The sequence below is a fragment of the Cryptomeria japonica genome, chromosome 5, assembly GCF_030272615.1.
Source record: "Cryptomeria japonica chromosome 5, Sugi_1.0, whole genome shotgun sequence".
NCBI lineage: Eukaryota > Viridiplantae > Streptophyta > Pinopsida > Cupressales > Cupressaceae > Cryptomeria > Cryptomeria japonica.
The window spans coordinates 795,594,834-795,739,012 of record NC_081409.1 but is presented as its reverse complement, the minus strand read 5'-3'; the positions used below and the strand labels follow the sequence as shown (position 1 = coordinate 795,739,012).

The following is a 144,179-nucleotide window of genomic DNA, read 5'->3' as shown; positions in this document are numbered from 1 at the left end:
GGTGGTAGCATTTTCACTATCCATTCTACTTCTTCTTAGGAACTCTAATTGGTATCAAGGTGTTGTTAATGATGGATCCTAACAATTATTTAAGATGACTATTTTGATGTCCACATGGTATTTTATCCTGAATAATAATGTCCTAAAGTATGAATCTAGGTCCATCCATCTTCACCTTTCTCTCTCATACTTTCCATATGTATACTCCATCATCTTAACTACATCTCCTTCCATCACTACATATCCTCCTTTCCTTGCTATTTATGTTTGGTTGGGGGAATCCCCTTGTTGATGTTCCACTTGGAATGGTTTATACATATGTTCCCCCACCTATTTAATGACCATCTATTCATCCTTATCCCCTTCCATCTTCAATCAACCAAAGAAATATATATAACCTATAGTTTTTCTCTCCTTGTTTGGCACATGTCCCTTCATCTCATTATTCAATTCATCCAAATCCTTTCTTCCCTCCCTATTCTCCCATCCATCCCATCACATCAATCCTAATCCTCCTCTCCATTTCAATCCTCCAATCCACCTCATTAACTTTAAATGCTACAATGGTTACCAGTTTATGAAACAATTTGAGGAGTACTAAGCAGACCCAAATGAAATTCTGAATTCTTGCCAAGTGAACCCTTCCAAGAATGAATAATTTCCCCTATTTATTGAATATTCTGATCATAACTAACCTTATTGATTTTTTATTACAACAATGTAAATTTGACAAAAATGATAATTTAATTTTCTCCAGGTGAAAATTTGCATACCAAGAGTCCTAAGCTTGCTCGGTTGAGCCTCCTTATTTATCAAGTACTCCTATTGAAACAATTTGAGGAGTACTAAGAAGACCCAGATGGAATTATGAATTCTTGCGAGGTGAACCCTTCCAAGAATGGAGAATTTGCCTGATTTATTGAATATTCAGATCACAGTTGACCTTATTGATTTTTTATTACAACAATGTAAATTTGACAAGAACGACAATTTAATTTCCTACAGGTGCAAATTTGCATACCAGGAGTCTTGAGCTTGCCCGGTTAAGCCTCCTTATTTGACTGAACTTAATATATGTTGATGTAATAGCTTTTTGAGTGTGGAATCAACTCCAAATGACTTTATTGACTCTAGAACTGTAATACCCTAAAAATGGTCATCTAAACCATAGGCCCCTAATCTCGACAACGTCACCAAGGTCCTAACCAAAGGCAATTAAATCAATCTTGACCACACAATTAATTCCTAAAATCATCAAATGTCACATGGTAAATCAATCACTCAATATTTAATTAATTAATCATTCCAAGTAAATCATTTTAAACAATTATCTTATTTATTTTAATTAAATATCCTAGCATATTTAATTAAATAAATCAAATTGTCATAAATCTTCAAAAAAGGAAACAAATCAAGAAAGAGGAATTAATTTAAATCAATTAAATCAATTGAGCACAAATCTTCAAAAATGGAAATAAATCAAAAAAGGAATTAATTGACAAAAAAGAAATAAAATTTGAGAAAAGAAATCAATTGGAGATAATCTTGAAAAAAACAAATTAAAAATTGATAGATAATCTCAAAGAAAAGAATTAAAACAATTAAATATTAAAATTGAATGAAATAGAGAATAAATCAGTTTTTTTTCTGATTTAATCTTAATTTTAGTTCAATTTCCTTTAAATCAGTTTTTTCTTGATTTAATCTTAATTTTAGTTCAATTTCCTTTAAAACTGAGAAAAGCATCCAATCACATCAATTCACCTGGATTGTACGTCCTCTTGGAAAATCTTGACCGCTCATCATCATTTGATCTCAACCATTGGTTTCTTTCTGAATTTTCTATAAATTTAGGTTCATCTCTCATTCAAAGAGAGGCTGGAGAATATATTGTTATTATACTGTTTTTGCTCTAGGATTTCATTGAGATGTTGCATATTAATTGTTTCATATTGATTAAATCATTTAATTTAATATTGCAATAATATTGTTAGATTAATATTGCATCCATCTAGCATTCATCATGTTCATATAGATAAAATCCTTCGTCTTGATGTTGTCTAGTCACTGGTATTGCTAAATAATTTGAGAGCAATCTTATACTCGCATCTTTTAGAAGGCAATGGGTTGATTTGTTATGGTTTATTATTCATTGATTATATCTGACTAACCATGCATGTAATGACTTGATTGAAGTGTTGTGTATTGCAGATACAGATACAGGTCCACTTTTCACACACACAAGAACGAATTACCAAAACCAATTTGAGGAGTACTAAGCAAACCCAAATGAAATTCTGAATTCTTGCCAGGTGAACCCTTCCAAGAATGAAGAATTTCCCTAATTTATTGAATATTCTTATCATCATGTATCTCCATTTATTTATTACCTATAGTTCACATGCTCCATACAACCCACCATCATGATTCATGGTCACCTTAATCCTTTATATTATGGCGTGGTGTGATTATGTTCCTGTAGCATCAGAATTAGGAATCATCAAAACAAGATAAGTAGATCAAAACATTAAACATGATAGCTCAATCATAAGAAAACTCATTGAAATGAACCTAATTCTAAAGCACATTCAATAGAGGTATGGAAACAAAGCATTCAAGAGTAAAATTATGCAAACCAGATGTAGAGTTGAATACTTCTTCCATGCGGCTCCATTGTTGTTCTTTCCTCTTCAATAGTTTTGTGGATCTCACCTACAAGTGCTCACACAATTGAAAGCAAAAAGGCTCAAGAGTACTAGAAACGAAGGTTCGGTAAATTGATAGAAAATTCCAGACCAGGTTTGATTGAAAATCATCCAATTTATAGAGAAATTGGAGAAAATGAGCAAATTAGCATGAAAGAGATTTGAATAGAAATTCAAATCAAAAATAGCAAAGTTATGACATATTGCTATGCAAAGAGGATTATGATAATTTTATGACAAATTTTATGACAAATTTCCATGTCAAGACAAGTTCTATGACAAATTTCTATGTCAAGACAAGACTCTATGACAAGTTGCTATGTCAAGACAAGACTCTATGACAAATTTCTATGTCAAGAGTATGACACATGAAGCACACAAATAGGGAGAACTAGAGACAAGTTAATTAGGTGGAATTTGAATTGGAAAATTAGAAAAATAGGTGGAAATTAGGAATTAGAATTTAGGAAATTAGGAAAATTAATGAAAATTAGAAAAATTAGAAATGAGGAAAATAGGAACTTAGTGAATTAATTAATAATTTCTCATTTATCAATTAATTCACAAAGAGGGAATAAAAAATTAGGAAAATTAGATAAATTAATTAATAATTTTTCATTTATTAATTAATTTATAATAAGAGGAATAATTGATGAAAGATTAGGAAATTAATTAATAATTTTTCATTTATTAATTAACTCATAAAGAGAAGAATAATTAATTAGCCAAGACCTAGGATAAATAAATAAATTATTTAATCCTAGAGGAAGAAATGACACACAAGGTTAAATGATTAAATCACAAAACCCTGGAAGACGAATTAGGTCTTGAAAGATAATTGACTCGATTTGATTTGATTTTAGATTGACAAATGACCAATGTGATAAATGATTTGATAAAATACGCCAATTGATGAGGAACAATGACAAATTGATCCAAATTGACATGATTAAGACAGACAATGATCGATAGCGAAATGATCGCAAAATGACAAAATTGACAAGAGGACAAGGATCGACGACAAAATAGATTGCAAGACGACAAAATTAGAAATGACCACGATCGGTGACAAATCGATCGCAAAATGACAAGATCGAACAATGACCACGACCGATGACAAATCGATCGCATGATGACAAGATTGAAAAGAGGACAAAACCCTAATTAGGATTGACAATGTCCAAAATGATGACAAATTAGCACGCACATTGATGCAACAAGATAAAATCGATCAAAATCATGACTGGATAGTGTTGTCAACAAGACCAAATTCGAGGACGAGATGATTGAAGAATGCAGAAGAATGACTTGATGCTCGCAAATGATAAAAATCAAGTGCGTGACATAGGAGAAATGTTAATGCGACGCAAAAACCTAAAATGAGGCAATGCGCAAATGTTAAAGTATGACTTCGCAAGCGTTGACCATTTTTGGGTGTCTACATTTTGCCCCTCTTTGAGACAATGCGATTTTAAGCGTTTTTTCAAAGAACGATAATGAAAATGCCCTAGATAGCGATAATGACATATGCATGCCCCCTCGAGGAATTGGCCGGAAACATGCGGAAAAGAGGCCAATTGATCGATAAAAATGATAGGATCGAAGGGACTAACAATCGGAGATCGGATGCCTGACAGACAATCAATTTAACATGCACAAGACCGCGACCAACATAAGATGGAGAGGACGCACGTCCATCTATGCAAGGACAAAGAGCTATAAATGGGACCAAGAGGGTGAAAATGACTCATTTGCACTTAACTAAAGAGGAGGATTTGTTGCTCTGGACAAAGACACTTGCAGACAGATAGCGAACATTCCAACGACAGATCACCTTGGAGAACGTGTACGCACATTCAGATGATCGGAGGACGCAGGAGCAGCGGTATGTATCTCGAAAACCCATGTTTTAAATTTCATGAATTTTGATGGCTTACGAGACATTGCGGGGATGAGGAGGACAGAGGAAGCACCCAGTGATAGAGGCACGTACTCCTTATGACAGACAGTGGACATTATGTAGTTTGACATTATGTAGTCAGCTTGCAGGCCATACTTAGGACAGACAGTCCGATTTTGTACTCCGACATTATTATGATATGTGATATGATATGCATCGATATGATGGATGCAAGACTTATGTTTTTTTGCATGTATGGATGACTTATGCACTAGTTTATGAACATGTATGGATGTATTTTTATGGATTTTTGATGTATTTATGAAATGAAATGGATAAAAGGCTTGATGTAATATGCAAATGTACTAACCAAATGGATGCAGGACGTAACATAGGTTTTTGGATATCGGAGCACTAGACCGAACTGACTATCCGGACTGACAGAAGAAACGTTAGTAAGAAGAAATGAGACAAAGGACCGTTAGAGATGACCAAAAATTTGCTTTCAGTAATGCACTTTGTAGGTGAGAACCTTTATTTTATTTAGCAAAATGGATGCGTAGCATCATGGCATTGAAGGCCAGAGCTGAAATGCAACTCGATTTGCAAAAGACAGACACATCATAGACAAACGACAATCTCTGTGGCCTAGCCTAGCACATTTCGATCAACTTATACCTAAAGTACAAGAGAAAATTATTTTGTTATATAGTTTTTATTTTGTTGTTAGGGGTATCTCTGTGGCCTAGCCTAGCACCCAACTAAGGGGCAAGCTAAGGTGAGACTAATCCCCTATAGGGAGGATCCACAACCTTCAAGCACTCCTCCTCTCTTAAGCCTGGGAGGGGAGTCGAACCCGAGACCAATGATGAGAAAACCCACGACCTGAGCAAACTACATTTTGGATCACTTTGATAGTTTTTACCATTAAATTTTGGATCAATTTGATTTGTAATTCAACTATACTAAAAACATGTATATCAAAGTAAATTAGTTAATATGTAAAATCATATATTGTCACTCTAAAATCAGTATGACTTCTCTTTTCTGGATCTTTGAATTCTGGCCTCCATAGGTATTTTGCTTCTCTCCTTCTGTGACAGGTTTGCATGCAAGTTATCCTTGGGAGCTATAGAGTTGATTTTTCCTCAACTCTAATATGGTATCAGAGCTCCAGATCTGCATGCCCCTGTTCTCTTCATGAGAGATTTTGGGCCTTGTTCTTTAGATCTAGGATGCCATGGATGTAGTAGATGGCTCGTCGTCTACAAAACCATCCTAGTACAATTCAAGCCTTTCTTTTTTAAGTAAGATTAATTTGTGACTATATATTTCAAAATCAACTAGTGTCTATTGGATTCATGCTTCAATTTATGTGTCCTTTTGTTCCTATAATTTCCCAAACATATGATTTGTTGGGTATTACATGAAAGTATTTTGTTAAGTATAGTTATTATTTATTTTCATACAATACAAGTGTTAGAGATTTCTATGAATCAACCTCTTGTTACTTTAGTCTGGTTTTTAGTAGAGATTTTGTGATTCTTATGTAATTCGTAATTTTATATAAGACACCATTTTATGAATGTCTCCATGTATGCTTGCATATTTTTAGAGATCTCTCAAATCAGTTAGAGTTTCTCTAGCCATATTTATTGGTATGAGCTTAATGCATGATATAAAAGGGACATGTGATCCATAGACTAAGCAATGTAATCTAAATATCTCAATCCTATATGACATTGGAATATGAATATGCCTAACTATTGTCCTCAAAGGAGAGATAGGCACTAGGATTCTCTTATTACCTTAAAAAAGATTGAGATAGTGAATCATTTGTGCATGAACTAGACTTGCGAATGTTAAAATGAATAAATTTGATAGAATGCAACAAATACATTATGAAATACAAATAGTAAGGCAAATCTAGAAAGAGGACAAAGAGAGGAACTTGTCACTAAAATTTGAAGTTAACTGTGTTGGTTAGAAGCATTGGGCTCCCATGTCTAATGTTTTGAAAGCTCACGAGGGTCAATAAAGAAATCAGGAAGCTCTGCACAACCTTCTCTTAAAAATTTGTGTCAACCTAGTAGGATAGGGCTGATGGGTTCCGTAGAGGTAGGCATAAGTCAAGAAAATTTTGGTTGTGAGAGGGGCAAAACAAACAACAATGGAGGCAATTCATATCGTATTGTCAATATTATTGCAAAGATAATAAAGTTACTAAATGTACAAAGGAAAATTTACAGCTACTTTTTGGGTCACTTTTTTATTGATTTGTAATTTATAGTTTCTTGCAAGGTTGTTTTCAAAGTATGTGATAAATAAATTTAATTTTGTATTTTTTTTAGATTAATTAAAAAAACATGTTTATTTAATTTTTGTATATAAAAAAATTAATTTAGAATAGAAAAATAAGGTTTAGAAATTAAAATATGAATTTGGGAATTAATAATGAGGGGATTGGAGTATGTGACTCTATAAGTCCATTTTGCATACAATTATGCCATAAGCTAATTATTGTATTGTACAACATTTTGATCAAATTATACCTAAAATACAAGAGAAAAGTATTTTGTTATATAGTTTTTTGTTGTTGTTGTTAGGGGTATCTCTACGACCTAGCCCAACACCCAACTAAGTTGTGAGCTAAGGTGAGACTAATCCCCTGTAGGGAGGATCCACAACCTGCAAGCACTCCTCCTCTCTTAAGCCTCGAAGGGGAGTCAAAGCCGAGACCAATGATGAGAAAACCCACAACCCAAGAAAACTACATTTTGGATCACTTTGATAGTTTTTACCATTAAATTTTGGATCACTTTGATTTGTAATTCAACTATACTAAAAACATGTATATCAAAGTAAATAAGTAGTTAATATGTAAAATCATATATTGTCACTCTAAAAGAATATCAAACCTTTTTGTAGTAGTAGATTAGTGTTGAATTCTTTTTTTCATGTGAACTTGATTGAAACCTACAATTCTCATATAGCATTAGGTAGTGCACATACATCACAAGTGGTGTGAATATACTACAAGTATCACAATATGACTTAATACACATACATGACAAGATGGTTTGCTTACACACGATGTGAATATACTATTTATGTTATGATTTTTGCACCATAAGGAGTAAAATGATTATCTAATGTGATTAGCCATTTTAGTAGTGTATTAGATTTAACCTAAACAAATTTATATTTATAAGCTTTCTCTATCATTGGTTATAGTTGTTCTAAAAATTCTATTGATTGTTGGATAAATAATATCAATTGAGAATTCATCTCAAATACTCTCTAGTGGTTATTATTTTTCATTAAGGTAAAAAAGGTTTTGAAGAGGAATTGAAACCATTTACACCAAAATACTACCAAAAATGATAAGATAGAAGAGACCTCATAGCTAGCTATCAACAAAACAAGGGTATGTGCACAAAAATGGTGGTCAGAAAAGGGTATTAATTTAAATAACATGTTATTTAAGTTAATATCTATTAATAATATTAGAATTAAAATTAACATATTATAGACCCGTTCATGGGTTCCCTAGGGTTAATCCTTCAATTGACCCTTTGGATGGAGAGATGGTAAAGTGGTCAAAACCAGAGAAGGGGTGGGTGAAAATAAATTTTGATGGAGCTTCAAAAGACAATCCAGGGATTTCAGGTGTGGGATGTGTGGCTTGTGATGATGAGGGAAAGATCCTATGTATGGGTGCTACAAGGCTTTGAGATGGCACTAATAATGAGGTGGAAGTTCGAGCAACTTTACTAGCAGTTGATTTAGCAACAAATATGAAGGTGACGAAGTTACACCTGGAGGGTGATTCCCAAATTGTCGTCCAGGCTCTGGTTAGAGGTCATACACCGTGCTGGAAAATGAACAAATAATTAAATAATATAAGTGAAAAACTGAAAGTGTTCAATAATTACTGCATCTCGCATGTGAAAAGAGATGGAAATACTATTGGGGATGGGTTGTCAAATGATGCATGTGGTCTCGCACCAGGGGAAGTGATGTGGCGGAATAGTAGAAAAGAAACCGTTAAATGGAACTAAGATCGCTTGCCAAGTTGGTACGACAAACATTTCAAATTTTTTGTTAGAGGCCGGCTTTTTCCTGCGCAAGGTTGAGTTAATGAGCAGTTATTGCGACATGCTCTGAATTGGCGATGATAGTGGAATGCTATGCATTAAATGCAAATTTCATAATGCCCACACATGTAATGAATAGGCTTGGCGAGTTGGTGAAACCAAATTTAAATCTAGTTTCATTGGAAACTTCTGCAACTTTTAACAAGCTCATAAATGGAAGCGAATTTCACTTTGGAATCCTCCTAGCTTATGTCGGCTTTTCGAGGACCTGTCCCTCCCAAGAAGTTCGAGAAAATGTTTCTAGCTAAGGACCCTCTACTCTTGAAAGAAATTAAGTTGGTTTTAGGAGAAGAGGTGGTTGTTATCGGCCACCGTTATGTGCAGAGCAGACATCTACTTGCTCCTCATGGTGTGGGGTTTGGAGTTGGGACACACTTGTGAAGAAGTGAGGAAAGTCTTGTAGAGAATAGTTCCCAGAGAGTACCTTTTAAATTTGGACTCCCTACTACAATGGGTGGTGCCAGGATGGGGTTTTAATCTCATAGAAGGTATCCCGAAGGAGAACGAGGAGTTGAGGGCATGACATTCGCGTATTCAGTTTCTTCGTCACCGTGAAGAAGCCAGAGCGCGCTTCAAGGATGATGCGAAGCGAGGATGGGAAGGGCTGCTAATTTTTGTCCGGATTATGGACATTGAAGATGAGATTAGGCAGGAGGGTGGAGAGAGAGTGGTGGAGGAATTGAGCCTTAGGACGCTGATAACGAGGAGATTATCTATAGAATTGGCAAAACATGCGAGGGGTGATGCAGAGGGTGGACATGGTGGCGAGTCAGTAAAACTAGGCTCATGAGGGGCAGCGGGGCAAGAGCACAGAAGGAAGAGTAGGAGGTCTACACGCGGGAAGAGGAGACTCTCGTCGACTTAGGGTGACTGGTGAATCGAGTGCCTTGGCTACAAGAGATGGGAAGGAAGAGCGATGAATTGGTCACAACAGGCAAGGGTACCTCTAGGTGCCAAATTCCTCTGCTTTTTTTTGTTTTAGTTAAATTTTTAGTTGGAAAAATTAAACTTTCTGGTTTCCGTTTAGTAGATTTCAAGTAGAATCTACTTGAAATTTGAATGGCAAGATGTAATATGTAGTTTTTTCATATTCATAGTATGGGGGTGTGGGTATAGTATGAGCGCTGGCTACTGGTTCTGAAATTCCAGTTTTTTTGGGTGGGTGGTTTGAACATTATTTTTTTGGTGAGTAGTGTTAGGAAACTTCTTGATAGTTTATTATCTTGCTGAAGTTGTAATGCTTAGTTCTAAATAAATAAAATACAAATATTACCAATCAAAACAAGAGCTGTGAGACAGCATGAGTCCCTGCCTTTAGCTAAAAACATGCTAGCAATGAGTGAAGTGTTGAGAACAATTAAGTAGTTGTTTATCTAGCAATAGTAAATTGATAACAAAGAAATAATATAAAATTTTCATCTTTAATTCTAAAGCTAAGTATATCTATCTCCCCGTTTATTTATTTTTATTTTTCAATTATCTATGCAAACATTTATTTCTAAATTACTTATTTTTTAATTCTTTATATTTATTTACTTAACCAAAATATTAAAAAAACAATAAAAAAACCTTACCTTTTCTTTTTAAATTTTCAGAACATTAGATTTCTAGATTAAATACAAACATTTTGATGAAATTCTACTTATACATTTGTAAAACATTTTTTAAAATAAAGAAATTATTATTTTTAAATAATTGAATCATATATATTTTCATAATATTTAAATAATAAAATTCCACTCTCATACAAATACTAGCTAAATAGTCTTAAATTTAGTTTCCTTTATTGCACCCATAACTTTTTAAGGAAAAAGTTATGCATAATGCCAAGGAAAGAATGCGATAAAAACATTTTAATTTTAATTGCAAAAGATTCGCTCAAAGAAAATAACATTAATAAAATTATCATCATTCATTTAACAAGTTTGAAAAACTAATAGATGACAGATAATGGTTTACCATTTTAACATTCTGCCAATAACAAATCAAAAAATTAATAATTTTTAAAATAGTTTAATAAGAACAAAAATGAAACTTTGATATAAGATTAAATTTTTCATTTTGCACAGCTATCAAAGCATACTAATGTTGGAGATGAAAACATTAGTTCCCTGCTTAAGGCAGGGACTAAAAATGGAGTATGTTTATATCATTTTATTTTATTTTATAATATTATACTAAAAATGGAGTATGTTTATATCATTTTATTTTATTTTATAATATTATACTGTTAACAAAATTATATTTCATAATAAAAAATTAAATTTTGAAAAGTATAAGAATATACATTATTGATATTATAAACAATAATAACATTTATCAAAAGATAAATTCAATATTAACAAATAATTTTTTATTATAAAATTGAACATAAATACAGTTAAATTCTTAAATAAATTAAATTTAAAAAATGAAAACTATCATTCAAGTAAAAAATTAAAAATAAAATAAACTATATTAAAGTTGATACATTTAAATTTTAACTTTTAAAATCATAATAAAAAAGCTAAAAATACAAAGAAACATATTAACAAGGTTTTAAAAAAATAATTTTGTTTAGATAATCTCAAATATTATTTAAGTTTTTCTAAATTTTATAATCAACGTTTTATTAAAAAAAAATATAATAATTAATATTAGTTTTTTAAAAATATAATAATAATTTAAATTTTTAATGCTACTTAAATTAATACAAAAAATTGAATTAATAGAAGATCAAAATTTAAAATCAATGATAATGAAAACAATAGTGTTGAAAGGTATTAAGATTATGTCTATATGTTAGACAAAATGAAACTAATGTTATAATGTTTGGTGGATTTGTCAATATCTTATATTTGTTTAAAACTATATAAAAATGTTGTTGTGTATGTTAAATTTGTTAATAAAGTTCAATTTTTATTAATGATAAATAAATTTTGTATTATAAAGAAATATCATATAGTAATTTGTGAGAAATAGAAGTAATGATTTGTTTGACATTTGTATTCGTGGTACTAATTCTATTCAAAGGGTATTTGTTTCTAATCACTACATCTACTATGTAATATTCTCGCTTTGGATGGCAATTTTTACACATCAACTTGTTCAATAATAGAAGATAAATTTGGACAAGTAAAAGTGAAATAATTATATACTTTTTTGAAAATAATAGTAAAAAACATTAAGAACTATCTTTCAAATAAATGTGATGAATGAAATAAAGACTTTAAGAAATTATGAACTTTCCATATCAATTCATTAAATGTTTTTAACTACTTTGAATTTCTCACAAAATTATAAGAAGAATTAATATAATTTTTTTAAAAAAAAATTCTACAATTTTAAAATTATTTTAATAAAAGTTAAAAAATTATAATTAATATAAGAATGTTTTTTTAATAGGGCAGTATTTTTTTTTGGGAAATTTATTTTCAATATGGTTAAATATTTGACTATTATTAAAATTCAGTTATCCTTCAATATAGTAATGAATATCTCTTTTACTTCAGCCTTAAGCACATGTTCGTAAACAATCACATGGAAAATAATTTTACATACTACATGAAATCATAAAAAACAATATTACTGGAAGCAAAGGCGGTGAGAAAACTTAAAATGAAAGACTCGTAAATGCGTATGTCCAATGTTGTCAATTTATGGTGTACAGTTAAAATTTTCTATAAGAGATTAGGAATTCATCTAATATTTTGCCCTGTCACATTTGATTGGTCATCTCTTTTTAATTAAAAGAAAAACAAAAAAACCCCAGTAAAAAGTATACCAGCCAATAGAAAAATGTAAAAATGGAAAGAAAAATTGATATTAATAAATAAATCACAGCAAACTATAGAATAACTTATAAGATAAATATTTAACACAGTTTCCAAAGCAAAACTAATTGAAAGAGGTGAAAACATTAGTCTCCGCCTATAGATAGGCGGGACTAATAAATAAATTTATATATTATAATTAACATGTATATGTTTATTATTGTTTAGTTTTCTATTTTGACATTATGGACATACATCTTGCAATGATGAGGTGTAACACATTCTTACCCACTATGACTAGCCATTATAATGATGAAGTGTAACACGGTCTTATAAATTTAAAATCTTCTACAGGGTTTGTTGTATGCGTTTGTTTCACGCAAATTATAATATTCGTTTGGTCGGTTCTTCTTTCCATCACCAACGCTTTATTTTTGTATAATTTGTTTTCCATGGTGGATTTTGCAGACAAGAAATGACTAAACGCATTGGGAGAAATGACCACTCCAAACGCGTACAATAATTTGGGTGGAGAAAACGCATGCCAGAAAGCAGTTCACAAGATTCTCACTTCACTCTTCATTCCAAATTATTTCTCTTTTTTCCACGCGGTTTCGTACGAAAGTAGCCCCACCTCAATTTCGACCATACAAGGAAATTCGTACGTAGCATTCCAAATTATAATTAGAAGATGACGATGAAATTTGGCTTGACTCTTTCCCTGCTCCATTCCACCTGTATTTTGGTCCCACTGTCGTGCAATCCATTACCGTAAGGATTTCGATGTGACCACACTAATTTTAAGCAGTCAAAGCTCAATGTCCAACACGCTGATTAATATCTACTGCCATTAATTGGTTTGACCAGTATCTTCCTTGACTATTTGACTCTCCATGCTCAGGATGGGATATTTATTACTGGTTTTTTTAATGGAGGTTCAGACCTGTGAGCTGCCCATGAAGCCCGTGAGCTGCCAGTCCAGCGAGGACCTGCATGAAGTAGTTTTTGTCATCCGATATAAGAGCCAAGGACTTAAGAGTATCCTTAAGGGTATCCATTCCACCAAATTCGCCCTGGGCACGATCGTGGCCTCATCCCTTATGATGTCGGAGCCTTACATTCAACAAGACTTGATCCCTGGTGGGCTCATTTAGAGCCTTTCAACTTCATTTTCACTTTTGACTGGTGTTTTAGCATTTTATTTTCATTCTACATATGCCACCTTCCTTGTCCTCATATGAATTTTTTTTATTTTTTATTTTTAAATATAGATATATATTATCTTATATTATATTCATATATTCATTTTGTATATCTTCTTCAATATTATGTATTTCAATTGTTCATATATGTCAAGACAAACAATTATCCTTAAAAGAAACATATATATGAAGACACATCATTTTTTGCTATATGTCTAAAGATAAATTTTAACAACTTTTTATCTCTTACAATTACGTATAATGGTTGCTAGTATTATTTCAAATTATGTTTCAACATTTATGTAAATTGTCATCATAAAATAATTATTTTATTTTTATTTTATTTTTAATATATGTAAAGCTAATCAAATTCAAATAAACATATATATCAACATATGTTGTATTATTTTGATATATGTCAAATTTTGTTTTCAAATCCACCATATTCTCAAAAAACACACTCAAGTAACCTATTTATTTACCAACAAAAATCATATGATATAGTTCTTTCACATCTATATTCCAACACTTTATAACAACTACTAAAAACATTTGTTCAAGGATCTACATGCACAAGAAAATCACACTTGATGACAAGCATAAAGTTTGCACTCATTAGGTTAGCATTAAATAGACAACCACCATTACTTCTTCTTCCAACAATGGGTTTCACATCATTCAACAACAAGAATTGGAAACTTAGTTTGCCCTTTAACTACAAATCAAAGAAATGACTCTCTTATAAGGACAAACACTTCAACCTTCCAAGAAAGCATGTACTTCAATCAATACATTGTAATAAATGAAATGAGCTTCATTGGTCCAAAGTTGGTACAACAAATTGATATTAGGTTGCGTGAAGCATTCCTTATCCATAACCACACCTCATTTGGAGGATACTCAATCATGATCTTAAGTGATTTAGGGAAACTATCACTAGTCAAGAAAATTCCAATATATGCTTCAACTTCTTATGGGGTGACACTATCGAGTAGCTTCACAAAATTTATAACGTTGAAGAATATATCTTGTCAAATTTGAAAGGAACCTACCCAAATTAAAGTATGTACATTTCTCTCAAGTCTATAGAATGTTGAACCTACAATTTTAATAACTTCTAGTCTCAAGATCAAGTTTTGCTCCATTTCAAAAGAGTAATCTATTTTCTTATCTTCTATACATCTATTTGCAGGAAACAAAATGGTGCTACTCCATAATAAACACATGTTGTGTTTAGTAAATCTAATTGGCCTATCCACTGGCCAAGAGGTTATGCTATGTTCAAGTTTGTGGGTGGAAACAAGACTTGTCAATGGTGCACTTGGATATAGGCCAAAGCAATTGTATACACCAATAACAAAAAAACCCCTCAACTTTTCCTCTTTGTTGATATTTAAGTGGGAAAACATAAGAAACCTTTTAAATTTTCACTTTGCCTAATTTTTTATTTGGTACAAGACAATTTTGAAATGGAAAGCACAAAAACATGGGTTTGATCTTAGCAACCAATGAGAAAACACAAAAAAAATCTAAATTAAAAAATAATAATAATAAAGAAATAACTATAGGCCATAGCATATGCAAATTTTCATAGTTTTGGAGAAGTACAATAATTTCTAATAGTAGGACGAAAACATAAGTCTCTTCTTACAAGGCAAACCTATCAAACCACAATTTAACAAAGTGGTCATAATTTGTTCCACATTTATTTTTAATATCCTTAAATTAATTGAAATTAAAAAATCTTCCCCCCCCCCCCCCCCCCTCTCTCTCTCTCTCTCTCTATGTATTTATCTCTTCCCTCTCTATCTATACCTCTCTCTTCTCTTCTTTATCTCTCTAAAAATCTCTATGTACCCCCCTCTCTTTTTCTCTTACACTCTCTATCTCTCCATTTCTATCTTGCTCTTACGTCCTTTATCTATCCCTCTCTCTCTCTCTTGCTCTTATGCCCTCTATATCTCTCTCTCCCTTTCTCTGTATCACAAACATAGCATGATCCTGTTGGTAATAAAATTTAATTCTTTCTAATTTAGAGGTAGTCGATTGAAAGCTATTAATTATCCATTGAGACATTTTTTGCATAAACAACATCATTTTATAAATGACAAATTAATAGACCTCATGTACTACACAAATGTATGCAAAAAAATGATAGCATTCATCATCATCATCATCAAGCATTCGAGTCTTCAAGCATCCATCAAGTCTTCTTCTTCATGTGTCTTCTTCATTCATCCATTGGAGCAACATTACAACATTCATTTGCAAGCATGTGTGTGTGTTAGGTTTTTGTCATGTTACATGTCATTTCATGCAACACTTGTGATTACTTTTAAGAAGCAAAGCAACCATCATCAACAAATTGTAGATCTACAAGGTATACATTTTCATTATTCACATTTGAGTATTTGCAAATACTTTCTTTCAAGGTCGATTCCTCAACCGGGGTTTGACTAAGGAAAACCCCTATCCAAAGCCCTTATTCCCTTCTTTTTTGTGTGTAGGTTGCAGGTGCGCATCTATAATTGCATATTTAGGCTTCATTTTCAGAGACAGAAAAACCCTTTTCGGCTCGCAGATTTTTTGGAGGACCAAGTGCAACTTCAACTTAGTCACGATGACTTTTCTCCAAATTTATAGGGAAGGTCTGTATCAGCCTAAATACCTCAGATCTGAAGTTACAGTGCAATCCCGAATCGGTAGCTCCTTATTTCGCCCATTTTGTCTTCATTTTCTGCATAGTCAACAAGGCAACTCTTCTATTTACAAAAGAGGGTAAATTGCATTACACCCTTGTAGTTCACTTAGTATTTAGATCCTTATTCACTCTAGGATTTGGATCTAGTGAATTCAACCCCTCTTTTGAATGTAAAGTATCTCCCAAGTGAAAATCATCCTAGTGATTTCCTTTCTCTCTCCTAGGTGGGGAATCACTAGGGTTCAATTTTCCACTTTACAGTATCACTTAGTGGCCTATTCTTCTCCTATAAACTTCTTTTTCTAAAGACTTTTTAACATTCATCATCTTATACATGTTTTTAATCTCACTTATAGCAGAGCGTTTAACATGCCATATTCAAATACCTCATTCAATCCATCATGTCTTTACATAACATTAATGGCTATTATGTTGTTCATCATTATGTGACATTGGTAGCCCACTTACTGGGGGCTCATTGTCATTCATGATGGTACAATTTCACATGCAATCATACTTTTGGAAGCAACATAATAGCCTATTTCTATCTCATCTCTTCTCCCTATATACGGGGGGCAAGAGTGATTTCAAATGTCTCTCCTTAAGATTAGAATTTCCCCTTTGTGAAGTAGTGTCTTCTATAAGGATTTATTATTGATTGTAGAGGTGTATTCATATTTTGAATTCCTTCTCTCATATTGGAACAAGCATCGCTAACGGGGATCTTAAGTACATATCCTTAATTGGGACCTCCTCCTTGGTGTTGGAAGTCTTTGATCATTCATCAATTTCTTTTCTTCATTGAGTAGTATCTTTTATAATAAGCCCTTCTATTTTGTGAACGTGCATGTCCCTGATGAGGATCTCTTGCCTTCTTTTAGAAGAGTGTTGCTATAAATAATCTCTTTGATGTCATTTCAATCCTCCATTCTTTTCCAATTTCCTTGATGGAGTTGATTTTTCATTTTTTGGATTATATCTCTTGTATATCATTTATCATTTATCATGTCTTAGACAAGGTGTTCATTCTCAAAACCAGGGTCCAAATCTTTAGAGTGGGATGTTCACAATATTAGACATTCATCACTTGGCATTTGCATTATATGTCTTATATAGGCTGAAGCATACTCGAGCATAGACTCGTATGAGGTTCTTAGAACCTCACTTGCACATGCATGTACGAGGTTGAGAGGAACTAGCGGCGTTCTCACTCTTTTCCCTTACATGGATCACCTAGATAAAACTTCTAGAGGTGAGTAGTCCATGTTTTCTCTCTCTCATCATTCTTCTCATGGATCACCAAAGTGTGTATTCATGCTTTCTATCTCTTCTTCCTTTTCTTCTCTTTGCATTTGTTTCCATTTAAATATTTTATCTTGTGTTAGAGAGCTCTCAAATCCTCACACTTTTTGTTGTGTTGGAATTGAGGTTTAGTCCTCTTTCTTACCAAATGATTCTCCATTAGTTTTTGATCTTGTATCAAATCTTCTCTCACAATTCGATGTGGTAAACATGATACCTTGTTTCAACTCACTAAATTAGGAAGCTGAAACTGGGGGGGGGGGCATATAGTTACCCTCTAATTTTCATCACCTTCCTTAGTAATCATTTAGGTGATTTTGTGATTTTATCTAACATGTGGTTTTGTAGGGTGCGGTTCCTAACTGTGTACTATAGATACTACTGGGGGCTTCGTCCGACAAGTTGTGGATATATCCTTTTTCCTGAATGTTTACTTTTCTTTACTTTAGCTTACATATGCATGTAGTGTCATATGACCGCTAAAGTGGGGGATAAATGTAGCATCATAAATTGCACACCCTTGCTAACGTGGTACAATTCTACGCTTAGTTTAGCACCCACCTTAGTGTGTTTGCATCTTGCATTGTAATTTCCCTTTAAGCATTTAATTAATTAATTAAATTAAATCTAAAGTCATATTTTATCACTCCCCACATCATAAAATTGTGCCCTTTACCCTAAGTGTGCCCCCTTTTAATTTTATTCCTCCAATAAATCATTAAATCATAGACCCTAATTATGTCTTATTTTGACCTTTAAGGCCCGATTTTGCATATCAAATCATCTCAAAATCAGTTGTAACTTTGGGATTCACTATAATATCATCATATCTAACAGCCTTGAAAATTTGCAGAAAAGTTGGTTGGACCATGCGTAAGTTATGCACGGTCCCCAACATTTTTCTCGAAATTTCGGGAGCATAATTCTATGATATTATAATGCTTAACCCCAAGAAATTGTTGGAAAATTCAAATCCTAGGTCATCCTATTTTATACATAAGAGCTCTCTTTATTCATTTGAAAGCCAAGAAGTCTTTGGCTAAGTTTTCTAGAGATCACAAGGAGCCTTCTATGCAGTGAAAGAGCGGGTTTTTTGGAGTCTTCAACAACATTCAACAACATCTATCGAGCATTCATCAAGCATTATTTCATCAATTGGGGGATTTTAAAAGATGTAGGAAAGCAATAGGAGATCATCGATTGAAGATTGGCTTGTGCCCCTCCCTTGGGGTTGGGTATGATTTCATGTTGTTTTCATGTCTTTGTATCTTTCGATACACAATGTTCTTTCTTAGGGTTTGGTCCTGCACAAGGATGGTGGCAGCATTTTCACTATCCATTCTTCTTTTTCTTAGGACCCCTAATTGGTATCAAGGTGTTGTTAATAATGGATCCTAACATTTGTTTAAGATGACTATTTTGATGTCCAAATGGTATTTTATCCTTCCAAATAATGTCCTAAAGTATGTATCTAGGCCCATCCATCTTCACCTTTCTCTCTCTCATACTTTCCATATGTATACTCCATCATCTTAACTACATCTCCTTCCATCACTACATATCCTCCTTTCCTTGCTATTTATGTTTGGTTGGGGGAATCCCCTTGTTGATGTTCCACTTGGAATGGTTTATACATATGTTCCCCCACCTATTTAATGACCATCTATTCATCCTTATCCCCTTCCATCTTCAATCAACCAAAGAAATATATATAACCTATAGTTTTTCTCTCCTTGTTTGGCACATGTCCCTTCATCTCATTATTCAATTCATCCAAATCCTTTCTTCCCTCCCTATTCTCCCATCCATCCCATCACATCAATCCTAATCCTCCTCTCCATTTCAAACCTCCAATCCACGTCATCAACTTTAAATGCTACACTGGTTACCAGGTTATGAAACAATTTGAGGAGTACTAAGCAAACCTAGATGGATTTCTGAATTCTTGCCAAGTGAACCCTTCCAAGAATGAATAATTTCCTTGATTTATTGAATATTTTGATCATAATTGACCTTATTGATATCTTATTACAACAATGTAAATTTGACAAGAATGATAATTTAATTTGCTCCAGGTGCAAATTCACATACTAGGATTCATGAGCTTGCCTGGTTGAGCCTACTTATTCATCAAGTACTCCTATTGAAACAATTTGAGGATTACTAAGAAGACCCAGATGGAATTTTGAATTCTTGCTAGGTGAACCCTTACAAGAATAAAGAATTTCCCTGATTCATTGAATATTATGATCATAATTGACCTTATTGATTTTTTTTACAACAATGTAAATTTGACAAGAATGACAATTTAATTTGCTTCAGGTGCAAATTCGCATACCAGGAGTCCCGAGCTTGCCTGGTTGAGCCTCCTTATTTGACTGAACTCAATATATGTTGATGTAATAGCTTGTTGAGTGTGAAATCAACTCCAAATGACTTTATTTACTAGACTGAATTACCAAAAACAATTTGAGGAGTACTAAGAAGACTTGGATGAAATTCTGAATTCTGGCCAGGTAAACCCTTCCAAGAATGAAGAATTTCCCTGATTTATTGAATATTCTTATCATCATGTATCTCCATATATTCATTACCTATAGTTCACATGCTCCATACAACCCACCATCATGACTCGTGGTCACCTTAATCCTTTATATTATGGTGTGGTGTGATTATGTTCCCTTTGGATCACAATGTTGTTTGCAACTTTGTTGTCTTCCTGTCATTCCTTATGCACATGCTGCACCAGATTATGATCCATGGTAGTGTTCCCTTTGGATCACCATGTTATATATAACTTTGGTCTCTCCCTTTTGTGTAGTTTCCTTGAGAGAACCTATATTATGCATGGCATAGATATTTTTGACCTTTTTCTTTGATCTCTAGATCACCTTCCAAGTTCTAACTTTGTTGGAGGAAAATTCTTGTGCAACACAATCAATCCTACAAATAGGGCAGTTGAACACCTTATATTTATTATATGATGGATCTATGATCTTCCCATTTTCCTTGAGGCCCTTGGGGATTTTTTTGATTTTGATTTTTATGTTCTAAGGGCAAGTCATATAAAAATACTTGATCCTTACCTCGTGTTCATCTAAACAATCTACCCAATACTTCTCAAGTTCTTTTTCATGTTAATGAGATGCTCTAATAGTAGGTCCTTTATTTTCAATTTAGTTAAATTAATTTTGAATTCCATGGAGGACCAACAAATAGATGGCCAACTCAATCAATAAAAATAGATTCTCAATTCCCTTTTGTGAAAACACTTTCTATATTCTTTCATTTTCAACTTCTTATTAATTTTTAATTTATTAAAATATAATCTAATTATTGTTAATATTGATAAATAACACAAATTAATAATTTTATAATTATAATATAATTAAATGAACTATTATTTTCTCTTTTAAAATAAAAAATATTTTTTATAATACATAAATATAATTGAATAAGAACTAAAATCCACACATAATTTATACGAACCAATTTATACCCTACACAAAACATTAAAAATAAATCACAAAGAGATTATAATTACCTATAAAAAAGTGAAATGATACTAGCAGAAAGAAATAAAAAGACAACAGAATAATATTGGAAACTAAAACTTTTATAATAGGGATGATTGGTGGCTTTGCTCTGAATATCCTGCGTGAAGAAAAATCGGAGCGCTCTGCGTGAATATGTCTGCTCTGCGTGAATATGTCTACATACGTAGCTCGAGAAGAGAAATAAATAAGGATGCTCTACTCTGCATGAATATGTCCGCTTTGCTCTGCGGCGAAAGTACGAACTAGACAAAAAGGCTCTGCGTAAAGGGCGACAATGGATTAATCTCTCTGCTCTACGTGAAGGGCAAAAACCTGGCGTGAACGATGAATGTGTAAATTGTGTGAAGCCGAAATCCAACAGAGGACTGTTGTAAGCGAATCGCCAAATCTGGATTGAGGTGTGTGAACATTCGGTGGTTTTGGAGGAGGACTCCCTCCTCCACGCGGTTTGCAAACAATTCTCTCTTATACTCTTTATTTAATGCTCTTCTTTACTCTGTGTCCTCCGTTTTAATTGCTTCTTCTGCATGTGAATCTTTGTCTGCCCTAATGGAGGTGGAAATTGATGGAGACCCTTAGTCTCATCCTTCGCCTACCTCATCCCAACCCCCTCTGCAACCAAAAAAAACCTTCAGTGAAGTCGTGGGTAGGGTTTCATCGCCAATTGACCAGGATGCCAGATTCATTACCATCAGTGGAGATGGTGGAGTGAGTCCAGGTGGTATGGACCTTGGCCTCGACTCCAACACTATCTCCATTTTACCTAATGATTCTATGGCCAATGAAATTGCTATTGAAAAAAACAAGTTGAAAGAGACTGCAATTTTTTTTGCCTGTGTGGATGCTGATAAATGCCCTCCTCAGAAATTTATGGATGATTGGTTTCATAACTACTGGAATTTAAAATTAGGATTTTGAATCTCCTTTTGTAGGCAAATTCAGAAAGGACTGTTCATTATTTTTTTTAATACGCATGAAATGCAGTTAGAGGTTCTTAAGAAATTATATTCGAATGTTGGTAAAACTTCATTTCGTGCCCTAGGTTGGTCTCCTGAGGCGATTTTTGAAGAAATCTTGGCTCTATCATGCCCTAGGTGGGTAATTATGAAGAACATTCCTCCATTTTTGTGGAAATTTATCCCTCAAATTTTGGAACCCATTGGTAAATTCATCTGTATGGATGACTCCCCATGGCTTGTGCCCCATCTCGATGCTAGAGTGCTCATCTCCATTAAACCTGGGATTGATCTTCCTAATTTTCTCAATCTCAATATTGAGGGAGAAATCTTCTCCTGCCCTCTGGAGATTTTAGGGGGTTTAAACATGTGTTTGCTCTGTAAAAAAGATGGCCATGTCCATAAAAATTGCCCTATTCTTAATAAGAAATCCTCAAGTTTGAACTCACGAAGAACCCATATGGATAACAGTGGTCCCCCCTAACCCTATGGCTCCATCCTCCCCTGTGGTCTAGCCTGTCATGAGCAGCACCCCTGTAACTATTCCTGACCTACCCATATCAGATACGTGCCCTAAAAACTCTCAAACCAATACGACTCCCCCTGCTCCCCTATTACAGATAACATAGAACAACCGGGTGTGGAACAACAAGATAGTTTTCAAATGGTTACAAACAAGTCTAAGAAGCGCAGAAGGAAGAATGCGCAACAATTATCTATTGATAAGATTAGATCTGATAATGGCGGTGTTAACCCTGCTCAGAATAATGTCAGTCTCACCCCAACTACAGTTGATGCTAGTTTTTCAAAAGTTAAGAGTATCATTAATAATTTTGAAACCCCTGACAGGTGCACTAGTAAGTTCCATATGTGATGCAGAGGGTTTAGGGGTCAAATTGATCTAAGCCAATGTGTTTGTTTCAATGCTTCCAACTTCTTGAATTCACCTAGTGTTTCAAAGGCTTCTTAATGGATAAAGAAAGGCTTTTCTCGCTCCAACACCCTACAATGGTTTCAAATGGTTTCAAACACCTATTCACACCTATTTCAACAATAATCAATAGGTTACAAAGTTCCAGCCCACCAATAAACACTCAAACCCTTCTAAGCCTCAATTAGGCTACTAGCCCTTACTAGGCCACCTGAGACTGAAAAAATTAGTTTTCTCTAGATTTTCCCAAAGAACTCACCAAACAAATTATATTTTCAAACACCCATTTTGGAGTATTACAACATATATCAAAATCAGATAGGGTTGTTTTGGACCATGCCTCTGCTGTCCTAAGATTGAGACTATTTTTCCTATGCAAGAACCCCACTTTTACAAAGCAAGTATATGAAGTACTTATCTTCAAACCCTAAAAATTTCAACAGTAGTTTTTTATGACTCCAAACCAAGGAAAATCCAATTGTTTAGGTTCTATGATCTTGTTTTATGTGCAAACCCCAAACCCCTCACCATCTTGCTCCAAAATCAAGGGCCTTTTTGTTTCGGCACTTCCCTTCACTTCCAGACCTCAACCAAAGTTCATATAGCATGTATACAACCTTATATTTTACTGTTTTTCATAAAAAGTATGCCTCCTTTCGGTCGATCTTCTGCTGCTACAAGTTAGTCACCACTTTCCCCTTCTCAACCTGCACTTTCCAATGGTGTACACCCAATTTTTGTTAACTTTCCTGCATGGAACTTGTTAGTTTCATATGGTACATGTTAGATAGAGCCTCATCTATGAGAAACAGGACCTTACATCCATAGAAGGGCTCCAAATTTCATTTTGGACCTTCAATGCCAATGACACAACCCAGAAATTTAACTACAGTCAGCAATAAATGGAAAAAATATGATCAAAAACCTCTACAAAAGCATTCAAAAATACCTATTACAATTCTCAATGATTTCCCAAGGCTTATACCATGAAAGATCAATCACTTTCAAGCAACAAAACACAAGAAATTGCAAGAAAATGAAGGTTTTTTTCCACTTTTTCTGTTAAATCCGTACAACATCCGTACTGTAGCATCCAACCACACCAAAATGGGCTTTAAAATATTTTATAATACCTTCCCCCAACTCCCCAAACCGAAATCAATCATTTATTTATCATTATAGACTTGTTTAGACTCTAAAATCCATTTTCCCACCTAAAAACAACTAACCGTTAGAATTCAAAAATTTGAATTTCTAACTTACAATTTATTGAATAATTTAAAGTCTAACCTATCAAAATTAATGTTTTATTACTCCTAGAATCCAAGCAAACTTATCTAACCATCCAAATCCTATTTAGGCACTATTGGCCTCCCTTACATAATTTTGGTCCTAAAGCCCTTATTAAGACCTTCAAGACATTTAACTTTAAAATCATATTGATCATTACAAATTGACATTATTGGCTTCAAAACACTCCAATTCACTTGTCTTGATTCATAACTCTTCATGGTCTTGATAGCTTGCTTGGGTGCACCTGCACCATACTCCCCATGAATGAAAGTCTTCTTGTCCCAAGAAGTCATCCATGCCTTGCCTTCATGTTTGCTTGCTTGCATCTGATTCTTAGGAACTAGATAGTCCCTAAATGTGACTTGTTTCCTCCTATGAACACCTGCATTCATACACCAATCATTAGAAACAAAAATTTTATGATTTGGCTGTCCCGAACCAATGGTACTCATGACTGACATTTGCTTCATGGCTGCCCCTTTTCCTCTATCTTGAGGTATCTGCAACCTGCCAAACTTGCTGTCCTTTACTTGTCCAATGAGAGGACATTTTACTGTACCAACTAGTACATGATCAAGTTCACAAAGTCCTTCATGAACCGGACTGTCATACTGCTGCAAATCTGCACTTTTCTTACCCTGCTCTTTGACTGAAAACTCATTGCCAAAACACATTATAGTGGTGTCTCTTGCCTTCCCCATCAATGGGCTCAATTTGTACTTCCTTCCGCCCTTATGAACCACATAGGTGTTTTGATACCCATCATATATAATCCTTCTAGAGTATTGCCAAGGTCTGCCCAAAATCAAATGACCACAACTCATATCCATTACATCACACAAAATACTATCAGCATATTGACCAATGGAGAAATTAATGACTACCTGATCCTTTACCAACATATTCTGACCTTCATTGACCCATGTAGCAAAATATGGATTAGGATGTGCAAGGGTTTGTAAATTTAACTTTTTGACTACTTCATAAGCAACCAAATTGTGACAAGCCCCTGAATCAACAATCAAATTGCATACCTTGCCATGGATCTTACAATTTGTCCTAAAGATCCTTTCTTGTTGTGATGGTTGTACTTTCCCCATGAGTAACAACTCTCCTTCCTCTGGTGGTATCATGATTTCTTCTTCTTGTTCTTCCTTTTTGTCTTCTTGTGTCAAATTAACCCTCCTTTCCTTCTTATCCGCACTCCATTTGGGACATTTGAATGATGGGTGTCCTGGTTCATTGCAATTGTAACATCTAAATATGCCCCTTCCTTGACCAAATCCTCTTCCTCCTCTTTGATTGTATCCACCCCTTGATTCTGAAAATGGTTCCTTGCCCTTGTCATCATTGTTTGGTCCTTGACCTCTTCCACCTCTTCCTCTATTTGTATTACCTCCTCTTCCTGACCTTTCTTGTCTTCTCCTCACCTTTTCTTCTGCTCTAATGGCCAATTGATAACATTCACCAATAGTCCTTGGTACTTGTAGACCAATCTCATCCTGCAAATGATACTTCAAGCCATTGATATACCTGGCTACCTTCTCATCTTCTTCCTCATATCCTCCCCTAATACTCAATTTATGAAATTGTTCAGTATATGCCATTACATCCATGTCTTTTTGTTTCAAATTTTGTCTCATCCTCTTCACATGTATGCTATAATCTGAAGGCAAGAATTGCTCCTTGATAAGGTTCTTCATCCTTGCCCAATTTGTGATTCTTGTCAACCCCCTACACATTCTATCATTTTGTAAACTTGTCCACCAAGTTAAAGCAGTACCTCTTAGCTTTGTTTTTGCAAACTTCACTCTCTTCTCATCCTCCATCTCCTCATACTCAAAGTAGTTCTCCAAGGCATCCAGCCAACCCAACACTTCTTCACTATCCATCTTCCCCTGATAGATAGGTACCTCCACATGTCCTTTCCCTCCATTGTTTTGTACTGCCTTCAAAATCCTAACAAGCTTCCTCTCCTCAGGATCCATCTCATCTTCTCCTTCCCTATGTTCTTGTCTTTCATGGTATTCCTCTCCTTCATCTTCATAGTGTTCTTCATTAACTTCTTCCCTCCTATGGTCCATTCTTTCTTTCTCATAGCATTCTAACCTAGCTTTCATGGCCTCTTTCTCTCTTCTCCATTGTCTATCCCTCCTTGCTTCAGCCTGCTCTCTTTCTGCAGCTTGTTCCCTTCTTTCCCTTCTTTCTCTTTCCAAAATCTCCTTCAACTCCTCAAGTTCCCTAGCCAATTGACTCTTAGGTGCCATAACTACCCTTCCAATCCTTTACCCAGACCTTTCACTTCTCTGATACCACTTTGATGCAATTGGTTTAGGGGTCAAATTGATCTAAGCCAATGTGTTTGTTTCAATGCTTCCAACTTCTTGAATTCACCTAGTGTTTCAAAGGCTTCTTAATGGATAAAGAAAGGCTTTTCTCACTCCAACACCCTACAATGGTTCCAAATGGTTTCAAACACCTATTCACACCTATTTCAACAATAATCAATAGGTTACAAAGTTCCAGCCCACCAATAAACACTCAAACCCTTCTAAGCCTCAATTAGGCTACTAGCCCTTACTAGGCCACCTGAGACTGAAAAAATTAGTTTTCTCTAGATTTTCCCAAAGAACTCATCAAACAAATTATATTTTCAAACACCCATTTTGGAGTATTACAACATATATCAAAATCAGATAGGGTTGTTTTGGACCATGCCTCTGCTGTCCTAAGACTGAGACTATTTTTCCTATGCAAGAACCCCACTTTTACAAAGCAAGTATATGAAGTACTTATCTTCAAACCCTACAAATTTCAACAGTAGTTTTTATGACTCCAAACCAAGGAAAATCCAATTTTTTAGGTTCTATGATCTTGTTTTATGTGCAAACCCCAAACCCCTCACCATCTTGCTCCAAAATCAAGGGCCTTTTTGTTTCGGCACTTCCCTTCACTTCCAGACCTCAACCAAAGGTCATATAGCATGTATACAACCTTATATTTTACTGTTTTTCATAAAAAGTATGCCTCCTTTGGGTAGATCTTCTGCTGCTACAAGTTAGTCACCACTTTCCCCTTCTCAACCTGCACTTTCCAATGGTGTACACCCAATTTTTGTTAACTTTCCTGCATGGAAATTGTTAGTTTCATATGGTACATGGTAGATAGAGCCTCATCTATGAGAAACAGGACCTTACATCCATAGAAGGGCTCCAAATTGCATTTTGGACCTTCAATGCCAATGACACAACCCAGAAATTTAACTACAGTCAGCAATAAATGGAAAAAATATGATCAAAAACCTCTACAAAAGCATTCAAAAATACTTATTACAATGCTCAATGATTTCCCAAGGCTTATACCATGAAAGATCAATCACTTTCAAGCAACAAAACACAAGAAATTGCAAGAAAATGAAGGTTTTTTTCCACTTTTTCTGTTAAATCCGTACAACATCCGTACTGTAGCATCCAACCACACCAAAATGGGCTTTAAAATATTTTATAATACCTTCCCCCAACTCCCCAAACCGAAATCAATCATTTATTTATCATTATAGACTTGTTTAGACTCTAAAATCCATTTTCCCACCTAAAAACAACTAACCGTTAGAATTCAAAAATTTGAATTTCTAACTTACAATTTATTGAATAATTTAAAGTCTAACCTATCAAAATTAATGTTTTATTACTCCTAGAATCCAAGCAAACTTATCTAACCATCCAAATCCTATTTAGGCACTATTGGCCTCCCTTACATAATTTTGGTCCTAAAGCCCTTATTAAGACCTTCAAGACATTTAACTTTAAAATCATATTGATCATTACAAATTGACATTATTGGCTTCAAAACACTCCAATTCACTTGTCTTGATTCATAACTCTTCATGGTCTTGATAGCTTGCTTGGGTGCACCTGCACCATACTCCCCATGAATGAAAGTCTTCTTGTCCCAAGAAGTCATCCATGCCTTGCCTTCGTGTTTGCTTGCTTGCATCTGATTCTTAGGAACTAGATAGTCCCTAAATGTGACTTGTTTCCTCCTATGAACACCTGCATTCATACACCAATCATTAGAAACAAAAATTTTATGATTTGGCTGTCCCGAACCAATGGTACTCATGACTGACATTTGCTTCATGGCTGCCCCTTTTCCTCTATCTTGAGGTATCTGCAACCTGCCAAACTTGCTGTCCTTTACTTGTCCAATGAGAGGACATTTTACTGTACCAACTAGTACATGATCAAGTTCACAAAGTCCTTCATGAACCGGACTGTCATACTGCTGCAAATCTGCACTTTTCTTACCCTGCTCTTTGACTGAAAACTCATTGCCAAAACACATTATAGTGGTGTCTCTTGCCTTCCCCATCAATGGGCTCAATTTGTACTTCCTTCCGCCCTTATGAACCACATAGGTGTTTTGATACCCATCATATATAATCCTTCTAGAGTATTGCCAAGGTCTGCCCAAAATCAAATGACCACAACTCATATCCATTACATCACACAAAATACTATCAGCATATTGACCAATGGAGAAATTAATGACTACCTGATCCTTTACCAACATATTCTGACCTTCATTGACCCATGTAGCAAAATATGGATTAGGATGTGCAAGGGTTTGTAAATTTAACTTTTTGACTACTTCATAAGCAACCAAATTGTGACAAGCCCCTGAATCAACAATCAAATTGCATACCTTGCCATGGATCTTACAATTTGTCCTAAAGATCCTTTCTTGTTGTGATGGTTGTACTTTCCCCATGAGTAACAACTCTCCTTCCTCTGGTGGTATCATGATTTCTTCTTCTTGTTCTTCCTTTTTGTCTTCTTGTGTCAAATTAACCCTCCTTTCCTTCTTATCCGCACTCCATTTGGGACATTTGAATGATGGGTGTCCTGGTTCATTGCAATTGTAACATCTAAATATGCCCCTTCCTTGACCAAATCCTCTTCCTCCTCTTTGATTGTATCCACCCCTTGATTCTGAAAATGGTTCCTTGCCCTTGTCATCATTGTTTGGTCCTTGACCTCTTCCACCTCTTCCTCTATTTGTATTACCTCCTCTTCCTGACCTTTCTTGTCTTCTCCTCACCTTTTCTTCTGCTCTAATGGCCAATTGATAACATTCACCAATAGTCCTTGGTACTTGTAGACCAATCTCATCCTGCAAATGATACTTCAAGCCATTGATATACCTGGCTACCTTCTCATCTTCTTCCTCATATCCTCCCCTAATACTCAATTTATGAAATTGTTCAGTATATGCCATTACATCCATGTCTTTTTGTTTCAAATTTTGTCTCATCCTCTTCACATGTATGCTATAATCTGAAGGCAAGAATTGCTCCTTGATAAGGTTCTTCATCCTTGCCCAATTTGTGATTCTTGTCAACCCCCTACACATTCTATCATTTTGTAAACTTGTCCACCAAGTTAAAGCAGTACCTCTTAGCTTTGTTTTTGCAAACTTCACTCTCTTCTCATCCTCCATCTCCTCATACTCAAAGTAGTTCTCCAAGGCATCCAGCCAACCCAACACTTCTTCACTATCCATCTTCCCCTGATAGATAGGTACCTCCACATGTCCTTTCCCTCCATTGTTTTGTACTGCCTTCAAAATCCTAACAAGCTTCCTCTCCTCAGGATCCATCTCATCTTCTCCTTCCCTATGTTCTTGTCTTTCATGGTATTCCTCTCCTTCATCTTCATAGTGTTCTTCATTAACTTCTTCCCTCCTATGGTCCATTCTTTCTTTCTCATAGCATTCTAACCTAGCTTTCATGGCCTCTTTCTCTCTTCTCCATTGTCTATCCCTCCTTGCTTCAGCCTGCTCTCTTTCTGCAGCTTGTTCCCTTCTTTCCCTTCTTTCTCTTTCCAAAATCTCCTTCAACTCCTCAAGTTCCCTAGCCAATTGACTCTTAGGTGCCATAACTACCCTTCCAATCCTTTACCCAGACCTTTCACTTCTCTGATACCACTTTGATGCAATTGGTTTAGGGGTCAAATTGATCTAAGCCAATGTGTTTGTTTCAATGCTTCCAACTTCTTGAATTCACCTAGTGTTTCAAAGGCTTCTTAATGGATAAAGAAAGGCTTTTCTCACTCCAACACCCTACAATGGTTCCAAATGGTTTCAAACACCTATTCACACCTATTTCAACAATAATCAATAGGTTACAAAGTTCCAGCCCACCAATAAACACTCAAACCCTTCTAAGCCTCAATTAGGCTACTAGCCCTTACTAGGCCACCTGAGACTGAAAAAATTAGTTTTCTCTAGATTTTCCCAAAGAACTCATCAAACAAATTATATTTTCAAACACCCATTTTGGAGTATTACAACATATATCAAAATCAGATAGGGTTGTTTTGGACCATGCCTCTGCTGTCCTAAGACTGAGACTATTTTTCCTATGCAAGAACCCCACTTTTACAAAGCAAGTATATGAAGTACTTATCTTCAAACCCTACAAATTTCAACAGTAGTTTTTATGACTCCAAACCAAGGAAAATCCAATTTTTTAGGTTCTATGATCTTGTTTTATGTGCAAACCCCAAACCCCTCACCATCTTGCTCCAAAATCAAGGGCCTTTTTGTTTCGGCACTTCCCTTCACTTCCAGACCTCAACCAAAGGTCATATAGCATGTATACAACCTTATATTTTACTGTTTTTCATAAAAAGTATGCCTCCTTTGGGTAGATCTTCTGCTGCTACAAGTTAGTCACCACTTTCCCCTTCTCAACCTGCACTTTCCAATGGTGTACACCCAATTTTTGTTAACTTTCCTGCATGGAAATTGTTAGTTTCATATGGTACATGGTAGATAGAGCCTCATCTATGAGAAACAGGACCTTACATCCATAGAAGGGCTCCAAATTGCATTTTGGACCTTCAATGCCAATGACACAACCCAGAAATTTAACTACAGTCAGCAATAAATGGAAAAAATATGATCAAAAACCTCTACAAAAGCATTCAAAAATACTTATTACAATGCTCAATGATTTCCCAAGGCTTATACCATGAAAGATCAATCACTTTCAAGCAACAAAACACAAGAAATTGCAAGAAAATGAAGGTTTTTTTCCACTTTTTCTGTTAAATCCGTACAACATCCGTACTGTAGCATCCAACCACACCAAAATGGGCTTTAAAATATTTTATAATACCTTCCCCCAACTCCCCAAACCGAAATCAATCATTTATTTATCATTATAGACTTGTTTAGACTCTAAAATCCATTTTCCCACCTAAAAACAACTAACCGTTAGAATTCAAAAATTTGAATTTCTAACTTACAATTTATTGAATAATTTAAAGTCTAACCTATCAAAATTAATGTTTTATTACTCCTAGAATCCAAGCAAACTTATCTAACCATCCAAATCCTATTTAGGCACTATTGGCCTCCCTTACATAATTTTGGTCCTAAAGCCCTTATTAAGACCTTCAAGACATTTAACTTTAAAATCATATTGATCATTACAAATTGACATTATTGGCTTCAAAACACTCCAATTCACTTGTCTTGATTCATAACTCTTCATGGTCTTGATAGCTTGCTTGGGTGCACCTGCACCATACTCCCCATGAATGAAAGTCTTCTTGTCCCAAGAAGTCATCCATGCCTTGCCTTCGTGTTTGCTTGCTTGCATCTGATTCTTAGGAACTAGATAGTCCCTAAATGTGACTTGTTTCCTCCTATGAACACCTGCATTCATACACCAATCATTAGAAACAAAAATTTTATGATTTGGCTGTCCCGAACCAATGGTACTCATGACTGACATTTGCTTCATGGCTGCCCCTTTTCCTCTATCTTGAGGTATCTGCAACCTGCCAAACTTGCTGTCCTTTACTTGTCCAATGAGAGGACATTTTACTGTACCAACTAGTACATGATCAAGTTCACAAAGTCCTTCATGAACCGGACTGTCATACTGCTGCAAATCTGCACTTTTCTTACCCTGCTCTTTGACTGAAAACTCATTGCCAAAACACATTATAGTGGTGTCTCTTGCCTTCCCCATCAATGGGCTCAATTTGTACTTCCTTCCGCCCTTATGAACCACATAGGTGTTTTGATACCCATCATATATAATCCTTCTAGAGTATTGCCAAGGTCTGCCCAAAATCAAATGACCACAACTCATATCCATTACATCACACAAAATACTATCAGCATATTGACCAATGGAGAAATTAATGACTACCTGATCCTTTACCAACATATTCTGACCTTCATTGACCCATGTAGCAAAATATGGATTAGGATGTGCAAGGGTTTGTAAATTTAACTTTTTGACTACTTCATAAGCAACCAAATTGTGACAAGCCCCTGAATCAACAATCAAATTGCATACCTTGCCATGGATCTTACAATTTGTCCTAAAGATCCTTTCTTGTTGTGATGGTTGTACTTTCCCCATGAGTAACAACTCTCCTTCCTCTGGTGGTATCATGATTTCTTCTTCTTGTTCTTCCTTTTTGTCTTCTTGTGTCAAATTAACCCTCCTTTCCTTCTTATCCGCACTCCATTTGGGACATTTGAATGATGGGTGTCCTGGTTCATTGCAATTGTAACATCTAAATATGCCCCTTCCTTGACCAAATCCTCTTCCTCCTCTTTGATTGTATCCACCCCTTGATTCTGAAAATGGTTCCTTGCCCTTGTCATCATTGTTTGGTCCTTGACCTCTTCCACCTCTTCCTCTATTTGTATTACCTCCTCTTCCTGACCTTTCTTGTCTTCTCCTCACCTTTTCTTCTGCTCTAATGGCCAATTGATAACATTCACCAATAGTCCTTGGTACTTGTAGACCAATCTCATCCTGCAAATGATACTTCAAGCCATTGATATACCTGGCTACCTTCTCATCTTCTTCCTCATATCCTCCCCTAATACTCAATTTATGAAATTGTTCAGTATATGCCATTACATCCATGTCTTTTTGTTTCAAATTTTGTCTCATCCTCTTCACATGTATGCTATAATCTGAAGGCAAGAATTGCTCCTTGATAAGGTTCTTCATCCTTGCCCAATTTGTGATTCTTGTCAACCCCCTACACATTCTATCATTTTGTAAACTTGTCCACCAAGTTAAAGCAGTACCTCTTAGCTTTGTTTTTGCAAACTTCACTCTCTTCTCATCCTCCATCTCCTCATACTCAAAGTAGTTCTCCAAGGCATCCAGCCAACCCAACACTTCTTCACTATCCATCTTCCCCTGATAGATAGGTACCTCCACATGTCCTTTCCCTCCATTGTTTTGTACTGCCTTCAAAATCCTAACAAGCTTCCTCTCCTCAGGATCCATCTCATCTTCTCCTTCCCTATGTTCTTGTCTTTCATGGTATTCCTCTCCTTCATCTTCATAGTGTTCTTCATTAACTTCTTCCCTCCTATGGTCCATTCTTTCTTTCTCATAGCATTCTAACCTAGCTTTCATGGCCTCTTTCTCTCTTCTCCATTGTCTATCCCTCCTTGCTTCAGCCTGCTCTCTTTCTGCAGCTTGTTCCCTTCTTTCCCTTCTTTCTCTTTCCAAAATCTCCTTCAACTCCTCAAGTTCCCTAGCCAATTGACTCTTAGGTGCCATAACTACCCTTCCAATCCTTTACCCAGACCTTTCACTTCTCTGATACCACTTTGATGCAATTGGTTTAGGGGTCAAATTGATCTAAGCCAATGTGTTTGTTTCAATGCTTCCAACTTCTTGAATTCACCTAGTGTTTCAAAGGCTTCTTAATGGATAAAGAAAGGCTTTTCTCACTCCAACACCCTACAATGGTTCCAAATGGTTTCAAACACCTATTCACACCTATTTCAACAATAATCAATAGGTTACAAAGTTCCAGCCCACCAATAAACACTCAAACCCTTCTAAGCCTCAATTAGGCTACTAGCCCTTACTAGGCCACCTGAGACTGAAAAAATTAGTTTTCTCTAGATTTTCCCAAAGAACTCATCAAACAAATTATATTTTCAAACACCCATTTTGGAGTATTACAACATATATCAAAATCAGATAGGGTTGTTTTGGACCATGCCTCTGCTGTCCTAAGACTGAGACTATTTTTCCTATGCAAGAACCCCACTTTTACAAAGCAAGTATATGAAGTACTTATCTTCAAACCCTACAAATTTCAACAGTAGTTTTTATGACTCCAAACCAAGGAAAATCCAATTTTTTAGGTTCTATGATCTTGTTTTATGTGCAAACCCCAAACCCCTCACCATCTTGCTCCAAAATCAAGGGCCTTTTTGTTTCGGCACTTCCCTTCACTTCCAGACCTCAACCAAAGGTCATATAGCATGTATACAACCTTATATTTTACTGTTTTTCATAAAAAGTATGCCTCCTTTGGGTAGATCTTCTGCTGCTACAAGTTAGTCACCACTTTCCCCTTCTCAACCTGCACTTTCCAATGGTGTACACCCAATTTTTGTTAACTTTCCTGCATGGAAATTGTTAGTTTCATATGGTACATGGTAGATAGAGCCTCATCTATGAGAAACAGGACCTTACATCCATAGAAGGGCTCCAAATTGCATTTTGGACCTTCAATGCCAATGACACAACCCAGAAATTTAACTACAGTCAGCAATAAATGGAAAAAATATGATCAAAAACCTCTACAAAAGCATTCAAAAATACTTATTACAATGCTCAATGATTTCCCAAGGCTTATACCATGAAAGATCAATCACTTTCAAGCAACAAAACACAAGAAATTGCAAGAAAATGAAGGTTTTTTTCCACTTTTTCTGTTAAATCCGTACAACATCCGTACTGTAGCATCCAACCACACCAAAATGGGCTTTAAAATATTTTATAATACCTTCCCCCAACTCCCCAAACCGAAATCAATCATTTATTTATCATTATAGACTTGTTTAGACTCTAAAATCCATTTTCCCACCTAAAAACAACTAACCGTTAGAATTCAAAAATTTGAATTTCTAACTTACAATTTATTGAATAATTTAAAGTCTAACCTATCAAAATTAATGTTTTATTACTCCTAGAATCCAAGCAAACTTATCTAACCATCCAAATCCTATTTAGGCACTATTGGCCTCCCTTACATAATTTTGGTCCTAAAGCCCTTATTAAGACCTTCAAGACATTTAACTTTAAAATCATATTGATCATTACAAATTGACATTATTGGCTTCAAAACACTCCAATTCACTTGTCTTGATTCATAACTCTTCATGGTCTTGATAGCTTGCTTGGGTGCACCTGCACCATACTCCCCATGAATGAAAGTCTTCTTGTCCCAAGAAGTCATCCATGCCTTGCCTTCGTGTTTGCTTGCTTGCATCTGATTCTTAGGAACTAGATAGTCCCTAAATGTGACTTGTTTCCTCCTATGAACACCTGCATTCATACACCAATCATTAGAAACAAAAATTTTATGATTTGGCTGTCCCGAACCAATGGTACTCATGACTGACATTTGCTTCATGGCTGCCCCTTTTCCTCTATCTTGAGGTATCTGCAACCTGCCAAACTTGCTGTCCTTTACTTGTCCAATGAGAGGACATTTTACTGTACCAACTAGTACATGATCAAGTTCACAAAGTCCTTCATGAACCGGACTGTCATACTGCTGCAAATCTGCACTTTTCTTACCCTGCTCTTTGACTGAAAACTCATTGCCAAAACACATTATAGTGGTGTCTCTTGCCTTCCCCATCAATGGGCTCAATTTGTACTTCCTTCCGCCCTTATGAACCACATAGGTGTTTTGATACCCATCATATATAATCCTTCTAGAGTATTGCCAAGGTCTGCCCAAAATCAAATGACCACAACTCATATCCATTACATCACACAAAATACTATCAGCATATTGACCAATGGAGAAATTAATGACTACCTGATCCTTTACCAACATATTCTGACCTTCATTGACCCATGTAGCAAAATATGGATTAGGATGTGCAAGGGTTTGTAAATTTAACTTTTTGACTACTTCATAAGCAACCAAATTGTGACAAGCCCCTGAATCAACAATCAAATTGCATACCTTGCCATGGATCTTACAATTTGTCCTAAAGATCCTTTCTTGTTGTGATGGTTGTACTTTCCCCATGAGTAACAACTCTCCTTCCTCTGGTGGTATCATGATTTCTTCTTCTTGTTCTTCCTTTTTGTCTTCTTGTGTCAAATTAACCCTCCTTTCCTTCTTATCCGCACTCCATTTGGGACATTTGAATGATGGGTGTCCTGGTTCATTGCAATTGTAACATCTAAATATGCCCCTTCCTTGACCAAATCCTCTTCCTCCTCTTTGATTGTATCCACCCCTTGATTCTGAAAATGGTTCCTTGCCCTTGTCATCATTGTTTGGTCCTTGACCTCTTCCACCTCTTCCTCTATTTGTATTACCTCCTCTTCCTGACCTTTCTTGTCTTCTCCTCACCTTTTCTTCTGCTCTAATGGCCAATTGATAACATTCACCAATAGTCCTTGGTACTTGTAGACCAATCTCATCCTGCAAATGATACTTCAAGCCATTGATATACCTGGCTACCTTCTCATCTTCTTCCTCATATCCTCCCCTAATACTCAATTTATGAAATTGTTCAGTATATGCCATTACATCCATGTCTTTTTGTTTCAAATTTTGTCTCATCCTCTTCACATGTATGCTATAATCTGAAGGCAAGAATTGCTCCTTGATAAGGTTCTTCATCCTTGCCCAATTTGTGATTCTTGTCAACCCCCTACACATTCTATCATTTTGTAAACTTGTCCACCAAGTTAAAGCAGTACCTCTTAGCTTTGTTTTTGCAAACTTCACTCTCTTCTCATCCTCCATCTCCTCATACTCAAAGTAGTTCTCCAAGGCATCCAGCCAACCCAACACTTCTTCACTATCCATCTTCCCCTGATAGATAGGTACCTCCACATGTCCTTTCCCTCCATTGTTTTGTACTGCCTTCAAAATCCTAACAAGCTTCCTCTCCTCAGGATCCATCTCATCTTCTACTTCCCTATGTTCTTGTCTTTCATGGTATTCCTCTCCTTCATCTTCATAGTGTTCTTCATTAACTTCTTCCCTCCTATGGTCCATTCTTTCTTTCTCATAGCATTCTAACCTAGCTTTCATGGCCTCTTTCTCTCTTCTCCATTGTCTATCCCTCCTTGCTTCAGCCTGCTCTCTTTCTGCAGCTTGTTCCCTTCTTTCCCTTCTTTCTCTTTCCAAAATCTCCTTCAACTCCTCAAGTTCCCTAGCCAATTGACTCTTAGGTGCCATAACTACCCTTCCAATCCTTTACCCAGACCTTTCACTGCTCTGATACCACTTTGATGCAATTGGTTTAGGGGTCAAATTGATCTAAGCCAATGTGTTTGTTTCAATGCTTCCAACTTCTTGAATTCACCTAGTGTTTCAAAGGCTTCTTAATGGATAAAGAAAGACTTTTCTCACTCCAACACCCTACAATGGTTCCAAATGGTTTCAAACACCTATTCACACCTATTTCAACAATAATCAATAGGTTACAAAGTTCCAGCCCACCAATAAACACTCAAACCCTTCTAAGCCTCAATTAGGCTACTAGCCCTTACTAGGCCACCTGAGACTGAAAAAATTAGTTTTCTCTAGATTTTCCCAAAGAACTCATCAAACAAATTATATTTTCAAACACCCATTTTGGAGTATTACAACATATATCAAAATCAGATAGGGTTGTTTTGGACAATGCGTCTGCTGTCCTAAGACTCAGACTATTTTTCCTATGCAAGAACCCCACTTTTACAAAGCAAGTATATGAAGTACTTATCTTCAAACCCTACAAATTTCAACAATAGTTTTTATGACTCCAAACCAAGGAAAATCCAATTTTTTAGGTTCTATGATCTTGTTTTATGTGCAAACCCCAAACCCCTCACCATCTTGCTCCAAAATCAAGGGCCTTTTTGTTTCGGCACTTCCCTTCACTTCCAGACCTCAACCAAAGGTCATATAGCATGTATACAACCTTCTATTTTACTGTTTTTCATAAAAAGTATGCCTCCTTTGGGTAGATCTTCTGCTGCTACAAGTTAGTCACCACTTTCCCCTTCTCAACCTGCACTTTCCAATGGTGTACACCCAATTTTTGTTAACTTTCCTGCATGGAACTTGTTAGTTTCATATGGTACATGGTAGATAGAGCCTCATCTATGAGAAACAGGACCTTACATCCATAGAAGGGCTCCAAATTGCATTTTGGGCCTTCAATGCCAATGACACAACCCAGAAATTTAACTACAGTCAGCAATAAATGGAAAAAATATGATCAAAAACCTCTACAAAAGCATTCAAAAATACTTATTACAATTCTCAATGATTTCCCAAGGCTTATACCATGAAAGATCAATCACTTTCAAGCAACAAAACACAAGAAATTGCAAGAAAATGAAGGTTTTTTCCACTTTTTCTGCTAAATCCATACAACATCCATACTGTAGCATCCAACCACACCAAAATGGGCTTTAAAATATTTTATAATACCTTCCCCCAACTCCCCAAACCGAAATCAATCATTTATTTATCATTATAGACTTGTTTAGACTCTAAAATCCATTTTCCCACCTAAAAACAACTAACCGTTAGAATTCAAAAATTTGAATTTCTAACTTACAATTTATTGAATAATTTAAAGTCTAACCTATCAAAATTAATGTTTTATTACTCCTAGAATCCAAGCAAACTTATCTAACCATCCAAATCCTATTTAGGCACTATTGGCCTCCCTTACATAATTTTGGTCCTAAAGCCCTTATTAAGACCTTCAAGACATTTAACTTTAAAATCATATTGATCATTACAAATTGACATTATTGGCTTCAAAACACTCCAATTCACTTGTCTTGATTCATAACTCTTCATGGTCTTGATAGCTTGCTTGGGTGCACCTGCACCATACTCCCCATGAATGAAAGTCTTCTTGTCCCAAGAAGTCATCCATGCCTTGCCTTCGTGTTTGCTTGCTTGCATCTGATTCTTAGGAACTAGATAGTCCCTAAATGTGACTTGTTTCCTCCTATGAACACCTGCATTCATACACCAATCATTAGAAACAAAAATTTTATGATTTGGCTGTCCCGAACCAATGGTACTCATGACTGACATTTGCTTCATGGCTGCCCCTTTTCCTCTATCTTGAGGTATCTGCAACCTGCCAAACTTGCTGTCCTTTACTTGTCCAATGAGAGGACATTTTACTGTACCAACTAGTACATGATCAAGTTCACAAAGTCCTTCATGAACCGGACTGTCATACTGCTGCAAATCTGCACTTTTCTTACCCTGCTCTTTGACTGAAAACTCATTGCCAAAACACATTATAGTGGTGTCTCTTGCCTTCCCCATCAATGGGCTCAATTTGTACTTCCTTCCGCCCTTATGAACCACATAGGTGTTTTGATACCCATCATATATAATCCTTCTAGAGTATTGCCAAGGTCTGCCCAAAATCAAATGACCACAACTCATATCCATTACATCACACAAAATACTATCAGCATATTGACCAATGGAGAAATTAATGACTACCTGATCCTTTACCAACATATTCTGACCTTCATTGACCCATGTAGCAAAATATGGATTAGGATGTGCAAGGGTTTGTAAATTTAACTTTTTGACTACTTCATAAGCAACCAAATTGTGACAAGCCCCTGAATCAACAATCAAATTGCATACCTTGCCATGGATCTTACAATTTGTCCTAAAGATCCTTTCTTGTTGTGATGGTTGTACTTTCCCCATGAGTAACAACTCTCCTTCCTCTGGTGGTATCATGATTTCTTCTTCTTGTTCTTCCTTTTTGTCTTCTTGTGTCAAATTAACCCTCCTTTCCTTCTTATCCGCACTCCATTTGGGACATTTGAATGATGGGTGTCCTGGTTCATTGCAATTGTAACATCTAAATATGCCCCTTCCTTGACCAAATCCTCTTCCTCCTCTTTGATTGTATCCACCCCTTGATTCTGAAAATGGTTCCTTGCCCTTGTCATCATTGTTTGGTCCTTGACCTCTTCCACCTCTTCCTCTATTTGTATTACCTCCTCTTCCTGACCTTTCTTGTCTTCTCCTCACCTTTTCTTCTGCTCTAATGGCCAATTGATAACATTCACCAATAGTCCTTGGTACTTGTAGACCAATCTCATCCTGCAAATGATACTTCAAGCCATTGATATACCTGGCTACCTTCTCATCTTCTTCCTCATATCCTCCCCTAATACTCAATTTATGAAATTGTTCAGTATATGCCATTACATCCATGTCTTTTTGTTTCAAATTTTGTCTCATCCTCTTCACATGTATGCTATAATCTGAAGGCAAGAATTGCTCCTTGATAAGGTTCTTCATCCTTGCCCAATTTGTGATTCTTGTCAACCCCCTACACATTCTATCATTTTGTAAACTTGTCCACCAAGTTAAAGCAGTACCTCTTAGCTTTGTTTTTGCAAACTTCACTCTCTTCTCATCCTCCATCTCCTCATACTCAAAGTAGTTCTCCAAGGCATCCAGCCAACCCAACACTTCTTCACTATCCATCTTCCCCTGATAGATAGGTACCTCCACATGTCCTTTCCCTCCATTGTTTTGTACTGCCTTCAAAATCCTAACAAGCTTCCTCTCCTCAGGATCCATCTCATCTTCTACTTCCCTATGTTCTTGTCTTTCATGGTATTCCTCTCCTTCATCTTCATAGTGTTCTTCATTAACTTCTTCCCTCCTATGGTCCATTCTTTCTTTCTCATAGCATTCTAACCTAGCTTTCATGGCCTCTTTCTCTCTTCTCCATTGTCTATCCCTCCTTGCTTCAGCCTGCTCTCTTTCTGCAGCTTGTTCCCTTCTTTCCCTTCTTTCTCTTTCCAAAATCTCCTTCAACTCCTCAAGTTCCCTAGCCAATTGACTCTTAGGTGCCATAACTACCCTTCCAATCCTTTACCCAGACCTTTCACTGCTCTGATACCACTTTGATGCAATTGGTTTAGGGGTCAAATTGATCTAAGCCAATGTGTTTGTTTCAATGCTTCCAACTTCTTGAATTCACCTAGTGTTTCAAAGGCTTCTTAATGGATAAAGAAAGACTTTTCTCACTCCAACACCCTACAATGGTTCCAAATGGTTTCAAACACCTATTCACACCTATTTCAACAATAATCAATAGGTTACAAAGTTCCAGCCCACCAATAAACACTCAAACCCTTCTAAGCCTCAATTAGGCTACTAGCCCTTACTAGGCCACCTGAGACTGAAAAAATTAGTTTTCTCTAGATTTTCCCAAAGAACTCACCAAACAAATTATATTTTCAAACACCCATTTTGGAGTATTACAACATATATCAAAATCAGATAGGGTTGTTTTGGACAATGCGTCTGCTGTCCTAAGACTCAGACTATTTTTCCTATGCAAGAACCCCACTTTTACAAAGCAAGTATATGAAGTACTTATCTTCAAACCCTACAACTTTCAATAGTAGTTTTTTATGACTCCAAACCAAGGAAAATCCAATTGTTTAGGTTCTATGATCTTGTTTTATGTGCAAACCCCAAACCCCTCACCATCTTGCTCCAAAATCAAGGGCCTTTTTGTTTCGGCACTTCCCTTCACTTCCAGACCTCAACCAAAGGTCATATAGCATGTATACAACCTTCTATTTTACTGTTTTTCATAAAAAGTATGCCTCCTTTGGGTAGATCTTCTGCTGCTACAAGTTAGTCACCACTTTCCGCTTCTCAACCTGCACTTTCCAATGGTGTACACCCAATTTTTGTTAACTTTCCTGCATGGAACTTGTTAGTTTCATATGGTACATGTTAGATAGAGCCTCATCTATGAGAAACAGGACCTTACATCCATAGAAGGGCTCCAAATTGCATTTTGGGCCTTCAATGCCAATGACACAACCCAGAAATTTAACTACAGTCAGCAATAAATGGAAAAAATATGATCAAAAACCTCTACAAAAGCATTCAAAAATACTTATTACAATTCTCAATGATTTCCCAAGGCTTATACCATGAAAGATCAATCACTTTCAAGCAACAAAACACAAGAAATTGCAAGAAAATGAAGGTTTTTTCCACTTTTTCTGCTAAATCCATACAACATCCATACTGTAGCATCCAACCACACCAAAATGGGCTTTAAAATATTTTATAATACCTTCCCCCAACTCCCCAAACCGAAATCAATCAGTTATTTATCATTATAGACTTGTTTAGACTCTAAAATCCATTTTCCCACCTAAAAACAACTAACCGTTAGAATTCAAAAATTTGAATTTCTAACTTACAATTTATTGAATAATTTAAAGTCTAACCTATCAAAATTAATGTTTTATTACTCCTAGAATCCAAACAAACTTATCTAACCATCCAAATCCTATTTAGGCACTATTGGCCTCCCTTACATAATTTTGGTCCTAAAGCCCTTATTAAGACCTTCAAGACATTTAACTTTAAAATCATATTGATCATTACAAATTGACATTATTGGCTTCAAAACACTCCAATTCACTTGTCTTGATTCATAACTCTTCATGGTCTTGATAGCTTGCTTGGGTGCACCTGCACCAATATGGGTGATGGCTCTGTGACTTCCTCGAGGGCTAATCCCATCTCTGATAACCTCGGCTTTGTCGATCCGACCCCTTGTATCGGTATTACTAGTGAATCTAGTGTGAGTTTGCCTCCGAAAGTCTTCAAAGAACTTGATGTTGATAATGTGATTCAGGTCATTACTGTTGATACGAGGGCTGATAGAAATTCTGTCTTTTTTCCCTCTAACCTATCCTCCACACAATTGCCTTGGATGGCAGTGAATGATACCCCGGTCCAGCCTACTACCTATACAGAACCTCCTTCTGAAAATGTCTCTCAAGGAGATGATGATTCTGGTGAAGACCATGATGGTCAAGTTGAGGGTTGTTCCAAACCCAATAGAAGAGGACGCCCCGTGGGCTCAAAAAACAAGGCCCTCTCTGACAAGAAGAAGGGGGGCAAGGGTTTCCCTGCCTATGATAGCAGCCTTCATGCTGCTAAGTGCTCGTAATTCCCCCCCCCCCTTGTTTACCATGAAGTACATCTCATGGAATGTTAGATGGCTGGAAGCCCCAGACAGAAAGCAGATTGTTAAACGTTTCTTGGACTCTCATAAAGATTTGGACTTTCTGATGCTTCAAGAGCTTAAAACTATTAATTTTACCTTGGATATTAACCTTAATTTCATATGGAAAGACTCCATCAAAATTTGCTCCAAGCACCTTAGGGGTGAAGGTGGTGTTGGATTGCTCATTAACCCCAGATGGTCAAACCATATTACTAACAAGGGTTGCTCCCCCTGTAACAGGGCTGTTTGGGCCTCTATTAATGTTGACAACACCCTCATTGGGGTGTGCTCTATCTATGCATCCAATGACTATAAGGAAAGAAGTGCCCTTTGGGATTGGATTGCATCCTTACCTGATATTCCCTGGATCCTTGGAGGAGACTTTAATATGATTGAGAATTGTGATGATAAAATGGGGGGTAATGCTTTTGAATGGAAAGGCTCTGAAAAATCCCATTGGGATAGAATGAAATTTAAGAAAAACCTGTTTGATCCTCTTTTTGGTAATAAGGCTGATACAAGGGGTCTTTGGAACACTTGGTGCAATTTCCAAAAAGGTTGTAATAGAATTTATTGTAGACTTGACCGTTTTTATGCCAATAAAGATGTTCTTTCATTTATCCATAGTAACCATGGCAATTATGTTGTTGTTTGGCCTTTTACTCTCTCACATCACCACCCTATTACTGCTCACATCAAACTTGCTAACTCCTTACCTGCTAATGTGGTGGGGCCTAAGAAGTTCATTCTTAACACTAATTTACTGAAAGATCTTGATGTTCTTGCTGCCATTAACCTCATCAGACTCCTAAATAAGGATAATAAGAACTTAGCTTCGCATATTGATAGGTGAAATTATAATGTTGTTTCTTGGCAAAAACTCCTGCAAACTATTGGTCAGAAAAGGGCCAAAGACTCCAGATTTGTGGAAAAGACTCTTAATCTTAATCTGCTTCACCTTGAAAATGAAATTCAGTTGACTCCTTCCTGCCCTGACCTTGCCAACCAAGTGGCGAAAACTAGGGATGCCCTTAGATTATGTCAGCAAGTTAAGATCAAGAGGGCCATGATTAGAGCTCGTAGCCATTGGCTCCAATTCGGCGATAAAGGCTCCAAGTTTTTCTTTAATCTGCTTAAACATAAGCAAAACTGAGAAAAGATTGATAGACTTATTGTTGATAATCAAGAAATTGTTGATTTGGACAACATTAAAGAAGCCTTTGCCCTCTTCTACCAAAAACTTTTCACCTTTGAAGACTCTGAGACTGCCAAGGCCCTTAGACTTAAATGCAAATCCATCATTCCCTCTAGGATCTTCGAGGGGGAATCTTGCCTCCTTAAACAAAAATTCAGAATTGATGAAATTCAGAAAGCCATCAACTCCCTCCACAATGACAAAGCTCCGGGGCCTGATGGGCTCCTAGTTGAGTTCTACAAAGCCAACCTTAACTGGATTTGCTCTGATCTTCTTGACATATATAATGAGCCCTTGGGTAAGGGTTCCCTTGGCAATGTTATCAATAAGGGCACTATTAAACTCATACCCAAGGATGGTGACAAGGCCCTCGTTAAGAACTGGAGACCCATTACCCTTCTCAATGTGTCCTATAAGATCCTGGCTAAAATGTTGGCCATCCGACTGGAAAAGATCCTGCCCAAGTTTATCTGCCCCACCCAAACCGGCTTCATTAAAGGTAGGTATATTCTGGAAAATCTCATCACAAGTTGGGAAGCCATGGAATGGTCTAAAGTTTCTGATCAAGACACTACTATGTTTCTCCTTGACTTTGAGAAAGCCTATGATAGGGTGGAATGGGACTTTATTATTATGATGCTTGAAGCCTTTGACTTTCCTAGTGAATTCTATACTTATGTCAAGGTCCTCCTTCAAGATGCCTATGCTCAGATTGATGTTAATGGCTCCCTCTCCTCTTCCATTATGCTCTCTCGGTCCATTAGACAGGGATGCCCCTTAGCCCCTGCTCTCTTTGTTATTGCCTCTGACACTTTATTCTACCTCCTTAGGGATAACTCCCTCTCCCCAAAGGTTAATGGGATTAGGCTCCCTGATGATAATGAATTGATGAATATTCAGTTTGCGGATGACACGACTCTTTTTCTTGAGCTCACCAAGCAAAACATGGATAACCTTAACCTTAAAATCCAATGCTTTGGGTCAATTTTGGGAGCTCGGATCTCCCAGACCAAGTCTACCTTCCTTAGCTGGATGGATCACCCCCCTGACTGGTTTGGACACCTTGGCTACCAATGGGGTGGTCCTAACAAAATCGTTAGATACCTTGGAGTTCCTTTCTCGATGTCCCCTTCCCTCAAAGATATGTGGCTCTGGGTTAAGGAGAAAATTGATAAGAAACTTAGTAAATGGAACAATAGATTCCTCTCACTAGCTGGGAAGGTTCAAGTGTGCCAAAAAATCCTCTCCTCCTATAATATCTACTACTCCTCTGCTTGGATGTTTAGCAACTATCAGATCTTAGAAATTCAAAAAGCTGTTAGACGCTTCCTTTGGTCTGATGGCAAAGGTAATAACAAATTACACGTTGTTAATTGGAAGTGGTGCCATACTAAGAAATCTCTTGGCGGCCTTGGATTAAAGGATCTTAGGATACAAGGTATTGCCCTTGCGGCTAAATGGATCTTCCATTCTCTAAAAGGTTAGGAACCTTGGAAGGTTTTATTCAGACACAATATTGAGAGGGCTGTCCCTAAGAATGCTAAGTCTTGGAAGGGCTTACCTCTCACCGACCTTGTCGGCAGTGGTTTTCCTGTTTTTGTCCAGGGCACTTGTGTGTTCAAGTCTATTTTAAAAGCTTGGGAACATGTTAGGAGGTTTTTGGTCAACACTAGTGTCAACAATGGTAACCTGATTCATGGCGAGAGATCCTTATGGTGGAACCTCTTCCACGCTGGCAAACCCTTGGCCCTTACTCAGGGATGCTCGGCTAGAGCCTGGGCCAGCAAAGGGATCAAATATCTTATTGACATTTTGGAACATGATACTCTTATCACGTGGGAAGATCTCAGCTCAAAATTTAACCTCCCCCCACTCAAAAAAGAACCTACAACATGATTAAGTAGGCTTGTATTGATTTCGGTCTTCCTAAAGATTGTGATGTCGATTCTCATAGATTTTTGTCTTTTAAATGGGCTGATGGTACTATTTTGGCTAAAATTAAGGCTTGTAACATGTACTCTGTCCTAGCTTATGAGGCTTCCATCATTAAGCATGTTAACATCTTAAGGTATTCTGATCTGCCTGTTATGCAATGGCAAAAGACCTTCAGCATGCTATGGAAAAGTTCGATCGAGCCAAAAATCAAGTGCTTTAAATGGCTTATGATACTTAATAGACTTCCTCTTCGGAGGAATTATGATAATAATGATTTGTGCTCTATTTGTAAACTTCCTGAGACTGGCAAACATATTTTCTTTGATTGCTCCATTGCTAAGGAAATCTGGTTAATGTTTGGCTTTTCTATCCCTAATCTTGTGAATACTATGGAAATTATTTCTGGGCATATTAAAGGATTGAAAAAGGATGCTAATATCTTTTGTTTTAATTTATCTGCCAATATTCTTTGGTATATTTGGAAAATTAGGAATGTTGATAGGTTTGAAGGCCAAGCCAGGGCCCTTACTGAATCCTTTCGAAGACTCACATTCTTCAAAATTGTCGTGCAGGTTGCCTCTACTATGAACGCTAAGAGGCACAAGCTCCTAAGGTTCCTCAAGGATGGTCACGCCACCATGTTCATCAATGAGATGAAGGATGGTTATGAATGGAGGCGCAACGAGGACAACCTATCCTCCGTTGAGGAGGCTCTCAAGAAGCTGAACAACGAAATTAAAGATAACAGGAAGCCCTCCTTTGCCCAAGTTGAGATGCTGGCATAGATTCAGAGTCAAAAGACCATTGTTTGGATTGAAGGACCTCAGGGATGGGTGGCATGGGTTGAACCCCATGATGACACCCTCTCTTGATGCTTTTGTTGACTTCTCATGATGTAGTTAGTTTGTTAGTACTCTTTTGTGGATTACGCACCCTATTGTTACTTTGGTTTTTGTTGTCCTGTGGCGGTGAGAACTTTGTTTTGCTGAGGCCTGACCTCCTTGTTTTGGACTCTCTCTATTTCTAATAAAAAAAAAAAAGATACTAGCATTATCTTTCCTCCCTCTATCTCTTAAAAAAACTGCTTTGACAATGAAGTGAAAATCTTTATGAATTGAATTGCTTTATATTGTTCTTTTTGTCTTCTACAAGCTTTCTTATAGAGATTTCTTCCATGCGATTTCCTATGCAAATAAACTCATTTCACATGGTCTCATACGCAATGTACATTTGGTCACATGGCCTTATTTTTCTACTTTTTGGTACAAGGTGATTCCACCTATCAGAGTTTTGTGCCTCTAGTTTCAATATAATTAATTTTTATATTTAGTTTTGGAAACCAATTAGTAAGGGAAGTCTATTATTAATGGGTCTTAATTTAAAGAATATGTCATTTAAATTAATATCTATTAATAATATTAAAATTAAAATTAACATATTAGAATTAATATGTATATGAGTATTATTGTTTAGTTTTCTATTTTGACATTATGACATAAGGAATATGCATCTTACAATGATGAGGTATAACATACAATCTTATCCACTATGACTAACTATTGTAAGAAACATGCTTGTATATCATAATATTAATAGATCAAATCATAATAAATAAAATTAAATGAACAACAAATAGCAAATATTATTAATAACAAAAATTAATAAAATTAAAATTTAATTAAATAAAAAATATTTCTTTTAACTTTAAAAATAAAAAATATTTTCATATATAAATATAATTGAGTCAGTCTTAAACCCTGCACATACAATTTTATAATTTTATTGTGAGAATCTTATAATTTTAAAATCTTCCATGATGGGACATGAAATGAAATAAAGTGTGGGTGATGGAGGCGAGAAATGAGTAAAAGCATTGGAAGAAATGACCACTACAAACGCGTACTTACAAAGCACATTAACAGCCACTTAGTATTTCTCTTTTTTTTCCACGCGGTTTCGTACGAAGTAATTATGGTTGACTGTAGAGTTAATGAAGTTAATAAAGTAATTATGGAAGAAACGCATACAATAATTTGCGTGGAAGAAACGCAAGCCAGAAAGCAGTTCATAAGATTCTGTGTACTAAGCACTTTCTCACTTCACTCTTCTTTCTTTTTTCCACGCGGTTTCGTACGAAGTAACAGCCACTCAATCTACGCCTTGTGTTTCTGCCTTCTTTCGGTACAAGCTGGCCCCACCTCCTTTTTTTTCTGCCTTTCTTCTGCAAATCACTGTACGCTTTGATCATAGGTGTTTTGTTAACCTTGACAGTAAAAATTGCATAGAAATGCATGACCATTTAAGGGATTTGGGAAGAGACATTGCAAATAAACAACCACCTTGCCGACTTTGGTTTCCTCAACAGATTATTGATATTCAAAAACAAGTCAAGGTAAAATTAATTTAATTTAATTAAATTACTAAACAAAAGTAAAATTAATTATTCTTTTAATATATCATTAATGAATACAAAACAAACTTTTTTATTACACATGAATGTTTTAATGGATGAAGTTTTATTATTTTACAGTGAAATAGCTGTCCAAGAAACTTGTATCTAGCCAGACGTATTTTATGATCGAATAACTCAAACAATTTCACAATTTACTCTGGCTGAATAACTGTGTGTTTGAACAACCTTGATAATAGTGTTGGCTCTATTAAATCTTATATATCATAATTTTTTATTTTGTATTTTTCCCCTCTTCAGAAAAGAAGCGGCATTCACGGAATAATCACGACCTCAAACCAAGTAATGACTCGTTTTGAGGATTTTGAGGTTTGTTTCCTCACGTCTTGTTTTTTTCTCTACTTCTGGTAATTTTAATTGTCTGTATAAATTAATAACTGTAAATTTTTATTCTATTTTATTTTCTGAATGTTTCAAGTTATTTCTCTTTAGGAATTACCAGCAATGATCAGAAAAGATAAGGAGGTTGAGGAGTTTCGTTTTTCCTGCTCGCACGGAAAACTCATGGTGAGCACAAATGGAGGAATTCGATCGCTCGAACCCTCTTTACTTGGACTAAAATATTTAGTGATTAGTGGAGATTTTTTTAATCAAGAAATGGGTGATATATCAAGAGAGCTGGTCTGGCTTCGCTGGTTCCAAATTGGCAGGCGAGATCTTCCGTCAGGGCTTCCATTGAAAAAGTTGAGGGTTTTAGAACTCTATGAAGAAAGGTATGGAGGGGTACATCACTTAGAAGAGCTGTGGGGGAAGAGTGACGATGAGGTAAGCAGCCTCCATTTTGCCTGTTTTAAATGTATATTTCACTCCCTTTATAATTGTTGTTTCTTTACTCGGAATGTGCTGTAGGCCCCACTTTGATATACATGTAAACTATTAGGCAAATGTGTGTCAAAGTAAACAAGTAGTTAATTTAATGTGAAATCATAAGAATATCCATCTTTCATGGAGTAATAGATCATTCTTGAATTGTTTTTGTCATGATGTTCATGCATGACATTAGATATGTATATCTTTAATTTTAATCTAATTAGACATTAAATAAAATCAAACCCTGCCACTTATTAAATCAAAAGGTTAATGTTTCAATCCCAACTCTAACTCCAATATTCTATATAATCAATAATAATTCATTTGAGTTTCCAAGTTCTACCTTTCTTTTAGAGCTAGATGACTCCTTGTCCAACCCAAAGGAAGAAGGAGGACAAGTGGGCGTGTTTAGCTCTGTAATAGTGACAGAGGATGAAGGCTTAGGGGAAGAGAATTCCTCACTAGAGAGCTAAGAAAACCTAAACAAAGTGAATCCACTAGCATAAGTCGCCAAAGGGTGGAGGCGGGGAAAGGGGGTTGAACAAGCATAACGTTTCTGTGGGGGCAGGGGGCCAAATGATAATCATAAAGCCTATAAATTAAGCCCTGGTGGAGGAAAATTAGAGTTTTTCATTCATTCTTGGGGTCAAGGGCATCATTAATAGAACTCTCCATAGAATGGAGTAGTTCTAAAAGGGCAAACAAAGCAAATCATAATTCCTAGTTCAACAGAGGGAAGTGATAATAATAAAAAATCTTATGGTATCCCTCCAACATAAAGTATTCCATAATTAGGAGACATACTATATCCCAGGGATACTTGAGCTCCTCTTTGTCGAACCCACCTTGAAGTTTAACCACAACCTCCTTTCCTTTGAATAATTTGTTAAGTCCTTCATTGTTGGCAGTATGACTACTATGTTTCCATCTTCTCCCTTATAGGGATAGACTGTTGGCTTGGGCAATGACTTCCTCTGTGATCTCAAAAGATATTCTACCCACTATAACTCTTTTGTTGTTCCATGAGGCCGCAAACTGCATAAAAAGTTGTTCATCATGACCTCTGAGGCATTCCATGAATTCTACCACTTTGCCCTCAACACAGTAATTCTAGACCACGACACCCTTCTTGAAATCATCTAGATTATTAGGCTCATAGGGAACTCTATCCCTTCCCATGGTTGAATTGTAGGTGCAGATAGCTAAATTTTTTTCCTTAGCCCTGAGCGTAGGCACAGTATTGGAGAAACAATGCCTTGTAAATTTTATTTTTTTTTGCCATAAAAGATTGGGATGTCATGCAAGCTTTTTGTGAAATAATTGCTACAGTAATTCCCCTGACAAAGAGAAGCTTGCTAAGTGTAGCCACAGCCTTTCGAAGAGACATTAAAAATAATAAGCACCGCCTCAAAGTTGAAGCATGAAAAACCATCATTAACAATGCCACCACGTGTCAAAAAATCCCCAACTTGCCTTCCAGATGCATAGTCTTCCACATGAACCACATGATTCATTGTACAGGTGGATTGTATCATCATGAGATACAAGAGGCAATGCAAAATAATGATACTAGGGTGAGCATTAAGGTTTGCGGCACAAGTGGCTATCCATCTAAGATGATTGTTAGTGCCATTAGGTAGGATTTTATACCCTTTTAAATTTAAAAATTCCCTCCTCTAGCACTCTTTGTCAGTTTCAAGGGAGAGGGGAAAATAGCCAAAGAGGTACGTATCCATTGGGAATTTCATTGCTAAGCTCTCCTTCAATAAGGAGTCTCATACGGGAAGGCAAGGAGTTACAGTTTCTCTAAAATCTTAAACATTGTCCATGGAGCCCGAGAGCTGCCCATGGGGGCTTCACTGGCTAGGCAATATTATATCACATGCATTCATATTTGGGGGTTTAATATCCCAAAAATGAGGGTACAATATATTTCCTATCGGTGAAAATAGGGGAGTTTTTAATTGGGGCTATGAAAAAAAAAATATTTGGTCAAAATAGGGGGGATTTTAAGTCAGGTTGTGTATTGGGAGGGGGTGACAAAAAAGGGGTTTAAAACAATTTTTTTTGAAAATAGGGGGACTCTTCAGTATGCCATGAACACACTTGATATAACTCAGGTTCACTAAGTGAATCCCTTGTGGAGCTACCATAGCATCTACCACCCCGTTACTTTCCCTATAGACATAGTTTAATAGAAAGGAGTCAAAGGAAGATATAAGACTGAAAATATCTCTGATGATACCGTCAATTGATGAATTGATTTTGTTCAACTCTTTAACAAAATCAATTATTAGTTTAGAATCCCCTTCTATAAAAATAACCTGAACACCAATAGAGAGTGCAATACAGAGGCGCCAGGCCAGTGCCATAGCTTTATCTTGATTGCTAGAACAACAAATCAAATTACCAACATAGGCTACAACTATCTCCCCAGTAGGAGATATTAAAACTCCACCCTTGAGCACCATACCAAGTCTTGCAACATCGTCGAAGTTGAGCATGATGTAACCTCGGTTAGGTGGTGTCCATTTGGTATTTGACCTACGAATGTGTTTAAAATTATCAAAAGTCGCAAAGGACTGCGAGAGGTTCCACTTGAACACAAATTCATAATCAGAAGTGGATGGGGGATCGGGGGGCAATTTAACAGAAGTGATAGATAAAGTCTCCAACAAAAGTTTAAGAAATCCTCAGAAGATGCACTCAACCAAGGCTTCAGTATCTTAGAAAATCATATTATTCCTTTCTTTCCAGATATTCTAGATCAATTGTGGTGGTATTTGTTTCCAAAGATGAAAAATTAGGGGGGCTGTGAGTTGAGATTTCCCATTCTTGCATAAGTTGAATCAAATTTTCATTCACAAATCAATGAACTTTGAATTTTTGGCAGACCATCCCCATATCCCTGGTTCTAGCAAATTCACAATGTAGGAAGAGATGTGAGGAGTTTTCAACATCCGATTTACATAGGACACATTTGTTAGGGAACTAGAACCCCCTCTTGGAGATATTGTTAAGCGTGAGGATTTAATTGTGAAGGGCCACCCACCAAAAGAAATTAATTTTGGGGATAAGGTGAGGATTCCTAAATTTGCATCCTCTAATTTGGGGAGTTATTGATCCTTAGGAAACTATGATAGGTAGATTTAATAGAAAAAATTCCACTTGAGTTCCATTTCTAGATAATTTTATGCTCTCTAGGGAAAAGGGGTAACATGATCATTTCCAGCATAACCTATAATTCACAAGTAGCAAGTAGAAGACGGGGTTGATCTTGGAAACATGCAGAGATGTAAGGAGTTTCCATAGAAGAAGTCTCAAAATCACAAGCCAAAAAACTCCATGGTGGAGCGATAAATCCTTCTAAGGGAAGGGGAGGAAACCAATGGTTTGTCTCCCAACCAACAGTCTTCCTAGAATCGAATATTTCTCCCATTGCCAATGAGCCATTTCATACCCTAATTAACAATGTCTCTGCATTTGAGAATATTATTTCAGATTTTGGGTCCCTATTTTGAGAATATTATTCCAGATTTTGGATCCCCTAGGGACCCATTGCACCTCTAGGAACTTGTAGAAGTTGTCTTGGGATAGGTATTTAGTGCACATAATGTAGTTCCCCATTTAGTGTCTTGACAGACCAATATCCAAGCAGTTTTAGCCATAAGAGTCTTATTAAAATGAGAGATTTTTCTAATCCCCAACCCACCATAGCATTTTGGGACACAAAATTTGTCCCAGCTAATCAAGGCAAGCCTCCTCTTTTCTTCCATGCCCATCCAAAGGAAAGTCCTTAGGATGTTTTCTAATTTCTCAGCCATTCAAGTTGAGATTTTAAAAAGAGAGAGGAAGTACACCGGGATCCCCTTGAAGGAAAGAAGCCACGAGCTAAAGTTTCCCTATGCTGCTTAGAAGTATACCCTTCCACCAAGGCATTTTCTTCTACAATCTCTCAAGAATAGAGACCTAAAAAGAGTTAGAAACTTCCTTCATAGTTAGAGTTAGTCTAAGGTATGTGCCCAAGAGGGATGCAATCTGACACCCCAAAATAGCCTTGACCTTGGTTTAGAGCCTTTTTGTAGTGGGGAAGAAATAAATGTTACTTTTTTTATAGTTGATATGCTAACCCAAGGCATCGACATTGAATTTGAGGAAAGTTTTCCATTTCCTAGCCTCAACCATAGAGGAAACTCCTAATAGAATGGTGTCATCAAAAAAATGCTGCAAGTTCATAGGGGGAATCGAGGAAGCATGTTTGATACCCAATAGAGTTCCCTTATTGATAAGGGAGTTGAAGTTTCAACTTAAAACCTCAGCCAAAAAATATAGAGGTAGGGAGATAGGGGGTCACCCTGTCGAATCCCTCTAGAGGCCTCAAAGAGTTCTCTAGGGACCCTAATCAACAAGACAGAGTATCTGACCACAAAAATGCATTCTCTAATGAGATTTAGCAACTTGTCTCCAACCCCAAGTCATCTAAGGACCTTAAATAAGAAATCCCAATTCACTCTATCATAGGCATTTGAGATATCCATCTTGAACACCATACCAGGCCGGTGACTTTTATCCATTGAGTGAATTACTTCATGTGTGACAATGGCCACATCCAAGATTTTCCTTCCTAGAATGAAACCTTTTTGGCAGGTGCTTAAATAATATTACCCAGGATTGGTTTGATTTTGTTGATGAGAACCTTAGAGAAGATTTTATACACCTTATCATAGAGACTGATGGGTCTAAAATCCTTAAGAAGAGAAGGTTCTTGTGTTTTAGGAATTAAAGGAATAAAATTATTGTTTAACTTATTTAGCAACTTTCCCAATTTAAAGAAGTCCTTGGTGGCCAAAACAATATTAGGTCCAACAATCTCCCAGAATTCTTGGAAGGTGGTTGGGGGGGAGCTGTTTGGTCCAGGAGCCTTGAAAGTTAAAAGCACCCATAGAGAAAATCACATCCCTAACTTTCATCTCAGTGACCAGTGCCATTAAAATATCATTATCTTCCTCTGTTAGAGGGGTGAGGAGGCATTGGAGTAGAGAATCTGCAATAGAAACAATTTTGTATCAATTTGAAGAATCTATTTAGGATTTTTGTTTTTGTTATGTTTACTAGGGAGGGGATGGTCTTTTTTTTTGGAAGTCAGTTTATGCCTTGAACTCGTCCCAATGACAGTTAGGACCCTAAGATTTCTACAACAGGATCATCTAAATTTGTATATTTCTTATTTATAGTTTTTACTACAACTCATAATGATAGGTTGGATCTAGTCCTTTTGAGGCCAAGTAGAATGAGCATACACATTTATTTTTCATATTGTTCATTTTCTTCATTCAAAATATTGGCCAATAACTACCTGAGTATGAAAGAGCATATGTTGTTTCCCATTGTTGAGAAGGCATTTCAGACTAGGGTTTCTATCACACCAACCGAGCTTGGAGAAATTCTCTTGGTGAATCATTCTCCAAGTTGGGCACTATCTTTTAGTGTCGAAGGATAGGTCTCTTTCATCAACTTTAAGAAATTCCATCATTTATTCAAGAGGCATACAAAACTTGAAACATGAGTGGTGCTATGAGACCCATCATTAAAGAGCAACGATGTTGCCTCTTCAGCTATATTACCATTGAGTTTGAACAATTATTTTTGTTACCAAAGTGACTTACATGTAAATTCAAACTTCAAGAGTAAGGTTTTATCGAAAAAAGGTGTTAGTGAAGACATAATTGAAGGGATATTCGATGACATATTCTTTAAAGGATTTTGGCTGGATTGAATTCCAATTTCACACTGTCGTTTCTCAATAAATTGGGTTATGTCTGAAGACTCCAGGCATCTATACCATTTCAAATATTCTTTGTCATTGCTTCCTTCGACGTTTTCTTATATAATAAGAGATTCGAGACATTCTTTGATTTTACTTTGATTCCATGTTCTATTATTTGCTATGATGTCTCAACAACATATTAGTTAGATTACTTATTGTAATTTTTGTTGTCCAAGAGAAGTTAAAAAAAAAATATAATATCAAGTTTGGAAACATCAGAGATCTAGAGTTTAGGTGCCTATTTTGATTTTCAAGAGCAGATGATAAGTCGAGGATTTAATATTGGGATTGTTTTGCTTAATTACACTACTATAAACTGGCACAAAATGTGGTTTACTAATTATTAACTAGCACTTGCACCAAAAGGGGGTACAAGGGTTAGGCCAATAGTAAGATATAGATGAACTAAATTTGAGATGAAGATGTTGTCACATCATTATTAGATAAATAAGTAACCAATGGAAAAAATACTAATTGTATACACTATTAAACAAATTTACAAATCCTTAAAACCCAATCAACCCAATAACATATTTCACGATTGAAAACTTTAAGATATCTAATTGTGTGTATGTTGGAGTTGTACTTAAATTCCCTTGTAATGTATATTGCTCCCACCTCATGCAATTTTGCCTTGTTATACTCGATTACATTTTGGACTACTCATTCTTCATTCTCTCAAAATATTGCAATTCTTATTTAGCATCAATTGATTCCAATTTAGATTGTAGATTCAATCAACATATATCTTTTTTCTAAGGTGGTTGTAATTCTGCTAACATAGCAATAATGAACTAGTTCTGGCTTGCCTTTTGTCTATTTCTTACAAAAAATTGCACACATTGTTTTTAAAAATTAACTTAATTCACATATATTTGTTGATGTTAAAAGGCAAACAACTTCAATTGTTGATTTATCCTTGATTTGGTTGGATATTTAGCATGAATGATTATACATTTATTATAGATCCTTTAAGAATACTATACCAATCAATTGTTTTGAATGGACTATTTTATTTCATGAAAAAAATATTATATTTTATATTTTTTAGGTCAATAGAATTTTTGTCAATGATAAACTAATATGAATTTGAATATATCTCAGTAAATTAGTAGAACTAAACTTGCCTCTTAATAAGATTTAATAGGACACTACAAGAAACCTCAAATATCATTTATAGAATGTAAGTTATCGATTATAAATTAATCAATCTATAATAAAGCAATCACCTATAATTACCCCCAACCACAAACCAGGGTATTGCCTTAGTTCCTTATAAGGAAGGTGGACTATGACAATATGAAATTGAATTTAAGCCTAATACAATTTTCAGTTGTGTCATCAATAGATAATATCTATCCCCATTTTTGGGCCCTCAGGCATTGTTTATATGCAACCTCAATATTAATGCAAATGGTGGAGAAAAAGCTCATTCCTTCTTATGCTTGATATTACATTAGTGTAGTGGAAATAGTGTTTTAAGCTTTTATGAAACCTCAAAATTTTGCTTCAAGTCTCCTCCACCCATTTAGCAAACACAAAAGTACCATCACAAAAGTAAGATGAAATTTGCTTTGTGTAAAGGATTTGTTTAAGGGCAACTCTTATGCTATGTTCCATAATGATTTGTAATTAAGGATTACAAAATTAAATTTGCACTTCACACAAATTATGGATTTTCTTGATTGTAAACAAGATTGTATGACTATTTTCTTTAACCGTTCAAATTATGGAACTGGGTTCATTTAATCAGTTATCAATGTAATGACATACTAATTAACAACTCATGAAGTGAAATCGATATTTTGAAATCAACCAAAAAAAGAAGAAAGAGACAAAAACCGATTTGATAATGGAGTTCACCAAATGTTCGGGCTACGTCTTCGGGTTTACTGAAATGTGGTGCCACTCAATTATTTGATGTGAAGATCAAAAGGCTTTGTTACATCACAATATAGCCTTCAGATTACAAATTAATCCTTTTCCACCTTATGGAAAGATTGTAGCATAACTGCTGCACTTTCCAATCCAGGTTTTTACAAAGAATCTCTAATTTGCATGTACATAAACCAACATAATAATAAATGGAGAATAAACATAATCCATTCGCAAATATTCAATTTGCACACAGGTCCAAGACCTATTCAACTTGCCTCTCCATTTCTCTTTGGAGTTCTTCATGTCGAAGACATTGGGGCTTACATTCATGCAAACCTTGAGGATCTTGGGAGTTCACAACTGTTAAATCTATACTCTAATAAGTTAATAGGAGATGATTTCAGACAAACCAAAATTTAAGGTGTTGGAGAGAAAAATTTCATTCAAGTTGTCAAGTTCCCATTGTTCGAAGAAAGTGAATGGGTCCAGTATGTGTTGAGAAGGATTCATGTTGAATTCATGTGGTTTAACACGACATTCATGATCACCAAGGAGGCAATCAAGGTTGTAATAGGTTTGAGCTCATACGGTAGTTTTCCCACTCTGAGAAATGTGAAAAATCAACTTGTTATTGATGCAACCAATTCTAAATTTGATAAGAGGGCTATGACAATTAATGACATAATTGAGCCCGATGTAAAGTTTGATTCAATGGTTGTAATCACTTATAAGATTTATCACTCCAACTGTGACAATTTTGTATTAGGTATTGAAATCTATGCTGCTTATGAGATGATGAAGGAAAATGTAGAGTATGATCTATGTGAGCTACTACGGAGCCAACTAATGGAGAATATAACCAAGATAATTAAGGACAAGAAGAATACATTCAAGCATGGCACTCTGATCTTGTGCTTATTCTTTTACTTCATGAATGAGGTTTCGGGAGTTGGAAGTGTCCAATGGACTAATCTCAAGCCAGTAGCTGTTCAAATCAGGGAATAGTTATATAGGATTGACAGTAAGGCCCGAAGAACTTGTCTTTGGGGTTATTTTAAGAACTTTCAAATTTTGATGTAGGATAGGGAAAGAATCCCTAAATCAGTTGTAGAGAAGTACAAGGATACAATATGCTTCATGGTTGATATTGATCAATGCTTAATGGAAGCAGTGGAGCCCAGAATAGTTTGGATCATGCTTATGGAGTATGAAGTTGATTCTCAGATTCTGGAGTTGTATGCTCAACATCTATTGTGTAAGACAAATGCCACTTTAGAGGAAAGATTTGGCACTTTTGTTGAGAAATATTTGTACTTGCATTCACAATTTAAGAAACCAAAAATAGTGAGGAAGGTGAGGAAATATGTAGAGGATTATACAAAGATCATTGGCATTACTGTAGAAGCAGTTAAGGAAGCCAGGAAGAAATCTAGGCAAGCTGCAGAGAAGAAACCAGTCAAGGTTGAACTAGCTAGTCCAGAAGCTTCCTCCACCAAGTCAAGACAAACTAGAAGCTCTGCACCCTCCTTTAGTTCTCCTAAGCCAGGTAGTACTAAGAAATTACATGCTGAATCATCTGGGAAAGAAGGGAAGAGGAAGAAAGCTAAAAGCTCAAGGGTGTATGTCACAGTTGAAGATGACGAGGAGACAAAATCAGATGAAGTTGTGAAGAAGTTCAAGATCATGGGCACAAAAGCATCAAAAGTCTCTAAGGATAATCCCTCCGGTGAAGAGAAAGGAAGCAATAAAATGAAGTTAGATTCAGACAAGCCTAGTATGTCAGTTAATGATGTTGAAAAATCTATAACTATGCAAGGTAATTTGAAGCCTCTTTCTAAATTTTATGATAAGTTTGATGATGCTGGTAAGAGAATACTTGAAGAAGCCACTATTAAGTATTTGAACACATTAAATAGGGTTCTTGTTGAAATAATTTATTAGATTCCTAAAAGCCTATATGATATTTTAGAGATGAGGAGAGTTAGTGCTAAGGCTGAGGATGAGAGACTAAAAGAGAATGTCTTGACTAGTCTATGCCCTATGATATTGGTAGAAGAAATGAACAAAATAAACAAAGAAGCTAAAAAGGAGTTTAGGAGCAAAACCAAAATTAATAAGCTAATGAGTGGGAAAACTGGCAAAGTTATTAAAGAAATAAAGAATATCTTCAAGTCATTTATAGACATGCATAATCTTTATGTTGTCTTAGAAGAACCCCATGATGGTGATGATTCATCTGTTTCGGATGTTCAAGAATTGCATTCCAAAGTTGAATAGGTTGAAGTGAATGTTTCTCTTGGTTCAGAAGGAAGAGTTTAAGAAGTGAATAAAGATGGTGAAGAGTCAGTCAAAGTAGATAAAGTTGAGGATACTTAGAATCCTCTGGTTCAATCAAATGTAGAGTCACTAAAAATATCCGTGGAGACCGAGACTCCAACAAAAGAAGATACAGAGAAGGTGGTAGAAGAGAAGAAGGTTGATACCATAGAAACTGTCATTAATGCAAGATACACTACAGGGGTAGTGAAGGAGTTTTTGAACAAAGGATAAACTGGAATTGGATGACCGTGAATTGACTCAAGGGCTATGTATTTGGCCTCTCTTTCTCCAATTTAAAAGTTGAAGTTAGCATTATTTTCTCAAGCCAAGACAATAGAAGAGATTCTGAAATCTCATATTGGAGACAATGAACTACTTGGTCTTGCATCTGGTACCTTGGAGAAGATCATGCCAATGTTTTTTAAAGACATGTCTAATTCTCCCTCCAGTCAGCTAAAGAGCCTAGTTAACTCTATAAGTACTCACTTTGAGTCTTTAGAAAAAATAACAGAAGCTAGGGTCCAGAATGAGTTTGATATTGAAATATTAAATATATTGAAGGAGATGATTGCCAATGATAGGATCTTGCTAGACACTTGTGTAAAGAGTATTGAAAATGCCTTGACGCAGTGTCTACAAATCTTGTTTATCAATTTCTAAATTTGTTGAGGATATTGAGAAGTAGATAAAGGAGAGTGAGAACCAGTTTTCAACTATTTCTCAGTCCTTTGATCCCTTGACTATTTCTATGGCCAGTCAAGAAGGTCAAGTTATATCTTTACTTGACAAGATTAAGAGCTTAATGCATGATAAGGATAAGATTATTGGTAAATTTTGTGAGCTTCAGAGTCTAATTGCTCCTAAGTTGGAAATAATGTTTAGTGCTTTAAATGAAGCCAAAGATGCCATGGCCACCAATGATACCACAGATCTTTAGATGACAAAGATGCAAGCATATCTCTTTGGTGTTCACATCTTAGTTTTGGAGTGTCTTAATAAATGTTGGGACAATGATTTGAACTTATTGAAGAACATTTTTGTAAATGTATATAAGTTCATGTAAGGTAGAAAAGTCTTGTAATGGTTGGAAAAGATGATGTGAAAGAGAGATCAAGAAGAAAGCTACCCTTTCCCTCCAAAGAGAGATGAGAGTTTCACTGCGGATTTCCTTTCAAACACTTTTCACCTATTACATTGGAAGAGGGGAGGAAGAATTCACTAGATTCAACCTCCAAGGAAGAAGATTGAATTCTAAATGAAATGAGAATGATGAATTGATCCCCTCTTCCTTTAATGGAAATGAATTGATTGAATTGTGTACTTAAACTAAGTGCAAAAGCAACAAAGAAGTGATTATAACTCAAGATCGGGATATGGGATGAAGATGTGCACCTGGATCTGACAATAAAATGTCGAGACGAAGCCGTCTTGCGAATTCGAGCAAAAGTTGCCTGGACCGAGGCGGGAATGTACACGATCCTCTGAAAAAATCCGTGAAACAAAAAGGGTTTTTCTACCTTTGCAAATGGAGTCCAAATATGAAAGTGCAGTTGCACACCTGCAACCTACACATAGAAAAGAGAGAAAAAGGGGTTGGGATTGGGGGTTTGCCTTCAGGTCAAACCCTAATTTTGGAATTACCCAAGTAATGAAAGAAAGTACTTGCATGCAAATATAAATGAAAGACTAAATTGTAATTCACCTCAAGGGAGTTTGTGATAGAGATGTTGATAGAATTGCTTGAATGAAGTTGAATGTTGAAATGGACCTCCTCTTCAATTGTTGAATCCTTGACTTGAATGCAACACCTAGCCTTGAAGGGAGACTTGATATTTTCAATGCTTGAAAGGGATACTTGAATGCTCTTGAATGCCCGATCTCATGTATTCTAACATTGTTATGCAAATGGGAGGGTAAATGCAACATTTATACTTGTCAATTAGGATTAATGAAGCTGATTTTTGTCGCAGGCCGACATAGATAGAGGTTTCTCGCCCAATGCACAACCTACAATGCAGCCTCAAGGAAGGGTCCTGCCCCAAAATAGGGTAGGGACAGGGGCGCCACGCCCCTGTCTTGGGAGGACAAGGGCACTACGCCCCTGTCCCCTTAGGACAGGGGCTCCACGCCCTTGTCTTGCCCTTTTTTCCAGGGACGAGTGCAGACAGGGTGGTGCAGAGGCAAGGGGAGAAGCAAATTTCGATGGTTGAGCAATCTACGGTCTCCAATCAGGCCTGATGATGTTATCTTGCATTCGTGAGGAAATTAATGTGGTCTAAAATTACTAGGGTCGCAATTTTACGACACTACATTTAGGCCCTACTTTAGTAGGAGTATAAGTGAATGACAATACTCTTGGTAAAGTATAAGGAAACAAGATTGAAAGACTTCTACCACATCAAGGAGGCAAGATGCACCAAGCCCCCAGTGGACTTAGGATCTTATGACTTCGATTGACAAAGTGCAAGTGAAGATTGACAAGGGGAAAACCATGACTGCAAGTAGCAAGGTTCCCCTCAATATGAGTCACGAAAGAAAGGATACACAAGATTACAAAGCAAAGCCAAGTTCATCAAGTAATTTTAAGTATCAAGAAGGAAAATATGAGCGGAGTGTATGCCCCCACGTTAAAGCGATCACGCACACCTTATCGGGAGTGATTTCTTTAAGGTAGGATACACCCAAGAGAGAGAGAAGAGAGGGTGCACATTATTGCAAGGATTTAGCCCCTAGTCGAAGGATAAACCAAAGGATAATGAACATAAAACACAAAGCACGAGGTAGTTTCTCTTTCCTCGAGGTTAGTATGTTGTATGATAACTCATGTATATCATACATATATGCGCATATAATAATTGTCATTCCCCAAAGAAAGGAAACTTCCTTGGAAGAAAGGGAAGAAAGGAGTCTTTTGAGTCAACATGAAAGAGACCAAAAGAGATATCAATGCTTTGTATCATCCCCAAATAGATGTTAAGGGAATAATAGAAGAACATGGATACACATAGAAGAATGATCACAAAAGAGTAAGAAAGGAGAAGGAGAGAGGATCTATGGTGCTAATGTTGTTGTTCTAGCACAACATCCACCTCCCGACCTTGTCGATCACTATTTCAGGAAGGCAAGCAACATTCCAAAGGAGTGACATCGAGCACAACAGATGGAGCTATCACAAGATCCAAACAAGGACTATGCTCGTATGGTAGGTCACTTTGTTCGAATCTAGGAGCTAGGATTAGGGCTTTTGAAAATTTAGCTGATAAATGCTTGTGAACATCAACATATTCATAATCACTATCATAAGCATTAGGAGTTGTATTTCCATCATGAATATCATTTTCACCTATTTCTTCATCAAGGTTTATAGAAATTGGATCTCTCACATGAATACAAGTAAAACCATCACATATTTTTTGCAAATTATGTTTAGGAGTTTTAGGTTCCACAACTTGTTTAGGAGAGAAGGGAATCATGTTAACTACTGGAGTTTTAGGAGATTGAATAGTTTGAGGGACAACTTCACGAGCACGAACACGATGCCTTCATCGGCATTATCTCGCACAATGATTTCATCAAGTCTTAGTGGAAGGCTGAGAAGGAAGGGGAACATTCAGTGAAGGAGGAAGATTCTCATCTTTGATAGTTGAAGGTTTAGGTTGAGGTCTTCTAGGTTGAACAAGAGGAGAAGCAAGCCTCTTCTCTCTATAAGAGAAAGGAGGCAGAACTGCGCCATATAAAGGAGGAATATTAGGTGTAGAAAGGAGACCAGGTCTATCATGACGAGGAGGTATGGGTCTAACCTTAGGAGGAACATTGTTTTGTTTCTTAGGAGAAGGCATAAATACATCCATAGAAACAGGTTGAGGGTCTTCCTTAGGTAGAAGATTAGTCCTATCCATGAGGGGGATAACTTCATCTTCAAGAATGATAGGAATGTCAAGTGTTGGGGATCTAGGTTGACTTAAGGATAATATCATATATTTCTTCCATTTTTGATAGGATTGAAAAAGAGCATCTCTCTTTGATGGAAGGGATTAAAATTGCTTAGGCCAAAAGAAATAAATAGGAATGCTAGGGCTTCTTTCAAATGGTCGAAATAAGCTATGGTTCATAGTTATGATTTTTCCTTTGTGAGAGAATTTCAAACACTTATGGATTGGAGAAGCAATAGCCTTCATGGAAGATAGCCAAGGATGACTCAAATTCACATGAAATTTACCAGAAGAGGGAATGATAACAAAGTCAACATCCATAGATTTAGTTTGAACTACAATAGGAAGCGTGATAGAACCAATGGTAGGACAAGAGAATCCATCAAAGAACTTCACAACTACATTAGAGTCATCATAGATGGGTTTATGCAATTGTAAGGTGAAAAGATACTCCTCAGTTATGCCATTAACCATGCAAAAGGGATCAATAAGGGCACCACGACAAGGTATATCCTTAACCTTCTGAAGGGCGATTTAATGCTCTCACTAGGGTCAAATGTAATACAAGCATCTTTAGGTTTATCTTGTTTCTCTACCATATTCACTAATTTCGAAGCCATAGAAGTGAATTCCTCAGAAGAGAAAGAAGTATGCATAGGCTCAATCACATTAGAGGTGTGAGAAGGCAAGGGATCAGTGAAAATCTTAAGATTTTTATTAGGAGGAGCTACTGATTTATTTCCCTTGTCATTTACACTTGCCATAGATATATTATTATTATTATCAATCAAATCTTGGATCTTACTTTTCAATGCAAAACATTTCTCAGTATCATGACCAGGCTGACGATGAAATTGACAAAAGGAATTGTTATCAAAATAAGGGGATGCCAGTTTAGAAGGATCAACTGGTTTGATAGGAGGAAGTTTTATAACATTTCTTTGCAACAACTGAGACATAATACAATGTAAAGATTCATTCAAAGGAGTAAATTGTCTTTCTTTTCTAAAAAAATTAGAAACAGGAGGCACACTTGTTGTAGCATTCACATTGTTGTTGTTGATTGTATCATTGAACTTGATGAAGTTTTTTGTTTGTTTGAACTTCACAAACGGTTGTTGAACACTCTCTCCCTTATCACTTGGAGCCATAGGAGTGGATTGCTTCATTTGACTCACAACCAGTTGATAATTGTGGAGTGCTGTGCACAACTATGGAAAGGAAGTAAACTCTGACAAAAGAAGCTTATCCCTAATATCTTTTTGTAAATTAGAAATGAAAATTCCTTGAATATCATTATTGGGTATAGGAAAAGAAATTTGAGCACACAAATCCTTATATCTACCAATGAAATCAATCACTTTTTGTTTAACACCTTGTTTACAATGCATTAAATTAGTCAAAGTGATTTTAGGACCAATGTTATTTTGAAATTGCTGGATGAAAGCATTTGCTAGTTGGTGAAAAGAAGTAATAGAATAAGAAGGGAAAGAGAAATACCATTGTAAATCCTTATCTCTTAGTGTTCTTGTAAATAGTTTTGCAAGCAATCTTTGATCATAATCAAAATCAGTACACAAGGTTTGGAATGTTTTAATATGTGTAAGAGGATCACCTTTTCCATTATAGTTCTAATTGAGGGACCTCCGCATTCTTAGGTGGCACGACTTTAACAATATCAAGAGAAAGTGGGCTCGCAACATCAAAGGTGGGCACAATAAACTTGGATTGACTCATAGAAGCAATTTGTTGTTGTAAGGAAGTCATGGTTTGAGCAAGATTATTAATTGTCACTTTGGTAGAAGAGTGGATGTTAGACATAGTTTATTGAGAAGTTGGTGTGATATTGTTGAAGGAAGGCATCGATTGAGAATAAGGTGGTGGAACATTATGATTAGTAGGCATAGGAGATGATTGGGTATGAAAAGGGACATTTAAAGGAGGAATACAATTATTTAATGAATTGCCCCCTTGTGTCACATTGATTGGTTGAGAAATGATAGGAACACTTATGGAAGACCTAGGTAAAGATGAAGGATTAAATGAAGAAGAGGGATTGCCCCAATGATGAATTGTTGTAGGGATGATATTTTGAGTTGAAGTAGCCATGATGTTGGTAGTTAAAGTAGAAACACTAGGAATAGGAGTAGTAAAAGGAATAGTAGGGTTGATTTATGTTGAAGGTCAAGAATAACCTAGGGTTTTGACACAACTCTTAATAGGCATGACATTAGAATCAACAATATATGCAATGCCACACAATATATCAATCCCATTATTATCACTTTGAATCATGCATTTAAGGCCTTCAATTAATGGAAGAGCTTCACTAATAGGATACTCTTGAGACATCCATTGTTGAAAGTTATCAAATTGATTGTCCAATTTTGCAAGTTGATCTATAGAGACTCTAGTCAAAGCTTCTTCTTCATCATGGGATTCATCAATGGGACAAATAGGCACATGATTAGGATGGGAAGAAATAGCATGATCCTCATTAAAGAATTCACCCAAATTAGGCTCCATCTCTTTGATAATTAAACCTTGGGAGGCCTTAATTTTAATGCTTCGTCTAACGACGATGGTATCGGTAGGACTAATAGTGGTAAAACTCATGCACTAAAGGGAAAATTTGAATTTGAATTTTCAATTATAGGAGCAAAGTTTACAAAATTGAGTAATGCAAAATTTAAGAAAATAATGATTAAGAAATTTGAACTTTGTTGGACAGAAAAAGACACAATTTCCAAAAATAATTTTGCAGTAAATAAAAGGAAATTGGATTTTTAAAATTAGGTCCACGGGGATACCACATAATTTTAAAATTAACTAGATTTTTAAAATTAGGGAAGATTAAAATTAACCTCTTAATTAAAAAAAATAAAAATTCTTGAAATTTGAAATGTTGAATTTTGGAAGTATTTTCGATTCTAGAGGGATAAAAAATCGACAAAATCAGCCAATCTTTTGGATTTAGGCTATTAAACACAGTCAAAATAGTCTCCTAAAATTTCGGGAAAAAAGCCGAGGACCGTGGTGGGAACACACATGGTCCGACCAACTTTTTTCTAAATTTTCAGCGATCAATATTACAATGATTTTGAAGCTAACCCCCCCAAAGTGATGAGTTTTATGATCTCTAGATAGGTGAAATGATAGTTCAAATGTGAAAATAGGACCCTATTAGGGTTTTGAAGAAAAAGAGGAATTGATTTGCAATTTTGAAAAAGGTCAAACCTAATGGATAGGGACTCTTTGTAGAATGTTTAGAAATTTGAATTTGAATGTAATTGATTGAAATTTTGCATAAAATCCAATTAAATTTGAAAATTAGGGTTTCAAGATCTAACCACTTAATATTTGAAATTTGAATTTTGGAAAAAAGGAGGGAAATTGAAAATTTGAATTGTAGGAATGAAGACAAGTCTGAGAACAATCACAAATCTGAAAATTAAATGAAAATCCAATTTTTGCACAAGTTCATGATGATTTTTGAGAATTAAGGTTTTAGTAATTAACCACCTAATTTTGTAAATTTGATTTTGCAAATTGAACAAGACAATAAGGAAGTTGAATTTGACAAGCAGAGCAATTTTTCAGATCTAAGATAACAATTTTCTTTTGCAAAACACAAGTTCAATTCCAATTTGAAAAACTAGGGTTTTGAATGATTTAACCACTAAGTTTGTAGAAAAAGTAAATTTGTAAATGAAAAATATGCAATTTTGTTCAAAGGAAAGCATGCAAGATGTCAGGTTCACCAAAATGTAATGGTTGGAAAAGATGATGTGAAAGAGAGATCACGAGGAAAACTACCCTTTCCCTCCAAAGAGAGATGAGAGTTTCACTACGAATTTCCTTTCAAACACTTTTCACCCATTACATTGGAAGATGGGAGGAAGATTTCACTGGATTCAACCTCCAAGGAAGAAGATTGAATTCTAAATGAAATGAGAATGATGAATTGATCCCTTCTTCTTTTAATGGAAATGAATTGATTGAATTGCGTATTGAAACTAAGTGCAAAAGTGACAAAGAAGTGATTATAACTCAAGATCGGGATATGGGATGAAGCTGTTCACTTGGATCTGGCAATAAAATGTCAAGACAAAGCTGCCCTGCGAATTCGAGAAAAAGTTACCAGACTGTGGCGGGAATGTACACGGTCCTGCAAAAAATCCGTGAAACGAAAAGGGTTTTTCCGCCTCTACAAATGGAGTCCAAATCTGAAAGTACAGTTGTGCACGTGCAGCCTACACACATAAAAGAGAGGAAAAGGGTTTGGGATTAGGGTTTTTCCTTCAGGTCAAACCCCAGTTTTGGAATTAGCCAAGTAATGAAAGAAAGTACTTGCAAGTAAATGTAAATGAAAAACCGAATTGTAAGTCACCTCAAGGGAGGTTGTGATAGAGATGTTGATAGAATTGCTTGAATGAAGTTGAATGTTGAAATGGACCTCCTCTTCAATGGTTGAGTCCTTGACTTGAATGCAACACCTGGCCTTGAAGGGAGACTTGAGATGCTCAATGCTTGAAAGGGATGCTTGAATGCTTGAATGCTCTTGAATTCTCTATTATATGATCTCATGTATTCTAACCTTGTTATGCAAATGGGAGGGTAAATGCAACATTTATACTTGTCAATTAGGGTTAATGAAGCTGATGTTCATCACAGGCCGACATCAATAGAGGTTTCCCGCCCAATGCACAACCTATAATATAGACTTAGGGAAGGGTCCTGCCCCAAAATAGGGCAGGGATAGGGGCGCCATGCCCCTATCCTGGGAAGACAAGGGCACCACACTCTTGTCCTAGGGGGGATAGGGCACCAGGTCCCTATCCCACCCTTTTTTCCAAGGCAGAGTGCAGACAGGGTGATGTAGAGGCAAGGGGAGAAGCATATTCTGATGGTTGACCAATCTCCAGTCTTTGATCAGACTTGGGGATTCGATCTCGCGTGCGTGAGGACCTTAATGTGGTCTTAAATTGTGAGGTTTGTAATTTTACGACACTACAAGTCTATTTATACATATGTGGCTTGTTTATAAGATTTTTGTATGCATTTTGGTATGCGGATCCCTGCCTTTACCATTGATGTCAAAGGGGGAGTGTGGGGTAGTGAAAAATGTAATATTCATCTCAGGTGGAGTCTTGTAGTTTGGAGTTTTTGATTTTTGTAGTGTATATACATATTTGGTTCTAATTGCGACACTTAGTCATTTTTCGCTAAGTGTTGCCATCAATGCCAAAGGGGAAGACTGTTGGCAAGAGACACTATATAGGTCATCATGTGTTGTCATTGATGGCAACCCAAGTCAGTATTCCCATTAACATTGCATTATTTTATCATATCAAAAGTCAGATTGGATTTGTTCAAGTCTGGCAAGCTAGAACGAAGCATCTGATAGTGTTTAGTATTTTGGTTGGGACTTCTTTTCAGGTTAACATTTTTTGTTGTGGAGAAGAGGGAAGGTTGATGCATGTATGGACTACCCTATTACAAAGTTTTTGGTCTCCGGTGATTATCAGTGTGCCAATTAGAAACTTATGTGTATCGATTTTTGGTTTGATAGTGCTGACGACCAACTTGTGTGGATAATCCTAATGTGGATTAAGTGGAACGATTTTGGTGATTGTTTTTATGCTCCAAGTGTTTTGTTCGATAGTTTTGGTAATATGTAAGCAATTATTTCGGTTCACATTAGTATTTATATTCGGATTTTGTCGATAGGTTGTACACGTTTCAACAAAGTGTTATGTTTTCTTGAGCCAACATATAGTTGATCCAATCCCTTGTTGTGGATAAATATGATCAATATTTTTGATCATTTTGAAGGTGTAAAAAGTAAGAGACCGATGATATGTAGTTTCACGTGCGCAAGTTAGAAATTTGTGCTCTGGATCAGAGCAATGAAGTGAAACAAAGAAGAATGTGACATAGTATGAAAAGTGTATATAATGTGCCTAACCGAAATTATAATTAGGCATTTTTAGATGCGATTCTTTAGTTCAATGACTCCTATGATCTTTTGTAATTAGTTTGCACACAACGAGTCTCTCTTTTGGGAAGTAAGCCTCTCTTTTGAGCAATGAGCTCTAGGTAGTGTACCTGAATGCATGTGCATTCCCCTTTGTAATAATTTTAATAGAGTATACCTATTTTGTGGGTTCATCCCCACCATGGTTTTTCCCTTAACCGGGTTTCCATGTACATTAATCCTTGTTTTATGGTGTTGTGGTTGTTTTTTTTATGTTCTTGCATCTTTCTTTTGATTAAATGTATTAAGTGATTGAAAGAATAGAATATTAATGAAGTTTGTAGAACACTAATTCATCCCCCCCTGCCACCCCGCCTCTCAGTGTTCCTTATTTCCAACAAATCATACTTCATCTTAGTAATCCTTGATAAATTTTTCATTCTTAAAAAGTTTGATCTAATCTAAAAAGAATAAATAACCCAAGTTACTTGTGAAGGAAGTATTGGGAAAGATGAACAAATGCCTTTAGAATTCATATTAATATAGACATTTTAATTTCAAAATTCTTAAAGGATTACAAATTTTTTATGTGGACCACATCATGAGAAAAATTATCATTAGATTACATATTTGAAATCCCCCTCATATTATCATGTAATTTTCGATCTCTTAGAATTTTGGGTTTTTTGAGCTCCTCATGGCATTTCAAGTTTTTTCATATGTCAAGAATTTTAAGTTCATGGATTTTTGAATGACAAGGAATATTAGGAATTTAACCTTGTCAAGGAATTTCAAGAATTCCATGAGACCTTGGATTTCCCCCAACTTTTATAATTTTGGATTTTTCACCCTATCAAGGAATTGCAAGAATTACATGAGACCATGGATTTCCCCTAGTTTTTGGAATTTCAGGTTTCTCACATTGCCAAGGAATTTTGATAATTCCACAAGACCATGGATTTCCCTTGACTTTTGGAATTTTAGGTTTTTCACCCTATTAATAAATTTTGATAATTTCATGAGACAATGTATTTTCCTTAAATTTTGGAATTTTGAGAATTTCATGAGACCATGGATTTCCCTGGACTTTTGGAATTTTGGGATTTCCACTAGACCATGGATTTTCCTTGACTTTTCGAATTTTGGGTTTTTCACCATGTGAAAGAATTTCAAGAATTCCATAAGACCATGGATTTCCCCTAACTTTTGGATTTCCCCAAGTTTTGATACCATTTCTTAACTTATATCCTTTTCATTTGGATATTCAAAAACTTCTCTTTTCAATCTAGGCAACAACTTAATAAAATTTAGGCTTCAAGGACCTAAAGGATAAAACTAACTCAAAAAATCCCTAGAGGGGAAGGACTAGAAATGACAAGCCAAAAATAAGGAAAAAGAAAGGAGGTCCTTAACTTCTCTTTTCAATGTAGACAATAATTTAATAAAATTTAGGCTTCAAGGACCTAAAGGATAAAACTAACTCAAAAAACCCCTAGAGGGAAAGGAATGGAAATGACAAGCCAATATGAAAGAAAAAGAAATGAGGTCCTTATCTTCGATAGGACATTTGTGCAAAGCACAACACTCTTCTTTGCAACCTTCAATCAATCACATTTCAACCTTATTGTGGCTATAATTAACTAAAGGAGAGACTGAGAAATGTAAAATTTGAATGGTTACCTCACCTTCATTCCAAGAGTTACAAAACTTTGAGTTGAGCACATCATTATAGCTCTTCATAGCATGAAAGAATAAGGTCAATTTGACCTTGTCAAATTTTTTGCATAGCTCCACATTCTTTTGAAGTGATTCACATGAGATCAATTTAGAATGCTTCATTGGCTCACCCATTATACTCCAATCAACCGTATCAAGAATATTTGTTTGTTCCTCTAAAAATATAGTCACTATAGAGAATAGAGATTCAAATTGTTATCATTGTGAATACGAACATAATCAACCTTACAATTTGATTTAGAAAATCAGCAAACCAATCTATGACAAAAATAGGTAATAATTTTGGGTTGAGGATATTTCCATTTGGCTTGATTGTAATTCCCTATAGTAATATAAAAATGATTAAATCTAGCCTTTTTAATCCTTCCCAAAGAGTAATATCTAAATATGAAGTTGGCATTCGCATAGAGAAATAAATTCTCATGCACATGAGATAAGACAAAGCTCATCTTGTAATAATATATTATTTTTTATGGAGTTAATAAGTTCTTGCTAGTCAAATACCAATAGTAATTATATGAACAACACAATGCATATTTCCATATAAATAACTTTTAAAACAAGTACCAATTTGATAGTATACAATCCCCATCTTTCTCCTAGTTGTCAATCTCTTAACCAAAATCACTATGGCAAACATTATAACACATGATAACTCGAAGTCTTTGATTTGAAATTATCTTCTTGAATTTTGGAAAGAGTTGAGTATAATCCTAATAAGATCATTAAGGATATGAAATACCTTCATTAGAGGTTGCATTTGTAGCCATGTTGATCTAGGTATAAATAATGGAGGATTGAAGGAAGATCCTTATCAAACTTTTGTATTCATCTAGATGATGTCTTTTATCACCCAAGGAGAATTGATATCCCCTATAAGAATGTTGATTATCATCTTGGAATCACCTCTAATAATAATGTGATTAAAACCCAACTCTTTGACCCTCTTTATTCCCCACCAAGTAGCAGTGACATCCACAATATTTTCAGTGCAATTTTTTACGTTTTTTGCAAAGCCTTCAAGTAACCATTTTTGTCTCTAATAACTCCTCTAGCAGCAACCACCCCAAGATTCCCATTTGAGAACCCATCAAATTCTAGTTTCAGCCATCCCTCATTGGGATGTATCCATTTTGTTTTCTTCTTGGTCAATATTTTTAACCAATTATTTTTGGTTAAATGTTTGTTAATCCCACAAATTTGTTTGATTTTGAGATTTCCATAGGAATGAACCACATTGGAGAATCCATAATTCCCTACATTTATGTTTTCTTGAACTTGTTGTTTATATTAAAAAATAGATCGTTGTTGTTTCTCCTTTGATCCTTGAAAATTCTATTATTCCTTTCTTTAATCAATAATCCCCAAGAGAGAAAAGTAGAAATTTGTCTCTGATAACTCAATGATGAACTGATAGTACTAACCCGGTACTGAGAGGGGAGGGTTGAATCGGTACAGGCAAAAATACAGTCCTAAACCGGTTTGACAACAAACACTTCAAATGGCTGGCAAACAGTGACACCGGTCTGAAACAGAGTGCAACCAGTAAAGCTAAGAATAACTGAGACAAGCATTAACCGGCTACTCACTTAGCTTTTCACTCAACTCAAGACTACCCTACCATTTCTCCCTTATGCATAAACAAGTTATCTATCATCAGATCATAATAACAACTAGTTCAACATGTTTTATTGACATGCATAAAACACAAAACCATCATATGCTTGACAGACAATAGCAAAGCATCACAAGATAAAAGCATCATGCATGACACACATATTTTTCATGTGGAAACCCAACTGGGAAAAACCACGGCGGGGATGAATACCCACAAGCTGTTTTTGAACTCTTTAGAAGTCCGCTCTGTTAGGAGCCTTGTCCGGTTAGAGACATTACAATAGGTTCTGTTAGGAACCGATCCTGTTAGAGATCACCTGGTTAAGGGATGGCTACAATACCCGGTTAAGGGTTAAATTCTGTTAAAGGTTACCTTGTTAGAGGATTTCAAGAACTCAATAGCTAAAGGATTTCGAACTCAATAGCTTTGAATTACCTTGTTAAAGGATTTACAGCAAGCCGGTTAAGGCTACCCTGTTAAGGGATTTTCCAATTGTTGAGGTGGTTAGAGATCAATAGGTATTACAATGATCTGGTAACAACACTCAATGCCAATGCAGATCCGCTTAAGCTCCTCTTCACCTTCTGCACTTACACTCTGCAGGTATCACTTCTCTCCTTTTGGTCTGGCAAGAATCACGTATCCCTTCCCTTGGATACACACACAACTTTTGCCAACAACCTCAGAAAGAGACACAACATCGACCTTATAGGAAAATAGATAGGTTGGTAGCATAAACCCTAAACCCTAAACCTGTTAGGTTAAGGAATTCATACTGTTCAATCCTGACCGTTGAGAACATTGAATTAATTGTAACAGTCTTGATCCAATCTCAAGACATTCTCTATCGTCCATTTTCACCGATTTCATGGCGGTTGATAACCCATCACACGTTATCACCGTTTTACAGACTTCGCACATTCCCAAGGTAGATAGGAACAATCTCCTTCATGCAAGATCCTTCACGCGCACAAGGCTGACGTGGCAACATGATCTGTTCTTTGTTACAATGCTAACTCATCACACAATGTCACCGGTTGAGCCACACAGGCTTGAAGCACTTCAACCAGAAAGCTTGAAGTTGAGACTACCAACCGGTAGTCATACAACGCTTCCATGTGCTGGTTCCCATAACCATATGCCGGTTCACCTTAAACAAGCACACCGCTTCACTTTGGCACAAATGCCAGTTCTCTCATCTGCGGGTTCTCACCTCTTCAACATATTGACATCAATGACAACATACAATGTCATTATGTCCTCATACCGGTTCACATAATGCCAACAGTCTCTGTAAATCTAGAATAATTAGGTGAGCAAAGGAACAAGTAATCTGATTTACCACTAAATCCTTAAGTGAGCATGCGAAGACCCAATTGATTGATGCAGGAGCATCCCTAGTTCATGGCAATCTTTCATCAACCAAAAATATTTCATTTTTGTTTTGCAATTTCAACATTTCATTATGCATTTTCTTGAATTGGCTCATCGGATCTTGTGGAGTTGGATTTTGCTTGAGGACATGATCATATTCCTTATTCCTAAACCACATAGCATTTGAATAATTTTTTGACAAGTTATCAATTTTGGACTCCGAGATAGTTTTCTTGCACCAGAACCATTTGGACCTATTTGCATTGGTGAATCTATTAGATCCCTTTCATAGCTTGCAGAGCCCCATGCGTTGATTTTGATGTTCCTTGGCGTGTGGCCGACCTTCTCTTTGATCTACACTTCATTCTTTGGATTTTCTAGAGGAATCTCTTTGGTGGAGGCCGACCTATTGGTTCTACACATTTGATGTTATTCTTCGGCGTTTGATCCTTTTTGGGTCGACCGGATCGCCTTGGATCATATAAATCTTTGTAATTAAGCATTAGAGTTCATTCTAGAGAAGTTAGAAGATAGGTTTAGATTTAAAGGTCCAGAGTGGACTAATTCTGTAATTGAACATGTATGTAGTAGACCAGTGAACCAAATCCTGTAACCCAGATGTTATCAGTTATTTGTAATCAGTGTTCATGATCTAATTCATTTAGTTCTGCATTGTCTCCATCATATCCTCTTGTTTCCATTGTGTTTACTCCTGCTATCCGGTCTAGATTGATCTCTTTGAGGTCCCTCCTAACCGATGACTGCACCAAGTGGTATCAGAGCAAGATTTCATTCCGGAGATTGTGTTGTCCGAAGAATTTTTGTTGTGGGGTGGTGGATTGTGGATTTGACCTATAGCTGCAGAGGGCTGACATGAAGATGGCATGAAGAGGAAATAGGAATGGTGGAGCATGTGGGAATGCAGACCTTGCTGTGATGGAAGTGTTGCGAGGAATTGCACCTTGGTTGGAAGCCACTGAGACATCCCAAAGAAGAGGCTGACATATTGAAGATGTTAGTAAAGATGAGGAAGAAGAGGCCCCGATAAAGCGAGTAGAAAATCCACTAGTGATCGATCCAAAAGAAGAAAGGTTTTTGAGGGTTTTGAGTAGGGTGAACCCGAAGCCACATTTTACCCCACCAGAGTATGATGCAAAGTTGGATTCAGACGACTTGATGGATTGGATCTCAGAGATGGAGAGGTATTTTGATTTTGAGAACATCGTAGAGGAAAGAAAGGTGAAATGTGCTTATACCCAATTGAAAGTCATGTGTCTCTTTGGTGGGAACATTTGTAGGTTGATAGGCAAAGAAGAGGCAAGGAGAAGATCAAATCATGGGAGTGGATGGTTGCCAATTTAAAATTAAAATTGTGCTAGCTGATTATCAAGCAAAGTTGTTCTAGAAGTTGCATAACTTGAAGCAAAAGGAATCTAGCATAAAGGAGTATACTGAAGCATTGTACAAGCTGAATATCAAGTCCAGACATGTCGATGATGAGGTTGAACAAGTTGTGAGATATCTGAATAGATTGTGAATGTCTATACAAGATGAACTCAGTTTGATCAAGTTACAGAGTGTTGAAGAAGCTTACCAATATACCCTGAAAGCAGAAGAGAAGCTCAACAAAAGACATGAGTAGAGATAGAGAGGTAGAGGTGGAAGGTTTTCTGGAGGAATATATCAAGGAGGAAGAGGATATTCCAGAGGAAGAGGAACCTGTAGGGATCTGAACAAGGACAAGTAAGTAGGAAAAGATGGTAGTTCATACCAAAAGGATGACAAAACTTTCTATAGGAGGAGAGAAGTTGATGGCTACTGGAATGAGGGTTATGAAAAATATGATAGAAGACAAGACAATAGAGTGTTTACAGGAACTTGCTTTAAGTGTGGAAGATAAGGACATTGTGCTTTCGAATGTAAGAAGATAAAGAACACTAGGAGAACAAAATTGATAGAAGAAAGCCCCACTAGATCAACTAACAAATAGGAAGATGGAGAAATGTTGATGATGAGGAGAGATTTGTGTCATACATGAGAAGATGAGGAACCCTTGCAGAGGAGAAATTTGTTCAAAACCTGATATAAGGTATTCGGTAAGTGCTATAAAGTTGTTATTGATAGTGGTAGTTCGAATACTCTTGTTTCAGAAGAAATGGTGAATAAATTGAAGTTGGAAAGGTTGAAATACCCTAAGTCTTATCAGATAGCATGGATTCAGGGTGATCATAAGTTGTTAGTAAGTGAGCAATGTTTGGTGAAATTGAAAATTGAAAATTATGATGAAGTCTTGTGTGATATTATGCCTATGGATATTTGTCACCTTTTGTTGCATAGATCTTGGCAGTTTGATAGACAGACAATACATGATGGGAGAAAGACCACATAAACTATTGTAGGAAATGGGATGGAACAAACCTTGTTACCCTTGGTGGAACCCCTAAAGAGTGGAGTTTGTATGAATGCTATAATCTGTTTAGTGGATGGAATGAGACATGAGAATGTGTGTATTGCCTTAGTTCCTAAAAATAATTAGAACATGAAGCATGACGAACAACCGGAAGAGATAAAGAAGTTACTGATAGAGTATGAAGACATTATTTCAGATAACGTGCTTGATGGATTACCACTGTGAGAAGTATCAGCCATTGCATGAACCTAATTCTCGGAGCTAGTTTGCCTAACAAATTTGCACATCGGTTGACACCGACAAAGAATGAAGAATTGAATAGACAAGTGTAGGAATTGCTGAAGAAAGGTCTAATCAGAGAAAGTCTGAGTCCTTTTGCAATACTGACAGTATTGGCACCTAAAAAGAATGGAGAATGGAGGATGTGTATCGATTCCAGAGCAACAAACAAGATCACAGTGAGATCCTAGTTTCCTTTACCTAGGATGGATGACATAATGTACTGTCTAAGTGGAGCCAAATACTACACAAAGTTAGACTTGAAGAGTGGATATCATCAGATCAGAATCAGAGAAGGAGATGAGTGGAAGACAACATTCAAAACAAATGAAGGATTGTATGAATGGTTGGTGATCCCTTTTGGGTTGACTAATGCACCAAGTACTTTCATGAAATTAATGAATGAGGTATTGAAGACATTCCTGGGTAAGTTTGGTATTGTTTATTTGGATGACATTCTGATTTTTAGTAAGACAAAAGAGGAGCATTTGTTTCATTTAAGACAAGTTTTGCAAAGGTTGAGAGAAGAAAAGTTGATAAATCTTGACAAGTGTACTTTCATGAAGGAAGAGTTAGCCTATTTGGGATTTGTGATATCTGTGGATGGATTGAAGATGGACCCTGAGAAAGTAAAATCAATTATTGAATGGCCTACACTAGAGAGCATTGGCGAGGTAAGATCATTTCATGGATTGGCTAGTTTCTACCTGAAGTTCGTCATAAATTTCACTTCAGTTTGTAACCCTATGAATGAGACAATGAGGGGAGATAAGAAGGAATTCAAGTGGATAACTAGAGAAAACAAAAGTTTTGAACTGTTGAAGCAAAAAGTGATTGAGTAGCCTATGTTAGCTTTATCGGATTTTGACAGCGTTTCAAGTAGATTGTGATGCAAGCGGAACTGCAATTGGAGCCATATTGAGTCGGGAAGGGAGAGCAGTATCTTATTTCAGTGAGAAGTTGAATGATACCAGGAGGAGATATTCAATGTATGATCTGGAATTTTATGCCATAATTCAAGCCTTGAAGAAATGGAGACATTACCCATTGTCTAAGGAGTTTGTATTGTATACTGACCACCAAGCTTTGCAGTATTTGAACAATCAGAGTAAGTTGAATCAGAGACATATGAGATGGGTAGAATTTTTGCAGAGGTACACCTTTGTGTTAAAGCATAAAAGTGGGAAATCTAACAAAGTTGTTGATGCATTGAGTAGGAGGAATTTGCTAATAGAGATGAGAGTGACAGTATTAGGATTTGAGGAGTTGAAGACCTTATATGATGATGACCCGACTTTTGTAGAACCTTGGAGAGCATGTTAAGAACCGACTATGGTAGATAGAAGCAAGTGACTAGATTATTTCATTCAAGATGAGATGTTATTTGGATGAGTTCAGTTGTGCATACCTAAGAGTTCTATGATAGAGAATCTGATAAAGGAGAATCATAGTGGAGGATTAGCCGGACACTTTGGTGTTGATAAAATAGTAGCATTGGTGAGTGAACATTACTTTTGGCCTTAGATTCACATGGATGTTAGAAAATTTGTGTAGAGTTGTAGAGTTTGTCAGCTTGCAAAAGGTAGTAGTTAGAATGTGCGATTGCATAAACCTTTGACAGTACTAGAGAGACCTTGGGAGGATATAAGCATGGATTTCATATTTGGATTACCTAAGACACAAAGAGGAAATGATTCTATATTTGTGGTAGTGGATAGATTCTCAAAGATGGCTCATTTCATACCTTGTAAGAAGACATCCGATGTAGTGTATATAGCTAACCTTTTTTTCAAGGAAGTGGTAAAAGGTTGCATGGATAACCTAAGATCATAGTTTCAGATAGAGATACTAAGTTTGTTGGTTATTTTTGGAGAACACTTTGGAAGAAGATGAAGACAGATTTGAAGTTCTATTATACTTTTCACCCATAGGCTGATGGATAGACAGAGGTAGTAAATCGAAGCTTGGGAAATTTATTAAGATGCTTGGTTGGAGAAAAGACTGGAAGTTAGGATTTGATTCTTGCACAAGTAGAATTTTCCTACAATAATTTAGTAAACAAGAGTACAAAAGAACACCTTTTGATATTGTTACCCGAGTACACCCTAGAGGTATATCAGAATTGAGAGATGGGTAAGTGCACCAAGTTGTGGTACCAAAAAGGTGCCACTTTTTATCTTTTCTTTAAAATGCGTCATTGGCATGAAAAGGACATCCAAACCTACAGGTTGGATGCCCAAGGCAAATCCAACCCAAAGGGTTGGTATTCTCCCAAGCAAACCATTTGGCAAGCGCCAAATATGGCGCCCGCCCTATTTGGCGCTAACCAAATGCAAAATTTTGAATTTTCACATTTGGCACGCGCCAAATTTGGCACTCGTCAAATGTGAAAAGTCAATTTTTTGCATTTGGTGAGTGCCAAATGTTTTGCATTGTCTAATGTGAAGGTTTTGTGAGTGTGTAGATTTTCTAATCTGGGCACAAGTTATATCCACCCCTGAAGGATAATATATACATAAAATGTAACATTTAAGTATAGCTCTATAGAACTTATAATGTAGATTCTAGTTTTTAGAGGATCATATAAAATTTCAAATAGTCAAATTTCAGTAATCAGCATGTCAAATTTCAGTAATCAGCATGATCCTAGTAGCATTATTTAGCTATGTATCTCACTCTCTTTATCTTCCCCAAACTCTAGACATATCTCTCTCCCTCTCTTGTCTCTCTCACTTCTCTATCCTTGACTATCTCCCTCTCTCTTCTCTCTCACTCTCTTATTGTTTCTCTCCCCTCCCACTCCTTTCTCTTGGTCACTACCTATCCCTTTTATCCTCTCTCTCCCCATATTTAGGGTTGTCCCTCCCTCCCTCCCTATTCACCTCACTGCCTCTCCCTCCCTATATTATTACCCACCTTTCTTTCCCCCTCTAGGTTTCTCACTTATCTAATTGTCCAGCTCTCTCCCTCCTCCTCCACCTTTCTCTCCCTTCACCTTACCTCTATCTATTTATGCACTCTCTCCCTCTCTTCTATCTCCTAATTCTCTAGGTCTCTCACTTCCTCCATGTCTACCTCTCTATCCATCTCCTCTTACTCATCTCTTTGTTCTTCTATCTCTTCTATTCTCCCCCCCTCCCCTCTCCAGGTCTCTATTTTCCTTTCTTCCTCTCTCCCTATCTATCTCCCTCTCCCACTCTCTCTTCTTCTCTCTTCCTCTCTTATTCTCTATCTTCATTGTCTAGGTCATTACCTCTCCATCCCACCCTCTCTCCCCTCTCTAGGTTTCTCCCTCCCTTCCTCGCCACCTATCTACCTCTGCATATAGGTTTTGTTACCCACCTCTCTTTATCCCCCTCTATCTATCTCACTCTTCTCTAGCCATCTAGGCCTCTCACCTATCTATATGCCCCCCCTATAGTTCTCTCTGCCCCTCTCTACCTCTCTCTCCCTCCTCCTTAACCCTATCCCTTTATGAACTCCCTCATTTTCTCTTCCTCCCCTAACCTCTTTATCTCCTCATTCCATAGGTCTCTCACTCCCTCCATGTCTACCTCTCCATCCATCCCCTCTTACTCCTCTCTATGTTCTTCTATCTCTTCTCTTCTCCCTCCCTCCCCTTTCTTAGTCTCTCCCTTCATTTCTTCCTCTCTCCCTCTCTACCTCCCCATCCATACATACCCCCATATATATCTCACTCCCCCACTTTTTTATTCTCTCTTCCTCTTTTATTCTCTCTCTAACCTCTCTAGGTTTATCACTTCCTTCTTCTCCACCTATCTACCTTTGCATCATGTCTCATTACTAACCTCTCTTTCCCCCGCTCTATCTATCTCATTCATCTCTCTTGTCATCTAGATCTCTCATCTCTCTTTCCCAATATAGTCCTCACCTATCTATTTGTCCCCTCTCTAGTTATCTCCCTCTCTCTTCTCCTCTATCTCCCTCCCCCTTTACCCCTATTTATTTTTAAACTCTCTCCTCCTCTTCTCTCTTTCCCTCCACCTCTCTATCTTCTCCTTCCCCAAGTCTTGTAGTCCCTCCATGTCTATCTCTCCCTCAATCCCCTCATACTCTTCTCTCTTTATTCTTTCATCTCTCCTATTATCCCTCCCTCCCATTTATAGGCATCTCCATTCTTTTATTCCCCTCTCCCTCTCTATCTCCCTCTCCCTCATTATCCCCATCTCTCTCTCTCCCTTCCCTACTAATTCTTATTCTCTCTTTACCGTCTACATCATTATCTTTCCATCACACCCTCTCTACCCCTCTCTAGGTTTCTCCCTCATTCCCTCCGCACCTCTCTACATCTCCATCCATATCACATTACCGACCTTTCTCTATCCCCCTCCATCTATCTCAACCCTCTCTCTCTCTCTCACCCTATCTAGGTCTCTCACGCCTCTTTCCCCCTCTAGGTATCTTATATCTATATATAACCCATCTAGGTATGTGCATGAGCATGGTGGACCATATGACCCCTTAGGAAACCATTACTATCTATCTTAGGACACCATATGACCTCTTAGGACAACATATGGTGTCATTACAAGTCAGATGGTGTGCTAAGGGGTCATATGGTGTCGTTATAGGTCATATGGTGAAAATCTACACACTCTCAAAACCTTCACATTGGACAATGCAAAACATTTGGCACGCGCCAAATGCAAAAAAATGACTTTTCACATTTGGCGTGCGCCAAATTTGGCGCGTGCCAAATGTGAAAATTCAAAATTTTGCATTTGGTGAGCACCGCCAAATGGTTTAGATTTGAAACCACCAACCCTTTGGGTTGGATTGTACTTGGGCATCCAACCCAAAGGGTTGGACGACCATTTCAGGCCTGAGATGTGTTTTTATCAGAAGATTAAAAAATTTCACATATTTTTGGTTGTGCTCTCCATCAGGTTTGCATGTGTTTCAATGAAACTAAAAAAAAACACCATAGAAACCTCAATCTCTCTCTTAGCTATCCAAGCATGTAATTTTTTTCACATTTTGACTTCATTAAGGCTTTCATCTATAATTTCTTTTGTTAGTGTGTCCATTTTTGGTCAAAAACCAACATGCACTATTTTGGGTATAGTTTTTTACACGTTCATCAGATTTTGAAGAAACTTATATTTTTAGAAACTCGACTCCATTCTACACAATTTAATTTTTTTTTTTTATTAGTTATCAAAGATTTTAGGTGGGAGCATGCTCAAATTTGTGTTTTTCAGGATGTGTTCACTTTCAAAATTAGTAAAAAATCATATACTCATTAAAAAATTAGCTGAAAAATCTGGCATAAACTACAAGGTGTTAGCTAATTTTTCACCAAAGTGATTTTAAAAATTAAAAAAAAAAGTTAACATTTTAGGGGGGCCACAACGGATGCCATGTTATGTTTTTTGCATAAAAATAAAACCACTTTTTGTGGCCCCCCTTTTTGAAGCCCTTAATCTCCACCATTTTCAAAAAAATTTAGTAGTTTAGAAAGTAGACTCGAAACACTCTAACTCTTGTTCTTGTTGCATCTTCAAATTTGGAGTGTAACTATCTTCAATTTGTTGAAGTTCAGACTTTGCTGTTTTAAAAAAAAAGTGGCATCTTAAGACCCCTTTTGGTACCACAACTTGGTGCACATACCTAGATGTCAGTAATGAAGACAAGTGGAGTGCACAGGGAGAAGAATTTGCAAATCACATGAAGGCCTTCCATATTCAGTTAAGAAGCATTTGGAGGACATGGACAACAAGTATAAGGAGAAAGCAGATGAGAAGAGACGACATAAGGAATTTGAAGTTGGTGATGAAGTGATGGTGTATCAGAGAAAAGAGAGATTTATAGTTAGAACCTATAACAAGTTGCAGATGAGGAATTTTGGACCTTGTAAGATCTTGAGGAAGTTGAGTTCCAGAAATGCATATGAAGTGGAGTTACCGAATAGTTTGAGTATTTCACCTATTTTTAACATTACAGATCTACATCAGTATCATAAACCAAAATTCAGTGAGAACACTATTGTAGGCTTGGAGAAACAGTTGCCCTGGAAGGATCCAGATCAGATTGAAGACATTTTGCATAGTAGGATTGGGCATAGCACCTAGAGCATTCAGTATAAGAAGTATCTTGTGAAATGGAAAGATAGACTAGTTGAAGATTCATCTTGGATTTCTAAAGAAAAGGTAGACTACCTTGGTTTTCCTTAGACCCCGACAAAGTGAGAGACTCACTTTTCAACAACCCCATATGTCTGATGAGGAGCATCCCTAGTTCATGGCAATCTTGCATCAACCAAAAATATTTCTTATTTGTTTGTTTTTTGTTTTGCAGTTTCAACATTTCATTCTACATTTTCTTGAATTGGCTCACCGGATCTTGTGGAGTTGGATTTCCTTTTTTATAAACCATAGAGCATTTGGATCAATTTTCAACAAGTTATCGATTTTGAATTCTGAGACAATTTTCTGGCATCGGAACCATTTGGGCCTATTTGCATTGGTGAATCTACCGGATCCCATCCGTAGCTTGTGGAGCCCTGTGCGTTGATTCCAATGTTCCTTGGCATGTGACCGACCTTCCCTTTGATCAACACTTCATCCTTTGGATTTTTTAGAGGAATCTCTTTGGCGGAGGCCGACCTATTAGTTCTACATGTTTGATCTTTTTCTTCAGCGTTTGATCCTTTTTGGGCCTACTGGATCCTCTTGGATCGTATAAATCATTGTAATTAACCATTAGAATTCATTTTAGAGAAGTTAGAAGATAAATTTTAATATTTAGAGGTCTGGAGTGGACTGATTCTGTAATTGAACATGTATGTAGCAGGCCAATGAGCTGAATCTTGTAACCCAGATATTACCAGTTATCTGTAATCAGTTTTCATGATCTAATTCATTCAGTGCTGCATTGTCTCCATCATATCCTCTTGTTTCCATTGTGTTTACTCTTGCTGCTCGGTCCGGATTGATCTCTCTGAGGTCCCTCCTTACCGATGACTACACCTTTGAATGAGAAAAGGAGTATTTGGGTCCAAACCTCTCTAGAGAATGAACAATCAAAAAATAGATTCTCAATATTCTCCACATTATCATAACATAGAGAACATGTATATTAATAAATTAAAAACCTCTTTTGTTAAGATTATTCATGAGAATATTACTATAAACAAAAACCCACCAAAAATAATTGATTTTAGGGATGAGTTTAGAGTTCCACATTTGTTTCCAATCAAATTTACTAGGAGTAATAAAAGGCTATTCCAAAAAAGTATAGGAAGACTTTACCCAAAAAATCCCAAAGGGAAGTCTAGTCCAAATCCATTCATCATCTCTATTCTAAGAGTATAGTAAGCAATCACCAATTTATTCCATTTGTAACTAGATACTAGCAACTCAAACTTGTTGTCTATCTCCCCTAAGAAGCATGGCACTAGTAATATATTTCTAGAAATCTTTCCATCTCGACTTGTCTCTTTCCCACTCAATGTAACCTGAAGATACCTACCATTCACTGTAGTGATAATATATTTAATTTGATTAAGTTGATTCAAGGAGGATAAAATTAGACCATTTTTCCACACATCCTCCCAAAAAATAGTTTTCCTTCAATTACAAACTCTCCTTTGAATCCCTTGTTTGATAATATTTCTAATTTTATATAAATTGTTATAGGTGACAAACCCATAAGGAAAATAAAAGGAAAATTGGAGACTGCATTGGTTAGTATTACATAAATATTTAACTTTCAATATAGCGACCACATATTTGGTTCCTTCTATGAAATTCCATCCAATTTTGGGCACAATAGCCTTGTTAAATATTTTAAAGTCTTTTGATACATGGACACCCAAAAATTTTAGGCATACAAACTTTTCCCCATCTTACAAGGGCATTTCTTGAATGTTCAATTCTAGTCCAAAACAACTTCCTTTGATTTTTTTCAGTTTCTTCGGCAATGAAATTAAGAATTTGAAATAATGAAAGGTAGTAAATAGGGATTTCATAAGGAGTACTCTTTAAAAGCTAAAGTTTTCCAACTGGATTAAGAAGTTTTCCTTTCCAACTAGAGCCAACTTGGTGTGGACCCTTTCAATTATACTAAATATTTCAATAATTATTATAAGGTAATTTAGAAATCAAGGGAAGACCAAGATAGGTAGAAAGAAGAACAACCATTCAACAACCTGTAATCCTCATAATTTTGTTCTTAATTTGCTGATATGAATTGAAGAGGTAAAACATACATTTGTTATAGTTGATATATTCCCTTGAAGCTCTAGCATAATCCTCTTGTATAGGTTTTCAATGATCAACCTCAACCACCAAAGCTTCCCCATATAAAGAATAGCATCACCCATAAATTGTTGATTGTTAATGTTAGTAAATATTTGTGAAATATTTTTGAGTGTGTGTGCTAACATTTAAACGTTGTGCAAGAATCTAGATAACACATATTTTGCATATGTGATGATCAAGTGTAGTTAACCAAGATTGGGAAGTTGATTGATGATTGGGTTCACCTCAAAGTTTTAATATAAATAAGGAGCATGAGTTTAAATGGCATCATTCTTAAGTCCATAATATGGTTTTGATGGTAGTATTTTAATAAGTTTTTTTGTGAGGTTAATCAAGATGATGTCATAGTTTATTAGGGATACTATAAAATCATCCTACCTTAAGTTATGTAGTTTTAGAGAAAAAGAGAGAGAAATTATACTCAAAATGGGAAAAATTTGAAAGTTATTGATCTAGTTCACTTGGCCCTTATGATAACTTCTAAACCTCGATGAGAAGCTCCAAGGGAGATAAGTTCTTTTAATGGGGGTGTAGCATAAGTATTCTAATATTTTCTCCAGGGAAACCCATCAACTTCTCATGCTACACTTTGAGAGAGGATCCTTTTAGTTCCATCCCAATGGGATTCAATGTTATCTTAACCATGTTAGTGGGTATGGGTGGTCTCATGTCCTTCTTTCAAGAGGAACTATATACTTTCAATACACAATGTTCTTTCTTAGTGGCTTGGTCTTGCACAAGGATGGTGGTAGCATTTTCACTATCCATTCTATTTTTCTGAAGACCTCTAATCGGTATCAAGGTGCTGTTGATGGATCCTAATAATCGTTTAGGCTAACTATTTTGATGTCTAGATGGTATTTTATTCTAACAAATAATTTCCTAGAGTATGAATCCAGATCCATCCATCTTTACCTTTCTCTCTCATACCTTACATATGTATACTCCATTATCTTAACGACATCTCCTTCCATCACTGCATATCCACCTTTCCTTGTTTTTTTATGTTTACTTGGGGGAATCCCCTTGTTGATGTTCCACTTGGAATGGTTCAGGCATATGTTTCCCCACCTATTTAATGATCATCTATTCATTCTTATCCCCTTCCATCTTCAACCAACGAAGGAAAAATATATTATGTATAGTTTGTCTTCTCCTTGTTTGGCACATCTCGCTTCATCTCATTATTTAATTCATCCAAATCCTACCCTCCCTCCCCATTTTCCCATCCTTCCCATCACATTAATCCTAATCCTCCTCTCTATTTCAATGGACTACAATCCACCTTATCAACTTTAAATGCTACACATGTTACCATTTTATGTGTTCATTTTCTTCTCATCATGTATCTCCATTTATTCATTTCCTATAGTTCACATGCTCCATACAAGCCACCATCATGATTCATGGTCACCTTAATCCTTTATATTAGATGGTATCAGTGATAGCTTTAAGAAACACCCTCTCAAAAAATTATATAAAATCTTGGTGAATATTTAATTTTAAAAATTAATTTTATGGGCAAATTTTTTTATATCATTTTTTTGGTAGAAAATATTTGCAAATCTTGGACAATAATACGAGTATGCATTAATTACTATTGCAAATACTTTCATTAAAAAAATAGTTTTTAATAGAAAATTAAATGCTTGAAGGTTGAAATCATTAATGAGTTTAAGGAGTAGACTCGACTTTATTCAGTTCTACCATTAACTTAAAACAATCTAATAGCCCTCTTTGTATTTTGTGAGATAAAATATATTAACAATTTGTAATACTCGTGGGGCCAAAAATTGTTTTTAGACCATTGATTTTCATTGAGGTCAACAATTCAAAAGCGATTTCCAACCCCACAAGCATTACAACTAGCAAGTACAATTTACCTCATGGAATACAATGAAGGTCATTAGATTATATTTTACGCCAAAGGCGTATCCTATCTGAAGTGGACAAAGCTAACTTTCTACATCAACGGTGGGCAGCGTCAGACAGGCATGCAAGACCATTGGAAGCAAAATGGCCGTTAGATTTCATTGTCGGATTTGTGCTACTTTATATTTTTATCATTTGTTATGTTTTCATTTTTTTCGTTTGCTCGATTATTCCGAGAAAGATATTTCCCCGTGGACTAGAAGCTTGTTTGCACCAATCCAAAACACCAAACAGTCCCTATGCAAAAGTATCAACGTGAATTTGTTCGTTTTTGCGAACTGTCTGATATTGTTACATTTACCAGACTGCACTAAATAGTTTACTTCAATATTTAAAATGTAGAAACGAAAGACGATGTGAATATTCCGTATTCCGTTTCAAATTTGTCTCACTTTATTTTTCTTTGTAATGCATTAATACTAATATGAATTTCTGCATTAAAAATTAATGCAAGGTGTGGATGCAAATTCTGCCGCATAAATAGAAATATAGATTTATATTGCTACATAAATATGAATTTTAATATTAAGTTTGTTTAATTTTAAATTATAGATAGGTAAACAATAATAACTTTTTAATTAATGATATTATTTAACTTTTTATTATAAATAGGTAAATAGTAATAAATTTATACTTAACATAAATGTTTTTAAAATAATAATATAATAAATAAAGAATTAAATAAATTATGGATTGATTTTTGATCTTATTTTATTTTTAATTTTTAAAATTTAGTTGTATTTATAATTTTGATATGAAAGTTAAAATTTTAGATTTAATCATTTGAATATAATTTATTTTTGTTTTAAACATTTTATTATAATTATGATTTTAATTATTTAAGAATATTTTCTTATGTACTTTTCAATTTATAATAATTTCTATTTGTTAATGTTAAGTTTATCTTTTGATTAATGCCAATACTATGTGTATTATATTAATTATAATTTTAGGTATAATTCATTAATATTTGAATTCTGATAAATTAAAAACTAGTTTTACTTTTTTATTTAATTATTTATTAACTTAACAATTTTATTATTCATTATTACTTTTTAAGAATCATTATTTTTATGAATATTTAGTTTTTGATATTCACAGTAAATGCATAAATATGTCATCTTTTACTATTATTCTTGATGAATTCATTCTCACTATCACACAATAAAAATACAGGTGAATTGATAGATAGACAATATGACATAATATCTATCTCTTTGCTTCTCCATCTCTCTCTACTCCTATATCTCTCTCTTTCTCTAACTCTATCTAGATATAATTTACTACCTATATTTTTATCTTTGTATATGTCCTTGTCTCTCCCTCTTAATTTGATTTATCTCTTATATCTCTATCATTCTCTCCTCTCTCTCTTTATATCTCCATCTCTATCTCTATCTACCTACCCCCACTATATCTCCCTCTTTATATCCCTATATATTTATGTATATCTCTCTATTTTAGACATAGCATGATACTATTGGTAATGGAGCCTATTTATCTTCCTAATTTAGAGGTTATGTTTGATTTGTGTTTAGATCCCTACAAGTGGATGCATAGTTGATTGAAGCAATCACTTCTCCATTAAGGAATTTTTTTGCACAAACAACATGAATTGTTAAATGGCCTACCAATGGACTTGTGAAATTATTTTTGGTTTCTAGCTTATATCGCTTTAGTAAAATGTTGTAAACACTAAATCAATATGCAACAAAAAGGAGGAAATATATTCACATGTTATAGTTTTGTTTAAGCCTTGGCAAGCAACTCAATCATTGTTTTTAGCATGGTTTCAACAAGTTTGTGTGATTCACTTTATTTCTTCTTCATGTAAGTCTTTAATATTTTTTACTTTCTAAACAAATCTCCATCTTCCTCTCTCCCCCTTTATATCTAGACATGTATCCCTCTATCCATTCATCTATCTCTTTATCTCTCTCCCTCCCCCCCCCCCCCCTCTCTCTCTCTCTCTCTCTCTCTCACATATCTATCCCTCTATCTTCTCTTTGTTTATTCTTCTACCTCCCTTTCCTTCTCTTCATATCTCTCTCCTTCTCGATGATTCAAAGGTTTTATTTTAGTTGTGTTTAGATCCATGTTTGTGAATGCAAAGTTAATTTGAAGCTATCACTTCTCCATTGAGATATTTGTTGCACAAACAACATTATTTGCATAATGACTTATCAATTGACATTATGTAGCACACAATTGTATACAAAAAATATATCAAAATTTTCCCTAATTGAACTTCCACATCTATTCGGCGTACCCATTGCACACCAAGGTGCAATTGCTAGTTTAAATCAATGGTGGCAACTAAAGATTATTGATATAACCCTAAAGTAACTAGTAATTATGATATATTATTGACGAATTAATTTAGATTTCTACAATAAATTATTAAATATTGGCGAATATGATCCTATCATGTATCAAATATTGTGGCGAATCTTTGAGTTAAAAAAATTAATAAAATAAATTCTCTAGCGATTTAAATAACACTAGAATAAAAATTTGTAAAAATGTGGCGATTCGGGTCACCTTAAAAGTTAAACTTATTAGCCAAATTTTGATTCCCAAATTCCAAAAAATAGCCAATTCACGAATATTAGCCACTAAAATTTTCACTGGATGGTATGGTGTTGGTGCAGTCTATTGGCATTATATACTCAGATGAGAATGGTTGATGTTATCATTGATGGCAACCAACTGGTAACTGGGTTCAAAGGTTCTACCGGCAACAGACTTCACCTATTGGCATCGACAATCACTACAAAGTTTATTCACATCGACATGCAGTTACACCAGTAGCAGATTATACTAGCAGTCCAAGCCGACTTGGAAATAATATCCTTTATGTGAAATGTATTGTAATGTAATATTTTATTTGTATGGCCGACATGATATATTGTAAAGACTCATATCTCTATGAGATCTTGTACGTCATTTTGTGAGTAGGTATATGTGAGGTAGTTGTATGCGAAGTATGTAATGAAATGTATGTATGATACCAGATAACTGTATATGCACTTTGATGTATTTATCTTGAGAGCGAATAAGAAGCAGAGAGCAGAGCGAAGCATGGTTTTGGTAGAGGTATCAGACAGAGCTTAAACCGGTACTGAATCCAGCATTGCAGATGCTATTTTGAGTAGTACATTGTTATTGGATTTAACCATCCAATTGTGTAATTAGTGGGACTCCATTTTTGTTGTTGAGAAGTGAGCTCTAGGCAGCTAGCCTTCCTGCATGTGCAGGGCCCTATTGTACTAAGTAATATTTATTCATATCGGCCAATGAGTAAATATTGTGGGTCACAAATCCCACCGAGGTTTTTCCCTTACCAGGTTTCCTCACCAAAAATATGTGTTATGATGTGCATTGATGCTTATTCTTTTGTTTCTCTTTACTGCATTATTACCTGCTTATTAGTATATTAATTTGGGTTGTACAGTTACAAATAAGTTCAAATCTTTCATCCACCGGTTAGACACTGATTCACCCCCCCTCTCAGTATCTTTGGGACTAACCAAGTATCTAACAATTGGTATCAGAGTCTGGTCCTTTATTTGCAGAAGCCTAACAACTTGAGGAAGATTTTGAAACCGGTACCGATGGAAAGTTTTTAGACAACAGTTGGAAGGAGCTCTTGAAGATTTTGATGCAGAAAAATTAAAGAATATCAAACTGGAAGATGAACTCAGAACTACTTGGGAATTCATCAAAGCACTTCAAGAGAACCTGGTTATAGCAAAGAATAAGAGAAAAGAATTACATGTGCAACTACAAAACCAAGATGATGAAGAAAAGGAAACTCTCAAAGATATTGTAGAGAAACTGAGACCAGAGAACAGTAACATGAGGAATGAGATGCAAGATTTAACCATGAGACTATGCAAGGATATTGAAGATAGAAAGAAGAATGAGGAAGACTTGGCCAAAGACTTAATGAAAGATCAGATGAATCTCTAAGGCTTAGTTATCAAAATGATATGCTTAAAACAGATTTGATTCACATGCAACATGACAAAGAGGAATTTATGAGACAAGTTAGTACTTTGGAAAGTGAGTTGGTCGCTGCAAATGAATACAAAGACAAATTCAAGAAGAGTTCAGACAAGTTTGATGATATGCTGAAAAGTCAAAAACCTGATGGAGAAATAGTTGGACTTGGATTTGAGCATGGAGAAAGTTCCAGAACTGCAAACAATCATGATCACAACAAATCGGTAAGGCAACCTAATGCTTATAAATTCAATGGGAAATGTTTTAATTGCAACAAATTTGGTCATAGAGAAAATCAGTGCAGATTTAGGAATAATCAGAATACAAACTCATCCATCGATCAATGCTCCAAATGCAATAAAAATGGTCATAACTCAGATAATTGCATAATGAATGTGAAATGCTATGTTTGTGTTAGATTTGGACATCTATCTAATCAATGTAGAACTCAAACCGATCAAGGTTATGGAAAAGCTATTCAAAAAAACAATGTAACGTGTTATGCATGCAACAAGATTGGACATATTGCAAGATTTTGTAGAAGTAAGACAGTACTAGCGAACAACTAAGGATCTAACGAAAAAGGAAAAGAAAAGGTAAATGAAATCAAGAAAGAATTCACTAAACAATGGATCAGGAAGGGAGATCAGAGAAATGATGAATCTGTCTCTGCATCGGCAGAACAGGGCAATCCTGCATCGATAGGATATTCTTCATCTAACTAAAGAATATTCCTTAGGGGTAAGGCAACTAATTGAAGATCATGCATTTACCCTCAGTTGGTGGTAAGGAAGTCATATTTCTTCTTTACTGACACATATGTTAGGTATTCACTTCACCGACGAAGCATTTATTGCGGTTGTAAGTTAACTTTTTGGTTATACAGAACTTGAATTTCTCATTTCGACTTACCAAAGAATTCAAGCATTCGTAGAGCGCAAAAGTTGAGCATTCAAGAAGCGAAGCAACAAAGATTTTTTAGGGCATCCAAATTTTTCACTTGCATTCGACAGTAAAAGATATTTATCTTATGAAATGGCTTCTTCATCCTCTGTTCCCGAATTCATTGCAAACCTATTACTGCATCATTTATCCTTCATAACAGGAGTAGATTACCTTATAAACTTTTATTCGAAGTCCTTGCCTTTCTTGGAGCTCCTCGGTTCAAATCCTTAATCCACTTGTAAATTGTCTTTAAATTTGAAACGCCAAGTTTTAATAATCAATTGAACCCCTTGAACTCATTGAACCATTTTGAACCGGGTTCATCAGGTTCATTTAGGTTCCGCAAGTTCTTAGGTGTCTAGGAGGTTTTCCTACTAACATTTACTCAATGTGTTTTGCAGCGGTTCTTTTATTGGCCATTTTCGGTAATGTGTTATATCATCTCTCTCCAGGCATTGAACTCTTTGAACCTAGTTCAAACGGTTCAGACATGTTCAACATGTTCAACATAGTTCAAATAGTCGGCAACACTTAACATAGATTACCTCCTTTCAGAAGAGAGTTTTCCTGGGTGCAGTGTACATCTTGAACTACTTGAACCCCAATGAAGTCTGTTCAGAATGTTCATGCATGTTCAAATCTGGTGGGTCCCATAAGCTAAAAGATTTCATGGTGCACTTATTGCCAAAATATGAGGAAGGGTGAACCATATCTTGGGTGACGTCAATTGTTTGAGTTTTCAAGGAAAGTAATCATTTTGGGAACTGGTGGTTATTTCAAAAATGCCGCCATGCATTCAATGTGTGCGTGCGAGGTCCAATCCACAAGCTCAACACACTTAAATTGACGATTGGAATTACTGCACTTAATAAGTCCATGTCGTTGCTTTTGATATAAGGTATGAAAGGATTAGTTCTTTGAAAATTTGTTCCTTGTTGCTGCGGAGTTATTTTTCTTGGATAGAAGGTTTGTTTGTTGGTAGTCATCTGATTGCTCTCAATTATGAAGGTGAGTCCATTTCCTGTCCTCTCTAGTGATTTTTACCTGCTTTTCTTCTCGCATAGTAAGTTTTGCTGAGAAAATAAGGTTTGTCATTTATGAAATATGAAGTCCACACTGCACCTTTTTGGGAACGTTTTTAGTCTTGCATGTACAGAGCCCATAGTCAGTGATACAGACTTAAAGGGGGAAAATATCAAAGTTTTAAAGGAGAGGGTGTTCAAGGGAATTGATGGTTCCTCTGGTGTGGAAATTTTGAGTAGTGGTCTCATAGAGGCGACAACCTTCCCTCCAGCTATCCCTTGCCCGAAATTGGTTAGGGAATGTATTGCTAGGTATGACCCAGTTTCTGAAACCATCAGGAGAGACAATGGTGAAACCCTCCTTGCCATTAACCGTGAGGTAATTTCCTCTGTTTTCAAACACCCTGATTACCCGTTCTCAAACTTCTTTCCCGCCCAGTCAATTACTGAGTTCAACGCAAATAGAACCGGGCACCAGAATAATGTAGCAAAATATTGGTTGAAGGTTCCCCAAAGGGGGGGGTCCAGATTGCCCAAGAATCCCAACAAGAATCATATGCTCCCTCACATTCATGACATCATGTTACTATTGCACTGAGTCAGAGGCTCTGCGGAAGCTTACAGTTTCGACGACTGGATTTATTGCTATGTGCAACTAGTATTAGAGGGGAAGCAATACCTCGACTAGGCAGAGCTAATTGTCGATTCCTTGAGGGAGCAGCTAAGTATGGCCAAACAGTTTAAGAAAAATTTCTTCATGTCTTCATATCTTATTTATTGTTTGGCATGTGTTAAGGAGATAGTTGGAATACCTAGACAACCGACTGAGGAGGAGGTCTCTGTATATGATTTTTATCCTATGTTGCAAAAGGATAATGCCTTGCAAGATTTTAGGATGATACACAACATCTTCCTGGGAGATTTGTGTTACGAATTGAAGAACATGAAAACCAAGAGAATGTTTGAGGATGCACAGACATTGGTGAAGAGATTTGGCAGCTTCTTTATCCAGTTCCCTCGCTTTTGCTACATAAGGGTAGGTGGTTTTGAGGAAGATCCCTTCAAGCTTCCTCATTTTTGTTCAGATTGCTTTGTTTTAGTAGAGATTTGTAGACAGCTGGCTACTGTGATTAAAAAGGCCCTACCCAGGGACCAATGGGAGAGTCATTTTCCTATTCAGTTGGGTACGCTATCCTACAGTTCAATGTCGGATGCTCTGAGTATTGGAGCGGACCTAAAAAGCTTCAATTTTCCCCTATACCATGAAAGAAAAGGCTTTGATAACAAGGGTTTCTCCCGAAGTCTTGTACTAATGCCGTATCTCCCAATTCCACAATTAGAGGACTTTTGGGAGGATTGTAGTGACGAATTTGAAGTGTTCAAAAGGGCAAACATGAGAATGGTGTTGGAGCAAGTCTTTTCACTATAGATAAAGATTGACATAAAAGGGCTTGAAGAAGATTATCTAGAACTGTTTGAACCTGGATACTTAGCCCAAGCTGAAACCAAAGTGTCTTGTATCAACTGGGATGAGGAAGAGGAGGACGATATACAACTGAAAACAAAAAGGGTTTTGGAGAGAACCACAGAGTGGGTTGAAAGAAAGAAAGTAGTGGAATTAGGCTCCAAGTCTAACTCTGCAAGAAATAGTGAAGTTGCTCTGTGTTCACCTAAGCGTTTTTATAATAATACTTCTATGCCTGTTCATGCAGTTAAGGATAAAAAGCCATCTCACATTAGGCACAAGTCTAATCCGACTTTGGACTTCTCTACTCCTCGACATACCAGGGCACGAAGTGCTGCCCAAAGAAGAATGGACCAAACCAAGGATACAGAGGCGAAGGATCAGATTCTTGACGCTCAGATATTTGAAGTTGAAGATCTTGACAGTGACATCATCCATACCATGGATTCCCATGTAGTTACCGTAGCTTTGACACCACCCCCCAAAGTGGTCGAAGGAGCAACCAGTTCCAGTGCAACCCCTAAGTGGCTAACTACTTCGGTGAACAAAAAAATGGAATTTCATTCCCATGACCATTCCAATTCAGGATATGGTAGTTAAGTACGCAAAGAAGGGCCCCAAGCCAAAAAGGTTCAAAATAGTTGCTTGACTGGATAATGATGAAGGAATCGGAAAGTGGGTTGCTGAAATCGCCTCATACAAGCCTAAGGATGAAAACAAGGAAGCCAATGCGGAAGATTTTGAGATCACTAAGGTGGAGCTAGGAAACATGAGTAGGGACTCAGATAATCATTTCTTCTAGCTTTCGGCAAAGAAAATGCTCACCAAGTCGAAGAAAGACAGGCGGGAAAAGAGAGAGCTAAAGTGGCATATAAGCATTCTTTCTCAATTCATTGACAACATCGGTTGCTTCGAGGCACTTCCTATATCCCATGCTACAGAGAGCTTTGATCCTACTTCACTAGAAAATAAGAAGCCAATGAGTCAGGTTCAACGGGCTAAAAGCATTGCAGAGGCCATGGAAAATTGGATTGAAGGGATTATTAAAGACAGAGAAAAGTACATCACAAACTCCCAGAAGTTATGTGATGAGATGCAGAGCCTCATTGCAGAAGTTCAAAAACAGATTTTGCCATGGGAGAAAGAGGAACATAAATGGGAGAATGTCTTGTCTATGTTCACGAAAATAGAAGAGTATGGAGTTACCAGGTTCCTGACAGAGCATTCAATCAAGTTGGTAACAGATGAATGCCAACTTTTCGTATTGAAGAAGACCATAATGTGGTGGGTTCTCACCTTCAAATCTATGATTTCCGATGCCAAGACTTCTGTGTATGAACTCCAGGACCTCCAATGCAGTTTAGTTAAGGACAACAAAGTGGTTAACCCTAACCACGATTGGCAGTTGGGGATTTGCGGGCCAAACACGCAAGATGCAGTATAGGTTTTCAGGCTATACATGGAGAAAATTAGAGCTAAAGGCAATTTCACCCTTGAGGATATAACATGGGTCGCCCGGATCGAGTCCATGACGTTTATCGGTAACGATCAGTTACCAAAACATGCTGAAAAGATGGTGAAGCACAGATGGAACAAAGAGGCTACAAAGGTGAAACTCAATGCTATGAAGACTCCAAACCAATCAATAATCCAAGAATTTGCAACTACCCATGACGCCCAAGAAAGCGGAGGAGAAGATGACGATGGGAAAGCAGCATAACGCGTTGATTAAGGCTATGTTTTTATGTAGTTTTCATGCTTATGCAAATGACTTTGGGACATCTATCTCAAATATACTTTGTTGGTTTTCGTCGAGTTTTCAGGGAGACCTCCTCTATTCTAAAGACTATAAATTAGATGAAGATAGACGGAATAAGGGTTAGATTTTGGTTAGAATTTTGTTAGTTTTTACTTAGTTTTCTTTGTTTTCAAAGTTCTATTTTGTTGAAGGAAGTCATGAGAATTTAAGGATCTGGAATTGAAAAGGATTTATACATGTATTGTTGTGTCTTTGTCGCATAAGATATATATATATATATATATATATATATATATATATATATATATATATATATATATATATATATATATATATATATAAAGGATCATACTGTTTTTCGGAGAAGGAAAACCTTTGAGTTTTGAATTTGTGTAGTGGTATATCTTTGCATATAGTGATCTAATCAAACAACAGTGATCGCCTTTCCAATGTAGAATATTATTATTTTTATGGGACTCCTTCCTGTGAGATTTTAAAAGATATGTGCTTGAAAATAGACTTTGTCTCTCTTATCTCTTTTGTTTACGAACTGTTAAGCTGGTGTTCTGAACCTTGTTTCAGTCACTTCTATTTCTCGTGTTGAAGCATTTAGGAAACTAATTTCTCTCTGAAAAATGTGTAAATCATTAGCCTCTCATCTAAGAGTGAAGTAGGCAGCCTTATGTGCTTTCAGGTTAAAAGCATACCAATTAAAAATTAATTAGATTATTCCTTGAATGACTAATGTAGGGAGCTGTACCTATGAAAAATTCAGAGGGAAGTAGTATATGTTGCACTTACCTAACTGTTCAGTTGAACTTTTGTCTTTAAAAGAAGGCGATAGAGTTTGAAATTAATAATTTTGAAGAAAGGAAAAATCCGTTCACTAACAAAACCCTATTATTGTGGAAAATGTCAAGCATCCTACACCAGTCTTTAAGATCATCCCTAAGATAGCTAAGTTGGATGACTCCATTGGTGCATTTTTGAAAATTCCAAAAGGAGTTGCGTTTGCTGAAGACCCTAGGGCATACATTCACTGTAACATCGAAGATTTAGGGTCTAAGGATTTAAAGAACATGTTCATGAATGTTATCACTGACAAACAAGGTGTAGTCAAACTGGAACACAAGGTTGTTGAAGATTTAAAGTTCATTAACATCCTTCACCTACCTAAATTTTCATATGAGATTATCCGTTATGTTCTTAGTAGAGTTCATGGTGAATTATTGTGGTTAGATTCAGTTTTCAAAATCACTAAGGAAGCAATTAAGGTTGTTACTGGTTTACCCTCTACCGACACTAAGCCTGATAAGAAAAAGAAAATTCTAAACAAAGAGGTTATGAACTTAATCGGTGCAACATCAGATAACAAATCACTTAAGGTTAGTAATATAACTGATAACAATGTTAAAGATGCAAGTATGGTTATTGGATACAAAGTTGCTCATACTAATAGATTGAATTCTGTATCAAGTTTATGCATTCATAGTGTCTATGAGATGATTATGAATAATGCTAAAATTGATTTGTGTGAATGGTTGAAAGATAAACTAGTATAAAATCTGGATAAGATTAAAGGTGACAAGAAGGGAACATTCAAATTTGGCAATTTACTTGTATGCTTAATGATATATTTCTCAAAAGTGATTCCCGGTATTAGACACAAGGACTTTGCCAATGATATTTCTATTGGAAAACAGATAAAGGAGGCAATTACCGACATAGGTTCTGATGGTGACAAACAGGTAAAAGAGTATTTCAAGGACTTTCAAGCAAAAATGAGGCAATGGGAAAGAATCCCTCAAAGCATTGTTGACAAATATGACAAACAGATATGCTTTGTGATTAAAAGCGATGAAGTATGGATGGAGGAAGTTAGACCTAGAACTGTCTGGATAATAGAGATGGGTTATGAATTGGATTCACACATCTTGGAATCATATGCCAAAATACTCCTAGATGCTCCACCGGAACCGACAAAGAAGATATTCGGTAATGCTGAAACTATTGAGAAAGGTGTTGAAGTTCAGAAATAGAGGAAGAAAAGAGACAAAGTAATAAAAGATGCTTCAAAGTTTGTTGAAGTTGATAAGACGGGCTTGTTGAAACTTGATAAGATGAGAGGTGTTGTTGAACAAGAAAGCAAATAAGAACAACAACCAGTAGCACATATTTCTCCTATGGCTACCTCATCTGATTCTGACAATGACAAGGTAGTTGAATTCAAAAGGGTGGATAGAAAGAAGAGAAAACCCTCACCGGCACTTGCTCCATCTCCTAAGAAATCTAGAACACTTAGAAAGAAACAATAGGCCGTGAGAGAGCCCAATGGTTAGAAGAAGAAAGTCACACCAAAGAAACAACCAGAACACAAGGAACCAGACACTCTTTCACCAGCAGAGCTAATAAATAAAATAACTCAAGAAGGAAATCTTAGTAATGTTAGTAAGTTCTATCATTCTTTTATTGATTCAGATAAGCATACTATTGAGGAAAGTATAATTTTGTATCTGGACATTTATAAGAAGGTTCTTATTGAGGTTGTAGATGTTCTTCCTAATGATTTATACTTGAGACTTGAAGCAAAAAGAATGTCCGTTATGGAGTTAGATAAGAAATTGAAGGTTGAGGCACTATTAGTAATTTATCCTGGTAACTCTAAGCAATAAATTGATGATTTAATATTTGAAGCTAACAGGATTGTTTTTGTGAGTGGTCACCGACAAGTTAGCCTCATGGCCGATAGAGTGAAAGAGATTGCAGATGAAACAACGGATAAGTGGGATATATTCTTTGTTGAGAAAGAGAAGAGAAATATAGACAAAAATTTGATAAATCATTTACTAAAGTATATCAAAAAACAAATAAAGGTAAGAATAAGGCTAGCAATAAGGCTAGCAGTGTACCTGACATCACAGTTAAGGACAACTTACCGCCACCGGCACAGGACACCCCACTGGTAGTAGTAGAGGCACCCATATAAATGCAAAATGAGCCTGACGAAGAGAAGTCAGAGGAAGTGAAAATAAATGATGTTTATCCCAAGTCAAACATTCTATTCACAATGAATTTTGACACTCAGGACATCAATATTGTATTGGACAAAGAAATTGCAGAAGAGAAGCAATCTAAAAATGTTGAGAAACTTGAATCATCGGTCAATACTATTGACACTCAGCAGAATATTGGGATACCGACAAAAGCAGAAAAAGAACCAGAACAGACACAATCAAAACCAACAGAAAACAAGAATGAGAATATGAGTGAAAATAAGGAAGAGAAAGTAGATAAAGAAGAGGTCAAGGATGGAAACAAGGAAGAAGAAGTGGTTAAGGTAATTGAACAGGTATTTGGAGAAGAGAAGGAAATTATTGCAGAACCTGGCACTCCTCCCAGTACTTCTACTATGGATTACAGACCAACAAATGTTATTGATGTATTACTAGATTCAATAAAGAAGATAACATAATGCAATGCCTTAGAATTTAAGGCTATTGATGATTCTTTACCAATTTTGCAAATGATTGCATCGGCGTGCAACGTTGATCACATTGTTGGTTCTATAGGTAAATTGGACACATTGTCCAAATTCATTTCTTCTAATATTCAAACTATAGATAAGATAAATGAGGAGACCATTCTGGAAAGAGTTAATAAGGAGAAGGATGAGTTCTTTGATAAAACAATAAAGGATTGTACAAGACAGATTGATTCATTGTTACTGGCATTGAATTCCACCATTCTAAAATACAAGGAACTGTACAGGGAAGCATGCAAACCTCACCATCTAACATAAGATATTGATGAGCAAATAAAGAAAACCCAAAAAGAGATTGATGACGTTGCTGACAATATGATTGGTTCTTCGGAACTAACATCAGTTTTGGATCAAGAGATGGTTATTTATGAAGAGAAGATTGAGAAATTGGAAAGAGAGAAAGCAAGGTTGAAGATGAAAACCCGGGAGGTAAAGAACAAACTTGGTCCTAGATTGGATAATTTGTTAACACACCGGGATGAGCTATGTAAGGCAACTATTCAAGGAGAAAGATCACCAGAGCAACAGATGCATTATCTCATTGGGTTGATCTGGCAGACAAAGATTGTAATTTCTGACAGTACAAAGTTTTTGCAAGGTCTTAACTTGGTTTTGGCAGACATTTTTCAGATTGTACATAATCGGCTACAAGTTTCTAGGTAAATTTTGATTTTTTGATACTTTTTACATCCTTTGTCATTGATGTCAAAGGGGGAGTGGTGTAATGAGAAAAATATACAGAAGGAGATCATTTGCTCAGGGGGAGCACTCTCTGTTTTTGGACTTCAAATTTTGGATATCAGTTTTGTTTTTTCTCATGAGTGTTGCCATCAATGCCAAAGGGGGAGATTGTTGGAATTATACACTCAGATGAGAATGGTTGATGTTGTCATTGATGGCAACCAACTGGTAACAGGGTTCAAAGGTTCTACCGGCAACCGACTTCACTACAACAGTCACTACAAGGTTTATTCACACCGGCATCCAGTTACATCGGCAACAGATTATACCGGCAGTCCAAGCCGACTTGGAAATAATATTTTTTATGCGAAATGTATTGTAATGTAATATTTTATTTGTATGGACAACATGATGTATTGTAAAGACTCATATATGCATGGGATCTTATAGGTCATTTTGTGAGTAGGTATATGTGAGGTAGTTGTATGCGAAGTAGGTAATGAAATGTATGTATGATACCGGATAACTATATATGCAATTTGATGTATTTATCTTGAGAGCGAATAAGAAGCAGAGCAAAGCGAAGCAAGGTTTTCACGGAGGTATCAGACAAAGCTTAAACCAGTACTGAATCCAACATTGCAGATGCTATTTTGAGCAGTACTTTGTTATTGGATTTAACCATCCAATTGTGTAGTCAGTGGGACTCCATTTTTGTTGTTGAGAAGTGAACTCTAGGCAGTTGGCCCTCCTGCATGTGTAGGCCCCTATTGTACTAAGTAATATTTATTGATATTGGCCAATGAGTAAATATTGTGGGTCACAAATCCCACTGAGGTTTTTCCCTTACCTGGTTTCCTCGCCAAAAATATCCGTGTTATTATATGCATTGATGCTTATTATTTTGTTTATCTTTACTACATTATTATCTGCTTATCGGTATATTAATTTGGGTTGTAAAGTTAAAAATAAGTTTAAATCTTTCATCCACTGATTAGACACTATTTCACCCCCCCCCCTCTTAGTCTCTTTGGGACTAACCAAGTATCTAACACAATCATGGTTAGGAGGGACCTCAATGAGATCTATCCAAACCATACAACAAGAGTAAACACAACGATTTAGCAAGACAAGATGATGGAGGCAATGCATAACTGATTGATTATTCATGAAAACCTTTTAAAATTTGGTGACAAAATGTGAGCTAAAAGATTCGGCTGACTAGCCTGATACAACATGCTCAATTACAATCTCGATCAGTACCAAACCTCTTAACCTCAAGATAGATCTTTTCAGTCCTAACAACTTACTACGACAAGCTAAATTACTTTGATTTATATGGTTTAGAGGGATCTGGTCGGCCCAAGCAGAATCAAACAATGATGAACATGATGAAACGTGTAAAACAACCAGGCCGGTCTCCGCCAATCAAAATCCTCCAAAAAATCCAAAGGAAGAAGTGTAGATCAGAGGGAAGGTCGGCCACACACCGAGGAATGCTGGAAATGACGAGCTGGAGCTCCATAGGCTATGGAAAGGATCAACAAGATTCACTAATAGCAAATAGGTCCAAGCGGTTCTTGTTTTCTAAGCCCAAAAACTGTGTCGAAATCCGAAAGTGATGACTGTCCGGTAAAAGATCCAAATGTTCCGTTGTTCAGGAATAAGGAAGATAATCAGGTTTATAAGCAAAATCCAGCTCCACAAGATCCGTTGAGCAAATGCAAGAAAATGCAGAAAGAAATGTTGAAAGTGCAAAATAGAAAACAAACTGAAAAGAAATGTTTTTGGTTGATGCAAGAATGCCAAGAACCGGGGATGCTCCTGGATTAGACATTCAGGGTTTTTGAAAAAGTGAGTCCCTCACTTTTTTGGGGTCAGAGGAAAACGAAGGAGGTCCACCTTTGCCTGAGAAATCCAAGATTAATCTTCAATTGGTCTATCCTTCCATTTCACAAGATACTCCTTATACTGACTGCTCCAGGTACTACGCCCAATTTCCTACTATCCAAAATGTCTTCAGTCTAACTGGGTTCCTTTCTGGGCAACTGCCTCTCCATGTCTGCAATATTGTCTTCATTAAATTTTTATCCATGATACTAATGTAGATCTGCAATTTTGAATATAGGTGATATAATGAAACTATTCGGTAGCTCCATTTCATATGTATTTCTGAAACTGAATTTTCTCGAGATCTTGCAAGGTCCAAACTTTCTCATCTGCAAATTGTTATAGCTTCCAACCGGAAATCTTTCGTTTTCAGGTACACCATCACTTCATCGCCAACTTCAAATTCCTTATGTCTTCTCTTCTCATCTACCTTCTCCTTATACTTGTTGTCCATATTCTCCAATTGTTGTTTAACCTAAACATGTAAGGCCTTCATGTGATCTACAAATTCTTTTTCTTTTGCACTCCGCTTGTCCTCATTAGCGATATCCCTCAATTCTAATATACCTCTAGGGTGTTCTTTGGTAACAATCTCAAAAGGCGTTCTTCCGGTACTCCTATTCACTAAATTGTTGTAGGCAAACTCAACTTGTGCAAGAATCAAATCCCAACTCTCGGTCTTCTCCCAATTAAGCATCTCAACAAATTTCCCAACTCCTATTTACTACCTTTGTCTGTCCATCAGTCTGTGGGTGAAAAGTAGAATTGAATTTTAAATCTGTCTTCATCTTCGTCCAAAGTTTCCTTAAAAAATAACCAACAAACTTATTGTCTCTGTTTGAAACTATGCTCTTAAGAAATCCATGTAATCTCACCAATTCCTTGAAAAATAAGTCAGCTATATGCACTGCATCTGATGTATTCTTACAAGTTATGAAATGAGCCATCTTCGAGAATCTATCCACCACCACAAATATAGAATCATTCCCTCTCTGTGTTTTAGGTAATCCAAGTATGAAATCCATGCTTATGTCTTCCCAAGGTCTCTTCGGTATTGTCAAAGGCATATACAATCCCACATTTTGACTACTACCTTTTACAATCTGACAAACTCTACAACTCTGCACAAATTTCCTGACATCCTTATGAATTTGAGGCCAAAAGTAATGTTCACTCACTAATTCTAATGTTTTGTCAATACCAAAGTGTCCAGCTAATCCTCCACCATGCTTCTGTTTTATCATATTCTCCCTCATAGAACTCTTAGGTATACACAACTGAACTCATTTGAATAACATCCCATCTTGAATGAAATAATCCAACCACTTACTTCTATCTACCGTAATCAGTGCCCTATATGCTCTTCAAGGTTCTACAAAATCTGGGTCATTGTCATACAAGGTCTTCAACTCCTCAAATCCTAGCACTGTCAGTCTCATCTATATCAGCAAACTCCTCCTTCTGTTCAAGGGATCATCAACTTTGTTTGACCTTCCACTCCTATGCTTCAACATAAAGGTGTAACTCTCCAAAAACTCTACCCATCTCATATGTCTCTGATTCAACTTACTTTGGCTGTTCAAATACTACAAGTCTTGATGATCGATATATAACACAAACTTCTTAAGAAACATGTAATGTCTCCACTTTTTTAAGGCTTGAACTATGTCATAAAATTTATGATCATACACTAAATACCTCCTTCTTGCATCATTCAACTTCTCACTCGAATAAGCGACCGATCTCCCTTCCTGACTTAACATGACTCCAATTGCATTCCCACTTGCATGACAGTCTACTTAAAATACTTTGTTGAAATCTGGTAAAGCTAACATAGGCTGCTTAGTCACCTTCCGCTTCAACAATGCAAAACTTTTATTTTCTCTGGTTGTCCATTTGAATTCTTTCCTATCTCCTCCCATTGTCTTAGTCATAGGGCTACAAACTAAATTGAAATTATTGATAAAATTCCAGTAGAAACTAGCCAATCTATGAAATGATCTCACCTCTCCAATACTTTTTGGTGTAGGCCATTCAACAATTGCTCTTACCTTCTTAGGGTCCATCTTTAGGGTCCATCTTTAATCCATCCATAGATATCACAAATACCAAATAGACTAACTCTTCCTTCATGAAACTACACTTCTTGAGATTTATCAAAAACTTCTCTTCTCTCAACCTCTACAAAACTTGTCTTAAATGTAACAAATGCTCGTCTTTTGTCTTACTAAAAATCAAAATGTCATCCAAATATACAATAACAAACTTACCCAAGAATTTCTTTTATACCCAATTCATCAATCTCATGAAATTACTTGGTCCATTAGTTAATCCAAAAGGCATCACCAACCATTCATACAATCCTTCATTTGTCTTGAATGTTGTCTTCCACTCTTCTTCTTCTCTTATTCTCATCTGATGATATCCACTCTTCAAGTCTATCTTGGTGTAGTATTTGGCTCCACTTAAGCAATCCATTATGTCATCCATTCTAGGCAAAGGAAACCAGTACTTTACCATGATCTTGTTTATTGGCCTGGAATCGACACACATCCTCCATTCTCCATTCTTCTTAGGTGCTAACATGACTAGCATTGCAAAAGGAATCAAGCTTTCTCTAATCAAACCTTTCTTTAACAATTCCTACACTTGCCTATTCAACTCTTCATTCTCTGTCAGTGTCATTCGGTGTGTAGATTTGTTAGGAAAATAAGCTCTGGAATTAGGTCCATGCAATGATTGATACTCCTTACAGGTAGTAATCGATCAAACACATTATCTGAAATGATGTCTTCATACTTTATCAGTAACTCCTTTATCTCCTCTTGTTCTTCATGCTCTGGGTTCCTAGTCTTCTTAGGAACTAAGGAAAAACACACGTTCTCATGTCTCATTCCACCCTGGATTTTCTTTCCATCCACTAAACAGATTCTCGCATTCGTACAAACTTCACTCTTCAGGGGTTCCTCCAAGGGTAAAAAGGTTTGTTTCATCTCATTTGCTACAATAGCGTACATGTTCTTCCTTCCATCATGTATTGCCTGTCTATCAAACTGCCAAGGTCTACCCAACATAATGTGGCAAATATTCATAATCATAATATCACACAAAACTTCATCATGATAATTTCCAATTTTCAATTTCACCAAACATTTCTCACTCACTAACAACTTATGATCATCCTAAATCCATGCTATTTGGTAAGGCTTAGGATGTTTCAATCTTTTCAACTTTAATTTATTCACCATTTCTTCTGAAACAAGATTATCTAAACTACCACTATCAATAACTACTTTTCAACACTTATTGGATACCTTACATCTGGTCTTGAACAAATTTGTCCCCTGCAAGGGTTCCTCATCCTCTCTGATATGACACAAGGCTCTTCTCATCATCAATAGTTCTCCATCTTCCAGTTTGTTAGCTGATCCGATGAAACTTTCTATTAGGAATCGGGAAGGACAACTGAGAGGGGGGGGGGGGTGAATCAGTTGTCAATAAATTGCAACCCAAAACAAATTATTCCAACTTAAAACTCAGTTGTGGTAAAATAGATTAACAATTATATTAATACTAGTACAACTTAATGCATGAAACAGAAAGAGAAACAACATCCACAACACATGACACAAAGATTTTGATGTGGAAACCTTGTAAGGGGAAAAACCATGGTGAGAAACCTTACCCACAATCAGATGATACTACTGTAGATAGTAAGTGAATACAATAATGTTTGCACATGCAGAAAGGCCAACCGCCTAGAGCTCACTGCTTAATCACAAAATTAGGAGTCACACTGACTACATAGTTGGAAGGTTGAATCCAATAACAATGTACTACTTGAATTTAGCATCTTCAATGCCGGATTCAGTACCGGTTTAAGCTCTGCGCATGAGGACCAAACACCTTCATAACCTTTAACAACTTTCCTTCAGCCTTCAGATGATATCTGCGTGAATCACCAAGGATCTACTTATTTTTTCTCTTCACAATAATCTTCAATATATGCACATACACACACATACACACCTCTTCCAAATAAGATCTTACAATTACTTATACAAAACCTAAGACCTCATCATTATGTCAGCTCCCAAAATATATTATATTTAAATTAATTACAAAATAAGTCTTGGTGCAATACAATATGTCGGCCTCAATACATTTACACATTATCCAATCAATAAATCATTTCCAAATTATGTCGTGCAGATCTGGAACATGATATCATATGTCGGTTAAGGCAAATATGTGAGCCCGATCAGTGCAATATGCAAAACACTGAATGAAAATATCCAATCCATGTCTTTGACATAACTAAATGATCTCCAGATGATAACAAGTCATCATCAACTTCCTGATCTACCGGTGAAACATATATCGGTAACAGTGCATAAACCAATATCCATACTGGGACCAAAATGTGCTGATTCATCAACAATCCAATATAACTAGAGTGCCAAATCAACAATGTAGACCTTCAGAAAGATAAGTGTTGACATCAATGAAAAAACCAATGCAACACATGACGAAGTTATCCATAATACCAACAATCTCCCCCTTTGACATTGATGCCAACACTAAACGGAAAAACATCTAAGTGCCAAAACAGAATGCCAACAATCTCCCTTAAATAGATCAACACAAAGTTCTATACCAAAAACAGAAATAGAATAACCAAAACCAAAATACATCTTCAAAGTACAACGTTTTTCCATAGGCATCTCCCCCCCTTTGATATCAAATGCCAAAGCAGTTTAAAAATCAAAACGTAACATACAACTAACTACTCCCCTTGAGCAGTAGCCCTCTTTTATCAAAACCGGAAGAAAGATTTTTCTGTTAGTCTCTGCTAGTTTGATGCTAATCGACATCATTTAAGTCTCTTCCGATGGGGTGATTACCCCAAGCTTCTCTCTGAGATATTCAAATGTTTCCTTAGGCAAAGACTTTGTAAAAATATCTGCAATTTGCTCTTTAGTGTTCACATAAACCAATCTCAGTTCATTTACTTCAACGTTTTCTTTCAGAAAATTATACTTGATAGAAACATGCTTTGTTTTAGAGTGAAATACCGGATTCTTTGATATATCTAAATTGCTGCTGAGTTATCACAATAAATAATTATCGGTTCTTTGCATTTTACCTTGATATCCTTCAACATTTGCTTGATCCATAATACCTGAGTGCAATTAGTAGATAATGATGTGCAGGTTTGCTTCTTGTTGATCCATGAAATTAATCTTCTGCCAAGAAAGAATGCTCCACCAGTGGTACTCTTTCTGTCATCCACATCTCCTTCCCAATTTGCATTTGTATATGCACATAACTCAAAATTGTCATTCTTAGGATACCATTAACCAAGATTTGTTGTGCCTTGCAGGTATCGGAAAATCTTTTTTATTGCAGTTTCATGATTTTCTTTAGGATTGCTTTGAAATCTTGAAACAATACACATTGCATTCATTATATCAGGTTTGGTTTGTGTCAAATACAATAACCCTCCAATCATAGATTTGTACCTTGTCGGATTTATAGGAGCTGGATCATCCTTTGAAGTCAATTTATCTGTTGTAGTCATAGGAGTGCTTACTGGTTTGGAGTTTTCCATTCCAAATTTCTTCGAAAGTTCCTTCAAGTATTTTTTTTGACAAATGAATATACCTTTATCCGTTTGAGAAATCTGCAAACCTAGAAATTTTTTTATTTCTCCAATCATAGACATTTCAAATTCTTCCTACATCTTATTAGCAATTTTTTTGCATAGCTCTTCTTTTCCTCCAAAAATGATATCATCCACAAATACTTCAATAACCAAAATATCCTCACTTGTAATTTTGTAATACAAATTACTATCAACATTACCTTTTGTGTATCCACTTTTTAGAAGATATTTATCCAGTCTAGCATACCAAGCTCTGGGAGCTTGTTTCAATCCATATAAAACTTTTCTTAATCTGCAAACCATATCCTTATCATTTGTTAATGAAAATCCACTAGGTTGCTCAATGTAAACTTCTTCTTCAAGGTCTCCCTTCAAAAATGCACATTTTACATCCATCTGATAAACCTTATAGTTCTTGTGAGCTGCAAATGCAAGAAACAGTCTTACTACTTCAATTCTGGCTACGGGTGCAAAGGTTTCATTATAATCAATTCCTTCTTTCTGAGAATAACCTTTACAAATCAATCTTGCTTTTTTTCTGATTACTTCACCATCTTTGACATTAAGTTTATTTCTAAATACCCATTTAGTTCCAATTATATTTTTGTCTTTAGGCTGATGAACTAATGTCCAAGTATTATTCTTTTCAATCTGTTCTAATTCTTCTTCCATTGCTTTTATTCAATGTTTATCTTGACATGATTCAACAACTAATGCTGGTTCAACTTGAGAAATTAAACATAACTCTTCATTTGCCAATCTTATTCTTGTCATAACACCTTGATTTTTATTTCCAATTATCTGATTTTTTGAATGATTCAATCTTACATACCTGGGTTTATTCTGATTTCCATTCACAGGCTACTGTTCTTTAGTCACAATTGAGTTTTCTGATGATGCCAGTGTGACTGGTTCTTCATTTTGTTCCGCAGCAATCATTTATAATCATTTCTACTATCGGTTGAGAACCTATAGATCTTGATTCTCCTCTAAAATATTCATCTATCTTCACATTAGTACTTTCAATGATTTTCTGCAATCTTTTATTATAACATCTATATGCCTTGCTTCTAGTTGAATAACCAAGAAATATTCCTTCATCACTTCTAGGATCAAATTTGCCAATAGACTCATCTCTCCTAATATAGCATTTGCTTCCAAATATTCTGAAATATTTAAGAGTAGGAATATGACCAAACCATAGCTCATAAGGGGTCTTACCGGTTTCACTTTTGATGAGAACTCTGTTGAAAGTATAAACCGTTGTATTTATTGCTTCTCTCGAGTACATATAAGATAGATTTACTTCCATCATCATGGTTCTTGCTACATCCAATATAGTTCTGTTCTTCCTTTCCACAACTCCATTCTGTTAGGGTGTCTGGGGTGCTGATAGTTGTCTTTTGATTCCATTCTCTTCACATAATGCATTGAATTCCCTAGATGTGAATTCTCCTCCTTGATCAGATCTCAAACATTTGATTTTCTTGCCGGCTTCATTCTCTACCATTGCCTTATGTGTCTTGAATCTTCGAAAAGCTTTTGATTTCTTTCTGAGAAAAGTAACCCAACACATTCTAGAATAATCATCAATTATTAGCATAAAGTATCTATCACCCTGAGGACTTCTTGTCCTTGCTGGACCACATAAATCAGTATGAATTAAATCAAGAATATTGTTGGATTTCTTAGAAATGCTCTTAAATGTTGTTCTAACTTGCTTTCTCATTTGACATTCCTTACATACCGGATTATGAGGTGTTTCACAATCTTAGGTAAATCCCTTACTACCTTGGTTGAACTGATCTTTACAATGTAATCAAAATTCACATGACAGAGTCTTTTATTCCATAACCAACTTTCATCAATCTAAGCAATCAAACATGTCTTATTACTGGTATTCAAGTGAAAGATATTACATTTAGTCTGATTACCGGTTGCAATCTCCAATCCAGTTCAGTTTATGATTTTGCATTTTCCATTCTTGAATTGTAATTGAAATCCTTTTTCCACTAACTGACCAACACTCAAAAGATTATGCTTTAAACCTTCAACATAATAAACATTGTCAGTATTGTGCTTACCATCCAAAGATATAGTGCCTCTTCCTTTGATTAAACAAGCTTTGTCATCTCCAAATCTTACTAGACCTCCATGATATTCCCGTAATGATAAGAATTTGCTTTTATCGCCAGTCATACGATGCAAGCATCCACTATTAATGATCCATTCATCATTTTCTTCAATTTTTGCTGTTAATGCCTGCTCTATCGGTTCGACAATAGGTGTCGGTTGATCTTCTTTTATTGCAACAAATGCCCATCCACTATCTATTGCATCTTCATCAGAATCATCTGTAACACCTTCATTTGTATAGTAACATGACTTATCTTTGTTTTTCTTAAATTTGTATCTATGATATTTAGGGTTACACTTATATGTTCTCTTTGCGTCATCTCTTAGTCTTGAATGTCTATTAGGACACCTAGATGCCATATGACCAACTTTATTGTAATTAAAACATTTGAAAGGTGCTTTACCTTCATACTTACTTCCTGCTAGACCTTTAGGCATCTTCCTTGCAAATAGTGCTTCAAGTTCTTCATTTTCTCTTCTGATATCTTCAAGTTGTTTTGCATAAAGTGCTTTCCAATCAGATTTGTCAGATGATGATGCTAATGCTGATGCTTTGAAGGCTATATTAGTCTTGACTGTATCAACAAGACCAAGTTATTCAAGCTCAAATGCTGAAAGTTTTCCAACCAAAGTATCTCTAGATACTGATGTTTTAGGCATTGTTCGCAACTCATTAATAGCTATCACTTTCATTTTGTAAGCCGGTGGCAAAGCACTTAAAACTTTGGAAATAATTTCATCAACTCTTTCCATAAATGCAGAAATTTTTTCATCCTCTTCCATTTTTAAATTTTCATACCTGACCCGGTAACATTCCAGTTTTGCAATTTTGACAGTGGAATCTCCTTCATTCAATGTTTCCAGTTTATCCGAAATAGCTTTTGCAGTAGATCTGTCTGATTGTTGGTATTTGGCATTATAACAGACAAGGAGAGATTGTTGGCATTTCAATAAGAATATTGAGAAGGTTGTTGATGATTATGGATATAACTGATTAAGGATGTTTATTGTCTTAATATTATTATTTTGTCATTGATGTCAAGAAATTGATTTTCTAATTCAGTATGATGTTGCCATATCTTGAGAAGTATGATTTGATGAGTATAAAGATGTCGGTAAAAGACACAGAAAGAATATGATGAATAAGGGGAGGAATAAGTTATTCAATGGGCAACTATTACCGAGTTAGACAATGATGAGATCATGATGTTTAGATTGTTTTGATATCATACATATGTTATTGATTGTAAGGTTAATATTATACTATGTTACCAAGCAAAGAACCTAGTCGGTAAACCCTAAGGTTATCGCTATCGGTTAATGAAGGTAGAATGTCTACCGAGTAAAGTTTAGTATTTACCGAGTTGCAACCGAGTAATAACATAATGCATTGAATGAATAGAAGCATTATTTAATGAAGGAAGCTAATGAGCTGGCTATGATTAAATGATTGGTATGTCGTGAATGAAGTTTGTTAAAGAATCTATGGCAAAAGAAAATCGACAGGAAGATCTACAGCTCAGATTGAACCGCAATACCCTAGCACAAGTTCCAAGAAATGTATGCAAGTTCGAAGGTGGGGTAAAACATTTTCAGATCGAAGGATACATTGAACTTGGTCAAAGTTTGAAGATCTGATGGCTATGATTGATCATGGGCAATGTGATCAAGGAGATTAAGCGGTTGGCGAATTGTTTATAAATAAGGAATTGTTGATAAACAATGCATGTGGGCAAGTGTATGCACAGGGATGCTACATAGTGATTACCGAGCACAGAAGCTTGAAGACCTGTTTGAATAACAGAGTATAGATCCCAGCAGATGGACAAGATTAGTCCTATTGTATTGAGCAAATAAGAATCTGCTTTAGCATTCTATATGTGAAGTTGCAGATAGATTTTTATTACTGTTATTTTGTGAAGTGATAGAAAATCTCTTAACTGAGTGGACTTAACAGTCTTATTTGTAAAACCCTCTAGCAAGGTGACATTTTGATTGAGTGTTTGAAATCCTTTAACAAGGTCACTTCTAACAAGGTGAAGATCCTAACAGATCTGAGGGAAATCTCTTAACCGGGTCACATCTAGCAATGTGTTTGTAATCTTTAACGGGATTTGCTTTTAACCGAGCATACTCTAGAAGAGTATATTTCTTAGTGGGTCCGAAATCCCACAGTGGTTTTTCCCTATTTGGGTTTCCACGTTAAATCTGGTGTTATGAGTGTTATGATGTTTATATGCTTTTGAGTTTGCATGTTTAGCAGTTTTGGTTATATTACTAAAGTATATGTTACCGAGGTTGAATCTGTTGTTTTTATGGAAGATTAAGTTTGTATGATTCACCCCCCCCTCTCATTTTATTAGCGTGACATTTGTACTTAACATTAAGTATTAGAACTATCAATAATCCCATGATATGTTGGTCTGATAATGCACTTAGAAGTGCTTCTCTTGCTTTGCAATCATTCTCCAAGTCTGTAGCCAAGGTTGGTGGATTAGGGTTATTTTGATTAGGAGCAACATAGCCATTCTTTGTAACATCACATATATTTCTTCCAATGCAATTAAGATGTGTCTCAATTCTGATCTTCCATATACCATAGTTAGTTCCATCAAGTTTGGGACTATCCTTCCTTAAGATATTTGCTGCCATAAGATCTCCTCAAGCTGTTAGGATTCTACAAAAAGAGGATTAAGCTCTGATAATAATCGTTAGGAACTGGGAAGGACAACTGAGAGGGGGGGCTGAATCAGTTGTCAATAAATTGCAACCCAAAATAAATTATTCCAACTTAAAACTCAGTGTCGGTAAAATAGATTAACAGTTATATTAATACTGGTACAACTTAATGCATGAAACAAAAAGAGAAACAACATCCACAACACATGATACAAAGATTTTGACGTAGAAACCCTATAAGGGGAAAAACCACAGTGGGAAACCTTACCCACAATCAGATGATACTATTGCAGATAGTAAGTGAATACAATAATGGAGTCTGCACATGCAGAAAGGCCAACCGCCTAAAGCTCACTGCTCAATCACAAAATTAGGAGTCACACTGGCTACACAGTTGGATGGTTGAATCCAATAACAATGTACTGCTTCAATTTCACATCTTCAATGCCGGACTTAGTACCGGTTTAAGCTCTGTGCATGAGGACCAAACACCTTCATAACCTTTAACAACCTTCCTTGAACATTTAGATGATATCTGTGTGATTCACACAAGGATCTGCTTATTTTCACTCTTCACAATAATCTTCAATATACGCACATACACACACACACCTCTTCCAACTAAGATCTTACAATTATTTATATAAAACCTAAGACCTCATCATTAGGTCGGCTCCCGAAAGATATTACATTTAAATAAATTACAAAATAAGTCTTGGTGCAATACAATATGTCGGCTTCAATGCATTTACACATTATCCAATCAATAAATCATTTCCAAATCGTGTCGTGCAGATCTGGAATATGATATCATATGTCGATTCATAACCTAGACCTATCTGCCAGTTAAGGCAAATATGTGAACCTGATCAATCCAATATGCAAAATGCCAAATGCCAACATCCAATCTATGTCTTTGACATATCCAAATGATCTCCAGATGATAACAAGTCATCATCAACTTCCTGAGTTGCCGATGAAACATATACCGGTAACAATGCATAAGCCAATATCCATACCGGGACCACAATGTGTTGGTTCATCAACAAACTGATATAACCAGAGTGCCAAATCAACAATGTAGACCTCCAGAAAGATAAGTGTTGACATCAATGACAAAACCAATGCAACGCATGATGAAGTCATCCGTAATACTAACACTTCTTCTACCAATGTTGTTCTCCTAGTGTTCTCTATCTTCCTACATTCGAAAGCATGATTTCCTTCTCCTCCACACTTAAAGCAAGTTCCTCTAAACATTCTTTTATCTTGTCTTCTGTCATCTTTTCCATAACCCTCATTCTGGTAACTATCATATTCTCTTCTCCGGCTGAAATTTTTGTCATCCTTCTGGTATAAACTACCATTTTTGCTTACTTCCTTGTCCTTGTTTTGCTCTGTACATGTTCCTCTTCCTCCAAAATATCCTCTTCCTCCTTGAATTCTTCCTCTGGAAAAGATTCCACCTCTACCTCTCCATCTCTGCTCATGTCTTTTGTTCACCTTCTCTTCTACTTTCAAGGCATATTGGTAAGCTTCTTCAACACTCTGTAACTTGATCAAACCGAGTTCATCCTGTATAGACATCCGCAATCCATTCAAATATCTCACAACTTGTTAAATCTCATCATCGACATGTTCGGATTTGGTATTCAACTTGTAGAATACTTCAGTATACTCCTTCACACTTGATTCTTTCTGTTTCAAATTCTATAACTTTCATAACAGATTTACTTGATAATTAGCTCGCACAAACTTTGATTTCATCTCAGCAACCATCCACTCCCATGATTTGATCTTCTCTTTGCCTCTTCTCTGAATATCAACCTGCAAATACTCCCACCAAAGAGATGCATGACCTGTCAACCTAGTGTATAGGCATATTTGACCTTTCTTTCTTTCGCAGTGTTCTTAAAATCAAAATACTTCTTCATCTTCGAGATCCAATCCATCAATTCATCCAAATCCAACTTACCATCATACTCTGGTAGGATAAAATATGGTTTGGTGTTCACCCTACTCAAAACCCTCAAGAACCTTTCTTCATCCGGATCGATCGTTGGTGGGTTTGCTACTTGTTATGTCAGTGCTTCTTCTTTATCTTCACTCATATCTTCAATATGTCGACCTCTTCCTTGGGCCGTTTCAACAGCTTCCAATCGGGCTGTAATTCCTCTCAACATTTCCATCATAACAGGGTCTGCATTCCTACACGCTCGACCATTCCTACTTCCTCTTCATGCCATCTTCACACTAGTCCTCTACAACTGCAGATTAGATCCACAACCTGCTACCCCACAACAAAATCTTTAGCACAACGCAATCGGTAGAGTGAAATCTCGCTTTGATACGACTTGGTGTAGCCATGGTCAGGAGGGACCTGAATGGGATCTATCTAGACCATGCAACAATAGTAAACACAACAAAAGTAAGACAAGATGATGGAGGCAATGGAAAACCAATTTATTATATCATGAAAAACATTTACAATCTGTTGACAACATGTGGGCTACAAGATTCGGCTCAGTGGCCTGATACAACATGCTCAATTACAGTCTCAGTCAATACCCGACCTCTTAACCTCATCTTTTCGGTCCTCACAACTTACTACTATAGGATAGATTACATTGCTTTATATGGTCTAGAGGGATTTGTTCGGCCCAAGAAGAATCAAACAACGATGAACATGATAAAACGTGTAAAACCACTAGGTCAACCTCTGCCAATGAAAATCCTTTAGAAAATAAAAAGGAAGAAGTGTGGATTAGAGGGAATATCGGCCACATGTGGAGGAATGCTGGAAACAATAAACTGGAGCTCTGCAGGCTATAGAAAGGATCCATGAGATTCGCCAATAGAAAATATGTCCAAGCGGTTTTGGTGTTTTAAGTCCGAAAACTGTCTCAGAATCTAGAAGCGATAACTTGCCAGAAAAAGATCCAAACGTTTTGCGGTTCAGGAATAAGAAAGATAATCATGTTTATAAGCAAAATCGAACTCTGCAAGATCCGGTGAGCAAATGCAAGAAAATGCAAAAAGAAATGCTAAAACTGCAAAACAGAAAACAAACTAAAAATAAATGCTTTTGGTTGGTGCAAGATTGCCAAGAACAGGTGATGCTCCCGCATCAGGTGTGTTTATGTTCCCTTTGGATCACTATGTTGTTTGCATCTTTGGTTTCTTCCTATTATTCCTTGTGCACATGGTGCACCACATGATGATCTATGATAATGTTCCCTTTGGATCACCATGTTATAGACAACTTTGGTATCTCCCTTTTGTGTAGTTTCCTCAAGAGAACCTATATTATGCATGACATAGATATTTTTGAGCATTTTCTCTGATCACTAGATCACATCCCAAGTTCTAACTTTGTTGGAGGGATCTTCTTGTCCAACATAATCAATCCCGCGAATAGGTAGGTTGAACACCTTATATTTGTTGTATGATGGATCCATGATCTTCCCATTTTCCTTGAGGCTGTTGGGGATTTTGTTGATTTTGATGTTTATGTTCTAAGGGCAAGTCATATAGAAATACTTGATCCTTACCTCATGTCCATCTAAACAATCTACCTAATATTTCTCAAGTTCTTTTTCATATTTATGAAATTCTCCAATAATAGACCCTTTATTTTTAACTTATTTATATCCATTTCTAATGCCATGGAGGTCCACCAAATAAATGACCAACTCAATCAATAAAAATAGATCCTTAATTTCCTTCGTGAAAACACTTTCTATATTCTTTCATTTTCAACTTATTTATTTTTAATTTCCTTTTGTGTAAACACTTTCTATATTCTTTCGTTATGGAGAATGCACCTTACGCAAATAGCGGCCACTCATTCTACCTTTGCACCACCTCACATTTTCCGCCTTTCTTCTGCAAATCACTGTTCGCTTTTTCTTGTTTTTTAATCTTCATCAGCGACGCCCTCTTCTCTTACCAAGACAAAGCCTTTCTTCACTTCGTCCCGCTTTTTCACATTTTCTTAGCCTGCTTCCATTGCTTTCCTTTCTTTCTGTTATCGCCTTTCACTGCGACCCAATTCCATGGCGTCTACATCTTCTGCCGGGAGTAAAATTAAAATTGAGGTCATGGGCGCTTTTGATGGAATCGTACCAGCTGCATCGACTTCTCCCTCAAAACGCACCCAGAAACCGTGCTACGATGTATTCATCAATCATCGTGGACCAGACGTCAAATACACCCTCGCTAGTGTTCTCTACGGTATCCTTGCTGGTACGTCACTCTCTGTTTTTCCCGATTCACAAGAATTGGAATACGGTGATTTCTTGCCCGGAACTATAAAAGCAGCAATGGCCAGAGCTTTGCTTCATATTGCTATGCAGATTCCATGGCGTCTACATCTTCCGCCGGGAGTAAAAGAAAGGTTGAGGTCATGGGCGCTTTTGATGAAATCGGCGCACCATCCGCATCGACTTCTGCCTCAAAACGCACCCAGAAACCGTGCTACGATGTATTCATCAATCATCGTCGACCAGACGTCAAATACACCCTCGCTAGTGTTCTCTACGGTATCCTTGCTGGTATGTCACTCTCTGTTTTTCTCGATTCACAAGAATTGGAATACGGTGATTTCTTGCCCGGAACTATAAAAGCAGCAATGGCCAGCGCTTTGCTTCAATTTGCTATTTTTTCCAAGAGCTATGCAGATTCACCCTGGTGTTTGGCAGAGCTCTCATTCATGCTTAAATCTGGTGCTAAAATTATTCCTATTTTCTACCATGTAGATCCTAGTGATCTCAGATGGGTAGATCAAGGGAAAGGAATGTATGTTGAGGCCTTTAGAGGGAAAGGAATGCATGTTGTCGAAGAAAGATAGTCTTGAAAGAGGTAGTCTCATAATTGTTACCACACGGGCATATGATGTCCTTAGATCGTGGGGGATCTCTTTCATATATAAAATGAAACTGCTAGATCCAGCAACTTTTTTGTTGGCATGTTTTCTTAAAACCTTTTTCGTCTGATGGATTCGAGAAACTTGTTGAATAGTTCTTAGAGGTATGGAATGGATTGCCTTTGTCTCTTCAGATATTTGAAGCACAATTATATGGTGAGTCTCGCATAGAGCTTTGAGAGTTAAAGTTGCATAAGATCATATTACCTGATGATATCATGCAAATACTCAAAATAAGTTATGACAACTTTGATAATAAAGAAAAAGAGATGTTCATTGACAGTGCATGTTTCTTCATTAGGCAAGATAGTAGCTTGACAATTGAAGTATGAAATGGAATGTTCTACGAAGTTGAAAAAATCTCTTGCACAAGTGTTTGGTTGAGCTTGACAATGAAAATTACATAATAATGCATAATCACTTAAGAGATTTGAGAAAAAAATTTGTAATTTTTCACTCACCTTACAGATTTTGGTTTCCTCAACAGAAAGTTCCTGTTCAAAACGAAATTCAGATAAAACTAATGACAATTATATTTTATCAGAATATTTGAATTCATAAAGTTTTATTAATTTACAGTTCAATAGTTGTCTAAGAAACTTATGACTAATCTTATTTTACAATTAAATAGTCAAAAGAACTTAACAATTTACTCTACCTGATTAGCTATGTGCTTGAACAATCAAAATTTATTTTGACGTCACTGCTGGCTGTGTTAACTACTCTTCTATATTGTTGTTTTTAAATTTTGTATTTTTTCCCTCTTCAGGAAATAACCGGCACTCATGGAATAATCGCAACCTCAAATCAAATATAGGGTTTTTGTTATTTTGTGGTTTGTTTGCCTACATCTTTTGTTTCCCTAATTACTTCTAATAATTTTAATTGTTTGAAGAAGTTTATAGCTTTATATTTTATCTTCTGAATATTTCTAAGTTATTTCTATTCAGAGAGGAGAGGAGCCCTTACCAATAATGATCGAAAAAACTGATGAGGTTGATGGGTTTACCGTTTTCTGCTCGCACGGGAAACTCATCGTTTCCATAAATCGAGTACATTGGTCAATCATACCCTCTTTACTTGGACTAAAATATTTAGTGATTAGTGGAGATTTTTTTAATCAATTAATAGAAGATATATCAAGAACGCTGGTCTGGCTTCGCTGGTTCCAAATTGGCCAGCGAAATCTTCCACCAGGGCTTTCGTTGAGAAAATTGAGGGTTTTGGAACTCTGTGAAAGAGGAGAATATCACTTAGAAGAGCTGCTGGGGGAGACTCACGACGAGGTAAGTAGTAGGGGAGAGGGATCAGTAGTTGTAGTTGATTGTGCATATAATATCCAGTATTTCATATTAGTAATTTGTCTTATTACAAATATAAACGGTGAACACAATAAATACTTTGTTTTTCTTCATGAAATGTGAGAGATTGTCTAAAATTTAAGTGTTCAACAATTAGTCCCTTTGTGTTCATATAAATTTTATTTTATATCTTAATATGTTGTTTTACCTATTTTAAATATCAATTTCATTCTTTTTATAATTGTTTCTCTATTCCAAAATGTCTTGCAGGCCCCTGTGCAGTTAAAGGCAGTTGCTTATTTCTGAATGTCACAAATTTTTATAATTGTTTCTCTATTCCAAAATGTCTTGCAGGCCCCTGTGCAGTTAAGGCAGTTGCTTATTTCTGAATGTCACAAATTTCAAGGTTTTCCAAATACAATGGGACATCTCATTCATTTAAAAAAGATAGTCATCATTGGGGGCCACAATGTTAGGAGTCTGCCAGATGAATTTTGCCTTCTCCTATCACTGGAATAGCTGATGTTAGACCAGTGCTGCATATCATCACTACCTAACAATTTTGCGAATTTGAGCAATCTGCGGCATCTAAGTTTGTTGTACTCCCAAAAGTTGAAGAGGTTGCCGGTTTCTTTTAAAAATTTGAAGCTCCTGGAACATCTCAATTTAGGGTGGTGTAGTGAACTCACACTCACGGTAGAAGACTTAAATTTTCTAGAAAACATAACAAGGCTAAACTTTTTGAACCTTTCTGGGTGCAAGCAGTTAGAAGAGTTGCCTCGTCACATCACCCATCAAGCGTCCTTGACAGAGCTCTATTTCAGCGAGACCAGTATAAGGGAGCTACCAGATAACATCGGTCAACTCAGTATGCTGAGAGAGCTCGATTTCAGCGAAACCAGTATAAGGGAGCTACCAGATAGCATTGGTCAACTCAGCAAGCTAAGAGAGCTGAAGATAAATGTGTTATCCTCAAGCCTGCCGACATCTCTTGGAGATTTGTCTTCCTTGATGAATCTTTCAATTCAATCTTGTCCTAAGCTGGAACGTCTACCTGACTCTATTGCAGATTTGTCCTACTTGAGGAATCTTTTAATTGAAGATTGTCCTCAGCTGAAATGTCTACCAGATAGCATTGGTCAACTCAGCAAGCTAACAGAGCTGAAGATAGAAAATTTGTTATTCTCAAGCCTGCCGACATCTCTTGGAGATTTGTCTTCCTTGATGAATCTTTCAATTCAATCTTGTCCTAAGCTGGAACGTCTACCTGACTCTATTGCAGATTTGTCCTACTTGAGGAATCTTTTAATTGAAGATTGTCCTCAGCTGAAATGTCTACCAGATAGCATTGGTCAACTCAGCAAGCTAAGAGAGCTGAAGATAAATGTGTTATCCTCAAGCCTGCCGACATCTCTTGGAGATTTGTCTTCCTTGATGAATCTTTCAATTCAATCTTGTCCTAAGCTGGAACGTCTACCTGACTCTATTGCAGATTTGTCCTACTTGAGGAATCTTTTAATTGAAGATTGTCCTCAGCTGAAATGTCTACCAAAATCAATTATGCAACTGAATAATCTTCAAGAGTTGACTATATCCAATTGTCCAATCGGAGAATTGGATTTTGGGAAGGCATCATTACCTTTTGGATTGAGCAACCTGAGGAAGATATTTTTGCAGGCGACAGAAATGAGCAGAATTTCATTTTCTGAAGACTGTTGTCCTTACTTGGAAAGTCTCGATCTTTTCAACAATCATCAATTAGAGGAGATCGAAGCACTGCCAATAACCCTGAAGTCAATTAATCTGGAAAATTCTGAAATGCTGAAGAAAATTCCGAGTTTTGCAGGATTAACTTCTCAGTAAAAATCGAAGGTTTGGAAAATTGCACAGAATTGCAAGCATTGACTGTTGACACATGCAAAATTTGAAGCAGGTGGAACTCAGAGCAAACAAGGGATCAGTTATTGAACATTGTTTCAAAGGATACAGGTAATAAAAGTTTGTAGGAGTAAAAGTTTCTAGTCACATTCATCTGATTGCGCATTGACTGATTGTTGTGAAAGCAATTGGCAGAAATGACCAGATGAAAGAATAATAATATGTGCACGGACAGTCCCTGATGCGGCTTCAGTCGTACACTCCTTACTCTCTGCGAATCTCATGATCTTTGGCTCATCTCCAAACAGAGTACTATGTCCAAGCCAGAATTGGTGCTGAAGATTATGCTCCGTTGTGTTATAAATTGTGTTTCTTAACAAATGACACATATTGGATGGGGCTATCATTCAGTACATGTTGAAAAGCGTAGATGTTGCATCAAGACAGCAGTGGAGACACTTCGCAGCTAATTGCCACTTATATGCTGATTTGTAATCAGTCACTTGATTTATTTGGGCCACTTTTGTGTTGATTTATAATCATGGTAGTTAAGAAAAGATCCGGGTATACAATTTTTATCGTTACATTTTATCTCATTTTGAACTCCATTAAAATTTAGAATGTTCATATGACATTCTGTAGTGCACATACACTAAAAGTAGTTTCCATACCAAATTAGATTATTAATTTGACAAAATCCTTATTCACCATAACGTCTTTCATAGGAGCAAAATGTAACCCAATCACTCTCATTCAATCTACTTCAACATTTTGTGTTGTTGAAATTACTTGAGATTTAGAGCTTCTAAATTCTCTTAAAGATCCAAAATTCTATGACAATATGACCTTATCCTTACATTTTTTATTTTTATTTTTTTGCTGTGCATGCATTTTGCAAGAGCTCAATTTTATAGTTGCCTTAAAATTTATAAAATCCATCAATGTCCTTGTGTACTTGCCTTATTTTCCTAGTATTTATTCCCAATTTGAGATATCTTCAATTAATCCCTCTTATTAAAAACACCAAAGAACCCATAAAAACCCTATATTCCCAATTTCCTAAGTCTTCACAAGTTTGGGAAGTTTGCAAGTTCACAAATTCTCTAAGATTTTTGCATGCTATTAAGTTTTCAAAGGTTCAATGTGTCACACTTCTTATAGGTTCACAAGAACTTTTCATAGGTTCACAAGCACTTTTCATAGGTTCACAAATCTATGCAAAGTGCAAAAGGTTCATTGTTTCACACAAGGTGTGAACATGTTGTTGACTAGGTTGAAAGGATTGAAATATTTAGAAGGGGGGGAGGGCGGTGGCGGGGTGGGGTGAATTAATATTCCCATAGATATATATAAAAAGAAACTTTTAGCAATACTTTAATCTTCCACAGAAAAATATCAAACTTCATCTATCGCACTTACAGATATAAAACTGCAAAAGTATAATAATCATGAAGAACACAACCACAAGAGAAACATCAGATTTATACGTGGAAAACCCAAATGAGAAAAACCACAGAGTGTTAACTCTTAGGAAAATATAACTAGTTATATGGTATTTCCAAAGGGGTGACTCACTGCCAAATTACAAAGACGGCTCACTGTCGGACTGCTCATTACAAAGATACAAAAGAATGATTCACTATCGGAATGCTCACTTAAACAAAAAAAGTGAAATGAAAAGGATTGCATCTCCAAATGTGTGAGATCAGTTCTAAGATTAAGCTCAAATCACAATTCACAAACTATACAGTAGATCTGGTTAAAGATCTCTATACAACTGTCCTGTAGTAGGTCTAGTGAAGAACTACTGCACCACTGCAACACTATCTGCCTTCCTTGTCTACAACTACACACTGCTACTTTTATATCTTTCGCATACACATATTTTTTCAATCTCTTTCAAACACACACACACACACACACACACACACAAATAATACTAGCACTCATAATCGATACTAGGACAATTGTGAACTCAAAATTTTGGAACGAAGATCTTCCAAAGATAACCTCATCATATCATCTCCATCTAACTACATCATAACATCTACCCATTACAAATAACTGCACATACCAACTACACCAATTCGGATACAAAAAAATGCACATATTGCTTGGTCCAAACCGGATAGCTAGTTTGACATCAATGACAACAATATTCACAAGTCTAACAATCTCCCCCTTTGTCATTGATGGCAAAAAATATCCAAACTATATTTGTGTATCACACAACTCCACTTTTCTTATGCAACTCCTCAAATCCAAGAAATTACATTCCTTTCTCCCCCTTTTGACATCAAGGACAAAGGATACCTTTGATAAAAGAAAAAGAAGGAAGAAAAAGACACAATATATACAACTGCAAACATGCTAGAAATTGAATACCATTCAAGTGTTGGCATTTTATGTTCTGGTGATGCTTCGGTGAGGATTGGTGGTTCCTAATGCTTGTAGATTCTTAGGAGTTGTCATTGATAGCAAAGTCTCTACCTATTGATTTGATCTGGTATGATGTTTTGGCTAACCGGATGTCTTGGATAATATGTTCCTGGATTAAGATTGTCAGTGCAGTTTAGTATATAGTTTTGTGATTTTTTAGTGAAGCAGATTTTGGTTTTGGTGATCAATGGCCAGTTGATTGGGTATATGAAGCAGATTATCATGCCAATCCACCCTCCAATGTTAATTCCTATGCCTGTTTGAAGATCCAGTATCTGGTAGAATAGTGAAGCAGCGTATTCCTCATGTTTGGTGGTGTATCGTGTGTCTTGCTTCTTTAAGATGATTTTAGTGATTGGAAATGTGTTTGGGGTGATATGTGAGACCTATAGGAACTGTGTGATTTTGTATTTTGGGTCCAAAACATTGTTCGATAATAGATCTAAGTCGATTTGCACCTACACATCTTATTTTTGATATTTTGTCAAACTGACTTATGGAAGATTAATTTTGCTAGTCCGTATATATAAGATTGATTTGAATGATGCATTTAGTGTTACATGTGATGTGATAGACCATTTCGGAGCAATGGAACATAGTTTTACGTGCACATCTTGATCTTCGTTGATTCGGTAAGCAGTTGTAGAGTAGAATAGAGCAAATAAGAAGATTAGTTGCAGCGGATCATCTTGCACTTAACTGGAACTAATTTTTGGCATAATTAGATGTTATTTTCTAGTTCACTACTTGTTATAATCAATTTGTAATATCTTGTAAGGCAGTGAGACTTCCTTTGAGGTTGTTGCTGTAAGGAAAGCACAGTGCGGAAACGCCTTCCTAATGTCAATTAACAAGGAAGAATGCAGTTTAAAATTTTTACAGAACGTTAAGAATCATATAGACAAACAAATAGAATCAACACAGAGATAGAACACCAAGAATTACGTGGGAAAACCCTTTCGGGAAAAAACCCACCACCAACAATTGAACACTTTATTTCTAGTAAATGAATTTACAATAAAGTTTCAGTCTGTAACTACTGGTATTCGTTCTCAGATTCTCTTGAACTGGACACTACAATCGACATACGATAATCAGTTATATTCACCATGGTTATCCAATGGTTTCATATATCAGATTATCGACAGTTCATCTGAGCAACTGCACCAATGGTTTGAAGTCTAACCATTTGCATCGGTCTGCATTCATGAGAAACAAAATATCCCACATGCACCAAGAAGTTAGGTCGGTTCGTATTCATATACACCGACAAGACCATCTTTAATGTCCAAGTGTTTATCTTTTGGACTCCGGTTCGAGCACACACCCATAGTCAGTCTCTACTCCATCGGCCATCGGAAAAGTTGCAAATGTATTGCTCCAATCTCCCGATGACACCACAGTGACTTGATCAGGCCATCGACATATCCTCCATCTTGTCAACCCGATCACCGATATCAACCTGATCGCCGAAGGCGACCTCATCAAGTATCGGTTAGCAAACAACCAGTTCTCCCGATCTCCGATGATACTTCGATCACCGAAGGCAATTCGATCGGGTCATCAGCAAGACAACCAAATAGCTATCCTGATCGTCTGATCTTCTTTGATTTGTTCGATCTCTCTTTTGCCACGGTGTTACTCCCTGGTTCGTCCACGCATCTAGCTAGGCGCCACTTGATCTGCCATTGGACTGCCACCACATCAGTCACCAAGCCGAGATGGTCAACCAACAAGTACCTTCATCATGCAGTATAGCGACAACCATCTGATCAGCCAGGACTTTCTCACCAGTTAACTCGCCTGAGCTTCTCTCTTGTTGGGCCCCATCTTGGTCGCCAAGCTGCGATGAATAAACTTCATGCATCTCACCATAACGGTATAGCGACAATCATCCGATCATCCTGGACTTGCTCACTAGTTAACCCGTCTAAGTTGCTCTTTTGCCGGGACCCACCACTTGGTCACCAAGCCGCGATGGATAACGTTCGCGCATCTTGCCATAGCGGTATAGCGACAGCCGTTGATCCACCTTCAACTTGCACGGTCTTTAACACATTTATTTTTGCACGTGCTTTGTCTCCAAGGCACAAGGATTAACTGAGGATCATCTTCCCGTCACAGTATAGCGACAATCGTTGAATCATCTCAGACTTGATCACTTGTTAACTGATCATAGGAAGAAGATTCCATTGGCCCATTGGCAAGAGTCACATCGACAACTGTTCCAACGGGACAACTTACTCCAATCTTTCTGAAACACAAGTCAAGTTAATTCGAGGCACATTTTTCCAACAATTGCCTTGTTTTTGTAACTTGAGCAGTGAGCTCTAGGCAGTGTGCTTAAATGCAACTGCATTCCCATCATGTAATATTTTTTTGCTACTAGCCATAGTGGAACAATATTGTGGGTTCAAATTCCACCATGGTTTTTCTCATTTGGATTTCCACGTAAAAATATTAGTGTTATGGTTGCACGGTTATTTGTCTTGTTTTGTTGTACTTTACTTTCTTTCTTTTGCATCTGATGGTTGAAGAATAAGAATAACAAGTTTAAAATTTGCAGAACACTGATTCACCCCCCTCTTAGTGTTCATTGACTCCGAAAATTGGTATAAGAGTCTGGTTCCGCCAAGGAAGCCTAACCACTTGACAAAGGTCTGAGACATTGAATCAATGGACCCTGCTTTGCAGAGATAGGTTTATGTGGCACTTGAGGATCTTGATGTAGCAAGAAATGAAATAAGTTCCTTAAATAGAAACTTGAGCTCAATTGAATATTTCATGAAGGATTTGAAAGAGCAAGTCAACACTTCAAGAGACAAGAGGAAAGAGCTGGTGGACAAACTGAAGGAGAAACAAGAGAAAAGCATTGAAGACCAAAACAAAATTGATGAATGGGAACAACTTGCTAGAGAGAATGTTGTATTGAAGAATGAGATGCAATCCATTGTGATGAAGTTGACTAAGGAGATTGAAGACTGGAAGAAGAATGAAGAAAATTTGACTCAGCCATTGAAAGACAGTCTAGATGAATGCTACAGACCTACCTACTAGAGTGACCAATTGAAGCTTGAGTCCATGCAATCAAGGAATGATGGACAAGAACTTGAATGATAGATTGTTGTCTTAAGAGATGAACTTGCTACTGCAAATGAATACAAAGACAAATTTAATGCTAGCTCAGCGAGGCTCGATGAGATGTTGGATAGTTAGAGACATGGAAAAGACATGTGAGGAATTGGAGATGAGAAAGGAGAATCCTTCGGTTTTGGATAGAGCAATGCAAAGCTTAAGCATTAGAAGAGCAAGAATCCTCCTATAAGATAGCCTAATGCTTATAAATTCAATGGTAGTTGTTTTACTTGCATTAAATTTGGTCATATGGTAAATCAATGTAGAAGTAGGATGAATAATGTGATCAATGGTCCTACCTTTACCGATCAGTGTTTCATATGCAACAGCTTTGGTCACAAGTCAAACATGTGCAGAGTAGTAATGAATAATTTTGTAAAATGATAGATGTTATGCTTGTGGGATGTTTGGACATATCTCTAACCAATGGAGGATAAGACCAAATTAGATGAATTTTAGGCCTATTTAGGGAAATGATGTTTGTCATACATGCAACAAACAAGGTCACATTGCAAAACATTGCAGAAGTAAGAATAATGGTCCAGTAAACAAGATCAAATCAGACGAGAAAGGAAAAGAAAAAGTAGATGAAATCAGAGATCAACATAAGAAGATGTGGATCAAGAAAGATGATTCTAATGTGTAGAAATGCTCCACACCTAAATCTGGGTATGGAACCTCATTTGGTAACTAGGGCTCTTTGGCCTTAGGGGGAGTTTTACATCTAGATTCATAGAACCCCTTCTTTAGAGATCTATAAACCAATTCTGGAAGGTTGCAGAAGATTTAAATCATGTATGTAAATGTTATCCGAAATATCTGATGGAGATTTGAGCCTCCAGTAAGAGATTTCATGAAAATCAAGGTAACTAGTTGAAGCATTTATTACAACACAAAATTAGGTTTTCAGAGGTTAAAAAGGCATTACAAAGGTTTATTTTTTACAATGCAATCAAGAGAAAAGAGTAGTGCAGCAAAGAAAGGATATTTGCCTATCTAAATCGAGCTTGTACCGATCCGAAAGCGATTTTTCTCCTAGTTGAATCAAAAGGTATTTATCTATTTCATGAAACTATCCATTTTTCAAACCCTAAATTCAAAATGGCATCAACATCTGGAATTTCTACATTGTTGGTTGTTGAGATTAAGGATCTAGGGCTAGACCTGTTTTCAAGAAACACCCTTTCAAGTCTGTCGAAGATGATTCGAAAGGAGCATTTTCTCTGATACCCTACGATGTTCTTCACAATGAGGATATCATGGCATACATCTATTGTGATATTGAAGAGCTTGGTAGTGCCAATATGTTGTCTCTGTACAACAAACATTTGGCGGACAACTTGGGGAACCTTAAACCGGAATATCAAAATCTTCAAGGCAAGGGTTTTGCATAGTTCACCCATTTCTCATTATTTGATGAAGCAAAATACATTAGTACATCCTCAGTTGAGTCCATGATGGGTTCATGTGGCTAGATAGACCCTATAAGATATCTAAGTAGGCAATTCAAGCCGTGACATGTCTGAGTGCAACCGGTGAAGTACCTAGTTTTAGAAAGGTATCAAATAACACTATAATAGCAAATACCGATTCAAAGTTTGATAACAAAGCAATGACTATCAGTGACATATTGGATCATGATGTTATATTTGCATCAGTGGTGGTTGGTTATAAAGTCTATCAATCAAACAGACATAATTTGGTTTTCGGGATTGTAATATTTTTAGCATATTAGATGCCTAAGGAAGAAAACAGGTCTGATATGTGCATAGTCCTTCTGAATGAATTGATAAGTAACTTGAAGAAGATTAAATAGGAAAAGAAACACACTTTCAAGTATGGGTCTCTTCTTATTTGCTTGGCATTATATTTCTTAAATGAGATCTCCGGGATAAAAGGAAAGGTCCAATGGGCCTATGATACACCAGTGGCAATGCAGATCAAGCAAGGGTTGTGGGGCATAGGTGATTCTACAATGAGAATATTCACATAATGGGGGTATTTCAAGACCTTTTAGGTCTCCATGATAGCCTGAGAAAGATTCCCTAAGGAAATTGTAGAGAAGTATGAGAAGACAATTTGTTTCATGGTTGATAAACATCAATGCCATATGGAAGTGGTTGAGCCAAGGATAGTTTGGATCATGCCCATTGGGTATCAATTTGATTATGTTATGCTTGATTCATATGCTCAACATCTATTGAGCCACCTAGTAGGTCCTAAGGAAGAAATATTTGGTACTTTTAAGGATACAGACTTAAGCCTATTGATATCGGTAGGAAGAGGAAAATCGAGAAGGAAGAAGAGGTGGTCACAAAGAAGATGAGATTGACTAAGGAAGTCATGGAGAGCATTAGAGCTCAGAACATACTGAGAAGAGGGTGTGATCAAGCTACAACCAAAACCAACAAAAACTCCTAAGAAGTCCAAAGCTAAGCCTAGTAAATCCGCACCTGTCTTTGAAGTGAAGAAAAGGGTACCTCCACCTAAGCCCAAACTAGTAGTATCTACTAGTGGAGTTGAGAAAAGGAAAAAGGAGAAGCCTTCAAGGTAGTATGTTGCAGCTGAGGAGGAGACAGAGTCAGATGAGGAAGTCGAGAAAGTTAAGAAGATTGCTAACTATTCTCGAGTAGTTAGGAAGCCATCTGGTGATGCTCCACTATCCAAGAAGACAAAGACTCAAGGAGAGCCATCCAGAAAGTCTAGAGGGAGCAAGAAATGGAAATCTGAGATAGATGAAGCTTTAGAGTCTGGTAAGGTTGATATTATCCCTCCTAAATCCTTAGAAGATATAAAGAATGAAATCATTAAGGATGGAAATTTGAATAATCTTGCCATATATTATGATAATATGGATGATAAAGAGCAGAGAGAAATTGAGGAAGCATTTGTTCAATATATGAATGACTTCAGTAGAGCTCTAATTGAGTTATCATCTGAGTTACCTAAAGAGTTGTATGATATTCTTGATATCCAGAGAAATACTGCCTACCAGAAAGATGAAGAAATGTAGGAATATGTATTGGTTATGTAAAGTGGAAAAATTGAACCCTAGTGACTCCCTCCTAGGAGAGAGAAAGGAAGTCACTATGATGATTTTTCACTTAGGATAACTTTACATTCAAAAGAGGGGCTTGAATCCACTAGATCGAAATCCAAGAGAGACAAGGATGTGAATTCCAAGTGGATTGCAAGGGTTGAAGTGTGATTTACCCTCTTTTGCAAATTGGAAAGTTGACTTGTTGACTATGTGGAAAAGAGAGAGAAAATGAGTGAAATGAGGAGCTACCGGTTTGGGATCGCGTTGTAACTTCGGATCTGAGCTAATTAGAATGATATGGATCTGCCCTACAAATTTGGAGAAAAGTCGTCGAGACCATGGCAAAAGTGTACATGGTCCTCCGAAAAATCCGCTCAACAAAATTGATGATTTTTGTCATAAAGAAGAGGAAATATTAGAAGCAAGATGAAATATAATTTTTATTAAGTATTATTATATGGTCTCATAGAGGGACTTTCTAGGAACTATATTAATAGAGCAAGTGGTCTCGTGAGGCAAAACAAAATGCTGCAAGATTAGTTACACTATAATAAATAGAAGCCCTTGATTTTTAGTTTATAATTTTATGAGCTCATTTGGGGTGGGGCTAGAAATTTCCCTTGTACTATCATAGGGAGCTTTTTGACAAAAAATTGTTTAGTGCTTTTAGATTCCTACTAGTTATTTTTTTCTAACATTTTATATTTATATACTCTATTGAATTGAATATGCAAAATAATTAGATTCATGAGATCGTTGTTTTCAACAAATTTTGGAGCTTAAGCTACACTAAAATCCATGGGCTACACACTTTAAAATACTCCAAAAAAATATTAGTAGCAAGCATTGAATTTTTTTAGGAAGCCCCTCTCAATGGAGTCATTACCTTAGAGAAAACCTTTCTAAATTTTGAAACACACATGGTAAACTAGAAAATAGAAAATTCATAATAATGGGGCTGGAAGGAAGATGAAAATTGTAGCTAAAAGTGAAATTATGATCATCGAGATTGCAACTTAATTGGAACCTGTATATCCAACAAACTTGAGTGTTGTATAGGTACTGCATAGTGAATCCCAAAGTGTCATGTACACTATATGCAATGCAATATGTGTTCAGTATCTTTTCAATGAACCTAATGTGGTTATTGCATAAAGCACGAAACCATGCCAATTGAAAAATGAAAAAAAAGGCAAGTGTGATTCAAGTAGATGAGGCTTCCAACAAGCTGAAATTCAAAGTGCCATCAACTAGTGGAGTAGTCGCCTCAATCTTGAATCCTAATAGAAAGGGAGTCAATGTAGGCTTACAATCAATTACTTGCAATTGAGCTAGGCAATCAAGAGCATACCTAGGTTGAGAAAGTGTGATCTTGGAAGAATGCCATGTGATCTTAATCCTAAACAAGTAGTGCAAAGGGCTCGAATCAGCCATAGATAATGTGTCATGTAGAGAATATTTTACTTTACCAATGATGGATGAGTATCTTGATATAATAATATAGTCTTAAAAATAGAGAAGAAGAAGCAAACAAGAGTCATCCTACTATAAAATGTAGGTTTTCAAATTTGAGTAACATCTGGTAAGTCTTGTTGAGATGAAAAGGAGTCCATCTTGGAATACCTAGTCGTAGGGGTTTTTTTAAGTCCATAGATAGACTTTCTTAATTTCTAAACCAAAGGAGAATCCTACACAAATCCCTATGTTTTCTCCATGAAAATCTCCTCCCAAACATCCCCATGAATAAATTCATCCTTCTCATCCATTTCATATACAACCCAACAATAAGTTGCAATAATGACAAGACTTAAGAAAATGGAGTTCATTTTAGCCACATGGATAAAGGTCTCTATATAATCACCACTAGGAACCAATGACAAACTTTTGACCATAAGTTGTGTTTTGAATTCGTCCATAGTTTCATCCACTACATATTTAGTTAGATAGATCCACTAACATCAAACCATTTTTCTTAACTTAGTAAGAGGGACCAAACCCCATGTGTGGTTATTTATCAATGAACTATATTCCATTGTTGAACCACATTTGTAAATTTTTAATTCTTCCTTAAATGACTATGAATCGGAAAAAAAATCAATGTAGACATGTGCAAGATGTTGAATCCATAATTGAGTTCTTCAAGTTTCTAAAGGATACTCAATCCAAGTACATGTTGATTGTAGTGTCTATTAACCCCATAAAGAAATGGAAGAAGTTGAGTATGAAGGATGAGAAGTCTAAACCTCAAAATATGAATGCAATGAAGATGGTATTATATTAGTTGGAAGTGAGATAGAATAAATCGAGTCACTATCAATTGGTTATGTAAAGTGGAAAAATTGAACCCTAGTGACTCCCCCCTAGGAGAGAGAAAGGAAGTCACTACGATGATTTTTCACTTAGGAGAACTTTACATTCAAAAGAGGGGCTTGAATTCACTAGATCCAAATCAAGGGGAGAAAAGGATGTAAATTCCAAGTGGATTGCAAGGGTTGAAGTGTGATTTACCCTCTTTTACAAATTGGAAAGTTGACTTGTTGACTATGTGGAAAAGAGAGAGAAAATGAGTGAAATGAGGAGCTACTAGTTCCGAATGGTGTTGTAACTTCAGATCTGAGCTAATTAGAACGATATGGATATGCTCTACAAATTTGGAGAAAATTAGTTGGGACCATGGCGAAAGTGTACATGGTCCTCCGAAAAATCCGCTCAACAAAATTGATGATTTTTGTCATAAAGAAGAGGAAATATTAGAAGCAAGATGAAATATAATTTTTATTAAGTATTATTATATGGTCTCATAGAGGGACTTTCTAGGAACTATATTAATAGAGCAAGTGGTCTCATGAGGCAAAAACAAATGCTGCAAGATTAGTTACACTATAATAAATAGAAGCCCTTGATTTTTAGTTTATAATTTTATGAGTTCATTTGGGGTGGGGCTAGAAATTTCCCTTGTACTATCATAGGGAGCTTTTTGACAAAAAATTGTCTAGTGCTTTTAGATTCCTACTAGTTATTTTTTTCTAACATTTTATATTTATATACTCTATTGAATTGAATATTCAAAATAATTAGATTCATGAGATCACTATTTTCAAAAAATTTTGGAGCTTAAGCTACACTAAAATCCATGGGCTACACACTTTAAAATACTCCAAAAAAATATTAGTAGCAAGCATTGAATTTTTTTAGGAAGCCCCTCTCAATGGAGTCATTACCTTAGAGAAAACCTTTCTAAATTTTGAAACACACATGGTAAACTAGAAAATAGAAAATTCATAATAATGGGGTTGGAAGGAAGATGAAAATTGTAGCTAAAAGTGAAATTAAGATCATCGAGATTGCAACTTAATTGGAACCTGTATATCCAACAAACTTGAGTGTTGTATAGGTACTGCATAGTGAATCCCAAAGTGTCATGTACACTATATGCAATGCAATATGTGTTTAGTAGATTTTCAATTAACCTAATGTTGTTATTCCATAAAGAACAAAACCATGCCAATTGAAAAATAAATAAAAAAGGCAAGTGTGAGTCAAGTAGATGAGGCTTCCAACAAGCTGAAATTCAAAGTGCCATCAACTAGTGGAGTAGTCGCCTCAATCTTGAATCCTAATAGAAAGGGAGTCAATGTAGGCTTAGAATCAATTACGTGCAATTGAGCTAGCCAATCAAGAGCATACTTGGGTTGAGAAAGTGTGATCTTGGAAGAATGCCATGTGATCTTAATCCTAAGCAAGTAGTGCAAAGGGCTCGAATCAGCCATATATAATGTGTCATGAAGAGAATATTTTACTTTACCAATGATGGATGAGTATCTTGATATAATAATAGTCTTAAAAATAGAGAAGAAGAAGCAAACAAGAGTCATCCTACTATAAAATGTAGGCATTCAAATCTGAGTAACATATGGTAAGTCTTGTTGAGATGAAAAGGAGTCCATCTTGGAATACCTAGCCGTAGGGGATTTTTTAAGTCCATAGATAGAATTTCTTAATTTCTAAACAAAAGGAGAATCCTACACAAACCCCTATGTTTTCTCCATGAAAATCTCCTCCCAAACATCCCCATGAATAAATTCGTCCTTCTCATCCATCTCATATACAACCCAGCAATAAGTTGCAATAATGACAAGACTTAAGAAAATGGAGTTCATTTTAGCAACATGGATAAAGGTCTCTATATAATCACCACTAGGAACCAATGACAAACGTTTGACCATAAGTTGTGTTTTGAATTCTTCCATAGTTTCATCCACTACATATTTAGTTAGATAGAACCACTAACATCAAACCATTTTTCTTAACTTAGTAAGAGGGACCAAACCCCATGGGTGGTTATTTATCAATGAACTATATTCCATTGTTGAACCACATTTGTAAATTTTTAATTCTTCCTTAAATGACTATGAATCAGAAGAAAAATCAATGTAGACATGTGCAAGATGTTGAATCCATAACTGAGTTCTTCAAGTTTCTAAAGGATACTCAATCCAAGTACATGTTGATTGTAGTGTCTATTAACCCCATAAAGAAATGGAAGAAGTTGAGTATGAAGGATGAGAAGTCTAAACCTCAAAATATGAATGCAATGAAGATGGTATCATATTAGTTGGAAGTGAGATAGAATGAGCACTATTATAGGCCAATTTAGGAGAGCTTTCTTTAAAGGGAGTGATCGTCAATAAATATATCATGTGTCTCTAGATTCAAGATTTCATAACTCTTTATACCATATATATATATTAAAAAAAATTCAATATCTTTTTTGAGGTTCTTAAGCCTTGTATTTCTCTAGAGGAAGGTGTGCCCAAGTGAGAGAGAGAGAAAAACTCAAAAAATCCTCGCAACTTGTTTCCTACCACACCAAGCTTTAAAGGAGCCATACCCTTGAATTCTTTGTGGATAAAAAAGTTCTAAATGTGTGTAGTATAATTAAAAGCTTCAACCTAAAATTTTAAATGAAGATAATGAGCATGAAACTAGCCATCTCCTTTAGGGCCTTCTTTTTCCTATCACCAATACCATTCTCTTGTTGTTTTTATGAAACTAAATTTGTTGAAGAATTATCTCTTTAGGACTATGGAATTATATACAAGACTATGGTGCACATAATCTTGACCATTGTTAGTGTGAACAATATTGACATTCTTTCAAGAGATTTTCTTGGCACGAGCCTTAAAATATTGATTTTTTTCAAATACTTTATTCTTCTAATGAAATAAGAATACCCAAGTGTATCTAGAATAATCATCAATGAAGAACAGTACATTATAAGCCTTATTGAAATAAAAATTTAGAAATGGGCCCACTAGATCACTATGAACCAATTAAAATACTTTTGAATCCCTCCAAGACTTCCTTTAATCAAAATATTATTCAAAAATATCACCCATAGCTCAACATAGACATACACCATTTGAAAAGTTGATTTGAATGAGACCTCTGACGATATCCTATGAGATCAAGTACTTATGATAGTGGTAGTTGAGATGGTCAAACCACCCATGTCATAGTATACTAATAGAATCTAAACAAGTGAGCAACAATGTAGAAGGAGATTGTGGTGCAAAGTTGAAGAATGAATACAATAGTCTCATGATTGGCTTGTTTGATTGCAACTGAAACATCATACTCAAGATCTTAAGTCATAATTACATAAGGGATTACTCAACTTTATTACCATGTCCAAGATGAGTGATTTGGTAGACTATAAGAAGGCTGGAACCAAAATTGGGAACATAAAGAACATTCTCAAACTATCCATCATCGATATTAACTAAACATTTTTCTACAACCTCCACTTATGTATTGCCACTTATTAGAATTTTTGGTACTATACAATTATTTAGAACGAAGAAAATAATTATCTATCAAAACACATGTAATGTGCATGTAATGGTGAGGAACAAGTTTCACTAGTCTAAACATGCAAACTAGGAATAAAACCCATTCACATCAACATATATTGGGGAAATAACCAATATGTCTCGAACTGCAAACCCTTGGGAGAGTTGGGCACATGACTTGGTTATTTCTTTTCTATGACTTGATATGATTAGATAAGGTAGAATGATGAATTGCAATAACTAGGTGTAAATATGTAAAAATTATAATAATCAACATAAACAATAAGCTACAGAACAAATGTGAAAACTCTAAGAATAGATCTAGAAATACAGATAAAAAAGGAACCTTTGTCTACAATTGGCACCTAAAAGTTCTAGATTATGGGGATAGGAATCCTAGTCTTGAATGTGTTAGATGTAGATATCATGAATTTGTTTTGGATCAAGATATCAATCAGATTATCTCCCAATATTTTATTTGAAAAAGTCTCAAACATTTTAGATTTTCAAATAGTGTCTAGGGCTTTTTGCTTCTCCAAAGTGTGGATCTCTTTGTCTAAATATATACTTTATGAATCTGTAATCTTTCTTTGTCAAATATCAAACCTACACACATAAGAGAGAGAAAAATAGAGTTAGGTTGTATACGGGTTTTCCTAAGTTAAACCCTAGGTTGGAATTTACCCTACTAAAATGATATATAGGAAAAGAGAGAGCTTACACTTGTAGGACAAAGGCTAGAACCTTATGAAAATGCTGAATTGAAATATTTTATTTTTGTTAATGGATCTCATTTCCTTGAATTCTTCACGAAATATTGATGATTCTAGGTAGAATATCATGCGTGCCTTCACATAAACTTGATAATGAAACCTATCTTTGATGTTTGAATATCTAAATACTTTACGTCTGCTTCACTTCCTTAATAGTTAATGATTGTTTTCTCAATTGGAATTGAACTACTCATGATGAAATGCAAATAAGAGGGTCGAGAGATGTTTCAAATGAGGGGAGAAGACTTTCTTTTATACTCAACCTTACAAAATGTGTTGAAAATTTTGAAGAAGGCCGACATTAAGATAATCTTCCTATTTAACATTTTTAAACTATTAGAGGGTCCAAATTTAGGTTCGTTTTAGATGGACTAGGGCACCTAACGCCCTAGTATAGTCCTTCTGGGCTAGAAAAGAATTTGGAAACACGAATAGGGTGCTAAACTTACAAAAATTAGGAATTGTTTGTGTAGAATTAGGAAATGTGATAAGGATGGAGAGACACCAAAGTATGCCCCAAATGAGCATGAAAATGTATGAGAATACAATTTATGACACTAGAGTGTAGCACCTGAGTCAACTATATATTTTTATGATCTTGTGGTTGAAATAAGTGCACGTCCTTTCCCTTTTATTGATTTTGATGAAGTGGAAGGAGATGCTTGCTATTTGTGGGAAGATAAAAATGGATGTGATTATTCTTGATGATGTTTGTTAACTCAACAATTCTCTTATCATGGCAATGATGCTTATCATCACCAACTTTCTTGCAATATGAATAATATAGTTTCTCCTCCTATGATTTCTTATTCTTAAAAGATTTTGAAGAGCCATCCGTTTTAGGAGAAGAAGATTGTTCTCTATCTTTGTGTCACATGTTCTTAGACTATTTCTATTTCTTGCTACATCCCACCCTATGACTTGCCATCAAATATTATGACTTAAATGACGTGAGAATACCGTTTGTGATCAAATTCTTTTGTTCAAGCGTAAAACATCTTTGTAAATGAGTAAAATGATGATGTTATATAAAAAATTTCCATTACTAACCTATAAGTCTAGAAACTATTAAAAAGTTTGATAGTAATAAAATTCTTTGGATCTTGATTATTGAGATCATAATCAAGTTTGTATCCCCTAATCTCATTTTTTTTCCATATAATTGAGAAATTTAATTCTTTGATAATCCTCAGTTATTTTACATTTATCAATATGAAAGATAAGATTAGGCAACATGAGAGAAATTAAAACATAATCATACAACACAACCCTCTAAATCACTTAATCCGATAATGCCTCAAGAAAAATGATTTGGCACTTTATGCTTAGAATAATTATAACTATCACCTGCAAAAAAAAATCTAAGTGGTCTTTTAATTTGAATGTTTACAATTTTTAAAAATGAGGTTTGATCAAAGTGTGTTAAGTGCAATACAATTACCAAAATTTGTCAAACAAATGTTGTAAGTATAATTTTTTCTCACAATGACTACAAATTGATAACATGACTATGTAGTACATAAAAAAAATGCACTTTAAAAACAAATTGCATTTGGAAACTTGATTTTGTATGAGCCTAAAAAAGACTTGGAATTTCCAAAATTAGGAATGACTCAACAACACCTATGACAAATTAATTTTTCTAAGCTAATGCATCAAAATTAGAGCCCGTTTTCACTACTATGTATAGCATAACAAATAGCCCAAATAAAGAAAATTGCTTTTGAAAAGGATGTCTTGAGCCCAATTTATGAGAATTTGAATTTGATTGCAATTTCAAATGCTCCATTAGAGAGGGAGGAAAATTTTTAGGCACCTATTGACATTAGCATGGCTTTAGTAGGGAACATTTTCTAGGTTAGCAAGAATATGTTTCTTGCCAAAATATTTGACAAAATATTCTCGGGCTAATTAAATCTTAAAATGATCCTACAATATTCTTTGGTCGGCATTGGAAAAAATCTTGATGGAATCTTAGTATCAAACTATACTATTTGATAGGATATTTTTTAACCTTTCACAATAAGGATAATTTTCTAGATCTAACAAGATATTCCTAATGAAATATTCTATTGATGATTTAGGTTGGGTTAGTGTTAGCTATCGAGTCAAGATGGGGGATTGAAGATCACAATGTGGTAGTGTGTAGGTGAGTGATTAAGTATGGTTGTTGAAAATCACAACGCGGTAGTGTGTAGGTGAGTGATTAAGTATGGCTGTTGGGTAATTGGGTTCATAGAATTTTTGTTCTTTTTTTAAAAATTAAAATTAAAATTTTTAATTTATTTTTAAATACTACAAGATATTATTTGTTCGATGGATTTTCAAAAAATATGAGGAGCTCTGCATATCGACAAACACACTTCAGCAACCATCATTCATACCAGGGCATGAGCTGCAACGTGGTTGGTAGGCCTCCATCTGGCAGGGAAGTATCTTCACTGAAACACCCATGGCAATTGGTAAAGGGCAGAAGAGCTACTAGGATAGAGAAGAGGGAGGCTAGGGTTTCTCTTGAATGATCAAATATGTGGGCGATCTCCATCACCTCGTGAATCCCTGGTTGTGCCACCAATGCAAATCGCATACCACTGGGTTTTCGAGAAAATAATTCTAGTCCTGGTCTGCTCCAAAGCAACAACATTCATCTCGCTCACATACCTATAGAGCAGAGGGTTCTAGAAGACCCGCCATGGATGGAGGAAGGGTAATGCAATATCATGGCCCCAAATTAGGCAATTCAAAGCCGGTTTTGAAGCTGGTGAACTCGCTCCATCATGAAAGTAAGAAAGTCAAAATGAATGAGGGTGCCCTAGCAGTGATAAACCCCAACCCAGATTGAATCAAAATTTTGAACCCTAGGGATGCCATGGAATCAAGGAAATATTGCAGAGGGAACAAGCTCTGTGTAAAGTGGGGAGGGGATAATCAACCACTCGCCAAAATAGTTGAATGGTGGAAAACAACATTCCACGACCAGGTAAGTATCACTACCCTAGCTAATAATTTTTTGTACATTGAATGCTACAAAAATCTTTGAAAGCCAAGATATTGCATGAAGAATATGTTTTTTACAAAGGTGCAAATTTCAATTTCATTGAATGGCAACCTAAATTCGATGATAATAGATATGAATTCAAAACAATATCGTCGAAATGGGTAGAAATTCATAATATTCCTTTTGAATTAATGCATGCTAAAATTCTTATAAAAATTGGGGATAAATTGGGCAAATTCATAGCCGTAGAGAAAAACTGGTCAGATAAATCTAACATAAAACTCCTAATAGAAGTAAATAAGGGCATGGAAAACCTAAAAACTCTAGAAACAACAAATGGCATTTATACCCTAAAACCGGTATGGTATATTGGCCCGGTAGCTAAAGATTTAGCGTTCTGCAAAAGGTCGAACCCTAATCTACAGAAGCCTTGGGAAAAAGCAAGAGATAACCATAGAGCTCCAAAAGACACAATAAATATTCAATTTGATAATGACAGGGGTGGCTTTATTATAAACACTGGTTAGCAAGAGAATGTTAATATCCCAACCTCACCTCCCTACCCGGTCTTGAGTAATAGTCTAGACAGAGCTGATAACAACAAAGAAACTCATGTTCATGAGAATGAGGATCAAATCCAAGTAGAACTGAACAATGTTATAGAAAAATTAATGGGGAAACTAGCTGAAGAATTTGTTGAGGAGGTACTCATTGATACTTCGACAAATAGGGTAAATAATGTCAACATCTCCAACACAGAAAATGTTCAGACTCCCCTAAAAACCCCCTCACTAAACACCAACCCAACTAAGGTGGCTCAAGAGGAAAGCATCACAGTCTCTCCCACTTTGGAGGAATCCCCTATTGTGGAAGGATTGAATGCTAATGAGGAAAGAGAATTCATTATCAATGAACTGATCAATATGTAGGAAAAGGAAAATAACATATTATTAGATAATAGCTCAATAAACCCACAAAACAAAGGTATCCTCTAGATGGGAGGTGCGAAATTAACTCTTGACCGTGGCAAATCCATGAGCAACAAAAAAGGTTAGAATTATTTTTTAGACAAAAGAAAGATGGACGAGGATGTGGAGAGGCAGACCAAAATCACAACCTTGTTGGGGCAAGGAAAATCTCCCCTCCCCCTCGTAGAGGATTAAACATACTAACATGGAATGTTAGGGGTTTGGGGGCCCCTAACAAACAAAGATTGATTAAGGGAACCATATTGAAATCTACTATGGACCTAGTTATGATAGAAGAAACAAAACTGGGCAAGACTGATATGAACAATTTTAGCAGAAAATTCACTCATTGGCAGATGGAAATGGTGGAGTCTATAGGGGCATCGAGTGGCCTGGGTATAATGTGGAGAAAAAATGCAGTTGCATTCATATGTCATACCAAGATGCAAAATTGGATGGCTGGCAAGATCCCTTAGTTTAAATCTTGAGTTTATCATCATTAATGTATATGGCCCAATTCCAACAGATAGAAAGAGATTAGTTTGGCACGAAATTGAACACTACTTAAATATTCAGGATGAAAAACACATCATCATAGCTGGTGAATTCAACATCATCTTGTACTCAACTGATAAAAATGGTGGGATAAAAACCATAAGACAATGACAAAGAGACTTCACAAACTAGATACATAACAATAACCTACTGGAAATCAGGTCTGAGATGGGTTTTCACACATAGAATAATAGAAGAAAAGGTTTATCCAACATTGCGGAAACACTTGATAGATTCTTCTTCAAACAAGACCTTACTGACCTCAAAACATAATTAAAGACTATAGTATTACCATGGTCAGGCTCTGATCATTACTCGGTGCTTTTAGAACTTATGGGGGAAGCAAAGCAAATTGGGTGTCCCTTCAAGTTTGAAATGATGTGGTTTGCACATGAAGACTTCCTCCCCAACATACATAAATGGTGGAAGGATAATGTCTTTGTAGGATCTAAAATGTACTATCTTGTCTCTAAGCTGAAAGGGATTAAGCACAAAATGCTAGATTGGAACAAAAAGAAATTCAAAAACATCTTCGAGGAGAAGTCAAGAATTGAGAAAGAGTTGGAAACAATAAATACTGTTGTGATGCAAAATGAGATGACCTCTCAAACATACGAGGCTGAAAAAATGCTTTTATGTGAATATGAAGGCATTCTGGCCAGAGAAGAGATATACTAGAAACAGAAATCTCGAGAGACATGTTTACAAGATGGTGATAGAAACACCAATTTTTTTCACAACAGTGTCAAAATGAAAAGGACAACAAATAAGATTACCCAAATCATCAATGATAGTGATCAGATCATTACGGATCAAGATCTGACTGCAAAAGATGCAACCAAGTACTTTGAAAATATTCTCAACAACTGGGAGCACTCAAACCTCCCTAACAATGGAATCTTATTAAATAACATACCCAAACTGATAAGAGAGGGTGATAATCAAACGTTAAACTCCAAGATCACCAATGAAGAAGTCAAAATGGCTTTGGCCCAATTTCAAGGAGATAAAGCCCCTAGACCGGATGTCTTTCCTACTGGTTTTTTCAAAAATGCTGGCACATCTTAGGGGATGAGGTCACTAATGCCTTGGAATCTGCCCACAATGCAGGGAAGTTCTTTAAAGAGATCAATAATACCTTTTTGGCCTTAATTCCAAAGGAGAACCCCTCAAAGTGAGAAGAATTCATGCCCATTTCTTTATGCAACACGACTTATAAACTACTAGCTAAAGTCATGGCCAACAGACTAAAAAAATTACCGTCTGCCATAATATCAGAAGAACAAACTTGCTTTGTACCCAATAGATGAATTTTGGATGGGATTATTATCGTCCAAGAAACCATCCACTCCTGTCAATTCCAAGGGCAACCTAATAAGCTGATAAAATTAGATATCAAAAAGGCTTATGACAAAGTGGATTGGTATTTCCTTTGTAGTTGCATGAAGGCCTTTGGCTTTAACAAATAATGGGTTAATTGGGTTTACTTCTTCATATCAAACCCTAGGTTCTCTATCTTACTAAATGGGAAACCAAAAGGCTTCTTTGAAGTATCTAGGGGACTTAGACAAGGAGATCCCTTATCCCCATTATTATTTATCATTATGTCTAAAGCCTTAGGAAGAAGCCTGGATGCATCACGAAGGGTTGATAGACTAGTGGGGATTCAGATCACTGGAGGGGTAGATCAATGTACTCATCAACCATTTGCTGATGACACAATGATTCTGGGGAAAGGGCAGTTGAAGGAAGCTAAGGAAATCAAGAAAATATTACAATCTTATGGGTTGGCTTCCAGAGAGATGGTAAAAAGAGAGAAATCAGAGATATTCTTTTTCAATATGGAGGCATGGGTGGAATACATAATAGCTTCGTGTCTAGGGTACAAAATAAGTCATCTACCATTCTCCTATTTAGGGATGCCTCTGGACAAAGGTATGAGAACTAACAAACTCTGGGACCCCCTGATTGAAAGGGTGAGGAAGAAGATGTCATCTTGGAAAGCCTTATGGCTGATAGGGGCAAGAAGATTAATCCTCATAAAAACAGTCTTAGCACCAATGCCTATATATGTTCTATCATGTATAGCACTTCCAAAAGGGGCCTATAAGAAATTAACTCAAACAATCAGAGATTTCTATTGGAATGGTGCAGAAGATAAGAACAAATTGAAATTGATATCATGGGACAAGATATGTCGAGAAAAGAGTTATGGAGGCATAGGAATAAGAAAACTAATATGGAAAAACAAGGCTTTAGGGGCAAAAATGGCATGGAGAATGTACACATTCTCAGAAGCCAAATGGGCCAGAATCCTTAGGAGCAAATACATATCACAAAATCAGAGAGAGGTAGTATTTAGGGAAACGAACCCAACCAAGGGATCTAGAATATGGAATTTCATAATAGAAAGTCGAATGCTCATATCGAACCATCTATCCTAGGATATTCGCGACGATAAATCCGCCTTGTTCTGGGAAGATTCCTGGGGGGATACCCCCCAATAGACAGCCTGATGAATACAACCTGTATAAAGGACCAAATGAAATCTTTATGGGGTAATCATGCAAGGGATTATACAACAATGGCACCAGAATCGACAATGGGATGGAAATGGAAAAACATGCTCCCATTCTTGGCGGATAACAAAGACCAATAATTATTGCAAATTCTTGAATGTAGAATAATAATATTCAGACCTAGGCTAGATGAGCTTATATGGTCGAGATCAAAGGATTGACAATACAATAGTAAAGATGGTTTCAGAACCATATATGATGAGGCAAACACTATCAAGAATTACATCCCTAATACACTATGCTGGGACAAATTTTGTCTCCCAAAAGTTGGCTTCTTTGCCTGGGCGATATTTCTGGGGAAGGTCCTTACTGGTGAACAATTTAATTAGGGGCTACGAAGGACCCTCAATTTGTTTCTTATGCAAACGAGATGAGGAGACAAAT

General features: G+C 36.1%; 1 protein-coding gene across 7 annotated transcripts; it reads left to right on the top strand.

Moving 5' to 3' along the window:
- Positions 1 to 49,000: 49,000 nt before the first annotated feature.
- LOC131074470 (disease resistance protein RPV1) lies at positions 49,001 to 122,040 on the top strand. Of its 7 annotated transcripts, XR_009372730.1 has the most exons (5): positions 49,001 to 49,112; positions 49,431 to 49,499; positions 49,623 to 49,955; positions 119,933 to 121,567; positions 121,652 to 122,040. XR_009372730.1 is itself a non-coding variant. In XM_059221746.1 (4 exons), exon 4 carries the CDS (start codon positions 120,101 to 120,103, stop codon positions 121,439 to 121,441), a length of 1,341 nt encoding a protein of 446 aa, XP_059077729.1. In that variant the 5' UTR covers positions 49,001 to 49,112; positions 49,431 to 49,499; positions 49,623 to 49,955; positions 119,933 to 120,100; the 3' UTR covers positions 121,442 to 122,040. The 7 variants fall into 6 exon arrangements, 6 of the variants coding, with proteins under 6 accessions (XP_059077729.1, XP_059077732.1, XP_059077733.1 ...); XM_059221746.1 differs by having other exon boundaries at positions 119,933 to 122,040; XM_059221750.1 differs by lacking the exons at positions 119,933 to 121,567; positions 121,652 to 122,040 and adding an exon at positions 119,849 to 119,905.
- Positions 122,041 to 144,179: the final 22,139 nt, after the last annotated feature.

Bases quoted from the DNA above. Each gene is read 5' to 3' on its own strand.
- LOC131074470 (XM_059221746.1), top strand. From the start codon at position 120,101: ATGTTAGACCAGTGCTGCATATCATCACTACCTAACAATTTTGCGAAT.